Source organism: Eublepharis macularius, chromosome 11 (genome assembly GCF_028583425.1).
Source record: "Eublepharis macularius isolate TG4126 chromosome 11, MPM_Emac_v1.0, whole genome shotgun sequence".
Taxonomy (NCBI): Eukaryota; Metazoa; Chordata; class Lepidosauria; order Squamata; family Eublepharidae; genus Eublepharis; species Eublepharis macularius.
Window position 1 is genome coordinate 12,895,802 of NC_072800.1, and position 144,179 is coordinate 13,039,980.

The window sequence follows — 144,179 nt, forward strand, 5'->3', positions numbered from 1 at the left end:
AAAAAGCAAGTCTTTAGCTTCTTCCCTTGTGAAGATTTAAGGAAAAAAGCGAATCTCTGCAATGCAGAGAAGACTTGCCTTCTTTTACAAATGAAAGCTAGGAGTTCAGGGAAACTGCTACACCTATCGTTACAATGGTGTTACAATATAGAAATGTAAGCATTTAATTTTTTTAAAAAATCAAAAAAACAATGAGGAGAGTAGTAGTTCAATGATGACAGACTCTTAATTAAACAGTAGGTTGGGAGTGGGTGGGGCAAAGAAAACCAAAAGAAACATTTTACACTGGAAGAACAAAGTGAACTCAGAACGAAGGGAACTTCAAAAAGAGATTGGGGTAAAAGTGGTCTCAAAAGAGCCCGGAGGGAAAAAAAGGAAAAATTAAAGGGAAAAAATGTGTTCAGAAATCGGGGGATAAACCAAAGCAGTACGGAGGCAGAACCAATGGGAAAAGCCCATTCAAAAAATCCTATGGTGCAACTTAGGAATGCATGGTGCCTCTGAGATGAGATCTGTGCTGAAAGACTAGCTCTAGACATTCCTGAATCTTAGCTCTGCACAAGTGCAAAGTCCATCAATATGATACAGACAAATGGTGAAGAAGTAACATCAGTTAAGCAACTTGTTTGTTGTGCTCGCTGTCAAGACTGTCACGGGAGATCAGCAAGCTGATGTACTGGGCGTTTGAAACAGGTAATGGCAGTAGGACAAGTTGCAGGCTACTTGCTATTTGTTCTGGCCTAGCCAGGTATGGCATAATAAAAATTAGTCTTAAAAGTCTTACGAAGATGAGACTGCAAGGGCTGTTGTTTCTCTGCATAATTCTGGTAGGGTAACACTTGCTAAAAGCTATAGATACGGCAGCTCCCCAGTTCGCTGTTCACTGTGATAGGAAGCGGCTTGTGTGAAAATTTACAGCATAGTCCAACCACTATGACCCTGTTGATGAATCTGAAGCAGTAGAAGGATAAGCCTAAGGGGGTTTGTCACGCACTGTGATGTTGCGAGTGACCTCTAATTTGGGTCCTGAAACAGTAAGTCCTGGAGAAAGTTGAAAAAGATTGTGAACCAGTGTGTACCGAGGAGGTGATCTAAGTTGTGTGGTAGTATTCTGTTGATTACCTGTAAATGCTGGCTGAGGCAGGCCCCCACTCAGGGAAAAAAATAACTTCAAGAGAGTTAATGCAAGAAACCACCAATACACTTCCCTCGCCATCTAGCAACTGAAGGCAGGGCTTTTCCAGAGGTGGCTTGGGGAATGCCCTTCCCCTTCAGGCTTGCCTGGCACCTCTACATTCCTTTAGGTGCTAGGCCAACACATTTCTTCTTACTCAGGCTTTAGTTAAGGGGTTCTATTCACAGCACATTTATAGCCTGCTTTTTCCTAGCCTGGGAACTCCTTGAGACTCATTTTAAGCTGCAACTTGTTTGGGGCAGTTTTATGCTCTCACTAGGTTTAACAGAGGTCTTTCTACTAACACAATGAGTTATATTTATTATACTTTGTCATGTAAGCTGTCTCAAGCAACTTCTTGAGAGATTTGGCACAGAAAATGTCTAAATAAAGCTACTTGAGGAGTCTACGCTGTCAACCAAAGGAAGTTTAGAGCACTTGTCTTTCCTCTTTTTTCTGCCTGACTGATGGAGAGCATCCTGTGTGTTCACTGAATGTTAGAAGGCCGTTTTGCTTTATATTAACAGACCTACCAACCTCCTGCCAGCAAAATGGACTTTTTCTATGTTATCCAGACCCTAAGAGAGAAAAGGGTTTCCTCTTAAAGATTCAGCCCCTGAATTTCTAAAACCAATAGAACGGTAGCTCTCTGTTCTGCAGAGGAAGCCCGATTCTTGGGTTCAGCTATTATATCCTGAGTGTGCAGGCTAGAGCTGATAGTGTGTTCAGATAGGTTGTCCTCCACTTTTCTATCAATTAATACAACTGAACCCATCTCCAGCCTTAGGTTGGCTTGCTAGCGTGATCCACAGAGATTAAGTTGTAATAAACACAGACTGTATAGATAAACACAGAACAACAGTAACAGATAAGCATTCACATGGCAACCCACAGTCCCCACAATAGGTTCTTTACATTGCCATGGTGTACTTTTAGGCTTCAGAAGAAGCTGAGTGGGAAAGTAAGACTCCTCCTTAGGCATTTACCACTCTGACTGTGTGTGTCTCGGAGTTTTTTGTGCCTAACAGCCAGCTTGGCACACACACGGAGCTCGTCATCATGAACGCACAGGTAGTCACTCAAACAGCAGCCACAGGTAAGCAACCTATTTTCCCCACTGACACTGATGTGGGTGAAAGAAAGCTCTGCCCTTCCAGGCATGCAATTAGTACCCACTCCTTTTGAACCAACTTCCAAAATTAATTACAGCAGGGTTTAAAAGGTTGTGAACAAGCCTCTGCACTGGTGCAGAATCCCATTGGTATACTGGTACACAGACTATAAAAAAGAATATGAAACTCTCTGTCTTATATGGCTTGCCAGGGCTATAAAGCACAATAATTATGGTATATATTTAAAAACTGAAAATTAGAGAAGGCTCATCTTAAACCACTTCTGTGCAAATCAACATCCACACATTGCAGGAAGGGCTTTCAACAGTTTATCTATCTAGGTCAAGTTACTTAACCTCAAATGGCACCCCCCCCCCCAAGTACATACAGTAGTCTACTCCTACATTTATACCATTCCTTAGAATACAGCAAAGCCCTTCGGCTGAGCTCAATTCCCTTCTTTCTGCATGCATGTTGTATGTGCTGCATTTGTGCAGCTATGCTACATGAGGCAGTTCTGAAGAAATACCTGCTCTTGTATGAGGAGCTACACATATACAGCATCACTGAAATGAACAGAAATACAACCCACCTTGGCTAAATCCAACCCGTTACAGTTCCCAAGAGCTTTAGGCTACCTCCACCCAACTCCCCCATTCAAAGACATGCTTGTTATAAACACAGGACAGAGTTCTAGACTGATCTGGTTTAATAGTCTCTGTAAAAAAAGGCACATGCAATATTGTGCAAGTCTGAGCACTATTAGTTTGGCATTGAGAATTTATGCACGTTTTGAAAAACATTTAACATGATAGTGCTGAAATTTTACAGCAGCAGCTAGTATGGCCATAATTTTTAAAGAGGTAATTAGCAAACTTATATTTCTAACTGGTCTGTATACAATGTTTAAAATGAGAAGATAGCCTTTTTTGATAGCGTGTGAGGAAATTGGCATACTCAGTCCATATCCTATGGAGACAGTATTTGCAGTCATACAACACTGAAGACCATAGAAAGGTACTGTTCATAAGACACTTGAATCCATCCATCCTGATCAGTATCATAGCGTCTGAAGACATCTGTCCATTTCTGAAAACAAAGAACAAATTAATGTACAAATGTCCTTGCTCAGTTCTTCCAGCAAAACCTGAGAATCATTGTCTTCACTGGGGATTCGTGTGGGTAAAGAATGGTATTATTTTTTCTCTCTATGATAAAACTGCAAAATGGTGAAAGCCAGTTCAATTTTCTACTAGAAATAGCTATGAAGATTGTACCTCCTTGATGCCACTCAACCATTCAGCATTCCTAACACTGAACTATTGGTTCATCTTCCAAAGACATTCCAAGTAGGAATGTAACCAGGGTCATTTCGTAGAAAAAGAGCTGGAGGAACTCATTAGCATAACTCATTAGCATATTCCACACCCCGTGCCATCACTGGAAGTAGTTCATTAGCATAACTGATTTGCGTGTGCCACACTCCCTGACATCACCAATCCTGGCTATTTCAGACCCAATCCTGGCCATTCATGGCTGAAATTGGGCCCAAAATGGCAAAAAGGGGCTGAAAATGGCCAAAAAGGGGCCCAAAATGGTCAGGATCCGGCCGCCGCTGAGTGGGAGAGTGATCCACCACCCAACAGCTGACAGTCAGGTGGGTGGGGACACCTGACATGTGACCTCTTTGGGGAACTGCTGGAACTGCGTTCCTGCATGTTCCCCCCCGAAATGAGCCCTGAATGTAACCCCTTGTTAACATTTTGCACCTCCCTGGTGCTTCATTTTTAGTGCACAGCACTTCCACCTGTTGAATGAGGACATTGTGGGTTTCTAACCTGTGTCCTCCCATTCATACTATTTCACAGTGTTAATATGTCCAATGCCCTGGTCAGGATTCCCTACCAAGGGCTGGCTTTTAGCCCTCATGTCTCACAATACTATTAGTTGTATTAGTCATTCAGGCTCCAAGAGAGACCTAACAATATCCTTGCACAACCTTTCCTTTGTGGGCTGGTAGAAGCTATCACATGCTTTCTTGAGTGAATGACTGCTCAGTGCCCTTTACCATGCACAGCTCTCCCCACCAGAGCGCTGTTTTTTTCTGTGCTGCATTCCTGCTTGTACTTTGGCAGGGACACTTTTAGAGTTCCCTGCTTCTTTAGAAACACCTCTGGGTGAACATCAATGAGATGCTTAAGCATCTGTTGGGAAGGTGGTCCTCTATGGTCTCCTGCTTTGAGAGCTTCACACTCACCTCCTTCAGTGGGTGAGCTTGCTACTCTCCCAATGTGGGAATGCACAGAAGCCACAAGGATGAAAACAGGGTTGCACTTACCTGTAACTGTTGTTCCTTAAGTGGACATCTGTGCAGGCACACAACCCTCCCTCCTGCCCCACTGTGAACTCTTTGGAACAATTTCGGGGGGGGGGGGGTGTCTCTGGTAGCAGCATAGAGAGAACTGAGAGAACAGTGCCCCCCCTCCTGGTCATGTGAGTTTTTGGCAGGAAAGCACCAAAGAGGAGGAACGCTCCTATTCTAGAAAGTTCTGCAGATCTTCTCTGCGGCTGGCCTACTTGTGCACAGTCCCTATGCGGACTGCACAGAAGACCACTCAATGAACAGTTACAGGTAAGTGCAACCCTGTTTTCCCAGCATCCAGTCAGCACACTTTCTAGTAGTGCTTCAAGGTAATCTGGAAACTAGGTGACTATAACTGGCAGCAACTCTGAGCTCCCACCCTTTGTAGGGGCGGGGGGGGGAGCAGATTCTGTCTTGTTCCTGAGGCTAAGAGTCCATGTCCCACATTCAAGAAAACTGAGAGGATGGCATTTTTAAATTACTCAAATGGTCATTACAAAGGAGTCCTTGGGAGTACCTTTACAGACTTCCAGGGGTCCCTGGACTCACTCCAGTATTTGAAAATTAGAACATACTTCATAATGTCATGAATGCCTGCATCCATGCCATGAATGATTGATTGTAAAATGCACATTCCATGTTTGGGTACTCTGAAGTTTTGTATGTACTATTACTAAGTTGCTATTGTATTCTCAGTGATCCTTCATACCTACACTTTCAGCTATTACTCGCATGAGACCCTAAAAAGGTCTCCTCTGTTATCTTAGAGAAAGATGCATGGTCTCGGCTAGCCTCGACCTTGTTATGTTTAACTGCCAGCCTTCACTGTTCTTCCCAAACACTGGGAAACTTTTCTGTGTACCTAATGTGTAGTCTAAACTAGATTGGTTCTCACAGAACTCTAGTAGGCTTTCGTGCCCAATTTGTAACTGACATTTGGAAGGCGGGAAAACTGAACTATAACTGGGGATGTATGATTCGAACTATTACTTCTGCCAATCTCTGTGATGGAGTACAGACCTGAACTGACTGGCTAATAAAGCTACTTCTGCTGGAACACATGTGGATGGGCTTGAGGGATCCAACTGCCAGGGACTGACATTTAGGCAGAAGTCCCCTTTATCCCTCTGGACCCAACACTGCTGGGATCCATCTACCAGCATCATGCCATATGAAGTGGACCCAGAGACTACAGAACATGAGGAACCTCAAGCAAATCTTGAACCCCCCGTTTACTGCTTGTGTTGACTTCATTAACCCCCAAACTTCAAGCCTTCTTTAAGCAACAACCAGAAGTCGCTCACTAAAGCATCTCCTGGAAAGAGATGCATCTTTATCTAGGCTCACATGGGAGCAGCAGAAACTATTTGAGATCCAAACTAACTGGATCCAGATTTTTTTTTTTTGCTGCAGTGCAAGGAGGCTTTCCCTGGGACAAGAGCTGCTTTCCACTGGAGGTATATTTTTTAATTTTTATGTTATTTTACTTTATTTACACCCTGCCTCTCTTCTTAATGGGCACCCGAAGCAGCTCACATTGTTCTCTCCTCTGTTTTATCCTCACAACAATCCTGTGAGGTAGGTTTGGCTGAGAAGGTATGACTGGCCCAAGGTCACTCGATGAGCTTCCATGGCAGGGTGGGGAACTGAGCCTGGGCCTCCCAGATCCTAGTCCGACACTCCCGCCACTTTGTCCCATTGGCTCTATCATTAGTGGAATGGCACCTCTGGTTCATGGTCGTGTCTTCTGTGCAGGCCCACGTGGGACCTGTGAATGTGCTGGTGGGACTGCGCATGTGCAGTTCCTATGTTGATGAACAACAGTTGCAGTTAGGTGCAACCCTGTTATCCTGCTCCCTATCAGAAAAGGCTTCTTCACTCTATCACAAAGAACCTAGGTTGAGAGAAATAATCTGATCCCCAAAACTTGAATTCTCTGTCACTTTAATTAACACTGACATGAAATGCTGTTGTCATCCTTTAGAGCAAAAACTTTTCAGGAGCAGGAATTGAAATCTCTCATATGGCATGGGAATGCTAGTTTATCTACAGAAATGGGCAAATATATTTTGGTACAGTACTAAAAAAGGGAACTATTTCTAGGATTAAGGTGCTGGTAGTTGGTGATGATGAACAATTGTGATTTCATAACTTGGAACTTACTTGGGCAAAAATTATTCATTTTCTTTATGTGCAACTTGCTATGTTAAAACAAGTCAAGATGAGGTCTTCACTGGTGCTCTCTCTATATATATATATTAAAATGGATGCAGTATCTTGTGAAAGAGTGAGATTATTTTCTTAGTCTTCTCTCTGAGAGTATTAGATTTCTATTACTATTGTAAAAGGCACATTATTACATTTCAGTAAGTGTGAGGGTTTTTTTTTACAGGTATCTACATTTGTAAATATAGCACTGCTGACTTCATAAGTCAGATTTACTTGATTTGGCATCATGAACTGGCCACTCCTAAACCATTTAGTATGTTATTCTGTTGTTACCTGCAAGACAACACAGCACTGAATGAAGTCATCAAAAGCCACTTGCCCTCTTCTCTGTCTGTCAAACTTCTGAATAAGGAGATCATAGAATTGATCAGACAGTCGATAGCCTTGAAAGAAAAATGGAAGAAATCCATGAATCAAATGAGGAAATGCAAATTTAAGTCTGTAAGAGCCATAGCTGTGAATGTGAGTTAATAAGGAAACAGGATGGCCATATGTATAAAGTCACAATTAAGGAAATACTAAATCACATATGCAGAACAAACAAAAAAACAAGTTGAGGGGGTATTCTAATGAAAAAGTAATGAAAATGTGTTGGTAATGATAGCAAGCAGTACAGAGCTGTGCTATCCACACTATGTTATCCACGCGTTCCAGACCTCAAGCAAATAGTTTCCTACCATCAGAAAGCAATACAGTTTTAGAGAACTGGTCATGGTACTGCTAGCGCTTAGGGAAAGCACAACTTACTATCTAATACAGAGCGCTGCCATGTAACATGCAGGAAACTCTAAAAAATCTGGTCCTTTTACTACAAAGAAAATCAAACATGCCAAGTGTTCAAGTTAACACAAAGGGACATGCCTTCATTCAAGTGGTCAAGACCCAGGTATACCAGACATACTGAGTCAGAACATGCCATGTGGTGTCTGAACAGTTGTTCAGCATAAGAAGACTAAGCAATGACTAGCGTATTAGTAATATTGTTTCGCTACTGGAATCTAATCAAGAACTCTAAAAAGTACAACAATACTCTAAGATCACTGATTTTTTGAGATTCGACTAGAGTAAATATGCACAGGATTGCACTGCTTCTTCAAATCACTAATAGATGGCTAGTTCAAATGTTGAGTTGAGAAAGTGAAAACTTAATACACCAATAATCGCTTCGTCAAAACAAGAAGTGGAAAACCAGAAAGAGAGATGTGTTCGTTTCAGCTGCACGTACTTTCATTAGGAAAGGGGGAACAAGGAATTGTGCCAGTGGCTTCACAGAAAAGGTGGACTCTTTCCTCATGGATAGGTGTTAATTTTAGACTGATTATATCCCTCCTCCCGAGACCAGTAGCCAGGAGAAGCGACTCTGCCTCGGAGAAGGCGCCTCCCCTCACATTCCCAGTCAGCTCTCTGCCTTGGATAGAAAAGGGGGGCAGGGTCTGACTGAAATCAAAAAGGTGGTTTTTTCATAAGGGCTGCAGGGGGCAGTTCAAAACATGAACTGAAGCCATTTGAGGGAGCACTTCACTTCTGCACAGTGGAGGGACATATGAGACAAGCCAGAAAAATGAGAGGCAGGCCATATGGGGCTCCAACGTTAAGGGCGAAGAAGTGTATCTGAACTGATTCAAAAAGAATGAATTCCTGGATCTTTTTCTAAAAAAGCAAGTCAGCCAATTATACACGGACACATTTTTTTTAAATCACTGAACTTGAAATGAATGCAGTATCAGGATTTTAGTCTATTTCACTGTTTGTTGTATTTTAATCTTGGACTTCCTGCATTATTTTCTACTTGTAGAATTCATTTTTTTTGCAGCGTTTGTCTTTTTTTTTGCAGTGTTTCTAATTTTGGAATCTTAATCCTATTGCATTGCAAGTTGGATGTCTCATGCCTCTTAACTGCATTGCACTACACTGTGTGACTGGCCTTAAGTTTCAGTGAGAGAAGTTGGCTATAAATAAACTATCTGTAAACTCTAGAAAGGGCTGGATATACTTCTAATATTCTAAAGGGTTTTTTTAGCGAATAAGTTTTTATGAAAAGCAAGGTCCACGTGGTAGCATTCTGAGATTCTGTTTTGTTAGGTACCATAAAACAAACAATGGGGCCATTTCTTTTTTTTTGCCATGGAATATTTCAATGTGTGCTATGGCATGGCTCTATAGAGGATTGTGATACATAGGCAACTATAATTGCAAATGAATTACCAAAACCTGTTAGTGCTTGCTTTAATTCATGTTTGTCAATCATTCCAGAATTGTCTCTATCATACGTGCGAAAAACATTCTGCCAGTCTGAGATGTACTTCCAGACGCCAGTGAATTCATTGAAGTTCACACCACCTTTGTTTTCTCTGTCAAACATGGCTGAAACAAACATAACCCAAACGTTAATGCATACAAGTAAGAAAACAGGCCACCGCGAGTTTCTTTCCAGTTATAACTCGTAAGAAGGAACTAGTTGGCAAATAATGACCTATAAGAGAGTAAGAGCTCCAGAACAACCAGTAGGTCTTACTGCTCGTTTTTACAGAAATGTTCGTCCAAAGCGCAGTCCAACTCTCAGAACCTGGGCACCTCCAAGAGCAGTAAGACACACACCCCCTTCATTCCCCACACCTCAGATGACACTTTTTGGCACGGGAGCCCAATACCAAAGACAGCTGGATGCTGACCATTGTACATGAAGATCGAACTCCCTTCAGGAAGGGGAGTTTTCAAATCCACTCATCCAAGCCCCATCCTAGAAGAAAAAGTTGTCTTACAAAAGGAAACTGCTATAGATGCAGCTCCCCCACCCCACCCCCAAAGCAGGACAGTTTCTACACCTGCTACTTCACAGTCTACCAAAACTATGGGGGCCTGTGTCCTATGTAATATTTCAGTGGTTACATTCCTTACAAAGACAGCCTTTATATCCCACTTGACCTAAGAGACCATTTTAAAAAATGTTTTACTTATATCACACTTTTGTCCCTGATTGGGGACTCAAAGGGGCGTTGCAAATTGTGTCCCCTCCTCCGCTTTATCCTTACAACAACCACCTTCTGAAGTACCTCCTCAGCACTGCAGCAATTTTGTTATGCTACAAATGGGCACCCCAGCCACCTCAAGTTACTATTAGAATGCGCTTGACTAGTGCAACTGCTACCTCTACAGCCTTTTGCAGGGCTGTATCTGTTACTGAAGAGCAGACACCTGGTCTCAACCATCTACCTTCATGAAACACCATGCTTTGCATGTACGGCCTGGATGAATTCCACCTTGGACCAGAGATGCTCAACACCTTCTTAATAATGAAACTTGTTCCCACCTCCTAGTAGGGTGGCTTGCCATTGTTTCCCATAAATGTGGCTGTACAGAGACAACAAATAACACCCTGCTGACCTGTAACTAATGTTCTCTGAGTAGTCATCTATGCAGTCTAACAGCCCTTGTGTCAGGCTAAGGCAGATAGATCCCTGTACCATTGCAACAAGAAATCCAGGCTCTTGGTCAAATGGTTTTTATTCAGAAATCAAAACATTTCCACAGATATGTCCACAGGATTACTCAGAGGCAAGGTAAGCGTCTGAGCAGTAAGAGCAAGATTGACAGGAATAGTAATGGGGAAAAATCTCTCCTCTTAACACGTTTGCTCCTTCCCCCTCTCAACAATAAACAGGACTTTTGGTGAGCACTTGGGGTGAGAACGTCTCACATATTTGTATTATCAAGTAGAATCACTGAGAAAGTGAAAGATCAAAGTCGAGACATAGCAATGCATGGGAGTGAGCTGTCTACAAGGTCAGAAGCACCGAAAGTTCCTACAGTCCGTTAGATAAAGCACCTGCCAGAAGCCTGTGAAAGAAAGAGTTATGGCACTGGCAACATGACATAGAGTTACAGCATGAAACAGTGGTTCAGAACAGCAGGTCAGTATTAGCCTGAGCATCGGCATGGATGGGGCTCATACATGAGATTATGTACCTTCCTGCCTGCAACAAGGGCCCTGTCGTCTCAGGCTACAACTGAGTGGGAAGGCTCTGCTCAAGGCACACACAGCAGTGCTCCCCGACTCAGATTAGCTCTCTCATCACTAGATCCAACATACATGACTACACACATGCCACATAACGAATGTAAACTTTAGGTACGCAAACTCTTGTTTCCCTCAGAATGTAACATAAACAACCAATCACGTGGTGATTGTACAGAAAGACAGCAATGTTTCTGCTGGTCCAAGAAAGCTGTGATAACAGCTGGGCACATGGTGAAAAGCATGTTGCCATTGCCAGGGCCAGCAGAAGCACACAGCATCAAAACAGGTGGAGTAACAAAGCAGAGAAATGTCCTGCACTGAGGCCATACGGCATCCACATTAACGTCCTTCATCAGAAAAGGGAGGGGGCTCGTTAATATTGCCCTTTACCACTTTGTGCAAGAGAAGGACACTGACACACACCCTCTGAAGATGTAAGGAAGGAAGGAGGACAAGCACCTTGCTTTAGGACAACAAAATAGCTAGAATAACAACCTTTGAGAAATCCAGCTCCCTTCCACAGAAGGATGGATACTTTCTCTGCGAGCAGAAGGGGTCAGTTGGATAATATAGAAAATCTTCTGCAGTGGGAAGGTATCAAACTTGACCAGGGGCCATTTCGTAGAAAAAGAGCTGCACGAACTCATTAGCATAACTTACCAGCATAACTCATTAGCATATGCCACACCCCTTGCCATCACCGGAAGTGTGTCATTAGCATAACTGGTTTGCATATGCCACACCCCCTGACATCACCTATCCTGGCTGTTTCGGCCCCAATCCAGGCCGCAATGGGCCCAAAATGGCCGAAAATCAGGTGGGCGGGGCCACCTGACATGTGAGACGTGAAGAACTACCGGAACTGCATTCCTGTGCGTTCCCCCTCAAAATGAGCCCTGAACTTGACCAAGACACAACTGTCATGTTGCATTCTTGTATACTGACAGGAATGGCACTTTGGTGCCCACTGCCAGTGCGTAACAAGGCAGGGAATTAAGATATAACAGGAAGAGACTGGAGTCAGAGAGAGGTTCCCAGCTTGAGAGGAAGCTTCAGTTTAGATCACTGGTATGACTCCCTCAGCCAAGCAAGATCTCTGCCACATGAAGGAATCAACTGAGGAGAAGATGACGGATGCTGCCTTGTGTAGAGCTCCGCAGTCTGGGTTTGGTCTGGTGTGAAGTAGCCTAGGCGATGCTCAGATTCAGTTATTCAGCTGATAGTAGAACCAGGGCCTACAGAAGCAGATCTTCAGTGCAGGTCTTGGGTCTTCCAAACACAGAGCAGTGGATCAAAGCCTTACATGCTGATGCAGAAACTAGCTCCAAACATTTGCACTGATCTGCAGCCATGCCGAAGGAGGCGAGATTAATCAAATATTTAGAGAGTAGGAAGGCTGCTAATTGATGCATTTTGATAAGGGGCTGCTTGTCATGAGTTAAGTGCTCTATAAACAGTGTAAATTATACCTAATAATAGCACTTGGATATATACATCTGGTAATTGAAACAGAAATGTGTGGCCTCATATAAATCATATTTATGATCCTGGTTTTCTGTGGGAGCTGAATAGGGGGTCTTGAGACGAGTCATGAAAAGAACAACTCTGCTGTTGAATTCTACACATGATTTTCCAAGTACTGTGGCATCCAAGCCATTGAAGATAGCTTGTTGTAGGGACCCTCAGCTACAAGGAGCCTAGGTATAGCCACAAAAGATGAAGCATCAAACTGAATCAACCAATATAAAGTCAGTAAGAAGTATCTTCAGTTCTAACATATAGGGAAGCAGCTTAATCCATTTCCCCCCAAAATGCAAGTCCTCAGAGGGAGAAAATGTACTCTGATGGCCTAGAACAGCTTCAAGGTATTACCCAAGCCCCCGTAAAGAAGAATCTGAGTTTGGAACAGTCAGTTGAATAGAACGGATGGCATTTAAGGACTCAAAGCTGTTGCATAGCAAGCAATTTCTCCTGGGCTCCCTCTTACTGTTATCTTTGTAAAGTCCACAATAGCATCACCAGGAACACCAGAGAGCTGGATAGAAGTTATAGCATCACATATATGCAGCTTCTCAGTCATCAAAAGATGAGCAGGAAACACATTCCTTTCGAAGCCATGTTTCTTGTACTGCTTTAACCTACTGTAAGCCATTTTGGAAGTCAATGGATCAAAACACATCGTGTAAGCCTACTGTATAAAAACAAAAGTTCCACGTATAACAGAATGTAGAGATTGCACGTAGGGACTAGCAGGACTCCCATTTGTTGAGGCTAAAGAAACTCTGTGCAATGTATGAAGGAGGCAATGATGGGAAACATTAGATGTTGGAACTGCCACTGAACAGCCAGTTAGCAACAGAGCCCCTTGTGGAAATAAGCATTGTACTAGGAATTAGGTTCAGCAATGGTAAACTGTAAGGGTCTATGGAACCAGAGCGCAACCATATCAGGATACAGGATCTAGAGCCTTAGAGCTAAGCTACAAGTGACGTCTTACACAGGTTGGACACTTGTCAGCTTCCCTCAAGTTTTGATAGGAAATGTAGGCATCCTGGTTTTATGGCTTGGCTCTCCATTACAGCTGCAAGACCAGGATGCCTACATTTCCCATCAAAACTTGAGGGAAGCTGACAAGTGTCCAACCTGTGTCAGGCGTCACTTGTAGCTTGGCTCTCAGTTTAGACAGTAGGGAACCATTCTGGAGACAAAAGGTTTTTTGGGGGTGGGGGGAATTACAAATGTCAAGTCATTTTATATTATCCTTTTCAGCTTTATTTTCAGTGAAATCCTAAGCAGAATTACTCCAGTCTATGTGCATTGATTTCTGCTTAGAATTTCACTGTTTGTTTTATTATGACATTTAGTAAAACATTTCCATCCCATCTTTCCCCATTGTCTAAGGCAGCTTCCTCCTCTGTTCCCACACATTGCATAAATAAACCAAAGGATTATTATAATTTAAGTAGCTTCCTTCACTGAAGAGCATCCTGATCAAAGAGAACTATTCTCATCAATCTATTTTAAACTGACACCTGTCCATATATCTGTAACTAGTTGCCACTGTAACTAGTTGGTCACAGCCAATCCAAAATAGTACAGAGTCCAGTAGCACCTTTAAGACTAACCAACTTTATTGTAGCATAAGCTTCTGACAGCCACACCTCTCTTCGTCAAAGCTTCTGATGAAGAGAGCTGTGGCTCTCAAAAGCTTATGCTACAATAAAGTTGGTTAGTCTTAAAGGCGCTACTGGACTCTTTACTATTTTGCTACTACAGACTAACACGGCTAAATCATCTGAGCCAATCCAAAGAATCCAGAGAACCCAAAAGGTCTGTTCATCAAAGGACTGACTGACAAAAGAGAGCAGTTCGTTCCTAACCAGTCCAGCTTGATCCTTAGATGAGCTGCCTTTATCATCACAAACATCCATCTTCTGGACAGGGTCCTGTGTTTATTTTATCCACTTTCACACCCTTTAGGTCAGCCAGTACTCAGTAGGAAACTGTAGACAGTTTTATGTTTTAACATGTCAGTCTCGCGTGCATGAAATGGAGTTTCTGTCAATATTCCACTGTTCTTTTACATTTTCATTGCCATTTTCTTCTTAGTTTGTGTAGCTGTCACTAGTTCCCTCTTCATTTACCTAATTGCAATAAAAACCTCTATTTCATGTTTAACTTCTGTCAATTTCTTTCTGGAAACTAGCCGGTTTTAATCTTAAAGACACCATCTCAAATCTGGGACCTGGTATACATCAGGCAAAGAGATTCTAATAATAAAGTTATCTGATTTTGCATCTGTGTAAACTTTTGACACGCTCAGAGAAGCCCTCCTTATGTCAAAGGGTAGACACATGTAGATCATTTGGGTGACAATCCCAAAAAGTTTCCTAAAACAACACTCCCTTCACCTCCTCAGAAACTTATTCCATGAAACAGGAGCAAGCACAGAAAAATTACAAGGGTGACAATCTGAAGGTCACTGCTGGTGCACACAGGGACATATGGGGACAATGTTCTGAACTTCTTTGATCAGCCGATATAAATACAAAAAGTATCAAATTAAAAGGAAGTTTAAATAGTCTAACAACAACTTACATAAAATAGATCTGACTGTTGCTGGGTTAAATGGAGTCCATGTTCCTAAGAGAAAAAGGAAACAAAGAATGAAAAAAAAATCACAGGAAAACTTAAGAGACTTTTTAATAAATTCATGATCACTGGGGATTAGAACCTATAATAATCACGACTATCCTCAAGGGTGTCAAAGCTCTGGGCTATCAACTGTGTTATAGATATAAAAGATAAGAGCAACCAAATCAGGCTATAAGAAGCCTACTGTAAAAACTGAGATTATTTTTACAATACGCTGTGTTTTGCATAGCTAAATGAATGTATAGAAAGGCTGTAAGGAGAGAGAGCAGAGCTTTCTCTGAATGTCTGACAGCATCATGTCCCATTTTTTAAAGTGTAAAATACTGTTTTGGATCAGAATTATATCTAAATAATGCTTGTAACTACAACAGATGCTACTATTGAGAAAAGCTAAAATAGCTGGTGAGAAAGCAGGATATAGGAAACTGCAACATTTTCCCCACTGACCTCATTTAACAACCTCCTCACCGGGCACAGAAAAGAAATGAAGGTTTCCTTATCCCAAAAAGCAAGATCCAGGTCCGACAGCATCTTAAAGACCATCCAGATTTCCAAGGTGTGAGCTTTTGAGAGTCACCGCTCCTTTCATCAGATGAGCTTAGACTCTCAAAAGCTCCCACCTTGGAAATCTGACTGGTCTTTAAGTTGCTATCAGACCCAGACCTTGCTCTTCAACTGCAGACCAACACATTACCCACCTGAAGTTCTCCCCAAAAATAATACTCATGAGAAGTTCAGGTGGGAAAACATCTGAACCTCAACTACTTAATTGTTCACCGCTTAAGGAGATAAGTAGATGACTACAGAACACAAAAGATTTATAAACTGAAAATCCATTTGCCTAGTTCTGAAAACTTCAGCTACCACACTGAAGTATTTTACTCAGCTGACTACATACATAGTGCAGAAGGTAGGTAATCTAAAAATATTAAACCGTGCCAAACACACCATCATTTTAGTTTGGTTTACTTGGTTTCTTCATACTTGCAAACAATAAAAAAGGGGAAAACATATCTGATCCAGCCAATTTTTTCACTCTCTCTCACTCAGTTCCTCTCCCTACTACAGCGGCCATCCCATATGGCTGGTGTACATGAAGGTCCCAAGATTCTCAGCATTGCCTTCTTGGGTGCTTGAAATGGGTGTTTCCTTTTTCCAACAGAGGAGCTGGTTGGGTTCAACCGAATGGCTAGATTGTAATGTAACTTCCATTCAGAAATTTACCTCTATGTAATTTGTATGGGCTCAGTTATAACCGTAATCCAAAAATGCAGAGATGTTTAACAGTAATCCATTAATTCTGCTGCACAGTGTCAGGATTTGTGGACATAAAAGTATTTCTGCAGCCTTGATTAGATGTTTATATGCTTCCCCACACTGCACTGTGCATTTCACTCAGAGATGATTCCAGGGAAACAATCAGTTATTTCACATCCAGAAGATACAGAACACTCACATTGTGGGATCTGAAGGCATCATGCTCACATTAAGTAAACATGAGCTGAAGTCAATGATACTTTATGTGTTAAAGAAATACCAAAATGCACTTTAAAGGCATAGCAAATAATCTGTAAAACACAGAAAGCAAACTTCTTTTCCTCAGCACAGATGATGTCCTACTTTCACTACGCATGAAAGTTGTACAAGTATTTCCAACTTCAGATGTTTTGGAGAACTTTTTAATTTTAAAAATAAACAACAGAACAGTCCTGCCGGATTCAACCTGAATCCACTGAATCCTGCCTTCTGTTTCACACAGTGGTCAGCCAGAAACACTCAGGCAGCATACAGGCTGGAAAGGCGGCAGAAGTCTTCAACGGCCATAGCAACTGGTCTTGGTGGCATGCTCTCTCGAATGTGGAAGTTCCATTTAGCCATCATTTTGTTTTTTCTTTAAAGTCTTTATTATACTTCTCCTACTGTGCTTAGTGTATTGTATGCACGTTCAGTTTCATGCTCCCCACCTCAGATGGCCGACCCATTCAGCACAGAGGTGAGATTTTCTCTCCCCATGGCTTCCCGCAGCTCTGCCCTTCGCGCCAATCCATGGAGGCTAGAAAGCAACTGCTATGGTAGTTCCAGCTGATCTTCTTTAAGCCACAAGTCGGGATGCAAAGGTGGAAACAGTCCTTGGAGGGCAAAGAGAGGAGTCTACCGGGGCAGTCCCACAAATGAGGATGGCAGTGAAGGTGGAAAACGCTCCTCATCTTTATAGCAGTATGTGAACAAACTGAAATAATCCATAATGTTTGGCTCCAGGTATTAAACTCCAGTCCAAAGAAGCAAGCTATTTTTGAGATAAAGATCAGGCAGAGAAAAATAGATTGAGTTTTCTCCCTTAAAGAATACTATTTTAGCAAAGCTCATCTCCAAAAATATCACAGTCCACCAACATTCAGTTTGGCAGCCTGCATCTGGGAGGGCTCCATCAGAACAAGGCATGCTCTGTGGGTAAATGGGTGGAATTCACAGTAGGTGAGTGAGCACAACTTTCCATGCAAGAGCTCACTTTTCTAAACAGAAGCGCTACAGTGTAAAGCCGAAGACTCAAGACAGAGAGCTGTTGTAGTGCTCCCTACAATTTGCAATGGCTTCTGCGAAGTACAAAGGCAGCAGTGGCAGCAGCTCAAGAAATACCTACCGTCAGTGTTTGGGTTCATCCAGGGCCCAACCTCTTTGCCTAGCTTGTCTCTAGCTAATCAGTAAAAAAGATTTTGTGTCTCTGTCATTAAAGTTCTACTGCAGAAGCAGAAAAATGTAGGTTAAGTAAAAATAGAGACAGCTTAATATTACAGCTCACAGAAAAACAGAATAGAAATCTAAGGGGAACACAGCAACACGCAGAAAGGGAACCCAAAGCTGCTTCAAAAACACCTAGAAAACGGGGGGTGGGGTAGCATACAAGTGGGCTGCAGATCTCCAACTGCAGTAATCCCAAACCCAGGCTGAACCTCCCTGCCCCTGGTAGCTTCCAAGTGCATATATACATGGCAAAATATTGGTAGTAACACATGACTGTCTATATACATGGATTTATCTTTATGTAAGAAATCTGGCATATTTAATCCATATGTTGTCACATGTGAAACAGAAGTGTTCATTTTGACAGTGGTATAATGTACCTGGAAGCTGCTAAACGCTGTGGCTTCCAAACATATTCACAGAACAAAAAAAAAGAAAAACATCTACAACAACGTAAGAAGGTGTGCATTGCTTTTCCCACAACCACAAACACTGCCTAAGAAAAACTGTTTATCTGATGAAGCTCTTAAAATACCTTGAAAGAATCCAATTAACACTTTTCTGCATATATCCCTATTTGTCACTCTATGGTGACAGCAGTTTCATGACTTCTTCCTACTTATCCCAGTAGCAAGAAGAATGGCAGAATTTAACTCGGACGGCTTCCTATATGAGTTCCCATTGTGCTTAATGTTCTTCCTGCTGAGCTTGAAGAACAAGCACAACAGGGAATTCATACAAGAAGCCAATCAGTTGTGAATTCTGAGATGGAGCTCATCAGGATATAACCGTTGCAGTTGCCCAAACCAAATCTCACAGTGTCAGCAGCACTTCCTAGATTTAATAAATACTTCTCATAAGTTTGAAACACTTGAACTTTGTCTCAGGGTGGTGATGGTATAATCGTTAACTTATGTGATTTATGCAGTTCATACCATATCCCCAGCTAAAGTTACCTGAAAACTGAAAAGTTTAACTGCTTTTCACCCTGGATTCATTACCACAAGGCGTTCTTCAGAATCCCTTAACTGCCCCATCCTCCTATTTATGGGCTATTACTGGCAGCAAAACCTCATATTACTTTAATTTCCTTCAACATATTAAAATTAACAATAGCAAGTAGTGAAAAGAATTAACGTACTGCTAGATCAGTCACACCGCCAGCCATTAATCTGTCTCTTTCCTTGATGTGAAATATTACAGCACAGTATTATGGCAACACACAAAGTGTTTGCTAATACTTCAACAAACAAAAATGTGGAGTCACCATAATAATGTTAGGCAATAGCAGTGCCGGAAATTAGACAAAATTGGAAAACCCGTTTCTTTAAATAAATTGTGTTACTGCTCTTTGCAACAAACTGAAACAATGCAGTCCCCGGCTTCATTGAATTGATCCTTTTTAATTTCAATGGATTCCAGCTTCCCTTTTTAATCTATCATTCTAATTAAAGATCAGGACTCTGTATGCCTTTATCCTGACCAACCAAGCAATTACTTAAGGGTATGATATGGCTGAGTACACTATATCCCATACCACTTCTTCAATATTCGAATTCATAACACAGTTTAGATAGGAAAATGTTTTCTAATAAGCCTTTACAATAACAAAGTATATTTCTTAGCACTTAGTTACAGCTAACCTGGCACATGTGCCTGCTTTATAACTGAATGAAGATTTTGAAATGGGATCTGACTGAGATTCAATCCCATTTAGAGCCTGCATATCTGAAGGAGCACCTTCTTTCCATCAGCCAAGGAGACTTTTAGATTGAGGGGAATGCAAAGCAGGGCCTCCTCAGTGGCTGCCCCAGTCCTGGGAACTCGCTGTCCAAGAGGAGGTTTTTCTCACTGCCGGGGGGGGGGGGGGGATTGACTTTGCTGCTTAATTTTTAAAGACTTGGCTGGTTGAGAGGAGGGGAGCTCGTCCCCTTGACAGTTCATCTGGTTTTTCTATGATTGTGGCTGTTGTGATGCATTCTTGGGTTTAGACTGGGTGTGTGCAGAGAAGAGGGATTTTTCCATTTTGGATTATGAACTCCGCTGCCCCTTCTCTGGCCCCTGCAGTGCTAGGGTTGCCAGTTCCGGGTTGGGAAATTCCTGGAGATTTGGGGGTGGAGCGAGGAGAGGGCAGGGTTTGGGAAGCAAAGGGGCCTCAGAAGAGTTTAATGCCGTCAAGCCCACCCTCCAAAGCAGCCATTTCCTCCAAATCCTGAGGAGTCAGCCTTGTTAGTCTGTCGTTGCAAAATAGCAGAGTCCAGTAGTACCTTTAAGAGCAAGCAACTTTATTGTAGCATAAGCTTTCGAGAACCACAGCTCTCTTCGTCAGATGACGATGATGTCTCTTCTGACGATGCATCTGAAGAAGAGAGCTGTGGTTCTCGAAAGCTTATGCTACAATAAAGTTGCTTGCTCTTAAAGGTACTACCGGACTCTTTACTATTTCCTCCAGAGGAACTGATCTCCGTGGAGGCCAGGAGTAATTCCGGGAGATCTCCAGCCTCCCCACCCCCGCGGCTGGCCACCTCCCCCTCAGCACTCACCGTTGGAGAGCGCCTGCTGCAGCTCGCCGTCCGAGATCACCCCGCTGCGGTCCTTGTCCACCCTGAGGAGAGACAACCCACAGTTGCTATGGCGACCGCGCGCGGACAGGGGCGAGCGGCCGTTCAACCGCCGCTCCCAGAATCCCGCGGGCGGGCGCGGGGAGCGGAGGGGGGCGCGCCAAACGCTCTCACCTCTGGAAGACTCCCCACAGGAAATTCGCGTCCGGCATCCCCATCGACGCCATGGCCCAGGCCGGCCGTCGCTCGCTCCCGCCCAGGGCCTCGGCCGCTTCAGCAGTTCCGGGTCCCTGTCAGCGGCGGCGGCGTCACGACAGAGCAGGCCCCGCCTTTACCCGCCCCTCCTGACGCGGCGCGCCGCGGCCTGCTTTGGCGCAACCGCGCTAGCGCGAGGGCGGGGCCTGGGAGCGTGGCGCGAGGAGCCCCGGCGCCTATTGCGGCGGGGGGGGGGGGGCGGAGCCGCCCGGGGATTCCCTCCGGAAGCGGGAGCTGCGCAGGCCCAGCCGGCGCCCGCCTCCCTGCGGCCGTGGCGGTATCGGGCCCGTCGGCCGCGGGCTGCCTCGCCTTCCGCTTCCCGGCTCGAAGCGGAACTGGCGGGTGGAACTCCTCTCAGGCCAGGCTGGGACGGGTCACGCGTTGATTTCTGTGTCATTGTAAAATAGTGAAGAGTCCAACAGCACCATTAAGGCTAATCAACTTTATTGTAGCGTAAGCTTTCGGGAACCACAGCTCTCTTCTGACGAAGAGAGCTGCGGTTGTCGAAAACTTACGCTACAATAAAGTTGCTTGCTCTTAAAGGTACTACTGGACTCTTTGCTATTTTGCATCTACAGACTCACCCGGCTAACTCCTGGATCTGTAATGTCTGTTATTATAATGTATGTTATTGCTGTAGAAAAGAGCAAGAGTCCAGTAACGCCTATAAGACTTAACAAAATTTGTAGTAGAGTTGGAGCTTTCATGAGCCGCAGCCCCCTTCAGATACAGATACCCAATATCTGAAGCTGTGACTCAGGAAAGCTACTGGGCTCCAGGCTTGCTGGCCAGAGGATGTTGGAGATGCTGGGTTGTATCAAAGGGGCCATAGCATCGAAATCGCAGGAGGTCATAACCGCTCTCTATACTGCCTTGGTCAGGCCACACCTGGAGTATTGTGTGCAGTTCTGGAGACCTCACTTCAAAAAGGATGTGGACAAAATCAAGAGGGTGCAGAGGAGAACGACAAGAATGATCAGGGGTCTGGAGACTGAGCCCTACGAGGAAAGGTTGAGGGCCTTGGGAATGTTTAGTTTGGAGAAGAGGTTGAGGGGAGACATGATTGCTCTCTTTAAATATTTGAAAGGCTGTTCCAGTTGGCAGCAGAGAGTAGGATGCGAAGCAACGGGCTAAAACTACATGCACAAAGGTACCGGCTGGATATTAGGAAAAACTTTTTCACGGTCAGAGTAGTTCAAAAGTGGAATCAGCTGCCTAGGGAGGTGGTGAGCTCCCCTTCACTGACAGTTTTCAAGAAGAGGCTGGATGAATATTTGTCAGGGATGCTTTAGGCTGATCCTGCACTGGGCAGGGGAGGGGGTTGGACTAGAAGGTCTGTATGGCCCCTTCCAACTCTATGGTTCTATGATTCTGTTTTGGGCCTGAGTGTAGCACGTTCTAGTCGCGGTCTAGGCACAGAGGCCTGGGCTTCAGCCCACCCCTCCCTCTCCTTTAGGCCCCATATTTCATTCATGCAAACTCGTGTCCACTTTTCTTCTTGCAATATTGCTAAACTCACTCCTTCCCTCAGCTAAAACACTGCTCTCATGCCCTTTACACCCTGCAGCTGGCTTCCCCAAAAGCACCCCTTAGCTCTCCCCCACTCTATTCTCCCAAGATTGCCAGCTGCAGGTTGGAAAATTCCTGGAGATTTGGGGGGGGGGAGCCTAGGGAGGGCAGGATTTCTGGAGTGGTGGGGCCTCAGCAGGGTGGTATATTTATTGTATAGAGGGATGGATGGATGTAACGGTACAGTTTGCCCCCTCCCCTGTTATCTGTGTAATTTAGTTTGTTCTTACTGGGTGGAGCTCTTGCTCCAGTTTTCCATTTTTGAACGTTAGCTACAATTGTTAGTTGCAACCAAACTGCTGTCGTTTTGAGCCAGCTTGTCTCTGCTGAATGGGCCTGAGAACTGGTGCTTGAGTACTCTAACCTAGGGACCCCCACAGCCAAAGGGGGACATTACAAGCAGGGTATAATGCCGCCTTTCAAAGCAGCCATTTTCTCCATATTGCAACTCTGGGAGATCTCCAGCCACCACTTGGAGATTGGCAACTCTTCCTTCTTTATCTGGCCCTTGCAACAAGATCTCCGTGGCCTTACGCACTCTCCTGCCCGGAAGCGTCACCTGCCCATGATCTTCCTGCCCTCAGCGGCTTTAGTGTCACCAAATTCTCCCTTGTAGTTCCCTGTGCCTGGACCGCCTTCCCAAAAGCACTGACACCTTGCGCCCCCTCCCACGCCTTCCTTAAAGCCCACCTGCCCCATGAAGACTTTGCTTAACTCACTGGTCTGTGAAGCGGTGCGGCAGAATGCTTAAAGACGCAAAGGCTTGCACAGCTGTACACCTCATTGGATTACCTTAGGTAAGTCGCTCCTTCTTAACCTAACCTCTTGTCATATGATGGTGTTGAAGAGAAAAATGGAGAAAGGGAGGACCAATATATGCCACCCCGATCTTCTTGGAGAAAGGGTGGGATAAAAATGTGATAGAGTTGTAATCCTCAATCCCCTGTTTTAACTATGACTAACTGCATATGCCAGCGGCCCAACTAGCCGAGCTTAGCCCGGGCTCATCAGACCTTAGGAGCTAAGCAGGGTTGGCCACAGTCAGTACTTAGATAGGAGGACCACTGAGGAAGACTGAGGTTGCTGTGCAGAGGAAGGCAATGGCAAACCACCTCTGCTCACCCCTTGAACACTCCATGGATGGAGTCACAGTGAGTCACTTGCGACTTGAGAGCATGTTCTTCTTTAACTGAGAATGGCAGCCGACTTCCCCGGGTTGCCTCTCCCTGCGGTCAAAGCCAGCCCCCATTTTGAGAACAAGGACATGCCCATAAGGATAAAAGGAAATACTGGTGAAATCTATACCATCTGCTCTGTGGTTATATTAGGAACACACAGGAGGATCATACAGAACGTGCACATTTCTTGTCTTAAAAATATCCTGCGCATGTGTGAAAAATTTCCTGAAGAGAGCTGTGGTTCTCAAAAGCTTATGCTACAATAAAGTTGGTTAGTCTTAAAAGGTGCTACTGGACTCTACTATTTTGCAACTACAGACTAACATGGCTAACTCCTGAACGGTGAAGAAGCTCTGAACACTTTACACGAGACCCAACATCAATGCCATCATTTTTTTATTTGGCGATCTTACACGCATTTCTTCTCCAAATCAAGTGAAAGTCAATTAGATGGGGGAGACCCCAAACCATTGATGTACCTTAAAAGTGTGAAGTTGTCCCCCACCCCCATTTATTCACCTAGTAGCAAATTCATCCAAGCTGACTACATAAATATTTCCTAATTAAGATTTCTAAAACACAGTCAATGATGCATCCAGTTACATAAAGTTCAAGATAAATAATTGTGAAAAAGTGTGTTGCTGATGGTGAAGTTGCCCATTAATATAAGATGCCAGTAGACAGCACTCTGGCCTTCAGAATATTTCTTATTCTTCAAATGGCCAACACAGCAATCTCTGCATCTGGTTGTAATTGCTAAGATTGGACAGAAGAAACAAAAACCTAATCAGTTCTAAGTGCACAGGCCAAATTAGGCTATTAATGAGCTTAAAATATTAACACCACCTCCTAAATGTTGTTATATTGGAATTCTGTTGGAATTATTTAAGAAGCTTTGGCACAGTTAGTGTTGGAACTGCGATGTCTTTAAAAATTGGCACATAGTTTTGATTTGGTGGGCTTGGACCTTTGTCTAGAGTTTCGATGATGGTCTGTTTCATCTCCCTGCTGGCGTCTCCTCTCATTGTCAGCAAAGCTGCAATATGGTCGTCCCTGCCAATCAAAGAAATACAGCATCGGTTCAAGACTGGTCAAAGAATAAAACAATTGGTAGCTTGCAATTCACTTGCATGCATCTGTTCTGTAACATACACCCTCCATGTCAGTACCAAAAAGTGTGCAGCCTTCAGGATGTTCTAAAACGGCACTTGTGGGCCAATTCTCCACTCTCTCTTTTGAGAGCCCTACCCACAACCAACCAACCAACCAAGATACTACTGTGCAGTACATTTTTAAACAGATTAAATCAGTTCAATACATCAGGTTCTTTGGTCTCCCATCTCTATGCCGTTTCTGCAATTCTGTATTCAATTACAGTCATCCAGACTAGCTGCTTGACAGCATACAGCACTGTCAGCTTCCTCCAGTCTGCTCCTACCACACAACACACTCTCACCTTTCCATGATCTTTTCCCAAGAGTTGACAACTAAAAAGTTTAAATGTTACAGGTTTCCAGTTCTGGAATGTCCCTGGACTCTCACCAATTTTTAGAAGACAATTGGGTGACGTGGAGAAGGAGACTATTATTTTAACGTGCAAGTTCAGACGCACTGGGCTACGGACTGGGTTCCAGCCACACCCATGTATTATTTTAATGTGCAAGTTCAGACACACTGGAGTCCAGCCACACCCATACAAACCTATTTCCATCCAACTCACTTTTTATTTTTGCTGAATCATTATACACTTGCATTATTGAGGTGCTAGAAGACCACGAACATTCTCTGTGACAAACACCCAGAGAGAGAAACGGGTTCTGCTTCATGTTTAGAATCGAACTATCATACTTGCTTTTTGAAAGCAATTTTCTTTCAGACAAATTGTTTGAAGGGAACTCTAGTGATTCTGCTTTCTTCAATAAGTCATGGGATTGTTGTATAAACTATTTTTTTAAATCATGCAAACAGAAAGCCCGTAACTCCTCTCGCGTTTTTAGATGTTAACATGGAGGAAGAAGTGGTACAGAAGTAGATTTGTGTCTGTAGAAACTTGACTTATTGTAGAAATTTGTTTAAGATGTTCTTCAAATGTAGGACTGTGGAATGAAGTACAGCAAACCTTAAAGCTACAGGGCAAAAAATAGAAGGGCAGGACAGACGTGCTAAGAGCACTGCCAAGTAGGAAGAAATGGTCCCTAATACTTCCCATGCCTTTTAATGTGCCACTACTGGTGTCTCCACAGGGCAGTTTGCCCCAAGGCAGCTTTCTGGTTTTGAATCCTAGCTCAGGAACCAAATAGTTTAGAAGTGGAGAGGAACTGGTGTAGAAAATGCTCCCCACAAACATTTTCTCAAGCAGACTCCGAAACCCCTTCCCACCAGCTGATTCTTCCTTGTAAATCTCACCATAGCAGTACAAGGCAAAGAATAGACAGTCTTACCCCAAGGCATACTTCGTTTTGGGAAATCCTGCTCCAAGTACTAAACAATTGTACAATCCAATTCTTAAATAAACCATAAGGCTACTTTTCCTTGCAACTGTGTGACAGCTTTTGAGTAATATGCATAACCAGAAGATTTTTTTGCGGGGCTGAGTTGTGCTTTGAACTACGTAATATCTCACATGTAAAAGCTGAAGTAATAGAGAAACAACTCAACATTTTTATTAAGCACTGTCATAGTCTTCAGAAAACAGTCAATAATTTTTGCCATGAGGAAAAACAAAATAAAACCTTTTACCTAATATCTGGGTGTTTGCTAACTAAAGTTGAGACCTCTAAGTAAAGAAGTGAAGGATCAGTCAACTTGAAAACTTCCGCAATGCCTTCAATGACGCTGCAAAGTCCTTCCGTATCCTCCCCAGAGCCCTATTAATTAAACATTATCAAATTATCATCCTTTTCAGACATCTGATACCAACATTATGCTTAATATGCAAGTGATAGCAAAAGTTCATTTTAAAAATGCAAGGCCAACTGTAACATACAGGGAGAAAGTGCAAGACTGCTGTAAACCCTGGACTTCAGGGGCTACACTGAACTCTGTGCTAGAATATGACCACAGTGTAGATTCAGTTCACCAAAGTTTTTTGTCAAGACCACTGTGAAATTCCTTCAGTGATCCTATGCAAATAGAAGTAGTATCGGACTAATCAAATAACGACAATAACGTCTTAACAGATGTCTGGGTTAACATATTTCTTAGATTTTAATTCTGAAGACTGATGTCAGAGCCCTCACTCCTACCTTTTTAAAGACTCGATTGGTTTATCTTCTGCTTAAGTAGTGATTGCATCCTATTTGCTCTTTGCATTTGAGTCACCTCTGAATTCCTGAATGCATATCAACAGATAGCAGCAAAACTGCCCTATGTGCCAGTTTTCTGTAGGACGCTGCAGCATCCGTGGCTGCATTTTTTCCAAGGGAGAAGAAAAAAAAAACTCCAGGAAAAAACAGTTACAAAGCATTGTGAGTAGTCTGGGTTTTAAGATGCCAGTTCACAATTGCAATCACTTCTACAATGTCCTCTCTTTTCTCATTCCAGTTTTCTAATACTTACAGCAGCAAGTTTCTTAAACAGAAATCTGAGTTGTTCAGCTTCTCTGTTCATTCTTTCGGCGCCTTCCCTTCGTTCTTCAGCGTTCTTGAAAGTTATACGCTTTGACATAATCGCTTTGATATACTCCACCACAACCCTACGATGGCACTCGATAGTCATTTTCTGATAAAAAAGAAATATTCAAATTATCACGTGTAAATTTTAATCCAGTATTAGAATAATAGTTAGTGGAGGGGAAACTAACTCCAGTTAACCTGCACGCCTGTATTTGTATATTCACGGTACCCAAATGCAGGAGAGAAGAACGATGTCAGCTGCTTTGTGTCCCCATTGAGGAGAAAGGTAGGGTATAAATGAAATGAAATTAAGTCAGTGTTTAGCTGCAATCCCCAAGGAGAAAAGGTGCACAGCTACAAACTGAGTTCAAAGACATCTTTCATGATATTTAACTAAACAAGCTCCCCAATTACTTTGGCTTCCCGTTACAATATTCATTTCATGCTCAAAAAAGTATGCTTAGCTTGTATACTCTTGACAAGAGTCAGGAGTTATGGGAGAGACTCAAGGCACTATTGCCAAGTGTTTCTCAAGGGATGAGGGGAAGACAACTGAAACTGCTATCTTGAAATCGCCAGTCTCTAACACCAGCTGAAGAGAACAAAAAATTACTACTAGTGACATGAGACTCCTACAAAGTAATCTCTTGTAGAGTTACTACAGTCTTAAGACATGGATTTAAATGGGCTTATTTATTTACTTACTTCATTTATACCGACATTCTGCCCAATGGTGACCCAAAGCAGCTTATATCATTCTCCTCCATTTATCTTCACAACCGTCCTGTGAGGAAGTTCAGGCTAAGGCTGTGGGACTGGCCCAAGGTCACCCAACAAGCTTCTGTGAAAGAGCGGGGCTTTGAAGCTGGGACTCCCTGATCCTAATCCAACACTCTAACCATGAGACCACACTTGAGTAACTCAACATAGGATTGCATTGAAAGTATTTTAAATGTATTTTATTTATTTTATTACACTTATATTCTGTTCTCCCTGAAAACCAAGCTCAGAGCAGATCACATCAGAAACATAAAACAGGCAGCATAATAATTAAAACACTTCAAGTAAAAAAATCGCCGCATTCTTAATGCACAATCTCTCAATATGCAAAGGCCTGGGGGGCAGGTGGTAAGCTACCTGATGTTCAGCAGATCGGCAGGGGGGGGAGCGGGGGGGGAGTTATATGCCACTCTGATGGGAGGCCAATTGGGGAAGGAGGGTGCTTGCCTCAACCACCATATGCCTGGCGGAACGTCTCTGACTTGCAGACCTGGTGTAAAGATAGTAAATCCTGCTTTGTCCGAGTCTCTACAGACAGAGTTCTGCCAGGTCGGTGCCAGGGCCAAGAAGTCCCTGGCCCTGGTCGAGGCTGGGACCGGGGACCACCAGCAGATGTTGGCCTGCTGAACGAAGGGCTCTCCAGGGAACGTATGGTGAGAGGCGTATGTTCTGCAAATACCTTCTTACAGGACGTCTTTATTCTTGCAAAGTCATTGAAATAATCCTCTACCGTTACACAGATTGTATCCACTGCATTGGATCCTGCCAGCCACTTCCTTGTCATCAGCTCACTGAGATGTGGCTAAAAGGATAAACAGCAAGGAACAGCATTCAGAACTGCTTCTGAACAGCATCTCAATTTCTTTCATTGTATATCACAGAATTTTAAATGGACAATGACAATTATTCTTGAAAACTGCAGTGCCTGAGTCTTCCATATCGAGAAACTTTGATGGGAATCTTGGGATAAAATGGACTGAGTATGCATGAAGCAGCACCTTTCTCCATGCATATTGACACCCCCTGCCCCCCCTCCAACACTGAGATCTGCAGGAAAGGCTCTGCTTCATGTCCCGTTATAATAACAGTTCATTTGTATACCGCTCTTCTGCAGAGATTAGTGCCCACTCAGAGCAGCGAACAAAGTCAGTGTTATTGTCCCCACAATGCAGCTGGGGAGCTGGGCTGAGAGGAGTAGCTTACCCAAGACTACATGCTGAACTTATGGCAGTAGTGAGATTTGAACCAGTGAAGTGCAACCACTACGCTACACCAGGCAAGAGGGAGAAACAGGGCTGTCCCTGTGGAGAACATGCCTGCTTTGGGACTAACGTATGTTAAGAGTCATGCCTGCTTGACCAGAGTCTTGCAAAGCTTGTTGGGTAAAAACCATTGGGAAAAAGCTAGCAAAGAAAGAATGATCTCACTTCCAGATGCATCTTGAAGCATGTTAGTGCGTTATCTGCCACAGGTGTGAGACTTCCATGAAACTGTTAAGAGGAGGAGTTGGGGCACCCAAGGTCACCTTGGCTGTGAAACATTTCATCTCGTGAGCTTATCTGGGCCACCTTGGTTCTCAGCGGAGTACGGGTACTGTTGGAGGGGCCCGGTTCAGCTGCAGGCAATCACACCCTTGTGTCACTGCCCTGTTCTGATTGGTTAATCCATCTTGCCCCACTGCTGGGCTTTTGGGAATAAAGGGTGGCTCAGTCAGCTACATTTTTGCTCTTGAGCTTGGGGTTTGGATGTGACATCCAACTCTTGGCCACTTGGATTTACAATCACATTTTGATGCCTGGAAACTGTGTTACTGAACTTTGCATTACTAACCAGGTATGTTGATACTAGGGTATTTAGCTTTCTTATCTATCTTTTATGCACATTTCCTAGATCAGTATTTTATCACTTATCAATAAACACTTTATAGTTTGTAACTGTGTGATGTTTCTTTGGTTCAGCTACTTCAGTCTGAAGACAGTATCTTGGCCAATTTTGGGGCATGCTACCTTGTTTAACTCTCTGGTTGCGATTCAGCTTGCTCCCTCTCAAGTCTGGTTAGGCTTGGTTCCCGCCTCAGTTCCCAGGCTTAGCAGGGGACGTGGTGGCAGCTGCTGCTCTGTACGGTAGATGGACCCCAGACAGGCTCCCCCTGACCTGTGAACCTGGTTGAGGTTCAGCACTGTTTGTGTGGCAGCATCCTTGCTCTGAAAGCCCTGCAGTGGGAGGCCCAGCCCTGCACCAGGGAGGCTCACTGGTGACCTTCAAGTCAGGGCCATACACACTTGCAAACTCTTTTGGAATATTTTGGACGGATTTTGGTCCTGTTCAGACAACGACTGATTCTTGCAGAAAAATCCATTATTGGATTGCAGACAAATTATCTAGTGACTCTACTTTTTTTAATGCAGCCTTTCCTCATAACGTGCCGCTTGCCTGCCTTTCTTGTTTGCCTGAGTCATCAGGTGCCAGCACCTGCAGGCATTTTTTCGGCAGTGTGCTTACTATCTGCTTGTGGAGTATTGTTATCTGGGTTTATCTGTAGTGAATCACTGGAAGGAAGGATGGTCTTCCTCCTTGGATATGCCAGCTGATAGGACAGGTAAACCCAGATAACAGCACACCACAAGCAGAGAGCAAGTATGGCTCTGCACTCTGGAACTGACTGAGCGAGCTGTGGGTAAGGACACACCTTTTCATGCACCTGAGACACATGGGGAACGGATGATACTGCACTGTGCGACTGTGTCTGAATGCACATCCAAATCACCTGCATACACAGATCTCACTCAAAGGGATTTCTGAGGGCAAGAAAATTCCAACCTCTAAATCCATGAAAACTTCATCGAGTAGGCTCGAACAACCCTCTTTGGCAACATCATCTAGAACGGCATAGATGCATGCATGACTGCTTGCCATGATATCTTCCATCATAGGAGTCAAATATTTCTTTTTCAGACTAATGATCGAGTCCCTGGGACAAGACAGACAAAATCATTGCGCATGAATGCCAGTTCACTCAATCAGATAAGGGGACAGCTACCAACAGAAGTCCCTTCAGGAGTTAGCCTTCACTGAAGAGAGTATACCCCATTCTGAGTTTTGAAAACTTATTGATTTAAAACAGCCTTCAACAAAAGACTCTTCAGTTGGGTGGCTTCCATAAAAATAAAACTGCAATCATTAAAACATATCAATAAATAATTAAACAGCAGATAGCATCATACAGTCTATTAAAATAGCAGATCCATCAATTTAAAAAAGTGACAACAGAAGGGCCGCTGGTTGCCAAGGAACCCATGGAGCTGTACAAAAACATGGCAGTGGGCCACCACAGAGCAAGGGAGAAGAAGGGAAAAAAGAACAAGTAGCTAAGCTGGGGCAGGGGGAGAATACCAGGAGAATGGGGGAAAGGACATGAAGGGAGAAAAAGCAGCCGCTTGGGCAGGTGGACAGAGAATGACTGTATGGGCAGGGGAGAAATGCAGGTGGACAGGTGAGCGGCTGAGAAAGAAAGAACCAGATAGGCAAGTAAAGTAGGAAAGGGACAGGGCAGGTGGGCAAGAAGGGGATGGGAAAGCTAAAGCCAAAGCCAGATGAGAGGGAGCATGTCTTTCTAGGGCCCCCCCTCTTGTTACCCTTATAAATTTAAAAAAATAATAAGCATTTTTATCTAAAGGGCCCTCAGTATGCAAAACTTACTTAAAGGTTTGACAGTTGTTAATGATGGCAACCATATACTGAACGTAGCATGGATGATACTGGCGGTTTCTTAGATGTTCTTCTTTATATAAATGTGCTTCCTCTCTGTACCTATGTAAGAGGGGGGGAAATCCAAGATGTAAAGAGAGAACCCATTCAACTATTGACAGTGCCAATCCCCTGATGGCCAGCAGAAACAGAGGGGGAAATCTTGCCATCTGTCTTTGGGATCTGCCTAGCCTCTAACAGTTACAAGGGAAGAGTTCTGCAGATGTGGTTCAATTAACAAAAACACTTTTTGGTCTACAAACGAACACAGCTACACTCCTGGAATTTGCAGTTTCACTATGTGCAATTCACTAATTTAAAAACTGCTACCAAGTGCCCACAATCAGGAGGCAACCGATTCAGGGGTTACCGTCAAACATCACAACAGTGGTGGGAAACATCAGAGCTAACGTGTATTAGCAAAGTACATCACAAATATGACTAACAGAGAACCCAATCAAACTATTGCAATTATAAGCACATTGTATGCACCTGTTGCTGATACAAGGAATACACTTTGTGCCAAAAACAAGAAGCAATTAGAAAGCCATTATGTGCTACTCCACATAAAATGCCAAAGATTTAGTGGTTTATGAGCGGACAGTACTGTTGATTGGGAGAGTGATCTGCCACTGGGAGTATATACAATGATCAATTGCTTTGTAGTTAGAAATATTGATGTAATTAATTCCTTTCTACCCAAAGGGATTTTGTATTCATTACAAGCTCCTAGAGACAAAGAACTCCACTTAGGGAATGCCTGTGAGACTGAAAGACACTCCTTGCTGTGTTGATATTCTTTCTTCTCTATTTTCTTTTTTTATTAAGAGTTTTGTGTAATTAAAAACAAACCTAAAAATACCACAATTACGCACATACTAATAATGTCTAGTAGTATGTCGATGTCAGTCCCTGGCAGTGAGGTCCCTCAAGCCCTCCACGGTTAACATGCAGGTGTTCCAGTTGAAGTAGCTTTATTGAGATCCCTACAGTACAGGTGTTCACCCGAAGGTGCAGAAATTGGCAGCAGTGACAATTCAAACAACGGTCTGGCTATTATAGGAAAACTTCCTGTCCTCCCGCATCTGTTGTCATTCTGGCACGAAACCCCAAAGAGGTTGCATGGGAACCCAGTACTTTAGACTACATGAAGTACAAAGGAAATCTGCCTCTGGGAAAGTGACAATGTTCGCTGTTAGCAGCTCTCTCCAAGGACACTTACTAGAAAAGTGAAAGTACATATTTTCAACAGACAATGGAGGGGCCCACTAGCTCTCCTGCACTTAATGTCAGAAGTTAAGACACACTCAGATGATCACCCAGAGTTATAGCATATAATTCTGGCAAACAGTACAAAACAGCACTGACCGTTATAAAATGCAAAATACAACCATGGCGGATATGCTGGCATACATGACAGTCGAATGTATGTTGGAAATGTACTCATATGTGGTGGTCTTGTAAGTTAGCAAAAATCTTTTGGAAACCAATACAATTATAAATACAGAAGATTTTAAAGATTAAAGTCCAACTGAAACCTGAGACATCTTTATTGGGAATGATAGACTTTCAGTTGGAAAAAAGTGCTGGCACTCTCTTTTTATATATGATTATAGCAGCGAGACTATGATATGCTCAAAATTGGAAGGATTCAACTCTGCTTACTTCACTGTTTAAAAAAAGTCAGTACGTTTGTTTGTTTATGAGTGGAAACTCTTCACAGCCTATTTATATGAAATAGATAACAATGATTTGATGATTTGTGGATTTATGGATTAAGGGATTTTTACATTAGACAAAAGAGAGCTTTTAATCATTACCTAGAGAAAGTATAGATTTGCCATGATACGAATATGTGCTTTGGAGAAAACTGGAAACCTTTTAGTACGGACTATTTTTTCTTGTTTTTTTCCTGTATTATGCTGTGTTGATATTCTAACTACTGCAACTGCCATTTACAAAACAAACTTCAAAGATCATTACTATACGGTGCGTCCTTGTGCACTTAGCTATTCCTTTGCACTCTTGGAGCTGAAACACAGGCAAAGGACTCTTTAATCTGACCAGACATCCTGGGAACAGCAGCTTCGGTATTCTCTCCTTATGTGCTTCAGCCGCTCACTAATCCATGCAACTGAGGTGCATGAGGGGAAAAAAACAACTTCGTCAAAGCCTGCCGCCGCTCACAGCACGGATGGGAAAAGAGCCCTTTGTTTTGTCTTGTGAAGTATGAGATGCATAAACTTGGAAGGGCTAACAAAGCTCCCCTGCTGTTTAGGCTGGGAAATAGGAGGCGAAACATTTTCTCTCATTTTTGTGGAAGTCCACAGTTGAGAAGATTAACAACAGGGAGATAAGGAGACCTGAGCGACTTAGCGTATTTGGGGGGAAATATTCCCAAGTGACAGAACTGCAGAGAGTAAAAACTGTCATTTAATTTTACCTGCTGAGGAATGAACTCATTTGCTGAAGGCACAGATGTAGTACCTTTATTTTCAAATCCTCACTTATCTGGGTAGCCACCTGAAGATTCTGTTCAAACATCTGAAAGAGGAAGCCACTTGGTCAATGCCGTAGATACTAAGAAAGCAGCAGCCAGGTATTAAACGTGCTCCCTGCAAGCTGCAGCCAGAAGCCTCATGGGGAAAGAGGTCATCCCCGGTGCCTCTGCTCAGACATACCCTCCCCAACACACTGGGAGACCAGCACACGGTGCCCTGACTGAGCTCCTGCAACCCACAGGGCCTCCCATCCCCTCCTCAGGCCCACCACGATTACGGGCATTTTGTTTGTACTATGTTAGTACTAAGTTAGCTGTGGCCTCACACTTCTGTTGATATAATGGGAAAGCAGCGGACATTTGCTGGCAGAACAGATAACAAATAACACAAAGTACACCAACGTCCCGGTGCAGAATCCAATTATTATACCTGGAATACAATAGCAGGGAGCGTAGTTTGATAGTATCCATCTTGATCTGCTTCTGGTTCAGTTTCTTTCAGCCAATCTTTTTTATCCGTCTCCAGTGCTTTTCGCAGCCACCCAATGATGTTGGACTGCAGAGATCAAATCAAAGAGAAGACAGATAAAATTGCTTTTCAACTGACCGCTGAATCTAAACAAAAACAAGGCAGAATGGCATTGCCGCCAATCTCACTGGGTTCCAATCACATATCATGGACCAATCCTCATTAGGAAGGATTGTGACGCAAGTCAAATTGCAGTGTGTGCCACAACAAACAATTTAAACAATTCAAGGCAGTAAAATCACTGTTCTTACTTACTGTAAGGGTCGACATGTATGTGTTAAGAAGATCATCTACCACATTTTGAGAAAGCAGAGGCTGCAGGGAATTTACATCCACTTCTGGGGTTAGTTCTGGATTGCCCATCATCTCCTCACTGAATTGAAGAAGGAACAGACAGATGACATGAAGGGACACAAAGGTTGTAGTATTATAGCAGCAAATGTGAAAAGTTAGGCCAGGATCTTCTGCTTTTCCTAAGCCTTGGAGTACAGCGCAAGAGGGGCCAGGCCCATAACCAGAAATACTTCCATGGGGAGGGAAGCATAACCAATGCAAGACAGAAGAATCGAAATATGTCTCACATTAAAATCAATACAATTTCACTTCCATAACATTTAACAATAAGGGCTACATGCCCAAGTGATGCTCAGTAATCCCAGAACTTCCGTACTTCCTGGATAGAAGACTGGAATATAAAAGCAGAGCCAGTTTGGTGCAGTGGTTAAGAGCAGCAGGACTCTAATCTGGACAACCGGGTTCGATTCCCCACTCCTCCGCTTAAAGCCAGCTGGGTGACCTTGGGTCAGTCACAGATTTCCGGAGCTCTCTCAGCCCCACCCACCTCACAAGGTGTCTGTTTGCGGGGAAAATAATGACATTAACTTTGTAAACCACTCTGAGCGTGGCACTAATCTGTTCAGAAGAGTGGTATATAAGCACAAGGTTATGATTCTGACTATTAATTCCTGCTGATGAACTGGACAGAATACTGCCTGCACACTAGATAGCTACCTTTAAAAAGAATAATAAACCTGAACATTCAAGGAAGCATGGAGTGTGGTAAGGGAGTGAGGCCCTAGAGGCCTCACAAGTCCCAGAACCATCCAGAACAGGAGGGAACAGTCCTAATTTACTATTCATTTTTGCAATCCTAATTTCAAATGTATTAATGAGCAAAAGAGGGCTACAAACTTACTTTAAACCTAGAAATTTTTGGATCCTAAAAATAACTACCACAAACAGGAAGATCACATGATAATTGCCCTTAGCCTAAAAGGTGAAGCCTTCCACATAATAAGCTGCTCTGCCCACATCACAGCTTGCCCCTGTTCATCCACCACTTCAAGCTGACCCTTCTTCCTCCTTGCCCATCTTTATCAAATCTCCTAAACGTCTTGAAACCATTAATCTTGAAAGCAGAAGGAATTGTTAAGAGTCATGTGAAAATTTACATTTAACTACAAGTGCACTCTAAGGGCTGAGGGGCCACAGGCAGAAGCCCTATGCTATGTGCAGTGCAAGACTAACCAGGATTCTTCAAAATGCCCCACTGAAAGCAACGGAGCTTACTCTCATGTAAAGATCCATAAGGTGGCAAACTTAGAAAAAATGTTATTTTAGGACCAAGCATCAGGTTTCCTAATAAGGAAGCTTCATACTGAACCACAGAATTGGAGTCTTTGTATTTATATCCTATAGTAATTATACATAGCTGTCGATTCAGCTATACTTATAAAACTGTATTGCCGCCATCAGGAAAAAGAGTGCTGCTATTTTTTATATTTTTGTATGATGCTTTAAAATGTTTTATATGGAATGTTTTAAATGTTCTTAATGCTGTTATCCGCCCTGAGCCTGCTCACGGGGAGGGCGGAATACAAATATGATAAATAAATAAAAATAAATAAAAAATCCTGTTCATATCTTGTATGCTTACCCCTTCCAGCTACATCATCAAGCCCAAACCAATTTTTTTTAAAAAATAATTGCTACTGTCCTACTAACACAGCAAGCATCCTTACCTTTTGTAAGTATTCAAAACCCACGTTAAAAGGCTAACAATTTCATTTGCTTCCAGATCTTCCGAGGCCAGGTCCTGCATGCGCATAGATAATGCTTGATGATACATGCTTAGTAAGTTTTTGAAAATTTCATAATGTGGTGGAAAACATTGATCCATAAGATTTTTAGCCACCAGCAAGTCATCAAGGACATATTTGCGGATGATTTCCAGGTGACGGACAAGCCACATTTTGTCAGATTCCCGAGTGCCCGCTTGTGTGCCTTCGATCCTAGTAGTGACAGTTCGGTCCAACACACTAAACATTTTCTCCTTCCATTTTTTAGGTCTGCCTGGTGGGATGAACCCTGTTTGCTTTTTCCGATCTAGCATTCGCCTGTCTATTTTCTCTTCCCTGTCAATTATTCTGACAACTGAAACTAGCAAGGTTGGATCTCGGCGGACAGTGACTAGAGCCCTCTGAATGACCATCCAGAGTTGCTTGGCCAGTTCTTCAGAGAGCTTCTGCATATCTCCAAAATAATCGTCAATGAGATTCATGTCACGAGTATTCTTGCTGTCCATGCGGTACTGCTCATACATGAGGTCATCTCGAGAGTGTTCCAAGTCCATCAACTTTCTATGGGCTTGCAGCAATTGCCCTTGATCAATCAAGTCCTGGGTCTCCCGAACTATCTCTGGCACTGAGAAGCAAAAGAAAAAGGAATTTAACACCACAGCACCTAATCCAGTTTCTGAATCTTAGTTGCTTAAGAAATAACGAGACGTAGGGTTTAATATTCCTTTCCTACTCAAACAATTTCTTCCCAGCATTAATGGTGCCTCTGCTAACTCCTTCATAGCTTTAAAATCTAATTATTATTTCCTCAGAGTAAGGCCACACATCATAGACTCATACCTGAAAATATATTTTTTAGGTTTTCAACAGCAGCAGCAAGTTGGCTGTGCTGCACTACAGCGTCCTTAACATCCTTGAGGTTTTCTATGGTGTTGATACTCTGCCGCCAATCTTTATTGACATCGACCAAAGAACGCTGAATATCTTTGACATCATTTAGTGCATTGTGTAGTTGGCTTAAACCAGTTCGAACTCCATCGAGCTGTGACTGGATGGCGGCCTGAAAAGATAAGCTGAAGAGTTAGCTCGCTATGTTAGCAACAAACATCTAAGAACAAATTATGTTACAAAATATTTTGGCGAGACTCATTTTTGATGCCTCACAATGGAAAGCACCATTATGAAAAAACCAACACTCAAAGACAAAATTGTTGAATCAAACCGAGATAATAAATAATGAAATGAAGTATTATAATCACATATTGAAATCAAGGACATATGGAACCAATATGTAAAAAATAAGAATACGATTAATAATTAAGTGCTGTGAAGTCGCTTATGGCAATGTCTCATGGGGTTTTCAAGGCAAGAGATGAACAGAGGTGGTTTGCCTTCTTCTGCATAGAAATCCTTGGTGGTCTCCCATCCAAGTACTAAACCTTACTGAACCTGCTTAGCTTCCAAACTCTGATGAACTTGGGCTAGCCTACGGGAATCTTATTATAATAAACACGTTAACTTTAACAAGTAATGTAGCATGTATGTAGTATAGCATTTTTTGAAGATCCTGAAGAAAATTTCTCGTGTTAAAAAGCTCTATATAGGAATGTACTAAGTAGTTCCATTTACAATATTAAGTTCAATCAAACAATGATAAAAAAAATCTGCCTGCTAGGAATCTAGGATCCAAAAGAATGGTATAATTAATTTGGGATTTCTGCTTACTGAACAAGGATCTATCAAGCTGTATTGTCGAAGGCTTTCACGGCCGGAGAACGATGGTTGTTGTGGGTTTTCCGGGCTGTAGCCCCGTGGTCTTGGCATTGTAGTTCCTGACGTTTCGCCAGCAGCTGTGGCTGGCATCTTCAGAGGTGTAGCACCAAAAGACAGAGCTGCTGGCGAAACATCAGGAACTACAATGCCAAGACCACGGCAATACAGCCCGGAAAACCCACAACCATCGATCTATCAAGCTGTTTGACAACCCATGTTTGAAATGAGGGCTGTTCCACATGGGGATTTTTCCCTGTATGGAAGCCCCCACATTAAATAGGAATGGGGGAATGTTGCTCCTAGGGCTTTCCCCTTTAAGCTGGAGAAAGAATAAACCTGTTTTCTCCAGCTCAATGGGGAATCTGTAGATAGGCTACTGGGGAATTTCCATGTGGGCATCACAACATATGGAAGCAGCCTAAAGGGAGTTGCCAAAGCATGGCAGATCTGATGTTCATAGGAAAAAGTCTATCATCCCACAGGGCATGCACACCTAAAGTAGTTCTCTGAATTCAAAGTAGAATGTTTTCGTTGTCTGTGTATTTCAAAATAAGATATGACATTTACATAAAATTAAAATCCAAGAGTTTCATATTCCACTTCCCACCACCAAGAGGTTATTAAAATATACAGATTGGAATCCGCCAGCTTTTTCATACTGCTCCCAACTACAACCCCTATCCTGAGTGGTTTTTCTGCTTGCAGGTCCCATGAGTTTCAGCCTAGCCTTTTTGGGTGGCCAAAGGGGACCCTTCTTTCCTTTTTCACTAGCAGAAAAGCTGACTGAATCTAGCCCTGTGGGAGTACCCATGCAGGAACTTGTAGAATTCTGCAGACAGAACATGTCATGAATACAGCCAATGAAATGTGTAAGCAAGCTTTTTTCCCCAATTACTAAATTTATGTTACCAGTTCAATAAACATTTGTTTTTTCTAAAGTCAATCAGGAGACAGAATAGGAGAGAGTTGCATCCATGGGAACTGTGCAGGATGAGAAAAGCACTGAGAGGGAATACGGTACAAGGGAGAAGAAAGGGAAGATGGAATAATCTAAGGCTGCAATCCTAAACACACTTATAAGGGAGGAAGCACTATTGGTTAATTGGGACCTACTGCTGAGTAAACATACTTAGGATTGCACTGTACAAGAATTAGGCAAGTAGAAAAAGAACATTCCCCCCCACACACACACGCTAGATGATTTCCTTGTCTGCTTGCTGTTGAAAAAACCTCTAGTACCTTGAAGATGAATAAATACAGTTTTTAAGCCAAATATACTTGTAACTGATGTGTCAATCCTAATTTTCAATACTATATCGTGAACAAGATATATAAACTCTTTATTCCTATTAACATTCAAAGGATTTAATGTGAATCAGATTTTGAAAAGAGGGGGGAGATTCAATTTCCTGTAGGGATTGTTGGGGAGATACGATTTTAAACAACCAAAATATAAACAACCAAAATATACACAACAATATTGTGGCTGAAGGTTTCACAGACGGAAACCTACATCCAATATGTTAGTCTTTAACAGGGCTCATTTGGAGGCGGAACGTGCCAGAACAGCGTTCCAGTAGATCTGAAAAGAGGTCACGTGGGTTTTGGGCCCGCCCACATGATTCCTTTTCCTCCTGGCTGTCCTCGTCTTTAGCAGCAGGCTCTGCTGCTTTATTTTCATTTGTGACTCATGAGAGAGAGAGAGAAAATGAGTGAGTGCAAGCTGAGTGGGGCTGGGCTCCAAAGGAACGTAAGCTGCTTTGAATTCATTCTGCTCTGCTGCTTTATTTTCATTTGTGACTCATGAGAGAGAGAGAGAAAATGAGTGAATGAGTGCAAGCTGAGTGGGGCTGGGCTCCAAAGGAATGTAAGCTGCTTTGAATTCATTCTGCTCTGCTGCTTTATTTTCATTTGTGACTCATGAGAGAGAGAGAGAAAATGAATGAATGAGTGCAAGCTGAGTGGGGCTGGGCTCCAAAGGAATGTAAGCTGCTTTGAATTCATTCTGCTCTGCTGCTTTATTTTCATTTGTGACTTGTGAGAGAGAGTGAGTGCATGCGTGCGTGCAAGCAAGGATGGCTCTCTAGAGGGTAAGCTGCTTTGAGTTCATTCTGCTTTAAGGAAATTCCTGGAGATTTTTGGGGAAAGGGGCCTGAGGGGTGGATGGTGCCTTCTGACACACTTCCCGTGATGTCAGGGGGTGGTGGTGGCATATGCTAATGAGTTATGCTAATGAGTTCTGCGGTTCTTTTTCTAGGAAATGACCCCTGGTCTTTAAGGTGCTACAAAACACTGTCTAAATGATGAGCCTGATGCTTCCTCAAGGAAGACAATGAAGGACAGAAGATGTCACCCTCCCCAGTCCGTACCTTTTGATGAAACTCTGTCTCTACATAGTGATTAAGGCAAAACCCCACAGATAGATTATCCTCCAAACCTCTTCCCTATAGCAATAAAGGCTTTATATATATAATTACAGCTGTTTTCTGTCATAAATTGAAATCATATGGGCTTAATATTTGAAGTTCCATACCTTCATTCGAGCTTCCACTGAAGCTTTCTTACGTGCTTCCCTCCGACGATACTGTTCTACTTTATCCAGCTGGTCTGGCCGCTGAAGCATTCCTGCCACCCGCTGTACAGCAGTTGCAACCGCTTCCCTGTCCGTCTCCTCCATTTTAGAGCCACGTCTCAAAAGGTAGATGTCTGCATAACTCAAGGAACACTGGGGAACGAGGATGATAAAATATTTAGAAAGCCACTTTATCTCAGACATCACTTACAGATCCAATACACTTGCTAGTGACAAGCCCAATCTCACTAAGTCAAGTACAAGCACCTTGATAGCTGCCCAGCAGGAAGTGCTTGTAGCACTGCAGCAGTAGACAGATTATGAATAAAAGATTAATTGCTCAGCTCAACTGCTCTGTTTTATATCTATTCATTGATTGTTCAGCTTTACAGACCCACTCTCCTGATAGAAAGCATGTTCTGATACCCATGTGAACACTAGATTAGGTGTTCACATGGGTATCAGAACATTAGGGGTCCTGAAATGTCATTGGGGTCTCTCTAGACAATTATAACTGCATGGTAGCACAGATTTGCAACTTCTAGGAGGGAACAGGAGGATCCAAGTTGCCCATGCGGAGGAGGTAAGTAAAGCCGATGGGTTAGAAGCAGGAAGAGCTTCTCTTTCCTTAATCTCCAGCACTGGCAAGCAACTAAGGAGACCAAGAGTCCTGGGCCAATTGAAATACACAGTCACAGAAAATTAGCAAAAGAGCTCAGCCTGCTTTGATATCTCAACTGCGGCAATGGAGGCAGTCGGACCACAGGCCAGTGTCCGTTTGTTCCTAACACTGTCAGCTGGCCTAACATCTGATCCAGATAGACTGATGGACAGAATTATTAAAAACACAGGTAGGGAGGTAGGAGGAAATAAGCAACTGGGAAATTTCTAGCCCCCCCCCCCAGCCCAATCTCTTTCTCCACAATATTATAAACTCTAAAGAGTTCGAGTGGGCCTATTTTCCCATCTCCCTGTTCTCTTTTCATCCCTATTCTGAGGACAATAAAAAGGCTCATTATAATACTTTGTGGGAGGGACTCTTTTTTGGGGACATGCTCACACTCATGTTGGATCCTTCCCCCACTGTCTGGATGGAGAATCAGAACTCTTTGAGCTGCTACACTGATGCTTCTTTATTATGTTCCTCTTAGCTTCACAGCAGATTTCTCCTTTGGTTCCCTGAGAGGATAAGAAACACCTGCCAATGTATCCATGGCCAAAACTAGGTGCACAGCATCTCTGCCTCCTTGTTCTCCCCCTTTTCCATCCCACTCTAGCACACTTACAACTCCTCCTCAAACACCCCTCTCTTCTCAGCCTCCACTCTCCCTTTTTGAGTCTCCTGCCTCTCCTTGACCCCCTCCGCCAATGGTAGACTGCGCAAGATGTAGTCACTTGGGAGCATGCTGAGGGTCTCCTTGAGGAAAGCAAAGTAAATGTATTCAGAATAGACTAATGAAACAAAGAAAAGAGAACATGGTCCAATGAGGGACCACAGAAGCTTACTAAGTTCCGTGATGTTGAGAGTGCCCTAAGTAAAACCTGACCCAGGATTTCAAAGATTCTCTTATGGTGGAGGTGGAACTTTATGATCTAGCCCTGCTGACTGACAAAGAAGACAGGACTGGATAAAAAGTTCTGAATCTATCATTGGAATTCAAATCTTTTCCTGAAGAAGCTGCTTAGTTTACACCACTCTTGATGTTCTTCAAGAGTTAGAGATAAGGTATGAGCCCACAGACTGAAGGGCGCAACAAGCAAAGGCATTCCACTGGCCATTCCGGACTACGGCAATTACGTGCTGAAGACAATTATCTCCCTCTGTGGCACCATGAACCTTTTGTAGTGTACCTTTGGGAACTGCATGAAACATAAGGGGAAAATACATGAGTTTCTGCCACGTCGTGTGGTGTAAATGGCTGAAGCCAAGTGCAACAAAGTCCTGAAAAACAGACTGCAGGGGATGATAGACCAGAAGGTTGTCTTAAACTGGGAGTTGCAGCATTCAGCATTCTATATGGCCCGTGGTTTGGAATGAAACTCTGGTGAATATCAAGTACAGTGGCTTGTGATCGGTGATAATCAAAAATGATATCCATACAGGTAAAGATATGAAGACCTCGGGGAAAAAATGGGAGCACTGAAAAAAGCTCTTATGATTCTCCTCCCCCTTTTGAGATAAGTGGAAAACTTTTAAGACAAGGTTTTGTGCACGCAAAATGTCTGAGTATTTTTTTCTTTTAATTTTTCTGGTGGAAACACTGGGAAAGTTTGGGGAACACTGGAAAAAACTCTTACATTTTCCTTTGTGGGGCGAATAAAATGCTTTTAAGTCAAACATTTTACTCACTCAAAATATGCAGAACAAAAAGAAATGTTGTATAAGACTACCTGATGTTCGATTACTCATTCTGCCATGGGAGCTCACTGAGTAACTTGGGGCCAGTCACACACTCTCAGTCTAACCTACCTTACGGGGTTGTCACTATGAAGATAAAATAGAGGGAAGAATGATGGAAACTGCTGTGGATTTTCATTGGGCAGAAAAGCATGTAACAGTAATGCCTAATTTTTTAACAATATGTTTATTGTGCAAATGTGAACCATTCTGGCAACGATAAACATATATATATAATGGCCTTTATGAGGGCAGAAAGGCGGGTTATAAATTTTGTAAAATAAATGGTATGTTTGAAAACACCAAACTCTTTCATAATTTATTATCAAAGTTATAAAGTTTGACATGGGATCTTTTCATACAGCCCTTGTAAACCACTTTGGCTGTCAGTTGTTAGTGGATTTTTTTCTCCTTTCAAACAAAACTGCTCATTATATTGTCGAAGGCTTTCACGGCCGGAGAACGATGGCTGTTGTGGATTTTCCGGGCTGTATAGCCACGGTCTTGGCATTGTAGTTCCTGACGTTTCGCCAGCAGCTGTGGCGGGCATCTTCAGAGGTGTAGCACCTCTGTCTTTTGGTGCTACACCTCTGAAGATGCCAGCCACAGCTGCTGGCAAAACGTCAGGAACTACAATGCCAAGACCACGGCTATACAGCCCAGAAAATCCACAACAACCAAAACTGCGCATGTCCTGTTTGCAATGTGGGCTGAGCCAGTTTTTTTGAAAACCCTTTTCTTCCATTTTGAAGTGTTCTGTACACTTCTGATTTGCTGCAGTGTGCTGTTTGAAAAGCTGATGGCGCTTTCACAAATACCACCTTTTTATTTTCCTGCCCATTTTCTCTTTTTAATTGATAGTGATTAGCACTATAGCATTGTAATGTAGGGTTGCCAGTCCCCCGCTGGGAACGGGGGATCCCCCTTGCACGTGGCAGGAAAGGGGCGGCAAGGGGGAATCCTCCCCTGCCACCTGCCAGCTGATAATTTAAAGGGCTCTTTAAAGGGCCACGAACACTGAACATGTTCATGTTCATGTTCATGTTCTGTTCGTTGTTCGTGGATGGCAACGAACAACAGTGTTCAGAATTTTTTTCCCATTCGTGCCCATGTCTACTTATAGGTGCTATTGGACTCTTGCTCTTTTCTACTGCTACAGATAGACTAACACAGCTACCCATCTTGATCTAAATGACCACCAGAATCCCTTTGTATAATATTAAGCCTCATAGAGTTTGCGTCCACTTTAAGTTCCAGGCTCCCTTGGAGATAAAAATTGCATTATTGGAGATAAATGTTTTAAGGTGAGACATTGTTGACTGATGTTAAGCCATCCATTTTCACGCTTTATTCTTGCTAGTAAGCTCTCATAGGGGATGAGTAATAAGGTTGGTGATGAAACACCCACAGCATGTGGCAAGATCAAGTAAACTTCTAAGTTTAGATAAAATATTTGAGTTTGAGGCTTCCTGTACAGCTACCACTCCCAGCAGTAGAGGTGTATTCACATTTCTCAGGATTTAATGTGTGGCTGCAACTCTTGCGGGCAATTTACGTAGAGCAGCTTCAAATCCATCATTATATTCCTTTTAAATGATCCCAACCTCACGAACGTCTTCAATGAGGCTGAACATCCCAACTAGCCCAGATAAGTTTTCCCATACTATATATTGAAAACTGGTAACTCTGGAGATGTATCCAAATCCAGGGTGAAGTTCTAGTTGGAGATATCCAGCATTAAGATCAAATGAGAGTATCTTTGCTCCATTCAGGTCAGATCATGAACAATGTATATGGTGTTCTTGCTTTATGACTTGAGTATATCCACACAGAGTCTGATCTTTCTTGATTGTCTGGGAGCAACTGCAACTGGTGAGAACCGTGCCCGTCACACCTCCTCAATTATATCAAGTTCTTTTGAGCATTCTTCCTCTACTAGTTTTCATACATGGGGGTGGATCCAGCTAGCTTTATCACTGAATCTCACCAATTCCCCCACCTACTACAGCCCCCCACTCCCACAGTTTTTCTACTTGAGGTTCCCAATATTCTTAGAGTAGCCTTTTTTGGTGCTCAAAGGGGACTCCTACCTTCTTGTCTCCCAGCAGAAAAGTTGGTTGGCTACAATCCAAAGAATGGAATGTGTCTGTGATGAAACAGCAGACTTCACAATGTGGAGCTATATCTGAGAGTTCTTCACCTGAGAGTTCTTGCACTTCCTATGCCACAAAACATATGTGAGTACCTGAAGAATCTGGTCCAACTAGTTTAGATTAATGTTTTAGACCAACACAACAGCTGTTCCATAGTGGAGAAGGTTATCATCGCTATCTGCTTCTGTCCTGGAGTCTTGAAACTCTAGCTATACTTGAAATTGTTCACATATTCATAATGGTTCAATATTTATCTAAGGTAGGTTTGTTAATGAACATATACGCTGTTTGTTTAGCCATAACATTTACAGAGGCACTAGTCTATGAGAACCCCAATCCTGCAGTGTTATGTCCAAAGTGTAACAGAAGTAGTAGTACACAAAGATACCATTCCAGACTTTATACTAAAGATTATACTCGTCCTGTAATTGTGTAGCTTTTGAAGCCAAAAAAATTACCAAAAAAACCCCTCAGATAACATATGGTGTGACCTTCTTTGTGGTACGAGGATGCCACAGACTGCAAATTATCATTGGCTCATTCTCCATAGAGCCTGCCTACCACACCAAATTAAATAGCAGTTAGTAACTGACTATTATTTCAAGCTGCTATCTGATACTGAAAGTTGGTAAAGTCTGATCTATGGGTGAGAATTCTCAGAGTATCAGTTGTCATACTATTCCTTAAATCTCAGTGCAAACACTGAGGAATCATTCATCTTATCACTGAAAATTAGTACCTTAATCACAACAGCTCTTCTGATTATCAGGGGTCGACTCCCAAGGATTACTCAAACTCAGAAAAAATCTCCTCATACGACTACCTCAGTACGTTCATCTAGGGTTGCCAGGTCCCCACATCCTCTTGGTGGGAAGGGGGGAACTGGTACCCATCTGCATGTGCGCTCCTGACACCAACACAATGATGTCACTCCCAGGAGTGACATCACTGCACCGGACATGGGAGTGCTCCTGTGGCTGTCTGGGGCCATAATGAGCTCCACGTGAAGTGTGGGAGCACTCCCATGGCTAATGCGATGACGTCACTTCTGGAAGTGACATCGTCACGCTGTGCTTGTGCCCAGGGTGCCCACCAGTGGCGAGCGATCGCCAGGCAGCCTGCAACCTCCCACTGATCACTGGCAACCAGCAGGCACCTGGGATCCCTATACACTTACTCTTTTCTTTATTCTTCTTCCTGTTGATACCTTTTTTTCCTGTTTGACTGAGAAATAGTTCTGTCACTACTTCCATGAGCAATCATCCTTCCACACCTAGAAGCCACACGAACGTTAACACTCTTATTCTCCTTACACTAGGCCTCATCCATGAATAGGGCTGAAAGAGATTTAGAATAACAGAAAACTTTTATTTAACTTCCAGCCCACTTCTGCAGCTATCTACTCTATCTCACTGTCGCCTTGCTCCAGGTATAGAGCTTGAACAGCCCTACTACTAGCTGTCACCACCTTCAACCCACAGCTCTGACCACCTCCAAAACATTAACATTTTACAACATTAAAAGTTCTAACAATTATATAAATCCTCACAGCTAACAGTCTATTTAATGTCTTTGCCCTACATTTTAATGTGCAGTTCCGTGAACTGAATTGGGCTGAAGTGAACATGGTCACCATACATATGACAAGAGATTTCAGAAGAAATTCTGCGTATTCCACACCATTTCCCTCTTGTTTAAAATTATTTTTTGTTGGCTAATTTTCCAAATTATCTAACAAGACCAGGTGGTCTAATGGCAGGTACCCATGTAGCTTTTGTTTGGTACGGGATGTATCCATTAATAGATGCACGGAAAAGGTGACGGGCAGAAGATGTTCCATACAGGGCTGCTAGTCCCCTGGTAGGGATGGGGGATGCCTCTCTCCCAGTCTCCACCCCTCCCCTGTCACCACTCACCTCGCTGGAGGGGGGGGAAGGCATGGGGAATGAGTCTGGGCAGGCCTGCAGCAGGTGTGCTCCCAGTGGGGCCCAATGACATCACTTCCAGGAGTTAACATCATCATGCTGGCTGCAGGAATGCTCCCCTGCTTCATTTGGGGCCCATTTCGGGCCCAAACAGCCCCGCACAAAGAACAGGAGCATTCCCGCAGCCAGCCTGATGATGTCACTTCCAGAAATAACATCATCACATCGGCACCAGGAGTGTACAAAGATTTTTGGACAGGTGAATACTGGGTCCCCCCCCAACTCCCACCAGAAGGGTAAGGGAACCTGGTAACCCTAGATCCATAGGATCATACTTGCAAACCCCTCACAATTTGAAAATGGTGAAAACAAAGGATGAAGAAGACAAACACACAGTTGAGAGAACATCCGTTGGCTGCTGGATTGGCTAGGCCTCATCCACAACTGGAATGCCAGCAATTTAAGGGTCAGTTCTGCCATTAATGTTCCACCTCCACCTGTTTCATGCAGGCTGTCAGCCTTTTGGTTAAAAGTGCCACATGAACATATGTGATGTGGTCACCTTATTTATTGGTCACCTTATTCATTATTTTTAAAATGAACACTGATCTGGGGATTGGGAGTGTTTGGGAGCAATTTGGATGGGGGAAGGCAACCAGGCAGAACCATGAATGCCACCTTTTGCTTCAAATATATAGAAGTTTATTTTTTTCCAGAGGTCAGCCCTGGAGAGGAAAGATGTTGTATAATGTCACACACAGGGCTTTTTTTCAGCTGGAATGAGGTGGAACGGAGTTCCTGCACCTCTTGAAAATGGTCACATGGCCGGTGGCCCCGCCCCCTGATCTCTAGACAGAGGGGAGTTTAGATTGCCCTCCACACCGCTGCGTAGAGGGCGATCTACACTCCCCTCTGTCTGGAGATCAGGGGGCGGGGCCACTGGCCATGTGACCTTTCTCGCAGAGGGCGATTTAAACTTTAAAAAACTCCTCCCTTGTTCCAGCTGACCCAAAGTGATGTCATTGTGTGGTCCTGAGTTCCACCACAGAGTTCCACCTCCTCTTTGCCCAGAAAAAAAGCCCTGGTCACACATATATACAGTAACGGCACTTCCAGAGTGGGCCCACTTTTCTAAAAAGCTGCTGCATCTGTCTTCAACGTTATCAATGTTGACTTCTGGGGTCCTAGACCCTCCATTCAGGATAGAAGACACAGTATATTAGAGACAACAGCTAACCAATAAAAGATCTTCAGACTGGAATACAAGCAGTTGGCACTGGGAGTGGGTAAAAGTCAGACCCAGAAAATTTTAAATGGATCCTCATGAATTCATATGATTTTTACACTGAAACAAAATAATACTGCCATCATATTGTAGATCACGTCTTAGACTACAGGCAGCACCAGAACAATCACACATCCACTGCTTTGTGGAACCACCATGGCACAAAAACAAGGCACAGACCCACTCCAATCCTCAGGATTGTGACAAGGGTCACCCAAAACTCAACATACAATCACGTACCATGTCTACAGCCACAGACTGAATCACAAAAACCTGGATCCAAGGCACGGATCCTCATGGGGCCTCTAGATTTTTACATGGGATCACTCGAAACTCAACATACAATCACACATCATGTCCACAGGCATAGACTGAGCCACAAAAAACACGCATCTACGATTTTGCGGTACCACCAATGGCACAAAAACAGAATTCCAAAGCACAGATCCTCATAGATCCTATAGATTTTTATGTGGAATCGTCTAAGCCAATAACATCAGTCTATAACTACAAATTGAACCACAAGAATCACACACCCACCACTTTGTTGGGCTGTCATGGCGCAAAAATGTTATTCCAAGGCACAGATCCTCACGGATCCTCAGGATTTTTACTTGGGTTATCCCAGAACTCACTCTACAATCACATATCACGACCATAGCTACAGATTGCACCAGAAAAATCATGCATCTATTGGTTTGTGGTGCCACTATGGCACAAAAATATGGATCCAAGGCACAGATCATCAGGATTTTTACATGAAGTCACCTCAAAAATACCAGCTGCACTGCTGGCAGGCGCTGGAGTTCCTGAGGTGGACTTGCATTCCAGAAAGAATCCTGCAAGGTATCACCGAGTGATTCCGCACACGTTGGATAATGCATTTCCAATCATCTTTATAGATCATTTGGAACAGATTTTTTTGTGTGCGGAACAAAAAACAATTGATAAAGTGCATTGAAAGTGCATTATCCAATGTATGCGGAATCAGCCACCCTCAATGCACTGCTCTAGCTCTGCTGTGGGGTTGCGTGCAGCCAGTCTGGCCCTTCGTCTCCTCTGTGCCACCTCAGCTCAGGTCTTCTGCTGCCAGCATTCCTGCAGACTGAGAGAGGGTCCTGGGGGACTACAGGCCTGAGTTCAAGTCCTGCCTGGCAGAGGCTGGTGACTGTCTCAGGGGCTACCACAGTCTCGGGCAGAGTGCTCTCTGGCTCTGATGAGACGTCCACACGTGCCCCTGCAGCCCTGGGCCCTTCCTGGTCCATCACAGTCATTGACCTTGGCTCTTCCCGGTCCTCCTCCGGGGATTCTGTCAGAATCGCTGAGGGGGTCATGACAGCTAGAATGTCCAATTAGGATACGAAAGACCCTGATTCGAATCCCTCCTCTGGCTGCGAGATGTGATCTGACGTTGGATTTGAGGGGGGTTCTATTTCAAAAATGACAGGATCTATAAGGATCCATGCTTTACTTTTTTCACCTCCCCGCCCACCTGGCTTTCACGCCACTCCTTCCACCCAGGGGGTTCCAGACGACCCACAGAACCGCCCTCCCCGCCTCCCTTTTATCCCGTGTGCGGCTCTTTCTGCAGCCTCCCCTTCCCCAGGTGCTGTTCCGAAGGACCGCGATGCGCCCAGGAGGCAGGCCGGGCTGGATCGCGAGGGAGGCTCGGCCAGGGCAGGGTCACGGAGCGGCCCTCAGGACGTGGCGGGGATTCGAACCGAGCCCTCAACCGACGCCCCCTCTCCGCCGCGACCCGGGGGGCCCCGACAGCGCAGGTGCAGCCCCCAACGGCCAGGGCTCCGAGCGGCCCACCGCCCCGAGAGGCACCGGGAAGGCAGGACCGGAGAGCCGAGCCGAGCCAGGCGCGCCGCGCTCGTCCTCCCCCGGCGGCCGCTCAGCCGTCGCTTACCTGGGCCAGCCGTCGGTGACCGGAAACCTCTGACAGAACCCGGCCATCAGCCGCTCACTGCGCCTGCGCGCGCACCCTCGTGCCGTGCGCTTGCGCGAAACGCCCTCCCGCTCGTGGCTCTCTTCCCTCGCCTGCGGGGCTTGGGTGGGCTGTGGGGAAGTTGGGCTGTATGCGCCGGGTGGCCAGCTCCAGGGAAGGAAGTACCGGGAGATTTGGGGCTTGGGGAGACTGGAGCGTGAGGAGGGGCAGGAGATCAGTAGGCAATAAGCCCATAGAGTCCACTGTCCAAAGGAGCCGTTTTTCTCAGGTTGCAAAATAGTAGAGTCCAGTAGCACCCTTAAGACTCGCCAACTTTATTGTAGCATACGCTTTCGAGAACCACAGCTCTCTTCGTCAGATGCGTCGTCAGACGAAGAGAGCTGTGGTTCTCGAAAGCGTATGCTACAATAAAGTTGGCGAGTCTTAAAGGTGTTAGTGGACTCTTTACTATTTTGCAACTACAGATTAACAAGCGAACTCCTCTGGATCTGTTTTTCTCAGGGGAACTGATCTTCGTCACCTGGAGATCAATTGTGATTCCGGGAGATCTCCAGCCACCGCCTGGAGGTTGGCAAGTATGCTAAGCAAGGAGGCTTAGCAGCTCAACGAGGTGGGACGCTGATAGAGCAAGCTCTCAGGAGCTGAGTAGGGCTGAGCTGAAATAGGGTTGCTGCCAATGACAGGTTTGAAAACGCCTGGAGATTTGGGAATGGAGCCTTGATGGGGCAACGGTTGGGGAACAGTGGGCTATAATGCCATACAGTCCACCCACCAAAGAAGCCTTTTCCTGTAGAGGAACTGATCTCTGTAGTCTGGAGAGCAGTTATAGCCCTGGGAGATTTCCAGGCCCTACCTGGAGGTTGGCAACCTGCAGGCTTGGATATCTTGGAGAACCAGTTTGGTGTAGTGGTTAAGAGCGCGGGACTCGAGTCTGGAGAGCCAGATTTGATTCCCCATTCCTCCACTTGAAGCCAGCTGGGTGACCTTGGGCGAGTCACAGCTTCTCGGAGCTCTCTCAGCCCCACCCACCTCACAGGGTGATTGTTGTGGGGATAATATGTCATACTTTGTAAACCGCTCTGAGTGGGCATTAAGTTGTCCTGAAGGGTGGTATATAAATCGAATGTTGTTGTTGTTGTTAGCATGCCCTCCTGTCCCTGAAGAACCTGTGTGCTGTGGAAGTCTGGTGAAAAGCCTTTATTTTGCAGTTCTACTCATACAGAGAAAGAGCGAGCGAGCAGGTTCTTTTAGCAGCTGAATGTGATGCAGAAATTCAACAAGTGCATTTCATATTTTTGCAGGGGAGGGGGAATAGAGTGTTGGACAAGGCTTCATCTGTTGAATTTGTGCCAAAATATTGGACTTCCCAACAGCCATTTGAACAAATAGTGTTCCTTTCTCTCCATCCCTTCCCTTATAATGAGGCTGTTGTGATCACTGTAACCCAGGTTACTCTGCCTAGCACAAGCACAGTGTGGTTCACCTGCCAACGTTGTTTGCACTCTGTTGTAGACATAAATTGGCTTACCCATAATGAATTCAGTGTTTTAAGTATAGATCTATGTCAGATTCCTCATTAACATTTCAAAAGGTAATCTCTGAAGCTGTAGTGCCTAAAATAAAGAACCTGCATGTTGTACTTTGCAAACTGACATCTCTCTCTCTCTCTCTCTCTCTCTCTCTCTCTCTCTCTCTCTCTCTCTCTCTCTCTCTCTCTCTCTCTCTCTCTCTCTCTGTGGTCTGTTTTGGGCTGGATACCATCTGATGTGTATCCATTTGGCTAATGGAAGAACACTTTAGCAGAAGCGGGGTTTCTAATGCACACAAGTATGGTTCAGAATAGAAAGAGAGGCTAGAATAATTAATATCTCTTTCTCCGGAGGGCTTTGAAATTATACATAACTAACCATTTATGCAATGATTCTACGAACTTGCCTGGATCCCTTCATGATCCAATGTATCCTTATCCTTATCTAAGTTTCTGTAATTGAACTTACAGTGAAATCCTAAACAGAGTTATTTCAATGGGCTTAGACTGTTTTAAATCTGCTTACAATTTCACTAGAAAAGAGCAAAAATCTGGTAGCACCTATAAGACTAACAAAATTTGTGGTAGGGTAGGAGCTTTCGTGAATCACTGCTCACTTCTTCAGTGGGGGTGGATGTATCTGAAGAAGTAAGCTGTGACTTACGAAAGCTCCTACCCTACCACAATTTTTGTTATTCTTATAGGTGCTACTGGACTCTTGCTCTTTTCTACTGCTACAGAGAGACTAACACAGCTACCCATCTTGATCTAGGATTTCACAGGTAATGTGCGTAAGATTATAACCCTGTATATTTCATTTATGTTGTGGCCTTCTTCCACAGAGCTCAAGGCAGCTTATAGAAGTTTCTAAGGCAATCATCTATCCATGTGCTAACTGGACTGATGTTTTCTCAGCTTCATTAATGCTTATTGCATCAGATACCTTCATATCATACATACTTAATCACAGGGCTTTTTTTCAGCTGGAACGCTTTGGAAGGGAGTTCCGGCACCTCTTGAAAATGGTCACCTGGCTGGTGGCCCCACCCCCTGATCCTCCAGACAGAGGGGAGTTGAGATTGCCTTCCACACTGCGGCACAGAGGGCAATCTAAACTCCCCTCTGTCTGGAGATCAGGGGGCGGGGCCACCAGCCATGTGACTATTTTCGCCAAGTGCGATTTAAATGTTAAAAAACTCCCCCCTTGTTCCAGCTGACCCAAAGTGACGTCATTGTGTGGTCATGGTAGCATGCGCGCACTTTGCGCACACACATGTAGTACCAGGGGCACTACCTCCTGCCAAAAGTTGCCCCCTGTGCTGACAACCCACTGAGTTCCACCACCTCTTTTCCCAGAAAAAAAGCCCTGCTTAATCAGTAGGAAGTCCCACTGGGAGCCAGTGTGGTGAAGTTTGTTGAATTGGAGAGACCTCAGTTTGAATCCCCGCTCAATCAAGAAGACCTCCTGGGGCAGTTACTCTTTTTTGCTCCGTCTGACTTACCCCAGAAAATTGCAGAGATGAAATCGAAGGGAAAGCCGTGTCTGCAGCCCTAAGGTCCTTGGAGGGAAGGCAGGGCAAAAATGTGGTAGACTTATTTCAAAGTTACCCTGTTGGTCTGTAAAAGTTTCGTCTCACTACATCTCCGTACTGAGAAAAACTTCAGTTGCTGATTTCTGGCAGATGGTTAACTATGAAAGGCAAGGAATTTTCTAGCTATAATAAAGCATCTTTCATGCAGAATAAAGGCATGTAATTTCCTCATGCTAATCAGTTATGTACACCTGTGTCTACATTACTCCTGTTAAACAAAATATCCCAGTGCTGTTTATATAAAGAGCAACATATTTTTAGAGCACATAGGCAGCCAAAGCAGCTTTTAATTAAAAGGAGATTAAACCCCAGTGAATAATTGCACGGCACTGGAAACAAAGACAGTTCCAACTCTTAATTAATCCTTCAGGGCTGGGTACTGTTGCTGAAGTACCTGCCAGTGTTACCTTCAAAGTTAAAATGGGTCAGAAAGTCAATGTGCATCAGGAAAAAAGCACTGAAGAATAAGACCAGTCTTAGGCATGGGTACTTCCACACGGCTGCCGGGGAAGCCTGAGAAGAAGTCAAACGGCAGGTCAACTGCTAAGCACTGCTGGTTTGTCCCTGGCTGATGTGCTGGTTTCCGGAAAGGTATGAAGAGGTCTTTTTCATTACGGCACGAGGGGTTTCAAAAAAGAAATCGGAGAATGCTTATTCATTGGACCCGGGTTGAATGCTTCATCCAAATGTATTGGCATTTATTACTCCATCCAAAGTGGTAACGCAGTCAAAATGCTTAGCAAAATCATGTGCCTTGTTAAAATAAGGAATCCTGAGGTTAGCTTTTGTCTGTTCCCCTTGAGTTTTTCATCATCAGTAATTAATCTCTCATTCTCTGCCGTCTGTCTTGCTGGAGCTAGCTTTGTGTGTTGTGCGCTGTTAGCATACACTTTGATAATAACTCGACTATAACTATACTGGTAATGATGGGAGGGGCTGCTTGCATACAGCTAGAGGTGTAGCCCTTTAATATTTTAAGGAGAGAGGGAGATTACAGAACTGAGTACAGTACGAAGCAACTGCCTGCACAATACTACTTTCCAGAGTGGCAGGCTCTACGGAAGATCTGTCACATGGAGTATCTAAGGACTTGTACAGTGTGACAATCCCTATTTCGTGGTCCAGGCAAGCAGGAGAAGTACGTTTTTTGTCAAGTCCCTGGCCAGCTTCTGTGTATGGCAGAAGGGGAACTTTCAGGTTGGTGCATCAAGCTGTGCAGACAGCCAACATCTTTAGAGGAGGTCGCATTGTAAAATTTAACAAACTCAGTCACTAGAGGGTGCTGTAGTCTTTGGCGGGTCATCTTCAAGATGATGAAAGTAACAACCAGGGCTTTTTTCCAGCAGGAACGCGGGGGAACGGAGTTCCTGCACCTCTTGAAAATGGTCACATGGCCGGTGGCCCCGCCCCCTGATCTCCAGACAGAGGGGAGTTTAGATTGCCCTCTGTCTGGAGATCAGGGAGGCGGGGCCACTGACCATGTGACCATTTTCACCGAAGGTGATTTAAACTTTTAAAAACTCCCCCCTTGTTCCAGCTGACCCAAAGTGATGTCATTGTGCGGTCCTGAGTGCCACCACCTCTTTTCCCAGAAAAAAAGCCCTGGTAGCAACCATGTTGTTTTGCAAGAAAAGGGGCTTTTCCTCTTGCTCAACTTAGCCTTCTAGACCCATTAGCCTCAACTTAGCCTTCTAAACCCATTCACTTTCATTGGATTTAGAAGGCCATAACTCTGCTTAGGAGGTTCAGGTTTCCCAGCTTGACATTTGATATCCATCTTGATCAAATAATCAAGTATAGAAGAATCAGATGAATTCTTTATGTTATCAGTTTTGAGTGAAAGGGTGGTATGAAATACTGCTTTATACAGTAAAATGTATATGATATGACATACCCCCCCAAAGCCATGTATTAATTTCTTTCTTCCATCCATCTGAAAAAAAAGTCAAATATATGGGTCTACTTTCTGGTCTGGTGAAAAAAGGCTCCATTTTTGTGTAGAATCATACTGTTTTATACATGAGTGTATAAAACTTCTATCACATATTACCAGCAGCGGTGCCAGGGTTTTTGGCGCCCGCAGCGGGCCGACAAGCCGGGCGCCCCTGTGCACACGCACACCAGCCTGTGTGATCACGGGTGTGCGCACACACGCCGGCCCGATCATTGCAGCGGCCGGCTGGGGCGGCGCACTGGTGGCCACTGCGCCCAGCCGGGGGTGTGTGCCTGCAGTGGCGGCAATGTGGGGCAGGAGGGCTGGGAGGCTGCAGCTCCGTGGAGCATGCTCCCACCCCCCGCGCCTCCTCCGGCGCCCCCTCCAGCACTCCGCGCCCTGAGGCCACTGCCTACCTGGCCTCCATGGGTGCCCCGGCCCTGCATATCACACAAATGCGGTATAGTTGTCAGAGTGTTGGACAAGGATTTGGGTGTTCCAATTTCCTATTGTACTGTAAAGCTCACAGTGTGGACTTGAGCTAGTCACTTTCTCCCTCCTGAAGTTGCTGTAAAGGTAAAGGAGAACTTTGTGAACTGCCCTGAACTCTTATGAGGAAGGGCAAGGTAAAAATGGGATAGATGGATCCAGGGCTGTGTTAACCCATGGCCGGGCCGCTAGGCTTTCAGGTATTTCAGGCCCCCTCCAGCACTTCAGTCTTTCACCCCACTACAGCTGACAGCCTGACCCTGGTACTGTAGGTATTAGACTGCACTACGTAGCCCTATATCCATTTTGAGGTTCTCCTGAAGAATTCTATTCACAATTTAAAAAATATTTTTATTGTATGAGCAGAACTCTTCAAGAAAGCACATTTTGGGGGTATAATCATTCAGTACTGTAATATTTTGAAGTGAATACATTTTTTAAAATTAAAAACTATAGCAAGCAAAATATTTATTGTTTTAGCCGTGGGACATCATAGCCTAACCCCATAACACAGAGCCAAGCTACAAGTAACGCCTGATACAGGTTGGACGCTTGTCAGCTTCCCTCAAGTTTTGATGGGAAATGTAGGCGTCCTGGTCTTACAGCTTGGCTCTCCATTTAATTGAAGTTTACAGAACTCCTCCACACACACCCAGCGGAGGGGAAGGGGGGCGCCTGGTGAGAGCCCGACGCCTGTACTCCCCTCCCAACCGCATGTTCTCCCTCCCATAGACTGCTAATCTGTAAACTTCAATTAAATGGAGCCAAGCTGCAAGACCAGAACGCCTACATTTCTCATCAAACCTTGAGGGAAGCTGACAAGTGTCCAATCTGTGTCAGGAGTTATTTGTAGCTTGGCTCACAGTTTATTTCAGTACAAGTTAGACAGTCCATCATAATAAAATACAAATAGCATGTAAAAATACATATATATATATATAATTTATGGATAATTGTTTTAATATAAGAGGCAATTTGTTTCACTTCATTAAGGAAGCAGTTAATTATCTTATTAATAGAGGTTATATATAAGAGAATCAGTTAATTGCAATTTATGTGGGGGTGTGCCTCGGCAAAAAAAATTGATGGGCTTCTCGTCCCTGCAGGGCCCCTCAGCTTCGGCCTAGTCAGCCTTATGAATAATACGGCCCTGGATGGATCAGGATTAGAGGTGGGCGGGAAAATAGCAAACTGTGCGGTTCATGACTCATCATGTTTCACGAACCATGAACTTTCACAAACGTGCCCCGGTTCACTAACTGGTTCATTTGGTTCGTGAAAGGGTCACTTCCATGGCACCAGAAAGGTCACTTCCAGGGCAGCAGAAAATCACTTCCTGGGCTGCAGAAAGCCCATCCCCCCATCATCTAGGAAACTGATTGATCAGCACTAGGCTGTCTGCAGTGACGAACCGAAAATGAACCAAACGAACTGGCCTAAAGTTCATGGAGGTTCATCAGAAATGGACTCTGACGAACCACCAGTTCATGAACCACGAACTGGCCCAGTTTGTGATGAATTTTGGTTCATATTTCTGTTTGTGCCCACCTCTAATCAGGATCCTGCCCTACCTGCAAGGAGCTTGGTATACAGGGTTAAAAATGTAGCCTAAATGTTAAATAAGTGATATTATTTGAGAGCATGAGTAGTATAGACATGGAGGCCAGAGTAGGGGTCTGCAACCTGTGGCTCAATGCAGAACCAGAGTATGGCTCTTTTAAAAAGGAAAAGGAAATCTTTGCTAAATGCTATTGGATAGGTAGATGGGATGTTAGAAGCAGTATGTGAAGAGAATGGCAAGCAAATATTTTTATGGGACTCAAAGGCTTCTTGGAGATGCTTTACATAAATGGAAATGATAGAGATGAACAGTTGCCAGTTAGCCAAGTGCAAAGCATCGGCAGGGTTATGCCAGTGTACTGAAACAGTTGTGCAGGGCGCTTCTGAATTCATTTATTGTGAATACATTTCTTGTGAAACCTCGTGCATGCCAGTTCCCAGGGAAAAGAGGTGGTGGAACTCACTTATTGCAAAACCTCGTGCATGCCAGTTTCCCAGTTCCTCTGGGAAAAGAGGTGATGGAACTCAGTGGTGGAACTCAGGACTGCACAATGACATCACTTTGGGTCAGCTGGAACAAGGGGGGAGTTTTTTTAAACGTTTAAATCGCCCTCAGTGAAAATGGTCACATGGCCGGTGGCCCCACCCCCTGATCTCCAGACAGAGGGGAGTTTAGTCTGGAAATCAGGGGCCGGGGCCACTGGCCATGTGACCATTTTCAAGAGGTGCCAGAACTCCGTTCCACCGTGTTCCAGCTGAAAAAAAGCCCTGCCAGTTCCTAATAAAGGACTCACAACAACCAATGAGAGCCAGACTGGTGGGCCAGAGACGGCATTGTGTAGTGGTTAGAGTGACTAAGACAGACTAAGATCTGGGAGACCCAGGCTTGAATCTCTACTCTGCAATGGAAGCTCACTGGGTGACCTTGTTGAGTCAATAAAAAAGTCTCAGCCTAACGTAGCTCATAGGGTTGTTGAAAAGACATAATGGAGGGAAGCAGAATGATGTAAGCCACTTTGGATCCTCATTGAGGAGGAAGGTGGAGTTTAAATGAAGTAAAAATAAAAAGTTGGCACTGTGGGAACTCTACGGTTTATTAATATGTCAATAATGATCAGTAATGTTAAACTGGATAGTTTCAGTTATGCAGGTAGGCTTTCTTACACAGGATCTTTGTTGATCTCCTGCTCTGAATTCTGATGTCATTTGGCGGTTAAATTATAAAAGGCTGCTGGGCTCTGAGCTGGAGTTGGGGCTGTGAAAAGAGGAGAGCAAAGTTCACAGTTGTGCTCGGCTATGAACCAGAGTTCCTCTACTCTAAGCTAATTTAAATCAGTTGCTCAGTCCATTACTTTGCATAGGCATGTAGTTCACTTTAGGTCAATAGCTCTCTCCGTTGAACCTCTCTCTCAGAATGGTGGGGATAAAATGGAATTCTTCCCAAATGTATGCTACTCTGAGCTGCTTGGAGGAAGGCTGTAATGCTTTTCTGTTTTAACTCTGCCTTGGACCAGTATTAAAGCTCCTCCTGACACTACCTTAAACTTTTACCTCAGGAGGGCCTTGATCACGTCCAACACTCTTTTCACCCTCCCCACACAGAGCTTCAGGTGTTCTCTATCCAGGTGTTCTCTACCTGTTACCCAGACTTATACCTCAAGAACACCTTCCCATTGGGGTTTGAACCTTTCTGCTAACACCATCTGTGGCGTTTTGTCACCTTTGTATAAACTATATAGTGTTGCCTCTCAAAAAGGTTTTCACTGCCACCAAACGCTTTCAACCTAGATCTAAATTGTTTAACTGGTATTACAGGAAAGGCTTTGTAATAGATGGTAGTATGACAGAACAGACAGCACATGGGAGTGGCTGTGAGATGAAAAAGAATTTATTTATAAGTACACAAGTGTGATGGTTGCAGAGTACTGATAAGCATATTGGTTTCAGAATAGGTTCATAAGATTGATGATTTCAAAAATAATTATCTCTTCTTGAAGGTATATCCCCAGACCCAGTTACAGAGCCTTATTTTCCAACAGATCCTCACTAACAGAATAAACACTATTCTCTTCCACACCGATTCACTCAGGCTTTTCCACACAGCTTGCCTGACCTAGATAGAAAAACTTCTCTCTGAGGCGCACACAGACTAACCCAGGCTCACAAACAGTTTGACAGAGTTTCTCAACACCCCACATAGATTCACTGAACTTGACAGAATGGACACTTTTTCTTCAGCACTCTGACTAAAACCTGCAGTTCACTCTGTCTCCTAGGGTTGCCAACGTCCTATATCCTCCCAACGAGTGGGGGGAGACTTGGCAGCGTGTTCTTTCTTCGCACACATGCTTTATGCCCACATGCTCTGGTGCCTGTGTGATGACGTCACTCTTGGAAGTGATGACGCGCTGGTCATGGGAGTGCTCCCATGCTCTGTGCGGGTATGATTTGGCCTGTTTATGGCCAAAATTGGTCCCAAATGAAGCACAGGAGCACTCCCATGGCCAGTGAAAAGATGTCACTTCCAGGAGTGACATTGTTGCACCCTCTGGGAGAGAATGTACTGTGCGTGTTCCTGGGACGTCTGCCAGTAGAAAACGACTTCCCAAGGCTTGCCATCTTCCGCCAATTGCTGGCAGATCAGTGGGCAATGGAGCAAATCCCTGGGAGTTTGCTCACCACTGGCGGGCAGCTGAGAACCATATCCACGGGGGGGCAGAGGGGGTAGTCTTCCCCTGGCACCACCAAAGAGGGGGCGCTGGGCACAGCTGCCAGCCCTGGGAGCACTCGGGTGGCAGGACAGGGGGCGCGCTTGCTGCACACCCCCTGTCCTGTGGGGCAGGCAAAAGGCTGCACAGGTGGCTGGGTGGCTGCCCGCGCCATTCACCTGCCCCGCAGGACAGGAGGCGCGCAGCAAGCTGGCCACCCCGTCCTGCGGGGCAGGTGAATGGCGTGGGTGGCCTCCCAGCCATTCGCGCTGCCGGCGCCAGCTCCACAGCGCACTGGGACAGTGGGCTTGCCATGGGGCGGCACGTGCCACCCTTCACGATGACATCACAGAAGTGACATCATCACACAGCGCCGGGAGCGCGTGCGCACTGTGCACTTGCGCGAGTGGCTGGTCTTCGGTTGCCCTGGGCGCCGGCAACCGTAGATCCGGCCCTGTCTAGGATACAGTTACTAGCCAGTCATAGCAGAGTCCACCCATCAGCTCCCCCTTCTTCTTTCCTCAGAGGCCTGCATTTAAACCCACAGTAACAAATATTAATCCCCCCCAAATTGAGGAGAAATAAAGCGCACAAAAATATTTACATGCAAAACATTATATATACAAATGTGCTAGAGCACTCAGAGCAATGTCCTGAATGGCAGGTAACAGTGATACAACTGTGCAATGGGCCATTCATGCTTGTCCCTGTCAAGCAGCCCTTGAAGACAAAAGGCTTTTATGAAATACCGTTTAGCAGCTGCCTTCTCCGCAGTTTCCCTTCCTCTCCAAGTCTATGGTTCAGGCACTGAAGCAAAATGTAGTGGGGGGAAATGAAAGCCAAACCATTTGGCAGATATATATTTTAAACTACTAATAAGCATTGGATCAATTGCATTGGGATGAATAAACTGTATCCAGACTAGTAAAGATCAGAAGTTACATGCCCAGAAATTATTAAATTCTACTTCAGTTGACAGTATATTACAGCCACCCCAAATCCTGTTTGTTTTATCTCCCTCCAAACGTTTGCAATTGGGTTCTCCCTTTTTAGTGTCACAATTAACTCCCTGTCTGTGCAGGGCTGTTTTTGTACACCATTGTACATTATTTTTGGCAGCAACCATGATTACAAGGAAGTTAGTGTTTGGTGCTCAGTGGAAACCCCGTACGAGTGGCACAGCTAAAGAAGCCTGAGAGAAATAGGCATGTTCAACTCTGGCCTTTATACGCTTAGTGTGGTTAAATGACTTTACTACATAATGTTAAATATATGCTAGAAATATTCGATAGGTATATTTACGATGAGTACTCAGGTTCTGTCACTTGGAACTGTTTCCCAAGACAAGAACTTGTTACAGAACTGGTAAAATTCAAGGTTCTGCATGCATTGAGGAAAATTGGGCCCATTTTCACACTGCTTACCAGCCACAGAACATCACGCCAAGTTTCCGGAACGACAGCGTCTTCCTGGCACAATTTCGCGCGAGAACTCGCGCGAAATCACGCCAGGAAGACGCTGTCATTCTGGGAGCTTGACGCGATGTTCCGTGGCCGGTAAGCAGTGTGAAAACAGCCCAGTTGTAAAATCTTGAGGGATGAGAAACCTGAACGCTGGAGGTGAGTTTACTGGCTCAGTCTGAAGAGAAGGGAATGATGAAGTTTAGAGAGTTAGAAAAAGAGATGATTTTACTGTTAAAAAGTTGTGCGCAACAGAAAAGGTGACAGAACAGTTTAGAATTTGTTTGTTTGTTTATACTCTGCCATTCTCCCCAATGGGGACACACATTGTTTTCCTCTCTTCCATTTTATCCTCACAACAACCCTATGAGGTAGGTTAGGCTGAGGGTGTGTAACTGGCCAAAGGTCAGAGTACAGATTCGAATCTGGGTTCCCCGAATCCTAGTCCAACATGAGTACGCCACACTCCCAAATGTTTGAGATATGTTACACTCAGAGCTTTTTTTCTGGGAAAAAAGGTGGTGGAACTCAGTGGGTTACCCTCAGAGAAAATAGTCACATGGCTGGTGGCCCCGCCCCCTGATCTCCAGACAGAGGGGAGCTTAGATTGCCCTCCACACCGCCGGCGGCATGGAGGGCAATCTAAGCTTCCCTCTGCCTGGAGATCGGGGCGGGGCCACCAGCCATGTGACCATTTTCAAGAGGTTCTGGAACTCCGTTCCCCCGCGTTCCCCCTGAAAAAAAGCCCTGGTCACACTTAATCTAGATGGCTGAGTAGCTGAAGGAGAAAACGATGCATGTTAAATTTTGAACTATCCCACTCGGTCATGTTGCTAAAAGGATCTTAATAAAGATGTAAGTGTGGATATTCGATGTTTTATTCATAATAAATTGTTTCTTTTCAAAGAGAGCATTTTACAATGCAGTTCTGTCCCGAGTTACTCCAGTCTAAGCCTGTTGAAATTATTTGAGTTGATTTCTAGTTTCTGACCACATTTTGGATGTTTGCTTCGTTTCCCCTGGTAGTTTGTTAATCTTTACCTGATTTGCACGGATGATAGCATTTTTGAAACATATCTATCAGAAGGCAGCTCTGCACTGTAAGCCATTTGTATCAAGCTGTTTCTTAAATTGTCAACCCAGCCTTTCTTTTTTGTAGTTAAAGAAACAAACTAAATGAGGTGTTGGGGGAAATCTCCCGTGGGTTTTAATGATAACTAACAGCTGCAGAGTGGGTGGATGGATGGGATTTGGATCCAGATGGACAGTGTACAGGTGTGGCGGAGTAGTTTTTTCCCACTGTGTGTCAGTCTCCTAACTCCATTCTGAATCTGTCCCCTGGAGCTATGATTTGCCCCAAAGGAGGAAACATACAGAGCCAGTGCGGTATAATGGTTAGAAGGTCAGACGAGGATCTGGGAGACCCAAGTTCATATCTCTACTCTGCCATGGAAGCTTGCCAATCACACCCACTTAGCCTAACCTACCTCACATGGTTGTAGTGGGGATGGAATAGAGGTGAAGAGAGCAACGTAAGCCACTTTGTGTCCCACTGGGGAATAAGGCGGGTATTCTAAAGATATGAGCCAGAAAACATACATATACTTGTAACACATTCTCCTACACATTTAATTTTGTTTTGTTTGTGAATAGTCTTTACAATCATACCCTTCCACATTCAGCAACTGACTTGTAACATTTATGATAGGTTTATGAGAGCCAGTTTTGTGTAGTGGTTAAGAGCGGCAGGACTCTAATCTGCAGAGCTGGGTTTGATTCCCCACTCCTCTGCTTGAAGCCAGCTGGGTGACCCTGGGTCAGTCGCAGCTCTCTCAGAGCTCTCTCAGCCCCACACACCTCACAGGGTGATTATTGTTGTGGGGATAATACTTTGTAAACTGTTCTGACTGGGCATTAAGTTGTCCTGAAGGGCAGTATATAAATCAAATGTTGTTGTTGTTGTTGTAATTATTATATGAATTAAATGGAAGCCATCTATTGGTGAAATTGTACAATTTTTTTAATCAGTAAGGTGCTGACAGACAATTCTATTCCCAAAAATTAATCTGAAATTTAGGGCAAAAGTTTGAAAATGAGACAATAATGAACAGGATCCACTAAGTTATACTGATATAACCAGCTGTTTCCCCCTCCCCATAGGTCAGCACTGGATTGAGCATCTAAAAATGTTATAAGCAGGGCTTTTTTTCAGCTGGAACGCTGGGGAACAGAGTTCCGGAACCTCTTGAAAGTGGTCACATGGCTGGTGGCCCCGCCCCCTGATCTCCAGACAGAGGGGAGTTTAGATTGTCCTCCGCGCTGCAGAGCAGCATGGAGGGCAATCTCAACTCCCCTCTGTCTGGAGATCAGGGGGCGGGGTCACCAGCCATGTGACCATTTTCAAGAGGTTCTGGAACTCCGTTCCACCGCATTCCAGCCGAAAAAAAGCCCTGACCTCATGTGTGTTCCCATGTAACTTTCTCTACTTTTTGCTCTTGCTTTACTTGACATGGAGATAGCAGTTGTTTTGCTGATTCACTTTTACGAAACAGCGGGATGCAAATAATTGCAGGACCTGTGCCACAGTTTGGTAATGCCAAAGTGTCACGGTACAGGTTTCAGCTGACTGTAATTAGAGCAGGTCAGAGTTTTGGTAGCATGGTGAAATGAGAAACACTTCTCTGTCCTGTCCTTTAAGAGGTTAGGATCTTGAGGATCTGCCTCTTCGAGGAATGTGGGTGTGAAAAATACTGGAATACAATCTGGGGAAAGAGTACATCTTGGCAGAGGTCCCATAATATCTTAGTTTCAGTAAAGCTTGCCAAAAGCTGGTGGACTGTTTATAGGTTCAGATGTTTTTTTAAGTTTAATTCAGCAGTAATGCTGCAATTTCATACCTGTACTAATACTGGTATTTTTTTTTGTCTCCTTGGTGATTCTCCACCCTTTCCCATGTAATTGAAACATTAATAACATTGGGTTGGTGCCAAAGGTTCCATTCAACTAACAGTGGATCTTTCTTTTGGTGTAAGGAGCCTTCTATCAATAGAACATGCTTCTTTCACTAAAGGGACGCTTCTTACACCAAAGGAAGCTCCATTGTAAAGGAACGGAATAACTGGATTCAACCTGTTAAATGTTATGGATTGCTTCGCTTTTGTGATCTTACCAAACTCTCCTTCGTTTGCACCCTTTAAAAAGTCTGCAAGTATATATTCTATACAGGGCTTTTTTTCTGGGAAAAGAGGTGGTGGAACTCAGTGGGTTGCCCTCAGAGAAAATGGTCACATGGCTGGTGGCCCTGCCCCCTGATCTCCAGACAGAGGGGAGTTGAGATTGCCCTCCGTGCCGCCGAGCGGCGTGGAGGGCAATCCCAACTCCCCTCTGTCTGGAGATCAGGGGGCAGGGCCACCAGCCATGTGACCATTTTCAAGAGGTTCCGGAACTCCGTTCCCTCGCGTTCCCCCTGAAAAAAAGCCCTGATTCTATACAACAATGCATACTTAACTGCAATCTCATAATTAGGACAGCAAGCTAGAATAATTTGGTTGGTTCAAAATTTAATTTGTGACAAAAACTGTGCAACCTAATCTTATACAGTTTTTTGTGAAAGTGAGTCCCCCCCCCATAATAAAAGAGGCTATTTCTCTGCATGTACACAAAGTTGTGACCTTAGCTGGTTGACCTGTGGGCCTGCATGTCACTGTGTAGGCTGTCCAGATGGACTGCTTCATTCCTTCTATGCCAGATTTGATGGGAAACTAGTTTGTGTCCAGAATCGTAGATAGAAGGCCTAAAGGAGGCCTGAAGAAAAGAGAGGAGGGGTGATGATGAACCTGGATGCTGTTCCAGGATGCTCAGCCATCTAGTACCATTCCTGACAACTAATTCAAGTGTCTCTGAATTGGCAATAGGTAAAAGCTTTCTGCAGATATTTATCTTTGAATCTTATAGAAAAAACATGTTGCCTACAGGTTGTGTCTGCAGTGGAAAACTAATATACATTTTTATATTGCTCAAAACATTTGTAAGATTCTGTACCTGGGGCTGCTTCAAAAACATTTTGAGACCATGAACAACCGGAAACCATTTTTGAAGGCCAGGGCTCATTTTGAGGGGGAATGTGCCAGAACGCAGTTCTGGCAGTTCCCCAAAGAGGTCACGTCAAGTGGCCCTGCCCACCTGACTCTTGGCCATTTTGGGCCCGTTTCAGCCTGGATTGTGGCCGAAACAGCCTGGATCAGTCCTCTGACAGGTGGTGGATCATGCTCCTGTTCAGCAGCAGCCCGATCCTGACCATTTTGGGCCCCTTTTCAGCCATTTTCAGCCCCTTTTTGCCATTTTGGGCCCAATTTTGTCCCTGAATGGCCAGGATTGGGTCCAAAGCAGCCAGGATAGGTGATGTCAGGGGGTGTGGCATATGCAAACCAGTTATGCTAATGACACATTTCCGGTGATGGCAAGGGGCATGGCATATGCTAATGAGTTATGCTAATATGCTATGCTAATGAGTCCCTCCAGCTCTTTTTCTACAAAATGACCCCTGTTGAAGGCTACGTAAAGCCATGCAAAGTCTTCACTGAAGCAACATAATTCACACGACTCTGCACAAATTGACCTTTTTTGCTTTTGTTAAAATCTGAACTTGACCATTATGGGCTTGCTGCTGTATCGAATAAGATAAAGAACTTTTGTTCGGCAATCGTGAGTTTTGGCTTTGTGTAGAGGTTTACGGCTTGGTTTAGCACAGATTTTTTTTATACGTTACATTTATCAGTGAACTCCAGGCTTTCCACTTGTGCGGAAGAGAGTTTTCCTGATGGGTTTATCAACTTGTTGTGCAAGCACATCCTGTTCGCATACATTTTTTGCCCTGTGCAGGATCCTGTATCAAGTGCACCCTCGGGGGTGTGTGTGTGTCTTTTTGTAGATCAGACAATCCAGGGCTTTTTTTCTGGGAAAAGAGGTGGTGGAACTCAGAGGTGGAACTCAGGACCGCACATTGACGTCACTTTGGGTCTGCTGGAACAAGGGGGGAGTTTTAAAAAGTTTAAATCGCCCTCTGCAAAAATGGTCACATGGCCTGTGGCCCCGCCCCCTGATCTCCAGACAGAGGGGAGTTTAGATTGCCCTCTGTGCCAAAGCGGCGCGGAGGGCAATCTCAACTCCCCTCTGTCTGGAGATCAGGGGGCGGGGCCACCGGCCATGTGACCATTTTCAAGAGGTGCCGGAACTCCGTTCCACTGCGTTCCTGCTGAAAAAAAGCCCTGAGACAATCTGGCTTACAGAGGGCAGCGATGCTCATGTTGATCTCTTTAAGGGAAGCGCTGTCACTTTCATTTTGTATTTATATATTCACAGTAGAGTAGTACGGTACTGCAGGTGGGGGAGAGAACTTTCAAAAACACGGAAGAAATAAAAAGAGAATAACAGGAAAGTCTATGCAAAGATGGGGATACTGTTACAGAAGGAAAGTTCATCTGGGCAGTTGCGTCCTGCTGTGCTTGTGTGGTCAAGCAGACAAGCTATAGGAGCACTTCTGGGGTTTAAGCTCCAGCATATGAATGGGAAGCATTCAGCGTCTACAGTTCAGCAATAAATAGTACTGTGCAGGGGCGGGGGTGTTGTTACATGTCATGCCATAAGCATTGTCCCATAGGCTCCACTGGTGCTTCTGCAACCGCAAACTGTAAATTGCAAAATATGTACTATGTGCAGCAGGAAAGAGGGATATATAGTCCCTTGCATTCAGAATCACAATTGTTTGCCACCGGGAAATGTGATGTCTGTGCAATAGAACTATTTACTATGAGGACAGATGTTGACTTCCGCAGTGGTTGCTGTGGGCCGTAACTGTGCAATTGGAGTCACCAGCAGGATTGCTATCAGTATAAGGTGTAACAAACACCTGCCCCCTGCCCCCATGAAAGCAGCTATTTCCTCAGGCTATCATAGCCTCTTCTCCAGCAATCTCTTTTTTCAGGAGCAGAATCAGCATCAGATATGTGGATATTAGCATGGGATTCTCCCATGACCAAATGGTTTTTGCTTCTAAAGGTGACACCACTTCTTATGCTTTGCATTGAAGGGGGAGCAGAGAAAGAGGTGGGAAGCTGATGATTAATTAAATTAAATTGTGAGGGGGGTGCTTCCTGCATTTCCTACAGAGAAAACCCCCCAGTCTGAATTTTTAGGGACGTTGATATGGCACAACGCCTCTGTTGCAGCTGACTCAGCCTCTGCCCCCTGGTTCCTCTACTGAATGTCCTGAAGTAGCTGAACCAAAAGCTGATATCCCCTATTCGGGTATCCTAGTAGATTTCAATCCCTTGGGAATGCCTCTGTTGTGTTGCATCCCCTGGGGTCGGCCGCACAGACGATGTGATGGGTCAGGCAAACTGAAACAAGGTGTGCCAGGTTGACAGATGCTGTTACCCTGCATTCCATATGCAGTTAGGGAGGATTGAGTGACTTACCCGTGACTCCCTCTTACAACAGCAGAACAGCTGGCTCATTGGAGAAGGGCAGCTTGCATGGGTGGGAGGATGACCTGCATCCACCAGAATTGCCTCGGTAGATCAGATCAAAGTCCATCCAGCCTGTTTCCAACAGTGGCCTTGCCACCAGGTGGCTCTGAGTATCATAAACAAGGCAGCTAGATGATGACCTTTTGCTATTGTTTGTCATCTGGTATTCAGAATGTATCCCGAATCAGTACAAGAAGATTCTGCTTACTAGGTTGTTGATACATGGGGACCCAAGAAAGAATGAATGGAAGGATGGACAATTTGGAAATCCCACCCCATTTCCCAACATCTTTTAAAAAATAAATAAAATGATAGATCAGTCTTCCTTTTTTTAAACAAAAAATAATCTAAGCTTGAGCGTATCCCTATATCTTAGGGCAGTGAATTCCATAAACAAATCTACATAGTATTAAAAAATCCTTCCTTCTGTCAGTTAAAATCATATAATTAATTTAAACAATTCTCTTGTGCCAAAGATCATAGAGTCTCTCTACATGAGGCATCTGACATGTGAAGAACATTTGTCAGGAGAGGCAATGTTAGCCGGGAAGGCAGCAGGGCAAAGGCTTTGCTATACACTGGAGCTGTGTGGAGGGGCTGTTAAATGCCAGGAGGGAAATTTCAGCCCATTATAACCTCTCCAGGTCCAAGCCCAGCTCTGGAAGGCAGCTCCAGCCCTTTCCATTCCTCGCTGGTTGCAATCCCACAGTTTTAAACTGGAGAGGGGAAATTGACAGAGCTTTCAGGGAGTCGAAGATGAAATTAACAAACCCCCTGAGGAGCGATCTCAGCTAGCTCTGTCTTTTTAAACTCCTCTTCATGGCTAACATTGCATCGCCCTACACTTGATGAACATGTGCCGAGGCATCTCGTGTAGACAGTCTCATAGTCAGGCACCGGACACTAGTGTGTATCCCAAGGCAAACAGTTTGTGAAAAATCTGTTATATCTGTGCTCATTAAAGTAGGAAGGTAATAATGGGCAGGATTTCACTGTTGGTGAGCATTGAGGGATTGTGTATGGAGCAGTGGGTTCTGTGGGGAAGAGAGAAAGCAATCCTAGTCCGAGCAAAGAAGGCACTCATTCACAAAATGTTGCTGCTGACCCACATTTTGGTGTAGGAGGTTGCCTGAACTTTTAAAAACATGTGTTAGAAATCAGTTTTCCCCAGCCCAAACATGGTTTTGGATACTGGAAGCGTTTGGTTCCCATGCTCAGTAATCAGTGGGTGGAGGTGCTCTTCATAACTCTCTGAGCTGTGAAGGAATGTGTGAAAAATGGAGTACAGAAATCTAAGGTCAACAGGGCATATTCTCTACTCCAAGCGATTGTGCATTCAAACATGCCAGCCAGTCTTTGCTTAGGAGAGGTGGGGTACAAGAATTTCCCTCGGAGCAATATCTGTTTTCATATCTAAAAATGGCAAACTGAGTTCTAAGCAAAATGCAAGAAGGGTATTGAATGATTTGCATACATAGTATTTAGGAGCATGTGAAGCTCCATTATTTTGTATTCTGTACAACCAATTTCATACAATTGTTTTTGAAAGTATTCTGTACACTACTTTGGGGGATGCAAACTAGAAGATATCTTAAATCATTTTATCCTTCAAAACATTTCTATTAAAGAATGTGGTGATTGTCTAGTGTCATCGGAAAAAATTGCTCTAGGAACATTCGGAAGACGAAATTGTGCGCAAAACGTCTCACAGGGAGAGAAATGATACTTAATTAGAAATAAAAATAGAAAAAATAGTGTGCAAAATAAATAAAAACTATAATAAATTTACATTAAGATACATCACAATAACCATTAAAATGTTGGCAAGAATTATAAATAAAATTGGCCCTTATTATCCAAAAAAATCCCCAATTTTACATTGCCAAAGTGTTTTGTGCATGTCAGTGCAGTATAGTGGTTAGAATCATAGGCTGGAAGGTACCTCCAGGGTCATCTAGTCCAACCTCCTGCACAGTGCAGGAAATTCACAACTACCTCCCCCCCCACACACATCTTCTGCACCATACCCAGAAGATGGCAAAACACCACCAGGCCTGGAGAAAATTGCTACCTGACCCCAAAGTGGCAATCGACATTACCCTGGGCATATAAGAAGGGGCCATGAGAACTAAGGACTGATGTCACCCTTCCTGCCCCCCCCCCTCATGATCTGCCCAGGTTCACAGAATCTGCATTGCTGTCAGAGGGCCATCTAGCCTCTGCTTAAAAACCTCCAAAGAAGGAGAGCCCACCACCTCCCGAGGAAGCCTGTTCCACTGAGGGACCGCTCTAACTGTCAGTAAGTTCTTCCTACTGTTTAGCTGAAAACTCTTTTGATTTAATTTCAAGCCGTTGGTTCTGGTCTGACCTTCTGGGGCAACAGAAAACCCCATGCTATTTTCTATATAACAGCCCTTCAAATATCACCTCTCAGTCGTCTCCTCTCCAGGCTAAACGTACCTAGCTTCTTCAACCTTTCCTCATAGGATTTGGTCTCTCCTCACCATCACCAGACCCCTCACCATCTTCATCGCCCTCCTCTGGACATGTTCCTGCTTGTCTATATCCTTCTTAAATTGTGGTGCCCCAAATTGAACACAGTACTCTTGGTGACGTCTAACCAGATCACAGAGTAGAGCGACACCATCACTTTGGTTGATCTAGACACTATGTTTCTGTTGATATAGCCCAAAATTGCATTTGCCTTTTTAGCTACCACATCACATTGCTGACTCATGTTCAGTGTATGTTCTATTAAGACTCCTAGATCCTTTTCGCACATACTACTAAGACAAGTCTCCCCCATCCTCTAATTACTCATTTGATTTTTCCTACCTAAATGCAGAACTTTACATTTATCTCTGTTGAAATTCATTTGTTTTGGCCCAGTTTTCCAGCCTGTATCCTGACTCTGTCTTTGACCATATTTGCTACCCCTTCTAATTTTGTATCATCTGAAAATATAATAAACACTCTCTCTATTCCTTCATCCAAATCATTTATAAAAATGTTGAACATAAAAGGTCCCAGGACGTATCCCTGAGGCACTCCACTTGTCACTTCTCTCCAAGGGGGTGAGGAATCATTAACAAGCACTCTTTGGGTGCAATCTGTCAACCAGTTACAGATCCACCTAACAGTAATATGATAGTTGGATAGGTTAGATAGTTGGACTAAGGTTTAAACTCACAGTCTGCAGCTCAAGCTTGCTGCTGACCTTGGGCCAATCGCTCAGTCTAACCTACCTCACAGGATTGTTGCTGTGAAGATACATCAGAGGACAAGAGAATGCCACTTAGGGTCCCCAATGAAGCAAAATGTGGGATATAAATATCTAAATAAAGTTCCCCAGCATCTTGAATCTGTTCAAATGTCTTATATCTTAAAGACAAAGTGGTTCATTACAATCGATATAAACTGATTTGATGGCTGATGAGGATTAGGTTTATTTATAATCAGTCAAGAAATAGTTCTAGTCATTCACATAGATTAATAAATTACAGACTCTTTTTACATTTACATTCTGGCCAGGGAAGAACAACTTTTTACCAGTAATCTTTATTAGTTCCCAAATCTGGTGAAACACAAACATTCTATCAATAAAGCCATACTATATTTTTACTATAGCTGTACAAATTTTGAACTGAAAAGTTAAAATATATTAAAAGTTAAAATATGTACACATACACTCAAAATTGACACAGCTCTCCCACAACAGACTTTCCCTCGTACCTCTTGGTTCGCTTCATGCTAGTTTGCTTTAACCAAAATAGCAACAACAACAACATTCCATTTATATACCGTCCTTCAGGACAACTTATTGCCCACTCAGAATGGTTTACAAAGTGTGTTATTATTATCCCCACAACAATTACCCTGTGAGGTGGGTGCAGCTGAGAGAACTCTAAAAGAGCTGTGACTGACCCAAGGTCACCCAGTTGGCTTCAAGCGAAGGAGTGGGGAATCAAACCTGGCTCTCCATATTAGAGTCCCACCACTCTTAACCACTGCACCAAACAGACCCTTCTAAGCCTACTGACTGTACTGGATTTAGGATGATTAGGATGTCTTGTGGCACCTTAAAGAATTTGGTAGCCTTTACAGTGCCACAAGATTCTTTGTTATGAGAGTTCATTGCCGTCCTGTCTGGGCTAGCAACACCTGCTGACAAAGGAGTGGGTGGACGGGCTGATGCTCCATGGTAGTGCATCTGCTTTGTGTGCAGAAGGTTCTAGGTTCAATCCCCAGCATCTCCAGTTAAAAGGACTAGGTAGTAGGTGATGTGAAAGACCACAGCCTGAGACCCCGGAGAGCCACTGCCAGTATGAGTAGACAATGCTGACCTTGATGAGCTGAGGAAGAATAGGCAGAGTTGCCAACTTCCATTTCTGGAATTACAACTGATCTCCTCCAGGTCCTCTGGAGAAAATGGTTGCTACGAGCAGTAAACACTATGTTATACCCTACGGAGGTCCCTTCCTTCACCAAACCTTGCTCTACCCAGGCTCTACCCCCAAATCTCCAGGAATTTCCCACCTCTAAATACAAGGCAGGTTCATGTGTTCATGGGACAGTGCCCAACACCATTTCCACCTTTCATTATTGGCGTCAGGATGCTGCCATCAGTCCCAGTCTCCAATCTGGCGACTGGGGAGGGGCCAGGCTTTATCGTCAGCAAACTGTACAGAGACGTATCCACGCATACAGTACGAGTGGTGTCTTCTGTTGAATGGCGCCTTGACGTTGAAAGTCAAGGTCCAGTAGTTATGTGCTGACAGGTGAAAGGAAAGTGATAAATGTTTGCTCTTCCCCACAGGAACAGCTCCCCTGGCTGATAAACTGTCCTGGTTTGCAGAGCACAGTTTGCTATTATATGCTCTGAGACCATTCTTAATAACATGTTTATAGCTGTTAGCAGGGCTTTTTTTCTGGGAAAATAGGTGGTGGAACTCAGTGGTGGCACTCAGGACCACACAATGACGTCACTTTGGGTCAGCTGGAACAAGGGGGGGTGTTAAAGTTTAAATCACCCTCGGCGAAAATGGTCACATGGCCGCTGGCCCCTTCCCCTGATTTCCAGACAGAGGGGAGTTTAGATTGCCCTTCACACCGCTGGAGTTGCGCGGAGGGCAATCTAAACTCCCCTCTCTCTGGAGATCAGGGGAAGGGGCCACCGGCCATGTGACCATTTTCAAGAGGTGCCGGAACTCTGTTCCACCTCATTCCAGCTGAAAAAAAGCCCTGGCTGTTAGAAAAGAGCAAGAGTCCAGTAGCACCTCTAAGACTAACAAAATTTGTGGTAGGGTAGGAGCTTTCGTGAATCACAGCTCACTTCTGAGCTGTGGCAACAGTAAGAGCAGGAGTCCTGGGGCAGCGTCCTGGCAGGCGCCAGTGTCACTTTACACAAATAGCTCTTGTGTAGGCACCAAAGTAGCATGTTGTATGGTTGCCAACCTCTAAGTGGGGCCTGGAAATCTCCTAATAATAAATAATATTTGATTTATATACCACCCTTCAGGACAGTTAACACCTGCTCAGAGCGGCTTATAAAGTGTGTTATTATCATCCCCGCAAAAATCTCCTTGTGAGGTGGGTGTGGCTGAGAGAGAGCTAGAAGCTGTGACTGAGCCAGGTCACCCAGCTGGCTTCAAGGGGAGGAGTGGGGAATCAAACCTGACTCTCCAGATTAGAGTCCCGTCGCTCTTAACCACTATACCAAACTGGAATTTCAATGGAGATCAGTTCCTTTGGAGCAAATATGTGGAAGGGTACCTGAAGAAGTGATCTGTGACTCATGAAAGCTCCTATCCTACCACAAATTCTGTTAGTCTTATAGGAGCTATTGGACTCTTGCTCTTTTCTACGGCTACAGACAGACGAACACGGCTACCCATCTTGATCTATGTTTATGGCTGTTTGTAAAAGATACAGCCCGGGGTGTTCTGAAATAATTGTGCAATTTACTTATTTACCCACCCTTGACCTCCATCTCCCTGACTGGTAAACCTGTGTCACAGGAACCACAAGACTTCCAGGAATCCTGTTAACTGGGATTTGTTGCCCAGCACCCAGGGGCTGTGCAGATCAGAGAGGAAGCAGCAGGTACTTTCACCTGCACGATCAGCAGGTTAATATTTTCTTCAAAAAACTCTGATATTGAAGATTTGACAACCCCTACTTTTTATTGCATTCTTTTAAATTTTGTAATTTAGAAATGCTCGAACCATAGCGCGTATAACCACGAAGGCAATAATTCGTTTTTTTTTATTCTAAAGGCAGACAATACATCCCAGCTGCCATCGTTGCCTTTAACAGCAAAGTAGGCTCACAATTTTTATACGGAGCACCTGTGTGGGTTGAAGTCTGTGGAGAATCGATTGACTCCCTCCTCCATCATTTTCTTCAGAAAATTACTGGTGCCCCTAACTGTGTAGCTGGAGTATCGTTGAGGGCAGAATTGGGACTTAGGTCCTTTGAAGCACGGGTATGGGCGGCAACTTTTAGGTTTTGGATTAAAACCCTGTTCTCCACTGAATCAAATGGCTACTTGCACCTGCTACAGACCGATTGCTATCAAAGCCCTTGGAGTAAATTGATCGAAAACCGTGTCCAGGCCTTGGGCATTAACCCTCATAATCTGAAAGAACAAGGGCCTTCAGCAGCTCTTTCCTTGATCTTAGGTTGTCTGAGTGAACTGGATTATAGAAGTACTATGAGAAGAGCACGTAGAGTATGCTCACCGATATACTTGGGTTTAACATTGCCACAATCCCTTCCAGCTTACCTCGATTTCTTGACAGTTCCACGTTATCGACGATTATTTATGTTAGTCAGATTGAACACCCTTCCATCAGGAGAGTTGCTGGGACGCTTAAATAGGGTTCCCTGTTCTGAGCGATTCTGCCAATGTGGCTCTGGCCAAATAGACACTCTTCAACACTGTCAATTTGAATGTAATATTCTAAACGTGGTAAGCAGGGCTTTTTTCCAGCAGGAACACGGGGGAACGGAGTTCCAGAACCTCTTGAAAACGGTCACATGGCTGGTGGCCCCGCCCCCTGATCTCCAGACAGAGGGGAGTTTAGATTGCCCTACACGCCGCTCAGGGGGTGGGGCCACCAGCCATGTGACCATGTGACCATTTTCTCTGAGGGCAACCCACTGAGTTCCAGCACCTCTTTTCCCAGAAAAAAAGCCCTGGTGGTAAGAGACAGATGGATTAAGCCCTATATCCAGGATCTAGGAAGTATAGAGGACAATTTGAGGCTCCTTTTAGCAGGGGTGGATTTTAATACTACTTTAGCAGTAGCCAAGTTCCACTCCCAATCGGTTAAAGAAAAAACTTGCTAAATTTTAATACTATACAGATTATATATTAAAAGACTTTTCCTATTTTAACTCTAATTCTAGTGTGGCACTGCTCAGAGCCGAATAGGCTGTATGAGCAGTATCATTAAAGGAAGTAAATTTTGTCATCTTCCATGAGTCTCAGCGAGAAAGGTAGATTATAAATAAAATTAATAAGAGTGACTTAATGGCAGTTAATAATTAATTATACAAATAATTAATTGTTCATGAATAGCATAAAGGGCAGATGATTTAATCCATTCTTTAATTGGCTGACAACAATATTTGTGTGGAAATGAAAAGAACATTACTGGTCATTAATGGACTTTTCTAATCTTAATTACTTCTGCTGTCTTGCTTATTTGATGTTTAAAAGTCTTATTTTTTAACCAAAGATTTGACATTTTTCTTAGATATGAAAATTGCCTCATTGTGAGCTCTGATATTTGAAATTCAGCCACATGGCTGAAATGGTGCAACTATAAAAGCTTTTGTGAATAAAAGCTATGAAGGGTCTGGCTTGGGAATCTGAGAGGAAAATAACTGAATTGTAAGCATGCCCAGGCTCTGCTGCTACCCTAGCCAAGATGAGAAAGGGAATTGTAATAGTCTTCTGTGTGCTGCTGAACATTTGAGCTTACTACCAGACCCTGTTGTGGTTTGCTATTTTAACAACTACCAGATGATTCAATTCACCATACATGGAATCAGGGCTTTTTTTCTGAGAAAAGAGGTGGTGGAACTCAGTGGTGGAACTCAGGACTGCACAATGAGGTCACGTTGGGTCAGCTGGAACAAGGGGGGAGTTTTTAAAAGTTTAAATTGCCCTTGGTGAAAATGGTCACATGGCTGGTGGCTCCGCCCCCTGATCTCCAGACAGAGGGGAGTTTAGATTGCCCTCCATGCCATGGTGTGGAGGGCAATCTAAACTCCCCTCTGTCTGGAGATCAGGGGGCGGGGCCACCAGCCATGTGACCATTTTCACGAGGTGCTGGAACTCAGTTCCACTGCGTTCCCGCTGAAAAAAAGCCCTGAGACAATCTGACTTAGAGAGGACAGCAATACTCATGTTGGTCTCTTTAAAGGAAGCGTTGTCACTTTCATTTTGTATTTATATATTCACAGTAGAGTAGTACGGTACTGCAGGTGTGGGAGAGAACTTTCAAAAACATGGAAGAAATAAAAAGAGAATAACAGGAAAGTCTATGCAAAGATGGGGTTACTGTTACAGAAGGAAAGTTCATCTGGGCAGTTGCATCCTGCTGTGCTTGTGTGGTCAAGCAGACAAGCTATAGGAGCACTTCTGGGGTTTAAGCTCCAGCATATGAATGGGAAGCATTCAGCCTCTACAGTTCAGCAAGAAACAGTACATGGTAACAGGGCTTTTTTTCTGAGAAAAGAGGTGGTGGAACTCAGGACCACACAATGATGTCACTTTGGGTCAGCTGAAACAAGGGGGGAGTTTTTAAAAGTTTAAATTGCTCTTGGTGAAAATGGTCACATGGCCGGTAGCAGACAGAGGGGAGGTGTGGAGGGAAATCTAAACTCCCCTCTGTCTGGAGATCAGGGGGCGGGGCCACTGACCATGTGACCATTTTCTAGAGGTGCCGGAACTCCGTTCCAGCTGAAAAAAAGCCCTGCATGGAATTATTCTAAGCATATGTATCAAGGACAGTGTTGCTTTTCTTGAATTTACCAATCCTTGGATGTCATACTTGTTTGTTGGGGTTTTTTTTGGAAATCCTGATCACAGCATTTCCCCCACTACAAATCTGATTTCCTTCTCCATCCAGTTGTGCAGCAGCATACTGTTGTTATATTCAATAGCATTGCACTACATTTGGACATTTTATTTTTAACTAGGATAAAATCTGATTTTGCTTTAATTCCCGCTGCCCCCCATTACTTTTCTTGTACAGCATTATTTTTTAAGACAGTATATAATATAATAATAATAACATTTGATTTATATACCACCCTTCAGGACAACTTAACGCCCACTCAGAGTGGTTTACAAAGTCAGTTATTATTATCCCCACAACAATCACCCTGTGAGATTGGTGGGGATGAGAGAGGTCTGAGAGAGCTGTGACTGACCCAAGGTGACCCAGCTGGCTTCAGGCGGAGGAGTGGGGAATCAAACTCAGTTCTCCAGATTAGACTCTTGCTGCTTTTAACTACACCAAACTACATGTTCATTAGCTATAGAGTATACCCAGGAATTCAGGATACCAGAAAATTTTGCTTTGGACATCATTTGGCCAATGCTCAAAATCTTTAATGTGGAATCCCCCTTTGCAGGAGGTCTGAGTGCATGTCCAGCATACCTGAATATCAGCAGCTCTGTGGGCTCCTGCTAGTTTGGCTGTTGATCTGGGCATAATGCTGTGGACTTGGGCACTGATCCCTGTCTATAGATCAACAGGCGTGATATTTCCCTCATTTTGTTTGATTTAATCGGATCGCATTTCCAAACTGTAATTCTCCGCTTGTAAGCAGGCCCTGAAGCAGTGTACAATTTAAAAAAAGTTAGAAACATAAAAGAAGGAAAAAAATCATGTAAAACTATCATAACTAAAACAGCTAGGGCGACAATACAAACATGTAAATTCTTCAGTATTTTTGTGCAATAAGTGTGGCTTCCTATTCTAAGACCATGCGCTGGTGTGTAATGAAGTTGTGCAGACCTTACAACAGCATTCAGGATCTACTTAGAAACTCATGAATTATTTACTATGTTAATATAGCATCTGCGATTCGCTTAAACCTAGGACACATACCTACAATGGGAGTGGAAAAGGTGACTTGACTTATCCCCTGTACCACCAGGATTTGTGTGCGTGCAGTGGCACGCCTAGATTTGTTTTGCAGAATAAATACTTAAACTGGTATACCTTTAAATGTGTCCAAATGAATGTTATGCACAAAGTAATTCTAATATTTTTCTTGGCACAGGTTAACAAATTTTCTTTGATATGTTTGCTGGAGGTGAACTAAGGCTTTCTTCCTTTGCCCTTGGGCACCTGAACTAGTATAAAACAATGGTTACAAGCTAGACTTTCTGAGAGGATAGCATATCCAAAGCCAGCTTCCCACCCTCCATTGCAAACAGCATTTGTTGTATCCCCCACCCGCAAGCAGCAGTTTAGCTGGGCACATACAGGATGATTTAGTTTTTGTAAGGTAGCACTGGGAAGGACTGTGGAACTATTTCTCAACTTCTGACCTTCTTACAAGATACCTTACCCATACATCTCAGTGAAATTTAATCTTTTTAGATGGTATAGCTTAGCTCCTTTATAGCAGATTTGCTAACAGAAGAAAACTGGTAGACTGAAAGTTAACACTGGAGGTATTTTGGAATAATGAAATGAACAGTTTTTTTTAAGTGAGCAAAAACAGGGATGTTGCATTTTAAGACAGTAATAACAATAACATTCGATTTATATACCACCCTTCAGGACAACTTAATGCCCACTCAGAGCCAAGCTATAAGTGACGAATTACACTTGCCTGGCAAGTGAACAGGGAGGAATACACGCGAGTCTGTTCACTTGCCAGGCAAGTGTAATTCGTCACTTGTAGCTTGGCTCCCAGAGCGGTTTACAAAGTATGCCATTATTATCCCCTCAACAAAACATCCTGAGAGGTGGGTGAGGCTGAGAGAGCTCTGAGAGAGCTGTGGCTGACCCAAGGTCACCCAACTGTCTTCAAGTGGAGGAGTGGGGAATCAAACCTGGCTCTCCAGATTAGAGTCCCGCGCTCTTAACCACTACGCCAAACTGGCTGAATCCACATGGGCTGAATCCCACACATACTGGCATAGTGCTAAACTGTCGGAATGCCAGCATCTTCTTAGCATGATTTCTGACATCATTGCGCCACGATGCCGCTCTCGTGGCGCGATGACGTCAGAAATCACGTCAGGAAGACGCTGGCATTCTGACAGTTTAGTGCTATGTGGGTACATGTGGATTCAGCCATGGTTTATTGATTAATAACAACATCATAACTAATATCTGATATTGCATTTTCAGCGTGTCCCAAGTCTTGCAAGAAATCTGACAACTTAGGCTGGAGTCTAAATTTCTGAGAATTTTTCAGATAAAAAAATTACATTTTCATTTAATTTTAAAGGTTAACATTTCAGTCCTGACTACTAGTCACTCGCATAATATATATGGACTATATGTTAAGTCTGAAATCTGAAGAAGCCTTATTTAATACTGAGATTGTAGTTTTATATTCATTCATATAGAAATATATATGTTTATAGGATGTACTTTTCTTAAAATTAACTATGAATATGGGCAAAGAGCAATCTTAAAAATCTGATGAGAAATTTGTTCCCTGTGTTTCCCAAATCCTAACTACCCCTGTGAACTACCACCCTGTGGCAAATACGTTATGCAATCTGTCTCTCCTAAACCTGTCAACATAAGCAGACCTACTTGTATATCTGTACATACTTTGAATGGTATGGTCTGGGGCCCAGAGCAGAATATGGCTGTTGTGAGGTTCCCATGTATTTTCGAAGGAGTCTTCATTAACGTTGCTATGGCCTGACTGTCTCAAAGAAACAGCCTGGCACAGAATCTTTACATCATAATGGAATTACACATCATAATGAAATCTCCATGGCACCTTCCTACTGACTATAGAGAAGATTCCTTTGAAAGAAAGCTCATTTTTTCTTCTTCACTGAAGACAGAAAGAAGAATGTTTGTTGAATGGCGTAGGAATGTCTCTTTTTCTGGGTAACATCAAAGAACACTTGATTGGCATGATAAAGAGTCACATCCTAGACTGGACTGTTTGATAGACATCCACTAAGAAATGTAAATCGGAACAATGAGCCACCTCATTGCAACTGTGTTAGAGACAGAACTGGCATAAGGTGTGTACCAAGTATTCATTTCTTGGAGAGGACTTCAAAAGCTTAAGTTAATTCTACCTAGCTTTCATTGTTCTCATACTGGCATGGGCAGAGATAAAGACTCAGAACATGTTACAGAAACTGAGAGCCAAGCTACAAGTGCCGAATGACACTTGAACGGCAAGTGAACAGACTCATGTGTATTCCTCCCTGTTCACTTGCGCTCCACTTGCACTTTTAAGTTGAGCCTGCAACTTTAAAAAAAAAAAACTAGACAAAAATTATCTGGTCAGTTATAGGCCAGATCTAATTTGTCCTTTCTGGGAAATATGATGGAGAAGACATTAGCTGACCATCTCCAGGTCTTCTTAGCTGCACTCTTGACCCTTTCCAGTCTGGTTTTAGGCCAGACTGTGGGGCAGAGACAGCTCTAGTGGTTTTAGTTGATGACCTCCACTTGAATGTAGACGAAGGCCATGCATCTTTGTTGCTCCTCTTGGACCTATCTGCAGCCTTTGATGCAGTAGAACATGTCATCCTGTTGAAATGTTTGAAAGCAGAAGTAGGTATTAGGTCACATGCCTTAGACTCGGGGCTTTTTTGGCGGGAAAAGAGGTGGTGGAACTCAGTGGGTTGCCAGCAAAGGGGGCAACTCCTGGCAGGAGGTGGTGCCCCTAGTACCACATGCGCATGTGCAAAGTGCATGCATGCTTCCGGGACCGTGCAATGGCATCACTTTTGGTCAGCTGGAACAAGGGGGGAGTTTTTTAAAGTTTAAATCGCCCTCTGCGAAAATGGTCACATGGCCAGTGGCCCCGCCCCCTGATCTCCATTCAGAGGGGAGTTTAGAAAAAAAGCCCTGCTTAGACTGGTTTAAGTCTTTCCTTGTGGAATAGACTCATAGGGTTGCTGTTGGTAACCAGCTACCTCGATTGTAGGAATTGTCTTTTGGGGTTTCACAGAGGGCAGTCTTATCCCCTATATTATTCAACCTCTTTAAAACCTTTAGGAGAAATCATTCATAGCTGTGAAATTGGATGCTGTCAATATGCAGATGATACCCAGCTCTGTATCTCACTATCCAAATTCCCTGAGTCACTGCCTGACAGGTGTGGTCAAATGGCTGAAAGCAAACAAATTGAAACTGAACCCAGGCAAGACAGAAGTGATGCTGGTTGGGAAGGCTGAGGGACATTGTACTCCCCACTTCTGATGGAGTTCATCTGTCCCTTGCAGATTCAGTTAAGAGCCATGGGGTTATATTGGACCCAGCACTACTGCTACAGAAACAAGTAAATGCTGATGCTGCAAAAAAAAGCCTTTTCCCAACTCACACTAGCCTGGAAGATGGCACCCTACCCTGACATGACCGATCTGGCCACGGGATTTATGCCATGGTAACATCAAGCCTATTGTAATGCAAAATCTCTCATGATAGGAGATCATGCAGGCTTCTTTCAGATATTAAGCTGGCCTGTGATTTACTTTTCTAAATGTGCCCTGGGAAAGCAGAGATGGATATAAAGCTGGCAGGAAAAAACAAACAGCATTGGTTCTTTGGAATGTTCATTTAACTGATTAAAAACTGTCAACTTGAGAGAGATGGAGGAGGAGGTTGTCCTAGAGATGGAGCTGGGAAGGTGCTAGAGGCTGGCGTGTCTCTGTCTCCTATACTCCCAAGAATGAACCCATCTCAGCAGAGGATGTTCCGATCTTTTTGGTAGTGCTCAAAGTATAGTTACAAATTAGACTCTTGCCTTTTATTTTATTTTTGTCTTAGCTGCAACCCTGGCTTATGGTAACGTCCTATATACTTTGTGCTCTCTCTCTCTCTCTCTCTCTTTCTGTAAATCAGTAACGCTCTTTCTTTAGTTAAGCTTGTCAATGTGACCTCACTTACGGGCCTCCTACTCAAGCCATTTGCTAGAAATATGTACATGCTCAGTGGCCCACCAGCTTCCCAAACAGCTGGTGAAGGAGCAAGCTTGTTCACTCTGGGTGGTGACAACCTACTGGATAGGGCCACATTATTCATAAGGCTGACTAGGCCGAAGCCTAAGGGGCTCGTCAATTTTGTTTGTTGAGGCACCCCCCACATAAATTACAATTGATTCTCTTATATAACCTCTATTAATAAGATAATTAACTGCTTCCTTATATCCATAAATTATATATATATTAATAAATAATAAAAATTTTATTCACTTCAAATATTACAGTATTGAACAATTATACCCCCAAAATGTGCTTTCCTGAAGAGTTCTCCCTGTGCAATAAAAATATTTTAAAAATTGTGAATAGAATTCTTCAGGAGATGCCCAAATGGGTATAGGGCTATGTACTGTGGCCTAGTACCTACCGTGCCAGGATCAGGCTGTCAGCTGTGGCAGGATGAAAGATTGAAGTGCCAAAGGGGGCCCAAAATACCTGAAAGCCTAGGGGCCCGGCCATGGGTTAATATGGCCCCACTACTGGAGGAAAACTAGTGACCGGGAGAGAGGAGGAAGTCCCCTCTGGATTGTAATACACTTTGAAAAGGTCTCCCTGTAAAGTTGGTTTGGAGACTCCAGCTCACACAGAACACCACAGCTCCATTTTTATCAGACACTAGACAGAGCAGGCACATCTCTCCCATTCTATAGTCACTCCATTGACTTCCCATCAGTTACTGGGCTCAATTCAAGGTCAGGACTATCACATTTAAAGCCTTTCATGGCCTTGGCCCCTCATATCTGTGCAACCACCTCTTCCCCCGCGTTCCATGACAGCAGCTTTGCTCTTCTGAACAGAGCGTTCTGCAGATACCGCCCTGCAGTCGGTCAAAGCCACACACACATGTTCTCTCTCTGGTGCCCCCCATCTTATGGAACGGCCTGCCTGAGATGGTCAGGAAAGCTCCCACTCTCCCGGCTTTCCGCAAACTGCGCAAAACTGAATAATTTAGGAGGGCTTTTTACTCAGGCAATAGGCCTGTGCTGCAAGAAATGGCTCAGAGAGATGTCTTGGTAAATGGACAGAGACTGTACAGTAGACTGTACTACTGGGTACTGTCTGTTGGTGTAGATATGCTTTTGCTGGGAGTTTCTGCATCATTTAACATATTGTATCATACTGCTTGTGTTTTCTTTCTGCAATATTTCTTCTCTGTATTCGGATCCATGCTTGTTTCCAAATGTTTACAATCCATACCCTGTTGTACTGTTTATTGAAAGCCCTGGCTGTTGATTGTATGGACTTACACTGTGTAATCCGCCTTAAGTTTGAGTAAAGTAGCATAAAATATAACAATAAATTATTTATCTATTATATTTCAATCCTCATAAGAATCCTGTGAGGTAGGAGAAGCCTGCTAATCCAAAGGGGGTGGGTGGGTGTCACAGCCAACACTAGGGCCGCTGAAACAGTCCTCAGTTTTCTAGGGCTGCCAACTCTGGGTTGGGAAGTTCCTGGAGATTTTGGGAGATTGAGGAGTGGAGATTGGAGAAAGGAGGAACTTCAGTAGGGTATAATGCTACGGAGTCCACCCTCCAAAGCAGCCATTTCCTCCAGGGGAACTGATCTCTGTCTCTTGAGACCAGTTGTAATTCCAAATTTCCAGGCCCCATCTGGAGGTTGGCAAGCCCACTGTTTCAAGCAACTCGGACACGTTTTGACCTTTTAGGCGTGATGTATGCTGAATATTTTGATGTGTACTTTGGTCCCATCATAAGACAAGATTTTCTGGAAAACTCAATGATGCTTGGAAAAGTGAAAGGCAATAGGAAAAGAGGAAGACCTAAAAGGACATGGCTGGACTCAATCAAAGAAGCCACGTCCTCCAGATCGCAGGATCTGAGCAAGTTTGTTAATGACAGGACGTTTTGGACGTCTCTCCTACATAGGGCCGCCATACATTGGAGGCGACTTGATGGCACATCACACACACGCCGAGTAAGGCAAAGGCCTGTGTCTCTTTGTTGGCAGTGGGCACAGCCGCCGCTTTGGAGAACTCAGCAGCCGTGTTTGGGTTTGCAAAGAGTTTCCTCTCCAGGCAGGCGGCTGGACACTGGGCCGCTTGCGGGCGCGATCCAGGGACGTGTAGCTGCGGCGGGACCCGCGTGCGCCCGAGCCGCTCGCTCCGCCGCACTCCCGGGCGCCTTCTCCACCGCCGTGTTTGTATTTGCCCTGAGCAGTCACATGGAAACGCGGCCCGCCGCCGGCAGCTCCAGCGCGCCACCCCCGCCCGCCCCTTTGCTCAAACTTTCCCGATTGTCAAGGGCGAGATTTTGAGAGGCGCGAGCCGGCCTCTTTGGAGCAGCGGCGAGGCGCTTCTTGCTGCGCAGCCCGCTGGGTGGAAGGGGCACCGACAGCGCGGAGGTAAGCGGATCCGAGGAGCTTGGAGTATCTTGAGAGCAGTTTGCGTCTTGCTGTCCCGGCTAGGATTTCTGGCGGGCGCGGGCAGCGCTCCAGCAGCTCGGCGAGGCCGATTCTGGGTCGGAAAGCCCGCTGAGAGCCAAGCTACAAGAGACGAATGACGCTTGCCTGGCACGTGAACACACTCACGTGTATTGCCAGACAAGTGTCATTCCTCACTTGTAGCTTGGCTCTGAGTTGCACGGCGGCGGCTCCCGAGTCATTGCGGAGGGGCGCCGAAACCGCGCCAGGGGTCGAAGGACGCTTTCAAATACTCCAGGCGAGCACCGGGTGCGCGCGCGGCCCCAAGCGAAGGGCGCTTCCCGGGCACTCTGCGCACGCTCAGACGCTTTTGGCGCCGCACCTGTTGCGGAGAGGCGTCCGGGCTTTGCAACCGGATCCGGGCGCTCTCCCGGCTCAGCTCGGAGCCCGGCCGCTCGTCCTGCCCGACATTTCCCGTGTGCCTCGTATTCCTTTGGCAGGGCAGCGCCGTAGAGGCTCCTTGCTCGGTTTATACCTGAACCTGAGAGTCGCGCCGGGTTTCGGAAAACAAATACGCGTTGGAAGGATGAATATTTCATACCTTTCCCCCGACGTCGCTCCTCTCCCCGCCTGCCTTTGCAAACCAAGCCGCGGCCGGGCGCTCGTCTAAAATATCCCGCGGGTATTCCTGCCCACGGAGGGAGAGGGCGAGCTCGCCCGGGCCGCGCCTCCCTCCCAGCTTCCCCTCTCCTTTCGCTTGCCTCCCTCCAGCCGCTGCGCGCCGAGGATGGCTCGGGCTCGCCCGCCGGCAGGAGCCGGGCCGCGGCGCGAATGAAGGGCGACGGCGGCCAGGGAGAACGCGGCTCCGCGGAGGGGTAGGTGCCCTCGGGACTGGATCCGGCTTTGGTCAGACGGGACCTCGCCTGTCTCCGCCACCCATGGAGGCGACGACGCTGCTGCGCCCCGGGGACTGCAAGCCTCCCAGCGGGTAAGGAACGCAGGGCGGGCGGAAGCTTCTGGCGGGTGCTGGAGACCTCCCGGAATGACACAGGATCTCCAGGCGGCAGGGATCAGCCCCCCTGGAGGCAATAATAAAAGAGTCCAGACTAACCAACCTGACGAAGCTTGAAAGCTTCTGCTACAATAAAGTTGGCGAGTCTTCAAGGTGTCACTGGACTCTTCATTATTTTGCAACGACAGACTAAGGCGGCTGACTCCTCTGGGTCTATGACCCTGGAGGAAACGGCTGCTTTGGAAGATGGACATTATATTACATTATACCCCGCTGAGGGCCTTCTCCAAGACTCACCCCAAATCCCCAAGGAAGTTCCAACCCAGAGTTGGCAACCGTAGGTGGGGGGGCACAAACTCGGGGTTCGCAGGCCGCGCTCTGTGGTCCCCTTTTGCTGTCCCCTCTCCACAGAGCGGCTGGCCGGCTCTGCCGCTCCCTCTTTGTATGGGGCTTTAATCCCCAGTGAGGGTTTCCAGCCGAAGGGGGAAGAGGGAGGCAAAGGAGCCACCTGTTTGTCTCTGACAGGGAGGGCGCCTTTGGCAGCAGCGGGGGGGGGGGGGCTGGTTGAATGTCCGCTCGGCCTGTTCAAAGGGCGGGAGCCACGCCAGGAATTGTAGGGTTGCCAGCTCCGGGTTGGGACAGTTCTGGAGGTTTTGAGCCTTTGCAGAGGGGACACACCTCAGTGGGACGGAATGCCCGAGTCCACCCTCTAAAGCGGCCATTGGCTTCAGGGGAGCAGGTCTCTGTCGCCTGGAGAGCAATTCCAGGAAGCTCCAGGCCCCACCTGGTGGTTGGCAACCATATCAGGCACCATTTCTCTCATGCTCTAGGCCCTTTCTCCTCAGCTGGCCCGTGACCCATTGGAGCTTCCCGGGATTTTGCTCCTGGCTCCCCCCCCCCCCCTTGGCGGCCTCCTCAGTTGTTGACGGCCCAGGGAGGAGCTGGAGCCCGGTGGACAGCTGTGAGGGAGAGTCCGGCTCTTGGGAGCGCTTGTCAAGAGGAGGCTGAGGTGGGGCCTGGAGTGACAGCGGAGGAGGGAAAGGCCAGAAACAGCCTTGAGGGGGCGGGCAGGGAGCCCAGCTTAGGTGCACAATCCTGAGGGAAAGAAGGGGCTTGAAAATTTGGGAGGAACCCCTTCCTTTGGAAGCAACAGCCCTGGTATACCCTTTCTCAACTTTGCTACTTTAAAAAAAGTTGGATGTGGCACCTTTTGACAGTTGCACAGCAAGCAGATAGGCAACTGGTGAAGCACTTTCTGGTGTAGTTGGAGATTCTCAACTCATGCAGCTGTTTTAAAAAATGGCCATCCCACCAAGAGCTCTGAAGTCTGACGTACCAGCCATCCAGATGTTTGAGGAGGGTGGGTTCTGGTCTGCATTGGAGGCTTTGAGCAAAGGGCGGCGTCCCAGATTGGTCAATGTGGAATGAACCTGTGTGGATGGAGGGTGGGCAATACTTTTACAAGTTTGCATGATGTATTTCAGTTCCCCTTTTAAAACTTCATGTAACTGGAAATTAAAGTGTAAGCAAAACAAACCAAATCAAGATGGGTAGCTGTGTTAGTCTGTTTGTAGCAGTAGAAAAGAGCAAGAGTCCAGTAACACCTATAAGACTTAACAAAATTGGTGGTAGGGTAGGAGCTGTCATGAGTCACAGCTCACTTCTTCAGATAGAAGATACCAGAGTTGGTATCTGAAGAAGTGAGCTGTGACTCACAAAAGCTCCTACCCCACTACAAATTTTGTTAGTCTTACAGGTGCTACTGGACTCTCGTTCTTTTCTACAGCAAAAAAAATAGTTTTCAATTCTCTCAATATTTAATGAATTAAATCCAGAGCAACTGAGTACTTGTGTTTGTGAATCTGCTTTAGATCTTAGTGCAGTATAATAGATAAATGTGTTGTGCATATATATAAAGGAGCAAGGAAATTCACTCTGTCTCTCAAAGCAGGAATGGGCTTGTGATAATTTTGCCAGGTCTTACTGATAATAGACTTCAGTCTGGTTGGTGTGGATCACAACATCATAGGCCAAAGAGTCAGAGAGAACAATGGAGTAGGTGTGGTTCCTAAGCTGGATATTCGGTGAAGAAAACTATATGATCAGAAAACTATCTTGTATGTTTTGTAGGTTGTGGGAGGTGCTCAGGGAGTCTGGTAAGTTCAGAAAAAGGGTGTGATTCAATTTGAATGGGTTGCAATATTCACACTGGATAATTTGGTGTATTGCAAAGCGTAGAGTTTTTTCAGTGTTTCCCAATACGTATTTTTAGATATTCCCTTTGGAGATATCTGTCTCATGGGCACTCCCTTTTTCTAAGAAATGAAGTGGCAGTTAACAGGATGAGGGGGAAAAAGAACACTATTCTTAGCCAGACATGCCCATTACTATCCTATCCAGGGCTGTTGTGCGTTGTAATTCAATTTTGCAGTTGCAACGTCTGTAAAAGAAAAGGTAAAAGAGTTCTGGAATTCCTGTGTTTTGAGTTACGGTATGGAGAGGGTTAACGTGTTGAGATTCAGATACAGAAGAAGGCAGTGCTTTGGTTTTTGTGCTTCTGTTCCTAATTCTGGAATAGAGTAAGAAGGTATTTTTATTTGAGAGCCCGTGTATCGTGGTGGCTACAGTGTTGGTGTAGGACCTTGAATATTTAGGTTCAAATAGGAGGAGATCATTGGATGACCTTGAGCCAGTCAAGGCCAAACCTCTCTGTGCTTCGATAATTCTGATACAGTATATTGTCTTGATCTGCATATGTTGGTAGATTTTTTATATATTATAAAAATTATTATTTGTATTACATTAATAATATAATATTTAATAATATTAAATTTTCTTTGTGAGAACAATTTTGCAACTATCTGAATGTTCTTAAAGCATTTTAAGAGACTGTAAAGTTGAGGCAAATAGTCTGAGGTAAAGTATGTAGATGAAAAGATATTGTGAGTTGTGATGAGCTGAATAGCAAGCTGCCCTGTTGTGCACTATGGATGACATTAAAATAGCTGCTAGTAATAGTTGTAGCTAATATGCATCAGAGCAGGGCTTTTTTTCTGGAAAAAGAGGTGGTGGAACTCAGGACCGCACAATGACATCACTTTGGATCAGCTGAAACAAGGGGGGAGTTTTTTAATGTTTAAATTGCCCTCAGCGATAATGGTCACATGGCTGGTGGCCCCGCCTCTGATCTCCAGACAGAGGGGAGTTTAGATTGCCCTCTGTGCCGCTGGTGCAGGGGATAATCTAAACTCCCCTCTGTCTGGAGATCAGGGGGCAGGGCCACCAGCCATGTGACCATTTTCAAGAGGTGCCGGAACTCCGTTCCACTGCGTTCCCCCTGAAAAAAAGCCCTGCATCAGAGAGTGCTAATTTCTTTGTACAGGTCTGCACGTATAATCAGTGGCAAGATAACAGCAGTACACATTCACAAACAATTAGAAGTGATTATGTTCTAAAGACATAACTTTGTAATTTCCTGATTTGAGAATTACTTCTATTTGCATTTTTGGGAGGAGTTAAATATTTTTACAAAATTAGAATTGTAGCCTTCTAATTGGGATGAGAGGAGGGTTGGGAATAATGTTTTGGGCTGTGTATATTAAATCAAAAATCCTAAAGGCCATATTCTCTAGGCGCATGCATAATTATAGGTAATATTCCAGATAAGAGATAGTAGGTAGAATTTGGTCCCGAGCAAAAAGCAGTAGGGAATTTTGATAGTGTTGAATTATGCTTTTTATTTTAATTTCTGAAATGTTTATGGGCATTAAATAAAACATGGGCCGTTTCCACACGGCTCCCTGCTGCTTGCAACAACCCGGAAGATCATGCGAAAACCGTGGAAGATCGCGTTTTCTCGCGCAAGATTTGCGCAACTTCACATGACGTCGTGCAAATCTCGCGCGAGAAAACGCAATCTTCCACATTTTTTGCGCGATCTTCTGGGTTGTTACGAGCAGCGGGGAGCCGTGTGGAAACAGCCATGTTCTCAGCTTGCCAGAACCATGAGGTGGTGTTACACCCAAGGTACCGTGTGAACACTGGATTTTCAGAACTGTGTAGTTTTCATGTGGTTAATGTGTTGGACTTGGATTTTGGAGGTCCAAGTTCAAATCCCCATTCTGCCATGGATGCTGCTGGGCAATTCCAGTAAAAGTGTGACCTACCTCATAGGGTTGCTATGAGGATAAAATTGAGGAGAGTAGGCCACATCAGATCCCCACTGATGAGAAAGGTACGGTTTAATTGAAGCAAATAAATAACATTTTAAACACTTGCTAGCATTAACTGTGGGTCTGCTGGTTCATAGAATAAGCCATAGGATAATTTTTAATAGTAAGGATGACAGAGACTCTTGGAAGAAGTTTAACTTCTGGTGAATATTTCCAGATCTCTCATGAGAGTATAATGAGAATTGTGATAAGTAGCAACGGTTATGAAGGAGGTCACTGCGCACTCAGAAAGGTACCCTCCAGCTTCCCCAAACCACAAGGTCACTCTTTGCTATACTTTGCGTTGTAGATTGTGGGTATTTGTTCCTTGGCGATGATGGTGGCACAGAAAGTTTTGCATTCCTGCATCTATCTGTACAGTGAATTCTTCTGTATAGTTTGAATAGAGATTCAGAGGAATGCTGTGATTAATTTGCTAAATGTTTTGCAAATATATTGCTCACCTCTGTTCCAGTCAGAATGCCGTGTTGTTTTCAGGTAGTGGCCTGATTATAGCTGTCATTTCTGCTGGGAGTGTTTTGATGGATGGTTTTCAGTTTGTGCAACCTGTAGAGGTGAGAAGAATCTTTAGTGATATGACCACTAGAATCCTTGAACTGATGTCCATCTTTGGGTAATTTGATTCAGAGGAAGGCTGGACTAATGGACTATAGGGGTTTAAAACCTCTTTGAGGCTGCAAGCTCTTTACAGTGATAAAAGAGACTATGGTGAAAACTTTTTAAAAGAATACCTAAGATATAAACAACTTCGGTTAAGTATGCAATGTTGTGTATTTATGCAAGGTCCTAGAGACTGTAGCAGTGACTCATCTCTAAGGGTTCATAGATGGTATTGGTTATCTATGCCCTTTTCAGACTGTCTTCTGATCTGGCGGCTCCCTGTTTAGGAGTTACACCCTCCTATTAAAGCCAGTTGTCTTAGAAGTGTGTAACTCTGCTTTGCATTGCACGGTGAGGCTGCTTTCATTAATTTAGTAGGTGACCTATGCCAGGAAATGGAAAAGCAGTATGTGTTTGATACCATCCGCCATGGTTATCCTTCTACAGTGTCCTGCCTGGTTGAGTTTGTGGGTACGGTTTTGTAGTAGTTCTGTCTCTTATAAGAAGGCAAATTTCAGTCAGTTCTGAATGCTCTCAGTCTTGTCAGGTCTGCGATATTGTCCTTGTCTCTTGTACTATTTAACATTTACATGAGCATGCTGGGGAAGGTTATTTGGAGTTTCTGTGTACAGTATGCGGCTGACACACAGTGTGGTGAGGCTGTCTATATAGAGTATTTAAATCTAGTAGCACTTTAGAGGCCAACAAGATTTTCAGAGTATAAGCTTTTGAGAGTTAAAGCTTCCTTATTCAGATATCGAAAGTTTATACCCTGAAAATCTCTGGTCTCTGAGGTGCTACTGGACTCAAATCCTGCTATTCCGCTGCAGACTAACATGGCTACTAAGATGCCAAGTACATTTCCAGATTCAGTTTAAAGGACTTGTTTTATTCTGATTGGCCTGTGCCTGGAATAGCTAAAGAATTACCTCCATTGACACAAAACATCAAAATCTTCCTCAGAGTCCACTCTTCGTATGCCCCTACCATCAGAGGTAAATGGGTGAACACAGAGGAAAAGAGATGAGAACGAAATGGGGAACCCCCCTGAGTTTTGTAGTTTGTCACATTCCCTGAACCACGAACTTTCATGAAATTGTCCTGTTTCGCGAAATGATTCGTTAGGTTTGTGATTCATCAGATCCCAGGGCCCTACAATGGCCCCCTTCATACCAGAGATGCAAAACTCGCTGGGAGACTTCAGCAGGTTCTACTCCAGCCATGCTCCAAGTTTGGTGAAGATTGCAATACATTTACTGGGAGTCCACCTCCCTTCTGCCCCCTCAGGTGCCACGGGCTTAGGGGGTGAGGGGTGGCCTGCAGCACTCCCCTTATGCCCTAATGGGTACCCACCAATTTCGCCAGATGGGTTCCGTCGGTGGCCGCCCTCTCCTCGTGGGCCTGGGACTCTCTCTCTCACTCCAAATCCCAGCAACAGCTCCTCCCTCTCCCTCCGTCTACTGGAACTGAAAGCAGGAGGCACAGCGTGGTGCCTTTCATAAGAAACACTCACAGAGAAGAACAGGAGCTCCTTGCCTGACAGGATTTGGAGGGATGATTGGTGTTCCCATGGCCACAGAAGGCCCATCTCCCCCCTGCTTGTTGCTCTCATAGAACAGAATGGGAGCTCTCTAGTTGGCAGGGAGAGCTGCCTTTCAAGGTTACGTGGGCTAAGATTGGGGTTTCCACACCAACAAAAGGTCTGCAGACATTCCGGGCCTATGTTGCCGAGGGAATCAATGGATCGGCGCCAGCCTGTCTGGCATCACGAAGCATTCATGAATCAAACGAATTGGCCCCCAAAGTCATGGATTTTGTGAAAAACGTGGTTCCATGAAATGCATTTTCGTAATACACGAATCAGCCCGATTCATCACGAAGTTTGATTCGTGTTTCAATTTGTGCCCATGTCTACAGAGGACATTGCCTTCCCAGCAGTACTGTGAAATCCCTCTCAAGGGAAGTCCACTTGCCTCTTTTTTCTGGCATTTAGGTGCAGGTAAAGACGGTGCTTTTAAAGAAATGCTCAGTTGATACCTGGAGGAGCCTTTCAGGAAATGTTGGGTCAGGAAGCTCCAGCTCAGCATCCAGGGCATGTGGAACTGGGTGACTCTTCCCTGGGGAAGGATTGAATTAAAGTGAATTTCCCTGCTTTGTCTTGCACTGGATCACAAGGCATTTGGGGCTGCTCTGCCTATATTGCTAAGGTCACTTTGCCTGGTAGGTGTTGTTAAAATGGCAGGAGAAAATGATATTCTTTTGCCTACCTGTTACATATTTATCTCTCCGTTCTGCCAAGGAGTTCATGGTGACATTTATTAGTTGGCTTCTGTTTTATCTTTTCAATATGATGTAGCTTATGTAGGGAGAGTATGTGTCCTGAAGTCACACAGTAAATTTCATGACTGAGTTGGGATTTGTACTCTGTCTCTCCAGTTCTGGTCAAACAGCTTACTATATCACATTGGTTCCTACATTAGTTTCATGTCCTTCATTTCCTGTGGGCTTACTGCCTTTTTGTTTTATTTTTTAAATGATACCGATTTTTAATTGATTGATATAAGCTTCTTGGGGCTTTTAGATAATTGAAAGGCAAAACATAAATTCTTTATTCAATAAAATCCGGTTTCTTATATCTTTAATGTTAGTCAGTGCTACCACTTTCACTAAGAATTTATGACCTCTGGCATAAAGTGGTTACCTGCCCCCCTCCTAACTGGTTGGGTATTAAATGTCTAATCTCTTTATTTGATACAGCCCCGTGGCGCAGAGTGGTAAGCTGCAGTACTGCAGCCCAAGCTGTGCTCCGAACCTGAGTTCGATCCTGGTGGACTATCCCGTCTGCCAAGAAAACATGCGATGTCCCCCTATGGGTCAATAATGACTCGGTGTGTGGGGGGAGGAGATACAGTTTGGTTTCTTTTAATTGGGTTACATGCAATATAAAAGAGTCATACTTTTGGTAGCTATTTTTGACTATTACCATATCGTTGTAAATATTGACCTGTGTAGAAAAATACATTCTATAGAAGGAGGACTTTCACGTGCAGCAGCTTACAGTGGTAAGTTATGGTGACCTTGTTCACTTTTTTAGCATAACTTTTAAGCAAGCTACCATTGTTTCTGGCTTAATCATTAATAGCATCAAGCCTTTTTAATTTTTGTCCTGGTACTCCACTACTGAGTACCGGCAACTTTTCAGGGGCTCCTCCAACCCTGACACTCATTCTCTGGCCAGCCCACTCAGCCAGAGAGAGAGAGAATGGACCCTCCGGAGCAACCTAATGGAGATCTGCAGGGGGAGGTGGGAATTGGTACAACTTTATAGGTACGGGCACTTTTTTAAAAACAAAAAAAGCACCCAAATAAGCACCAAATAATATTATTATTACAAGGTATCTTCGTTGGAAGTGAACAAAATTATTGGCAAAACGTATGTAGGAAAGCTTTATTGTATGCATTGGTGTGGATGTACTGTAAAGTATTACATGGCACAGTGCCTGTGAAAATTGATACAGTTCTTTGTTTTAAAATAAGTCAAAAGGCACAGCCAGCTGGATCTTTGCCACTTTATTTCAGCACATGCCATCTTTGTCAAATCTCTAGATTGCACGAGTTATTACTGTCAGTTACCAAACGGAGTTAACCTTTAGTAATGCGTTTTAATACATGTTTTCAAGATAAGATGCTGCAAAAGAGGTGACAAAACAAAGCAGATGTTATTCAGTGTGTCCGGAAAGTCCTTGTGGGGGCTTCCACATAGAGGTTTTGTGCCAGTCTTTCATCCAAACCAGAATTTTAAAAAAAGTGTTGGAACATTCACTTTCCATGTTTTCCTCTGCTTTGCCAAACCTGTCTTGTATGATCTTTTTTTTTGGAAAGCTCATAATCATGGTTTATATGTTGTGTTGGGGGGGGAGGTGTGAATTTTTGTAGGTACTGCCCTTATCAGTACCATTTTCCTTGCCACCGGAGGCATTTGGTGATTTATAGTAATAACTCGTGCATTCAAAGATGACACATACTGGAATAAAGTGGCAGCGCTCCAGTTGGCTGTGCCGCTGTGTCAGTTTTCAGATGCCAACTTGGGCATTGCAGAAAATTGGGATATAAATATTTTAAATATTTAAAAATCAGCAATTAATATATCTCTACAGTGTAATAACAGTCTGTCTGCTAGTTCGTTTGAATCCCCAGATTTCATTAAAAAAAGCAGATCTCCTTGTTGCATTTCCACAATGAAACGGGCTAAAGACTTATTTCTTTCTAACGAAGGGCAGGAATCTAGAGGACTTGAAATTAGAATATAGCAATATGTCCATAACAGATTTAAAAAATAGAGAAATAATATGTACTGGAATCAACCCACCACCTATGCTTTTATTGAAGTGTATTAACAGTTAATATATTTGCTATACTAATATAATTAAAGCCAGTTCTTGAAACACTGCCTCTGTCATACATTCAAACACACACAGACTATTTGTGGAGTTAGAGTCTATGTTCATATCTGAGCTCTCAATCTATAGCTGCGTCAGTATCAACTTTCTTGTAACTTTGGCTAAAGTTTTGTGGTGGCACGGTTGGCGCTTAGGGCAAGTGCCCCACTCATATTGTGTGATAGAATCAGGTTGTAGTGTAGGTGGAGTTGCAGTTGGAATGTGAAATAGCTGTTGCCAAATACCCTCAACAACTCTGTTTTCCAAGAACTGGAGTTTTTCCATTCATAACTTTTGGTGTTAAAGCTTGTGTCTGTGGGCGCTCTTAGATTTTGAGAACACGTAGCGTTCACAAAATGTTGGGAATGTGGTTCCAGATCATGTACTTTTCTATGGTTGTGCTGACTGTTTCCAAATGGGCAGTCCCTAGCACAAAGTTGATGTCTCCTGGGCTCTTTTGAAGCAGTTCCTTCTCCTCTGAGGTCAAGGAAAGGCAGCATTGGCTCTTTGCTATGGGGAAGAGATGCTTTTGGGAAGAGGCAACTGGGCCCCCAGAAACACAGTGGTGGATGCCATGGTGCACACAGGCACCATGACTAACAGAGGTAAACGTCTAGTCTTCAGACCAAAGAGTTGTTGTTGGATATCTTTTCTGCCCTTGAAAAAGTTGTTAATACGAAATGTGGGCTGGCTGCTCGTTGGGTGGGGGTGGAGTCTTTGTGCCCCCAGTCTGCATTATCCAACCTGTAAAAAGTGGAGAGTCTTTCTTGCTCTTTATTACAAAGTGGAAAGTTTCTTGTTTTTACCTGTTCGTCTGCCAACAACGGTGTCTGTCACTTTAAGACTTCATTCTGGTGTCTCTGCAAGAGAAGAAAAGAGAAATGATATTTGTATTAGACTAATGACCATATATATGCACCCATGAATGTGTTTTCATATTTTTGATACTTACTGTATTAATTGTAGTCATTGTGTTTATTGGATGCATTGGCGGATGATGTACATGTATATTATAGTAGTTGCTGTTTATATATATAATTTCATTGGTATTTATATGTAAGAGCTATTTATTCACCATATGCAGTTGTCACTTTATAAATATATGTATACGTGATACATTATCATATTTTTGTACATGAGATATTTTTCTGGTGGGTGGAGTTTCCCCTGTTGGTTATTTCTTGTGTTGGGGCAAACCATACAGGGTACCCGTTGGGCAGTCTTCTAATATAACCTTACATAGTATTGGTATTTTGTGATGCTGTTCTCACATCATGCTTTGTTCATGTTCAGGCTATTATCCACTGTGATGGTGTGCTGTGACGTTTCTTGGCTGCTGCTGAGATCACAATATTGAGTGCCTGTACTAAACAAAGAGTGTCTGGTTCAGTGGGTTATTTATTTTATTGGTTGCATTGCCATTGAGTATTCCAATTGGAGGGGTATCATTTTAATATATTACTATACTTTTGAAAAGACTGTATGTCTAAAATGGACCTTAAAGTTGCTATAAGTTTGTAGGGGGGTAATTAATGGTGAGGCTGTCAGACTAGTATCTGGAATTGTAGGCTGAATCTCCACTCTACCAGGTCGCTGGGTGATCTTGGGTTAGTCACATGCTGTCAGCATAACTTACCTCACAGGGTTGTTGTGAGGATAAAATTGAGGAGGGGAGACCAATGTAAGCAGCTTTGGGTCCCCAGTAGAGATGGGCACGGACTGGGAAAAAAACGAACCATGTGGTTCGTGGTTCATCAAATTTTATGAACCATGAACTTTCACGAACCTGCCCCCGGTTCGCGAACCGGTTTGTTTGGTTCGTGAGAACGTCACATCCAGGTCAGAAAATCATCACTTCCAGGCCAGCAGAAGGTCACTTCTGGGCCAGCAGAAGGTCTGCAGGAAGTCCATCACCTGTTGCCTAGGAAACTGATTGGCACCAGGCTGTCTGCAGGGACAAACCAAAAAACGAACCAAATGAACCCGCCTAAAGTTCATGGCGGTTCATCAGAAATGGGATCTGACAAACCGTTGGTTTGCAAACCACGAACCGGCCTGGTTTGTCATGAATTTTGGTTCGTGCCCATCTCTAGTCCCCAATGGTGAGAAAGGCAGGGTATAAATGAAGTAAAATAAAAATTTAAAAATTGTGTCTGTACCTCCTTCACTTACTGGACTGAACAAACTCACAAGTTTATCTTGGCTTGAGGATAGGAATGGCTTGCAACAGTAACTTTGTAGTTGATATGGAAGTGTGTGTGACTGGGTCCTAACTATGTATGGTGGGTAGGGAAAATGAAGGAGGGCTCCATCTTGGGATCTGAAACGTACGTTTATTGAGATTTTTTGATTTTATTGTGCCAAATATGTTTTATCTTTTGTATTTTTATGTACTAATGTCACCCGCTCTGAGCCTGCTCGCAGGGAGGGCGAGTTAGAAAACGAATACATCATCATCTCATAGATGAGATGCTGGGAGGCCTGTGTGGCAAAATATTTAAACCCCTTCTCCTTCCTGTTGCCTGATCTGCATCAGGACCCTTTGCAACCCGTCTTTGAATTTTAAAAATGTTTGAAAGACACAGATTCCCTAGCATCTCCTTTACTGCGTCAGTCGTCATGCCTTAGTCCCAATGAATTGAGAGTTTGTGCATTTTTTCTTTAGGAGGAAATATGGTGTATGCATTTCCTCTTGGGGGAGCTGCCTGAGTTCTCCCTTCACAAAATAATCTGGAAGCATGGCTAAGATTTGTGGATCACTTGTGTGTTATCAGTACCTGCTTCTGTGTCATATATAAAATGTACAGTTTGTGGCAGTGGCCAGGTGTTCACGTTAATTATAGCAGTGATGTTATAAGAAAGTACTTTGTGGATAGAGCCAAACAATGGATTTGTGGGGGGGGAGGGGAAGAGAAGCATTTAAGTATTACAAAACTCTTCAAAGTAGTTGGCCATTTATATTATACAAGCAATTAGGAGATTCTGCTTCTGTAATGAATCCATAATGTAATTTGCTATAAAACTTAACAGTTTATGTACAATACATTTTCAGAGTTGTGTGTAGTAGAGTGCTTATCACTAAGCATTCATCTTGTGAATAGTGTATCGTTGTCATAGTTTCAGCATTACAGCATCAGAAATGAAAGGAGCCAGAGATTTAGCACATGCCAACACATGAGTCAGAGTGGTTGCATGGCATGGCGGGGGAGTGCTGTGAAATATAATATCTGATATCTACATTTAGAACTTCTCCACCAGAAGCAAGTTTGTCTTTAGAATGGTACTACTGTCGCACTATGTTCTAGCAGTTATACACATGTTGATTAACTATCCATAGTGGGAAACTGGTGTAGAAAAATGACACTAATTAGGATTCATCCCATGTTTTCAAAAATCCAGTTGAGCTTGCTTCGTTACTATTTATAGACAACATTAAGAGACATTAGCCACTTGTGCTGTTGATTATGTATTAGGCTTTACAGAGGCCCAGTTCTTTCTTTCTTTCTTTCTTTCTTTCTTTCTTTCTTTCTTTCTTTCTTTCTTTCTTTCTTTCTTTCTTTCTTTCTTTCTTTCTTTCTTTCTTTCTTTCTTTCTCTCTCTCTCTCTCTCTCTCTCTCTCTCTCTCTCTCTCTCTCTCTCTCTCTCTCTCTCTCTCTCTCTCTCTCTCTCTCTCTCTTTTTCTTTCTTTCTAACTCTGCCATCTGGTAGCTCCCATGGATTTATACTGAAAGCAAACAGATAAGACTTAAAGTCAGGCAGAGGTTGAATACGCTGAATTGGGAGGTATTTAAGTTGGATACTTAGTAAAGTGTCAGCAGTTAGTATGGTTGTATATAATTGGTTTGAGCATTTTAAAAATATAGTCAAGGAATATAAACAAATGCAAAATATTGATATTCCATATATGATTGATATTGATATTCCATATATGTTTCTTGGTAGGTTGAGTGTGTAGCAGAATGAGGTGATTGAATGGACTGTGCAGCTTCATATTGCAGGTGTGGAATTTAATTTTTGAATGCTCCATATGTAAAGCTATTCTTGAAGCAGAAAAAAGGCCATGTTGGTACCTTTCTCCCTGGTATGTTTGTTTTCCATTTGTTGGTGAAGAATGGTGAAAATTTTATCTACCTAAACACTGTGATAAACTGAAGCTTTCTTTACATCATTTGGGATGCGTCCATATCATTCCATTCCATTTGTCATCCGTTCCAAGCTATTCTTGTCACCGTGCATTTTCATTTACTGTTGCATCTTGTGCGAACATTCAGAATATTTGAATAATTGGAATCTATAAGAAGCCATTTGCAACACTTGTGTTTGAATTGGTTTTTACAGGCACACACAGTGAATTCTGATAACCAGAAATTTCAGATATTTATTTACTGAGAATTTGGCTACTTGACCATGATTTAAAGCCATTGTAGTTGAGTGTGTGTTAGTGAAACTGAGAGCAATACTGTCAGTTTAGCCTCTGTCAAGAGTCTGAACTCCTTGCATCCACTCCCTTGAGGAATCAACAATCACATCAGCAGAAGATAATTGACAGTTCCCATGAAGATGGGGCCAAGGAATCCTTGAGAGGTAGTTGCTGGGCGGCAGCAGCAGTAGTGGAAGGATCTTTCATAGACAACCCTTTCTTTCTCTTGGGTAGATCTAGGAATGACAGATACTTTGGGATATAAAAAAACAAAGTAAACGTTTATTTGTTTTAAGAAGTGTATCGGTTTCATGTTATTTCTAAAACTTGATGGTTTCAAAGAGTAGTTCTCAATTCTTAAAGTTACTTTCTTAAACCTGGTCACACAGCTCTTTTCTAAGGCTTCACACACAGTTTGCCTGCTTTCCCTGACTGAATGTCCTTTCACAAACACACAGTTCAGGCTTCCACACAGGTTATATTTATCTCAGAAACACAAGCTCAGGCAGCACACAGCTTGCCTCTCCTTTCCTCACTCAGTATTCCTCTCAGAATTGCTTAAAATTACTCAGGCTGCACACAGCTTGCCTGCTTTCTCCTGACTGAATATTTTTCACAGAAATGCTTAAACCTGCTCAGGCAGCACACAGCTAGCCTCTCTTTCCCTGACTGAATGTTCACTCCACCCACACTCTCAGTCATCAACCAGTCATATCACTCACTCATCCCTCTCTTTCAACCCCACTCTTCACCTATATCGCACCAAGCATTTAAAGACACGTGCACACATTTACTTGAAATCATTACATCATATCTCGAAAACCCTATGAAGAGACAACTGAAAATGAAAAAAATAGTGCTGGACAACAGGATCCCAGGTTGGAAGGCACTCAGTTAGGTACTAGGGAAGGGCAGTGACAAGTACGAGCAGTGCTGTTCTTAACAATGCAACTGTATTAAAGCTGAAAGGACACTCACTTGCTGATCTGAATAGATGCAAAAGAGAAGTCAAAAGCTGTATAACATATATAATGGGAACATGGATTTTGAGAAGTATGAATTAAGGTAAGTGCGAAACTGTAAAAAGAGTAATGGAACTTTTAAACCTAGTTATACTAGGTGTGAATGAACTAAAGTGGACTGGTTTAGAACATTTTTCAGATAGAAAATTACAGTTTTTTTCCCCTTCAGAAATGACAGACAAAACTGTGTTTCTCTTATAGTAAGTCAGGACAGCACAAGCAATCAGGGGCTATAATGCAAAGTCTGACTGAATAATATCAATCAGACTTCATGGAAAGCCTATCAACATAACCATCATTCAGGTTTATACCACAACTAACAGATACTGAAGAGGAAGAAATTGAAAGCTTTTATGCAAGTGTCCAAGAAGAAATTGATCATACACCTAAACAAGATTTGCTGACAATCATAGGTGACTGGAATGCATAAGTAGGAAACAGAATCAAATATTGTCAGAAAATCTGGACTAGAAGTAGGAAATGAAGCAGAAGAGCAATTTACAGAATTTTGTAAAACCAACAGTTTGATCATTGCAAACACATGCTTCAGGCAACTGAACAGTGGATTGTATATGTGAACGGCACTGGATGGCCAATACAGAAATCAAATAGATTACATAATTGGAAGCAGAAGATGGAGAAGCTGTGCTACAACAAAACTAGGAGTTGACTTTGGTACAGAACACGAATTATTAATATCAAAAATTTGATGGAAGCTGAAGAGGAACACTAAAACAATCAAAGTGCCAAAATATAATTTAAATAACATTCCAGAAGATTTTAAAGACCAGGGCCGTTTCCACACGGCTCCCCGCTGCTCGTAACAACCCAGAAGATCACGCAAAAAATGCGGAAGATCACGTTTTCTTGCACGAGAAAACGCGATCTTCCGCGTTCTTTGCGCGATCTTCCGGGTTGTTACGAGCAGCGGGGAGCCGTGTGGAAACGGCCCATGTAAAGAACAGATTTCCATTACTAAAGTTCAACTGAACATGAACCGGAAGAACTGTGATGAAACCAGAGATATTCTAAAGGAAGAATGTGCAAAGGCTGTTCTTCTAGCCAAAAATCTCAATAGATGACCAGTGAAACTCTTAAAATTGCTGTAGATGAAAAGCAAAAGTACAAGGTGATAGAAACAGAATCAGAATTCTAAATGAAGCTTGCATATAGAGATAAAAGATAACTTATTATAATAACGAGGGAATTTAAATTTAAAAAGGGGTAAAATTAAGACCAAAACACTTTTAAATGCCAAGATCTTGTGAGATTGCTTCATGAGAGCTCTCAGTTTGATGTCTGTGGATGTCCCTGAGTAATTCATCATGGCTGCTGCAGTTTCATTTTGAAACTTGAGTGGAGTTGGGTACAGGAAGGAGGAGTGGACAGGCAGGAAAGACAAGGAGGAAGATTGGGGTGGTAGGGAAAGGAACTTGGATCAGAGAGAGAACAGAAATATGGAGCAAAACAAGGGAGATGAGGACTGGAGAGAAGAAAGTACGAAAGAGGGAGAAAGCATGGGGGTGGACTGCAAGAGGGAGGGAAGGAGGGGGAAGTGAAGATGTATGGGGGAGGAGAGCTCCCTTCACTTGGAATTCTTTAACCAAAAAATCTTCATATTGCATGTTCTGAGTGAATAAAAACATCTCTTAAAAAGTATTCTGCTATTTCCAAAAGAGAAAATATTACACAGGAGTTTTTACGACTACCTCAAATTTCAAGTTTTTCTTTTGGGGAACTTTGAAAAAAAAATCCAGGAACTGTGAACAATAGGAGGGGATATTTTATCATATGTGGTGGACATGTAACAAAGCAAAAAAAATTGAATACAAATACATTCACTTATTCAGAAGATTTTAAAGACTAATATTCAAATGAAGCTGGAGGTCTTTTTGCTGGGACTAATGGATAAACAACTGGGAGCTACGCATGGCATACTATTTTTGTATATGATAACAGCAACAAGACTGTTATACTTCCCCAAATGGAAAGTTAAAACATTACCTACTGTAGAAGATTGAGGGGAAAAAAAAGATTAACTATGCCAAGATGGCCAAATCGACATCTTTAATCAGGGAAAAAAGACATTTGATAATTATTTGATCATTTAGAAACCCCCTATGGACTTTGCAAGAAACAGAAAGAAATGAACGAATGATCTGTGCTTTTGAAGATTAGGGAGAGGGAAGGAATGTATGGATGGAAAGGAAAAGTGGTTACTTATGGTAACTTTGGAGTTGGCATATAATATGGAATATTGTGAGACCTTTTCAAATAGAAAATTGGTTTCTATTCCTATCTAAATCTATAGAAGCTTTTTCTTTTTTTGTATGCTATTTTTATTTTTTTCTTTCCTTTTTAATTTTTTTTAAAAATTTAACTTTAAAACTTTAATAAAATTGAATTAAAAAAAATCCAGTTGGGGATTCGAAAACCCTGTTTACCCCACTTTTTTTTTCTCCTTCAGGGTTGTCAGATGTCTGGTAACATGTTGGTATACAGGTATAAGATTTGAAGGTGATCCTCTGTAGATGAAGTTATGTGGAAAGGGTTCCCTGAAGATAGAAAGTCTTGACACCACTGCAACAAAAAGAACTTTCTTTTCTTGAAATAGAACCCACCAATACACTACAATGTTGTCAGAGTTTGCTTTTATCATGCGTATCAAATAAAATTGTTTGGGAAAAATGTGTAGAAGCTCAGATTTCAAACAGACTTCTTGGGCTCAGTTTAGCACCTGGCTGGATGTGTGCTGCAGAACTTGAATGGCTATAAATATTTAATAAGTATTATTCATATTAAAACAAATGATCACAAGCAACTTCACTCAGCAGCTGGGGATTTCCTGGATTGAATTTCTTTCTCCACAAATGGTTTAAAGATGAAACCACATTAGCTGGGGAGTGGTTTTGTGTGTATGTGAAATCTCTTCTCTGTGTAGTATACTAAATTGCACTTTAATGACTTTATTTAAATTTTCTTTCTTCATTTTAAATAATCCAAAATAGTATTTTGTGTACCACAAAATTAAATACTTCATTTACAGACAGTGTTAAGAGGATGGAAAAGTTGGAAGTTGGAGGACTTTCTACAGAAATTTTATGGTTGTGGTAAAACAGGTATATCAGCATTTGCAATGTTGATTTAAAAAAAAATCATATACTTTGTCAACAGCAATTACATGAATTACAAGTGGGGGACCTGCAAGGTCTTGCAGGAGGCATCTTGCTTTCCCCTCCCCTACCATGTCCTCTTGCCCTTCCCTGTCCCCCAGCCTCTCCCCCTTTTCCTGCTTTCTTTTCTCCTTCCCACCCGCCTTTTGTCTGCCTCCTTGTTTTCACCTTTCCTTCTTCCACCCCTGTGGCCCAGTTGCATGGCGGTGAATCTGCAAGTACTTATGGAGGATACTTCATTTTTCTCTGTATCCCTTCCCGATGCTATTTCCTCTTTCCCTCCTCCTGGCAGCCCCCGTATGCTCACCTTTCCCTATGTCCTCTTCGAACCCATTAAACAACTTACATTTTATCTGTCCCCCATCTTCATCTATATTTATTTACTTCATTTAATAACAACATTCGATTTATATACTGCCCTTCAGGACAACTTATATACTGCCTTTCTCCACAGCAGGGACCCAAAACAGCTTATGTCATTCTCCCTGCCTCCATATAATCCTCACAACAACTCTGAGAGGTAGTTAAGCTAGGATCAAAGTCACCCAGTGAGCTTCCACAGCAGAGTGATGATTCGCACCTGGGTCTCCTACACCCTACCCTGAAACTCTGATTACTACACTATACTGGCTTATTGGGAGCGGGGAGAGCAAGCAGCCGGGGCTGGGTGGGTCATGCAAGTCATGTGGCATCAAGTTGTCTGGTCTGGCGGTTGCTTGTGGGCCTGGCCCCAATGAGTCTTCCTTCAAAGGCCCAAAGAGCACTGCCCCTTCCCCCTGCCTTTTACTGCCAGAAACTAAGCCTGACACGCTGTTATGTTTGCCTAGTAACAGCCACTGAGGGTATCTGATTCTTAAAGCTACAGGTGCTCCTTTTATCAGTTTGAATTTATTTGACACCCCTCCCCCCAATATATGTTTTAGATTTCAGATTTTTCTGCAAACCTGGGGCATTTTTCAGGTTTGTAGGAAGATCTGTCTTGTCCGTTCATGGCTCCAGTATCTGGATTTAAGCAACCAGAGATCAGGGCCACTTGGCCATTAGTTTTGCCTGGAGCAGCAGTGAAATAAATGAACTAGCAAGCTACATGGTATTTGAGATTTTTGCTGTGAAGCTTGTTGCCCTTATAGCTAGTATGGCATTTGGAGTGTTGGAATATTAGTTATCTCTGAATGTCTAACATCAGCGTAGTCAAACTTTACAAGGTAACATTGTTTGGATAAAATAGTTGTTGCTGTATGGATTAAGGTCTCAGTCCATAGATCCTTAGCTATGCGCAGGCTGGTGTGTGTGTCTGTTGCTGCAATGTGGATCTGAACATGTGCTCTGCTAAGCAGATATTCATTGCTGTCAGATCTGACAATACTGCTTGTTTGTAGCAGGGTGCTTCTCAACTTAGCCCCAGAGGTGGAATTGGAGCCAGTCCTCTGATTAGGTGTCCGTAGACCTAATCTGATATGGATCATTTGTGCTTGCGGACCTTGTTAACTAATGCAGCATCCTTTTGCACACAAGATGCCAGTTTGATGACTGCAGCTTTTGCTCCAGCTTGGCTTCTTAACTGCATTAGGGTACTGCATTGGGGTCCTTTACATGCGGTACTGTTTGCCAGTTGTTGCTCTCCCAATTTTGCTTTGAATTTTTCCTTTTTTTGCAGTGGTCTGAAAAAACACGGAGAAAACTTGAAAAAGGGGGCCGCAAATGATACTATGTGTAAGGGAGGGAAGAAAACTGATGCAATTAAGAAGCCAAACTAGAAAAAACACGATGTGGAAAACCTTCTTTTCTAGAAGATATGCTACACATAGAAGAGTGATTCCGCACATGTTGGATAATGCACTTCCAATCCTCTTTATAGATCATTTGGAATGGATTTTTTTGTGTGCGGAACAAATAATCCACCTCAAACGATTGATAAAGTGCATTGAAAGTGTATTATCCAACGTGTGCGGAATTAGCCAAAGTCTCCTTGAGTTTTCATATCCAATTGAGAATCATCTAAAAGAAGGAAAAATTATTTTCAAGTTTACTATTAAATATAATAATGTAACAAGTCCTGGGCTGCCTTTTAATAGAGGAAAGATGCTTTACTATTAGACTGAATTATGGTAAAATATAACAACAAATCCCTATGACTATCTTGGTAGATCTTGCATATTTTTTTGAACTGTCCGTTATTAAAGAAACTACCACTGCATTTGCTCATATCAGATGAGACACACTGTTTCTAACAGATAAATATATTGAGTCCAATCTTGAAATTATCAGTTGAAGAAAACTTATTTTCTACCAGTGTGCTTTATTTACTCAGAATCCATTGATGAATTAGTTATATCACTTTTGCTAGACTTTCGCTGCATCTAAATATATCGACACATTCTAAATAAACAGACTCTTGCATGATTACTGTCCATTCAGAGCTGTGTTTCTGGATGAGGGACATGCTGGTAACTTGAGAGGAAGAGCAGATGCAAAATTAGCCTACAGATTGTTAATAGCAGGCTCACAAATGTCTGCTGGGAAATAATCCTCTTTGGATGTCTGTTGCACGGCTGGAGGGTCTTCAGCATTCTTAGCATGTAGTTGCTCTTTGACTATGATCTAGATAAAATATTTGCTGAAAGAATAGTCCACCATGTGTAGTTCTGCCCTTTAGTAACAGCTGTGATTCAAAGCTCTCACGGTAGCCAAAAAACTTACAGCCCGTGTCAGCTCAGTTGTGCTTACTTCCAAGTTAACATGTATAGTGATATAGAACGTCCGGAAATGTTGAAGCTATTGTGGGGAGGAAACAGAAATTGTGGGTAAATCTGAAATAGGTGGAATATTTATGTTATCAAACCTTTGATGTCACTGCTTTAAAACCACGAAATGAATGATTGACTATATCACTATGAAAGAGAGAGAAAACAGTGCGAACTGCTGTACTACACTTGCCTAGTCTTTTTGTGAGACACTTGCCTAGTATTTTTGTGAGACACTCGCCTAGTCTTTTTGTGTGTTTTCACCCAGGCATGGCTATAAAAGGCAGGCTGAGCGACTCCCTCCCTCCATTCTTCTTTTGGGGCCACTGAAGAAGGACTTCTTCTCTCTTTCCATTCAAGTCAGGGGCAGGGCCTTTGGTTCCATGGTGTCAAACACCCTGTTCAAGAAATGCTCCTGTTGCGGGACAAAGATAACCCAGTCCAATGGGCATGAGAAATTTTCAGTCTTCTGTGGAATCCCACATGAGACTGCACATGCGCAGGCCTGCCAATCGGTAGGTTCTGTAGCTTAAAATTCCCACGTGTGCCTGCACAGAAGACCTCGGTGAACAACATTATGGGTAAGTATGACCCTGTTTTCTTCTTAGGCAAAGTCCACAATATCTTGTAGTGCGCATTTGGCAAACAGTTCATAGTGCTCAGTCGGCGAACAGTTCACATCGAAAGCACATCATGAAAGAGCGTCATACTGAAAGCAGCACTTTGGGAGTCAGCCATGAAGGGCTCTACTGACTCAGATCAGACAGCTCCAGATAAAGAACCGTGGACCCTGAATGGGTCTCCATGGTTCCACCTGCCTCTTTGGCACCTGACTTGGCTTCCAAAGACCAGTCGGTTCTGGCTGCGCCTTCATTGGTGCCAGTCAAAGCAGCCTACAAAAAAGGCAACACTCAAGTGCAAAGATATTTAAAAGCCATCTATGTCGGAGGGGCATAAGAGAAAGTAATCCTCTTCTTTGGGCCCAGCTACCTCTGTTCCTTCGAGCCTGGCTGAGAACTCCATCTTCAATACCAAGATGACTTTCCTCATCGGTTCCGTCTCTCTCCGAGGGTGAAATTCCTGAAGTCATTACTGCCATTCCCTCTACATACATCTGAAAACCACAGGAATTCCTCTATTCCGTCTGACAATATTAACAACCAACTGGAACTGGCTCATCAACTGGTTCTGTTACTCTCCGTATGGTTCTCCTTACCATCATTACTATGCCTATGGATATGAAGGCTCTCTGAGTATGTACCCGCTCCCTCACTGTTTCTTCCATGAGGAAGACGCTTAAATGCCGGGTCACTCAGAATTGATACGTAAAGCAAAATCCTCATAGGTTCCTACCATAGTTCCAGAAGATAATGCAGCTATGAAACCTAAAGATCAAAGGTGATAAAGTGACAGCTAGATTCCTTGATATCACAGCTCTCTATCCAAACCCGTCCAGGCACAGATATCCTCCTTGGCTGTATCCTCCATATATTAGATACCATTGGTTCAATTCCCAACCGATGCATTCAGCTTCCAGAGGCTCTGAACAGTCTTCGTCTTCTACCTTCGCTCAACCATGCAGGAGGTATTTCAGAACACAGTCAAAGGACAGTTCTTGTTCCCCTAAGGATTAATCAGGTCCGAACAAATGGTTTTTTATGTCAAACCCCCTCTTGTTTCCTTAAGCAGTCTATCACTTCCTCTTCGGGCCTGGAAGTCTACAAGTCAGGAGGCTTGGGTGTTGTCCATTGTCGGACAAGGCTCTTGTCTAGAATTCAAGACATTCCCTCCAGACATTCAATCTCTGTCTGACCCTTCATCTCCTCCCACCTTGTTCATAGAGGATTAGGTCTTGTCTCATTGAATAGATAGGTTCTAGCTTTCTAGTGGGAGTCTGGCTGGCTGATCAGGTAGTAAGTGATGTGTAAGACCCCTACCCGAGACTCTGGAGATTTGTGGTCAGTCTGATTAGACAATATGGTCCTTGATGGGACAGAGGCCTGATTCAGCATAAGGCAGCTTCATATGTTTATGAAAAATTGTTTTCTATTGAGTGGTTTATTTTATAGACAATGAGTTGCCAAAGAAAGTTCTTCACTGAATAGTGTTTAGATAAACCATTATTCCATAGAGAGCAGGTATCTTGGGATATGCTTTATGTTGCAAAAGTACTTGGAGTGCTACCTACAAACATTTAAACATTTGTATCCTTTCTAGATTATTTTTCCTGTGTGTGGGTATAGTAAGACTGCTGTGTTGCCCAGCCGTTCAACTGAAACCACCTCTGGCTTCCGTAGCTATATCTAAAATTATAGTTAACTATAATACTAATACTATACCTATTTCAGATCACTCCTGCAGGACATGGGTGTTGCCACAAGTATTAGATAACCCATGGAGGAACAAATGCTGGTATTTTCAATCGCAGCGTTCAGACTTGAATAAATAGAACCACAAGTACATGCCCTTAAAACATCAGAGGTTATTTCTATGAGCTTGCCAGCGTCTTTGAGAAAGACTCTGGCAGTCCGGATACTATCCTTGGGAGGACCATGGACTTTCTGAGCTTGGAATAAGAAATCTGCTATCTGTGGGTCTTCATTGAAAGGTAGTTTTGTTTTTCTGAGCCCAATTCCAAACTGACATTGGGGGTGGTTAGGGAGCTCAACTGTTATCGGAATTGGTCTCTTGCGAGTAGGGGGATTTAGCGGCAAGGAAGAGGGCTATGTGAGAGGGGTAACTGAGGGATAACTCCACCAATATTTACGAGGTCCTTTCCCTAAGGTAGCAGACGAGACTTGGTGCTTAAATAAAGGAGTATTTTTATTTAAAGAGGGAAAACCAACGTGCACACAAAAATGGTTGGTACACACACGCACATACGCACACATGTACGAGTCCTAGGAAGCTGCCAGAAATTGGGAGGGGGAAGTATATTTACCTATCCAGAAGAGTAGAGTTGTGCACGGAGGAAGAAAGCTTCAAATGTCTTGCATTCTGGCCAGGGAAGGGGGCTCAGAGAGAGAGAGAGAGAGAGACTTTGAGGGTACTATGCTGGGTGAGTGTGTACAATTTGAATGGGGCAAAGCCAGGATTTTTCTAGGGCAAAATATGTCCTGAGGCTGGGGAGCCCCCTCAGCCGTTGGAGCAAAGATTGTAAAGGTCGATGTATTGTCGAAGGCTTTCACGGCCGGAGAACGATGGTTGTTGTGGGTGACACTGAGAGATCTCTGTCTTTTGGTGCTACATCTCTGAAGATGCCAGCCACAGCTGCTGGCGAAACGTCAGGAACTACAATGCCAAGACCACGGCAATACAGCCCGGAAAACCCACAACAACCATTGTAAAGGTCATCTCCAGGGAATGATTACCTTTGATCGGTGCTGCCGGGGTGTGATAAAAGAAATACATATTTTCTCCTGGTGCTTCAGAACGGGGCAGTTTGCTAATGAATCTCCCCAGAGCTGGGTTGATGAATTTAGATACGAAAATGCATGTTCCCAGAGACAAATTATAAACATATCAGTGCTGATTGATTGCTCCTTGATCTCAGGGTGGGAATTTGATCACGGAAGGAGGGCATCAGAATGTGTTAAGTGGGGTGACTCGGCGAGACCCTTTCTTATCACAACTCAGATGCATGACGAAGAGAGCTGTGGCTCTCAAAAGCTTATGGTACAATAAAGTTGGTTAGTCTTAAAGGTGCTATTGGACTCTTTACTATTTGAATAGGGACAGGCGGTTTAGTGACCACTCTTGTTGCTTATCCCTTGAAAATGTTCCCTCAGAATCTGTATGAATGTTACAAGAAAGTGTTTCCCTCATAATGTCAGTTCTATCCTGAGAGTCTAAGGTGTTACATATAAAATTACATTTGTGTGGCTACATATTTCCTGTTTCCATTATTTTTTTGGCTCTTGGTTTTTTTAAAAAGTTGTATTAATTCAGTGTTGTCCAGTTGGTTTGGCAGGTCTTCTGATGATAGGTTTTTTTTAGTTCAGTTCTTTAAATTGAGGTCTTTCATGCATTCTCAAAGCTATTAGGCTCTTACGTACCAGACTTCATTCTATAGTTACACTGCTACTGTATGGTAGATTGTTTTTGGCCAAAGGTTTTCTCGACATAACTTTGAGAGGAAATCTGCACTTTCTATAAGTTTTTTCAGTCGCAGCTTGTAGTTCATTCTGCACAGTTACTATTACCATGCATTAGTAAGGAAAGTTGCTGTAGTAGAATCTGGGAGATCCAAGTCTGTGGGCCAAGCTACAAGTGATGAATGACACTTGAACGGCAAGTGGATTGAGTGGAGGGCAAGTGAACAGGGAGAAATACACTTGCCGTTCAAGTGTCATTCGTCATGTGTAGCTTGGCCCTGAGTCACCATTCTTCCATGGAAACTACAGGGTGGCCTTGGGCTAGTCATTCTTAATACTTGACCTAATTCTTGAGCCTTCCTTCGGGAGCCAGTTTGACTTACTGAAATGTAGGCGAGGGCCATCTTAGCCAGCCCACCCCGATTGTGAAACTCCCTTCCTCGGGAGCTGAGAGCAGCCCTGCCTTTGAAAGCCTCCTGGACAGTTTCAAAGACCTTCCTTTGCTAGAGGGACTGTTACTTTGGCTGGTGTTGCTTTAGGTGTTTTTTAGTGGCCTTGCTGCAATATATATTCTCTTTTTTTTTTGAAAAATTTTTTTATTGGGTTAGAACATTTTTATTTTTACATTACAATCAATTTTCCCCTAATTTTTCGTTTCTAACCCCCTCCCTTTCCCCCCCTTTTGTTGACTTCCAACAGCTTTCCCACCCTCTGTCCCTTTTCCCTTACTTCTATTAAATTCCTCTGTCTAAAACAGATATACATTCTCCATTATATTAAGCAGTGCATCATTAACTCCTTTAATTATTATACACCCAAACTATACGTCTTTAGATAAACAATTTATCCCATTTTCCAGTTTTGAATAATTCTATATAAACCTATATATCATAAACCATAAAAATTTCCCACATTTAAATCAAACAATTTGATTTATTCTCTATATATTACTCATTTCAACTTTTTATGGTAATTCTATATAACTCCTCAGATACTCAATCAATTTAACTCTTCTATACATTCAGTTTGGTGCATATAAATCTTGTCAAAGAAAGAAAATATTGTTAGTTAGTCAATCCTCATGTTTAAACCTTATCATTAATTATTCTCTATCAGTTGACCTATACATATCTATATATATCTCAATCAATTAATCTAACTGCTTATAAATTCACATTTCTCTTCCTCCCCCGGTAAAGTCACCCCTCTCTTTTATACTTTTATTATATTTCAGTAGTTCTCAAACTGCCACAGTTTTCCTCCCACCTCCCATTTCTTCTCCAGGTATTGTTTCAGCTTCTCCCAGTCTGTGTTGAACTGCCCTGAGTCCAGATCTCTCAGCTTTCTTGTCATCTTGTCCATTTCAGCCATATACAGCAATTTGTAGATCCAATCTTCAATAGTTGGTACTTCTTGTACTTTCCATTTCTGCGCATACAAAAGTCTAGCTGCTGCAGTCATATAAAAAATCAACGTCCTATGATGGGCTGGAATTCCCTCCATTCCCAAGTTTAGCAGCAGGAGTTCTGGGTTCTTATTTATTTGAAACTGTAAAATTTCACTCATTTCTCTTATTATTTCCCCCCAGAACTGCCTAGCTACCTCACACGACCACCACATATGATAGAGGGAGCCCTCATGTTTCTTACATTTCCAGCATTTATTAGAAGTATTCAAATTCCCTAGCGCAATCTTCTTTGGTGTCATGTACCAACGATAGATCATTTTGAAAATGTTCTCTTTAATATTGATACATGTCGTTGTCTTCATTGTAGTTTTCCACAAGTATTCCCATGCCTCCATTGTTATTTCTTTATTGAAATTTATAGCCCATTTCACCATCTGTGTTTTAACTATCTCATCCTCAGTATACCATTTCAGCAATACTTGGTATACCTTGGATATTCTTTTCTTGTCTTCTTTAAGAAGGGTCTGCTCTAGTTCCGAGTTCTCTGTTCGTATGCCCCCTTTTGCAAAGTCTGAGTTGTATAAGTCTCTAATCTGTCTATACTGAAACCAATCATAGTTAGGTGATAGTTCCTCTTGCGTCTTTATTCTAAGTTTAGATACTTCAATCTTAGTTATTTCTTTGTACGTTAAACATTGTTGTTCATTATCCACAGCTCTCGGATCTATCACCTCATATGGAACCACCCACAAGGGGGTTCCTTCTTGTAGGTAAGTTCTATACTTCTTCCAGATTGTAAATAGACTTCTCCTTACAAAATGATGCAGGAACATCGAGTTGACCTTTACTTTGTCATGCCATAGGTATGCGTGCCATCCAAAAATTTTTTTATATCCCTCTAGGGCTAATAGTTTCTTATTCTTTAATGTCATCCACTCTTTTAGCCAAACTAGGCAGATTGCATCATGGTAAAGTCTCAGATTGGGCAGTTGCATTCCGCCTCTCTCCTTTGCATCTTGTAAAACTTTTACTTTCACTCGAGGCTTCTTGCCTGCCCAAACAAAATCTGATATTTTCCTCTGCCATTTTTCAAATTGTTTAGAGTCTCTGATGATTGGTATTGTCTGTAACAAAAACATTACTCTTGGTAACACATTCATCTTAACTGCTGCAATCCTGCCCAACCATGACAGGTTCAATCTATTCCATTTGATCAAGTCTCTCTCTATCTGAGTCCATAATTTTTCATAATTATTCTTGAACAAATCTATATTTTTTGCAGTCAGCTCAACTCCCAAGTATTTCACCTTACTAGTTACTTCACAATCCGTTGTTTCCATTAACAATTGTTGTTTCTGCTTAGTCATGTTTTTGCATAATATCTTTGACTTCTTTTTGTTAATGAAGAAACCTGCCAAATCTCCAAACTCCTTGATCTTGTCTATCACTTTTGGCATGTTCTCCAGTGGGTCTTCTACAATTAACATTATGTCGTCTGCAAATGCTCTGACCTTATATGAATAGTCCTTTATTTTTATTCCTCGTATTTCCTCATCTTGTCGAATTTGTATCATCAGAATCTCCAATACTAAAATGAACAACAATGGAGATAACGGGCAACCTTGTCTTGTTCCTTTACTAATCGTCAATTTTTTGGTCAATTCATCATTCACTACAATTGCTGCAGTCTGGTCTCTATAGATTTCCTTGATTGCTCTGACAAATCTTTCTCCCAGTTGTAGCTTTTCCATAGTGGCAAACATAAAGTCCCAGTTTAAATTGTCAAACGCTTTTTCAGCGTCTACAAAGAAGAAACCAACCTCTTTGTCACAACGCTTGTCGTAGTATTCAATAGCATTGATCACTGTCCTTAAGTTGTCTCTTATTTGTCTGTCTGGCAAAAAGCCTGCTTGTTCCTCCTCTATGACTTCCGAGAGCCACCCCTTCAATCTCTCCGCCAATATCTTCGCAAAAATTTTATAGTCATTATTGAGTAGTGATATAGGCCTATAATTTTTCACGCTAGTCAGATCTTGGCCCTCTTTTGGGATCAATGATATATTCGCTTCGCTCCAAGTGTCTGGAATTCTTTGATCCCTAAAAACTCCGTTCATCACCTCTTTTAGGAATGGTGCCAGTTCATTGGCCATTGTCTTATAAAATTTAGCCGTAAGTCCATCTGGCCCTGGCGCCTTTCCTAGATTTGCGGATTGTATTGCCATATTTATTTCCTCATCAGTTACTTCACTGTTCAGCTTATTTCTCCAAGCTTCCGAGATCTCTGGAAGTTTGGTTTTCTCCAAATATGATGCTATTGATTCTTTGTTTACTTCTTTTTTATTATACAGCTTAGCGTAAAATTTATAAAAGGCTCTGCTAATGGTAGTCTGCTCCAAATACGTTTTGTTTTCTTCACAAATTTTATTTATTATTTTCTTTTCCCTTTTCTTCTTTAATTGCCATGCCAAATATTTCCCAGGTTTATTAGCACCCTCAAAAGCTTTTTGATTCAGTCTTTTAAGGTTCCACTCCAATTCTTTGTTACTCATTGCTGTTAACTGTTCTTGAAGAATTTTGATTTCCTGATGTATTTTCTTTTTCCCTGGTCTCTTTTTTAACTGTACTTCTTTGGCCTTTATTTTCTCCTCAATCTCTTGTCTTTTCTCCTCTTTCTTTTTCCTTGCTCTACCATTTAAGTCCATTAGTATGCCCCTTACAACCGCCTTGTACGCGTCCCAAACTTTACTGGTTGGTACTTCTTTATTCACGTTGTATTGTATAAAAAACTTAGTCTCTCTTCTCAGTGTTTCCATATTCTCACTTTCCTGTAACAGGTCCTCATTTATTCTCCAGGCTTTCCTTTTTCTCCTTTTTCCAAATTTCCACATAATTGGGTTGTGATCTGAGCCTACCATCGGCATTATTTCTACCTCCTTAGTCCATAGCGCTAAGTCCTTTGAGGCCCAGATCATATCAATTCTTGATAATGTAAGATGCCTTGCAGAATAAAAAGTAAACTGTTTGGTTTTAGGATATTCTCTCCTCCATACGTCTTCGAGAGTCTCTTGTTGAATCAACTCAAAAAAAAGCTTTGGCAATAGTCCTCTTTTCTTTTGTGCTTTTGTAGTCTTTTTGTCTAATTCCAAATCTGTCACTCCATTGAAATCTCCAGCAAGAATTATCTGGTCATATACAAGATCGTCTAGGTGCTTCCTTAAGTCCTCAAAGAAGCTTTCCTTTGCACCGTTAGGTGCATAAAGTCCGACTACCAACACTCTCTTTAAGTTCCAATTACATTCCACTGCTACAAATCTAGCTTCCACATCTCTCATAACAAATTTTGGCTGCAGCTCCTCTTTTATATACAACACCACTCCTCTTTTTTTCTTGTTGGAAGCCGCTACAAATTCTTTGCCCAATTTTCCAGATTTTAAATATTTTACATCCTGTTTTCTAATGTGGGTCTCCTGCAAACAAACAATATCACATTTTTGTTTTAGTAGCCAATGAAAAATATTTTTTCTCTTATTCGGTGAGTTTAGTCCATTTACATTCCAAGATAATACTTTACACTCCATATTCATGGTTTTGTTGGTAAGTCTTTTTCATTGTCCTTGATAAATCTCTCCATCTCCCGCTCAGATCTGATGCGTTTTTTTGCCCCTCCAAACTCAAAGGACACTCCTTCCGGTAACTCCCATCTGTATCTGATATTCATGTCCTTCAAAGTCTGAATTAGCACTCTATATTTTTTCCTATCCAATAACACTGATCTGGGCAGTTCCTTCATTATAATAATCGTCTTGCCATCAATCTCCAATGGATCTTGAAATTGTTTGGTCACAATCCTCTCTTTCATATTTCTAGTTGTAAACTGCACAATCACATCCCTTGGTAGTTTCCTCTGGGTTGCAATTCTCGAGTTCACACGATACGCCACATCTAGGATAACCACAATTTCCTCCTCCTCCTTCCCCAGGTAATCAGCCAACACCTCAGTCATCTGTTCTTGCGCTGACTTCCCTTCCACTTCTGGCAGACCACGAAAACGAAGCTGCTTCTCCATGTGTTTAGTTTCTGCAACTGACATCCTCCCCTTCACCAGCCTCATCTCTGTTTGTTGCGTGTCTATTAAATTCTCCATCGCGTCTTCTACTGTTTTAACTCTCTGCTGCGTTCCTTGTAATTCACTGCTAATCGTTTCCACACCTTTTTTCACTTCTGACAGCTCCGACTTTACTGTCTGTGTAACTTCCTTGACCTCTTTAATAAGCTCCAATTTCGTGTCCTTAAGTTCTTTCATCATGTCTATAAGTTTTTTGTCCAAGTTTTCTATTGCCGATTGCCACTCTTTTTTCGACATCGTGGGGCTTGCTTTAGCTCGCTCCCACGAATCTGCTCTCTTCCTCAGCTCCGTGGCGTATAATTAAACGTTTTCCTTTTTTTTTTTTTAAATGTCCCAATCTTTGCCAAAATTAATTTTTTATATCCAAAATGTCGGGCGTCTTTTCTCTATGGTTTCTCTATGTTATTATAATCCAAGATGGCCTACTTCCTCTTCCGCTGAAGCCACGACCGTTCCACTTTCAAAGATGGCGATTCCCCACTTCCTGTCCTTTGGCAAGGGCCGCTTCCCTCCAGCCACTCTATTGTTGTTACGCAATTCCTGTCTCCCGTCTTCCCACAGCAGGTCTCGCGATGGTGTCTTTTTCCCACAGCTCCAAAACCACAGGTATTCAAAACAATAGTCCGATTTTTGTAATAACTTCTTTAAACTTAGTCTCTTTTAAAATACAACTCCTGCCGAGTCTTCACCTCCTTTTCGCTAGTCTGTTGCAGTTTAAAAGTCTACTTTCTTTCCTCTCTGTTTTTGTCAATCTGTCCCGTTTCAAGAGATAGCGATCTTTACCTTCTCTCCAGCTTTCTCGGGTTGTAATCGCTGTTTCGATCTTAAATTCTCCTCTCGACTTCCCTCCCCGATCGAAGCTTGGGTATGTAGGTCTTATGCCAGCCGAATTGGCCCCAAAATTGCCGCAGAGATTATAGCCGACCCGTCGCAAGGTGGGACCTCAAGGATCGGGGGGGAGACTCCTTGTGTAGAGCCCCCCCTCGTCCGAGATCTAACTCACCCTAGGGTCTTGAGCGTTCTTTGCCTGCTCCCCGCCTGAGAGCAGTCGGCCGCGGGTTATTTTCACCCCTCCGGCCGGTTAAAACGGCAATCCGGTCAGCTCCACAAATGGAGCTGCGTTAGACCTCCATGAATCCCAAACCGGAAGTCGCTGCAATATATATTCTCATCGTGATTTTTGTATACTGTTTTAATATGCTGATTTTTATCTGTTACCTGTGTTTGCTTTTAATATATTGCTCTGCAAACTGCCTGGGGAACCTTCCGTGAAGATAGTTTCAGGTAGGTAGCCTGGTTGATCTACAGTAGAACAACAGGATTTGAGCCCAGTGGCACCTTAGGGTCACTCTGAAGATTACTTCCTTCACGACTTCCCCATGGAGTCAACCTGGGCTCGCGTAGATACGCAGCAGCTCTGGGGGATGGCTTGCGTAAAAAAAAAAAGGAGAGCCCAGATGGGCTTGGAAAGCTGCCGCCAGGGGAGGGAAAGCTGCCTTCCTCCCAAGTATTTTTGCACGGGGTGAAAAACTTTTAAAGACTGCTTGGAAGCTGAAGTTGGTACAAAATGCATTAGCAAGAGTGGTGACTTACATACATGCTATAGTGATCACATCTTGCAAGTTTTAAGAGAGCAACACTCATATCAGTATACTTTGTGGGGCTCAGTTCTACCTTTTCTACCCCTAAATGATCTAGGATCAGGACTGTCGACCCGTGTATATGACTCTGCCAGGCTCTCATTCGTCAGGCCATGCTCAAAGAATCCTCACTATCTGAACTGAAGCAGAGTGCTGTGAGAGACATGACCTTTTCAGTTGTGATGCCTTAACTTCGAAACACCTCCCCTGCAGATGCTTGCCTGATACTGGATACATTTTTACCTAGACTTTTGCTGCATTTTTATGATACTCTTCTCCATAGGTGTTATTTTAAAGATTTTTCCAGTTGATTTTATCTGATTAGTCCTACTAACCCTACAAAGGATTTTATGCTGTCGGTTTTAATTATACCTGATAGTTTCAGAAGAAGCGAGCTCTGACTCACGAAAGCTCATACTTTACCCCAAATTTTGTTAGTGCTATAGGTGGCACTGGACTCTTTGCTCTTTTCTACTGATATTTTTAGTCATAGAATGCTAATGTTGTCTCATTGATTTGTCTGTTCTCTCTCTTTATGTTCTTAAGTGATTGTATAAACTATAAAGGATCTGTGTAAGCCACAATGGTGTTTTGATGCTGTGGTGTTTATATTTATTTTAATATTCATTATTGTATTTTATTATTTATTAACTGTCTGGTGCAGCACAGGATATAAATATTTCAAATAATTAAACTGTGCTTGATTTTTGCTGCATCTCCTTGGTTCTGCTCTTTCCTGATGTCGTGCTAAAATCACGAAATTGTTGCTTAATATTTGGCGCATTATGTCGTTTTGATGTGATTTAGTGTATCGGTCCCAGCTGTGGGACTTCAGTGTGCAGCGAGAGGATGCTTCAACTCACACACACTTGTGTTCTCAACCTGCAGTGGCTCCAGAGAGTCACTGTTTGTCATCTTGAGAGCTCCATGCCTCCTGATGGAGGTACATGTAGCTTTCTTCAAGGGGAGAAATAGCACCCTTTAGGGCCCTGTGAACTGGGCATTGGGTTCCCATCAAGGAACTCATCATGCATATGATCTGATAGAGACACAAACATGCAATGTGTATTAAGATCCTGTAAAATGCCTTGTATACCAAGGGATGTTTGATTAAAGATGCAAAATGTCAATTTTTACGGCATTTTGATGGCGGCTGTGCTTGCTGTTACTGACATTAGCAGCACAAAAGTGTGTTGGATGCGGCTCTTACTTATTTCACTATTAGCTTTGTGTCCAGGTATGGCACCATTTGCTCTGGAGATTTACAGTTGCAGTGCTAGGCTGACTTCTGTCAGGGGTTGGGCCGTGGTACACTGTACAGTGAGACTGTCTTAGAATGCACTATAACCTATAAATGAAAGAGTGTGAAATCTTTAGTTCATTGACGTCTTCTGTGCAGGTGCACACACCCTCCCTCCTACCCCGCTGTGTTCTTCATCTCTTACCTGTTGGAACCGGCGGCTTAGGAGAACTGGAGGGTCAGGGGCACTGCCTCCCAGTGCCGTTTCGGCAGGAAGTCTCTCTCATGCGCACTGGAAGGCGAGCGCCCCCTATCGGACTTAGCTAGAAAAACTTCTGATTGGCAGGCCTGTGCATGCGCAGTCCCCATGTGTGCCTCCGCAGAAGATGTCAATGAACAGCAGTTATGGTAAGTGCAGCTCTGTTTTCTCCAAAACAAACAAACAGAACAGACTCCTTTTCATGTTGTCCTTAGTTCTCATGTTGTGTCCTCATATCACATTGATCCTGAAAATGGTTTGGGTTGATGTACCTAGGACAACCTGCTGTACAGGTATCTTGGTACTGTGTGTATTTTTTCCCCTTGTAATCTGCATGTGTCAAATTATGATGTTTTATAAATTTGGGGATGAGTCTTTGTGCAAAATACTATTTTAGTCCAGTAGCTTGAACTGCATACAGGTATCTACACAGACGTGTATACTTGTATTGAAGTGTATACACTTGTCTTCAAGTGTAGAATAAGGTAATGCATTTGGGTATACCTGAGCTGAAATTAGCTGTTTTAGGTCGGCTTGAGAATACCTGTAATGGCCCCAAACATTCCCGAAATTCCAAGATTAACAAAAATGTACCTTTTGGAATTTCAGGAGTGTTTCAGGGAGGTACAGGAGCAGGGAGGAAAGAGAAGAAACTAACTCAGAAAACAACTGTTAGTCGCCGTCTCTTTTTCCTTTAAAAAGGGAAGAGAGATGTGAACTGACAGCTGATGGGTGTGTAGACCTGGTCTCCTACCACTGGCCCTTCAAATTTTAAAAGGAAACATACCCAACTGGCCCCAGACTGAAAATGCCAGCATAGGCCCCGCTGGAGGCTTCTCCCCGCCCCCGGAACTGTCAGAGCCCACTCTCGTTGCTGGACAATGGCTGGTGGCTCCTGGACTCCTGTGGGGCATGGCTGACACGGTGGCCGCTTCCTCCTCCCACCACTGGGAAACTTTTTAATTTAATAGGCAGTTGAATACTATCGTATCGATGTGACAGTATAGCAGTATATGGATCGAGTTGTCTGAATTCCCATTTTTTATTTTTTTAAAAAACACAAATCTCTGTCCCCTTCCATTGCAGATATATAAAGGAAAAGAACCTTCCTGCTTCTGCTGCCTTTGGGAGTGGGGGGGGGGGGAAATAACAAAAATAATGGTTCTGAATTTTAAGAGGTCTAAAAAAATACCCGCCCCATCCCAAACTGGTAACCGCTCCTGAAAAATGGGGATAATGAAAACTGTGTCCTAATCCAGATCCAAAATTAATATGAAAAGTTTCGAATTGCACATCCCTGGGGTAGAACCAATCCATCACCAGTATGTGATGGGCCCCCATATAATAAAAGGAGGATAGAAATAATGGGAGCGGTAAAGGGTGGAGAAGAGATAATAGTATTGTTTTAGGGGATGGATGGGCTGTTTCTTTTCATAACGTTAAATACTACCTCCTAGATCCAATTTCCCAGTCCAACCTGTTTTTTTAGAGACAGGATGGGCAAGGCGTACAGTTCAGAAGACATTAATCTGACTCCCTTAAGTAGCTTCTCCATTTCCTCAGGCTGCAGTGTATGAAATTCATCCAAGCAAATGTGATAAAGTAAAGCACCAACAACATTCCATGAAGATGCTGTTAAAACAATAGACTTGAAATCTAGATAGAGGTGAGTGACTTCTGTCTGCAAAATGCTGTGCAAATATGTCACCCGATGGAAAGCCAGCTTGGTGTAGTGGTTAAGAGTGCTGGGACTCTAATCTGGAGAGCCAGGTTTGATTCCCTACTCCTCCATTTCAAGCCAGCTGGGTGACCCTTGGGTCAGTCACAGCTCTCTCAGAGCTCTCTCAGCCCCACCCACCTCACAGGGTGATTGTTGTGGGGATAATAATAACATACTTTGTAAACTGCTCTGACTGAGCATTAAGTTGCCCTGAAGGGTGGTATATAAATTGAATGTTGTTGTTGTTGTTGTTACTGGAAGGTGCCACTTGTTCTGAGGCTCAACAATCCAAGGCACGATTTAAGATCCTGCTCACCTCTCGGAATAACTGCACTGGATGACTTTGTGGAAGCACAGTGGTGGTGGTGGTGGTGGAGAAGCGCGCATGCTTCACTGCTGTCACAGCTGCAGAACAGGCAGAAAGATACACACTATAACTTGTGTCTGAGTGTGCTGTCATAACTGTCCCGTCACTTGTGATCAAGCTGACTCCCCATCAGTTTCATTGCCTGTTAACCAAGGAGTAATTGTGAGAACTGCCTAGGCTATCTTCAGATTCCAGTGGTTGACCAGAGCCTCACTGCCGCGCCAACCATGTCAACCAACAACTCCCCAAGGATAGTCAGGAGAACATCAGGACCCATCAGGCTATAGCAGTGGACCATTTTAATATCATCCTGTATACGTGGAGCTTTATATTTTTGATCAGTGCAAGTGGAGTTTACACAGTTCCATAAGAAAATAATGGGTCCCTTAACAATCTAAAGAGAGAGTGAAGGAAGATAACAAAGATAGTAAGAACAAATCCTCTCCCTTCTGATTTTAATCGCTTGTGGCTTGAGTGTTTGTGCACTTGGGTGGTATATCTGCTGCTCTTCCCGTAAAGTAGGAACAAAGAAAAATAATTTAAAGCTCAGAAAATGTTTGAGTAGGGGCTTGTTATTGTGATGTCACCAGCTAAGTCACTGGCACAGAGGGGCCTGTGATACCTCCATACCTTCCTCTCCACTTACAACGATAGACATACTTGCAGGATCATGTATGTGGTAACATGCGTTTGGTAATGTTGTGATTGGTATTTTTGGTTGCTTGTTCCTTACATTCATACCCTACTGGAAAATTGTGCTTTAGTAATATGTTTGGTATGAATTCTTTCGAGATGGATGAATGTTATTTTCTCTGAAAGATGTTTTGCTTGTGTTAAATAAAATAAGCTTACCCAAAGTGTAATTAGATCTGTTTTAGTAGTCAGTTTTCAAGTATATATAGTAACAAAAAGATTTTTAAAATTTTGTCTTACACATCTCACATTTTTAGAGTTTTAAAAGAGCTTCCACCTTAATGTGTAATCCCATTCCACTGGTAGTAAGTTAATGTTTCCGCTTCTTTCTCTTTCCAAAATTGGATACTGTGGAAGGGTTATTGTGTGAGCGCTAGTAATGGAGACAGTGGTTTTTCTTGAGCACAATGGTTTACTTGTGAGTCTAAAGACTAGATTTCAGCTGAAAAAGAGCAGATACTGTAGATCTTTTGCTATGCTGGGTTTCACTGCAAATACTTTTTGGCTTTAAAATACAGCATTTTTTACACACGCTAAGTTTGAACCGTGCAGCCTTTCCATTTATAATAAAACCAAGAATCCAAATTGAAAAAGCGACTCTCGTAAGCCATGAGGCATAATATATTGCTGGTTTTTTTAAATAGTGCCCATTCTGCATAATGGATGAGCATAATTCACACTGCTGATATTTATTAAGTATAGAAAGGAGAAATATTAAATATCTTATTGTATATCATAATAGTACCTTTTCCAGTTTGGATTCTTTGTTATAAATGGGATGACTGCATAATTCAAAACAAACATGGATTTTAAAACTGTGTGCCAAAAATAATTTGCTGTGAAATCCAGAATGGCAAGAGACCTACTCTAGGATCCATCTGAATGTATATTTTATTAGTGATCACATAATTTCATAACAGCATTGCAGTAAGATGTCCGTTTGTAAGATTCTTGATTGAAAATAGTTTTTCTTGGATCATAAGCTTGTTGTATGTTTCACTGGGTTAGAAACTCCACAGTGAGATTCAAACAGCTATTTTTGGTGAACCCAAGGGCTTAAGCAGGTCCAGAAAGTTACTGATTCCCCCCCCCCTTAGAATAGACACTGTTATAACAATAATACATATTACTTTGACTCTCCTTGTGGAATTGTTTTGAATAATACAACTTATCTTGCCTCAAAGTAAGGGAGTAGGTTAATAGCCACAGCCTTTAATTGAGAACGGTTTTGCCCTACATTTCACAGGCATCACTGAGACATTATGTTAAAATATAAAGGGTCCTTTAAATATTTTTAATTGTTCGGTTAAGCACATCGCTCTACTCTTATCTTAGAATTAATATGACCTCCAATGTTTGGTAGATATAAAGCTTAGATTGTAGAAATTGAATGATCAACTCAGTGCCCCCTCTGGAAAAGGAACTGGCTAAGTTTGTATATTGCGATTGGAAATTCATTTCATTGATTGAGTAGTTCTTTAATTACCCGGAATGTAATTTTAGGAATGAAGCAGTGCAGGAGTGGGAGGTTCCCCAGGCAAAAGTTAGGATGGAATGGAGGAGTTGTCAGAGATTTAAGATTGCGGAGCGTTGCAGTTGTGACTGTTTCATGGTGGTATCTGTGAAAGTTAATTTCACATTAGCCAGTTTTTGCCTGGGGTTCCAAACTGCTTTTCGTCATTCTGTCAGTTCATAATGCACATCTTTAAACAGTGGTTTTTAAACTGTGTTCTATCTTGGAAGTCCCTCAGTGAGATTAATATGGTGGATAACTTTAATGAAAGTCGGCAGAGAACACTTGCGTGTGTCCCCGTTTGCCTGCCAGTACTGATCTTTGCATGCAGTTTGGGTGTATAAATGTCTTGGTCATGTCTCTCACACAGTTCAGGCAGTAGAAAAGAGCAAGAGTCTGGTAGCACATACAAGACTAACAAAATTTGTGCTGGGTAAGAGCTTCCGTGAGCCACAGCTCACTTCTTCAGATGGTTCATGAAAACTTCTGCCCTACCACAGATTTTGTTAGTCTTATAGGTGCTACTGGACTCTTGCTCTTTTCTTTTGCTACAGGCAGACTCACATGGCCATCTATCTTGATCGAACTCAGGCAGTGGTACGGTGACCAGACAAATGACAGTGCCACAGCTATTTCAGAATCTTATGCAATATGTGATGCCTTAGAAGATGTGCTTGATGTGGAAACTGGAAAGTTTGAAAATGAGTGTCATAAAGTACGAAGGACTATGCCATTTAGATTTAGCAGGTATAAGCTAAACTAGAAAAGAATGAAGGGAAGGAGACACCAAGCCGTATTTTTTTTTCTGCAGCAGACCCTTCTGGGCCATTGGTTATGTTAATCCTCCTAGACCTAGTATGCTCCTTTGGCCTGTAGCAGTCAGGGCAGTACTTATGTGACTTATGGATGTCATATATGTCTGATGCTCAAAAAATCAACAAAAGAAAATCTGCCAGTCGTGCAGGGACATACCCGTAGAGAGCTTTCTGCAGTATTCATGGTATCTTGTCCTAACATCCTACTGTATAAAAGGCTTACCGTGTTCCAGACAACTCACTTCCTACTCTGGTGCGCCTCCAGAGGGCGCTGCCATGGAGAGAAACCCAGAAGAGGCAGCCCATCCCTCTGAGAGTGTGCTGCGGAGGGAAGCCCAGGCCGGGATCAGGCTCAGAGCAGGCGGCAATGCCTGCCCCCCACCTTCACCCAGCTGGGATCAGGAGCAGAGCAGGTGGCAACATCTGCCCCCCCCTTTCACCTAGCTGGGATCAGTCACGGAGGAGGAGGCAGTGCTCACCTGCCCGCCCTCCCCTTTCTAGAGCACACTGTATTTTTCCCACGTTAGGCTTTGTTACTAATTCAAGATAAATCTCTCTCTTTTATGCTCACAAACATTCACCCACATAAACTATATATATTTCTTCCCTGATGTCACAAGGTTTGAGGAGAACTTCATTTAAAAATATTAAGAAAATATTTGCTGTCCTAGTAGGCATTACATTTAGTGACACAAGAAGTGAATGAAAAGGATGTTTGGCATTTCTTTTTAAATCTCTTGCATGAAGTTTTTCCAAGTTTAAAAATAAGAGACGAGACCTGTTTATATAAGGCATATGCCTGATTTAGTTTACACGTGTCAGTCTGGTTGCTGTTTTAGATGTGATTGATTTATTTTCTTCATTTATAGTTCTTCTGTCTCGTTGAAACTCAGGATACATTACATCTAAAAACAGCGCTGGAAGACCAGCACAATTCAAACAACCAATAAAATCGGAGGACAACACAATAAAAAAAACTATAATAGAGATGATAAAGCAGGGTGACAAGGCTGGAGAATAATATAATAAAAACGTATTACATACAATAATATAATAAAGCTGGATTACAAAATTAGAGAACAATGCAACAAAGCAGCATAATATACACTGTGAAGAGTGTCTTAAATTCCCTGTACATTAACTATACCATTGTTCACTTCATAAAAATGCCTTTCTAAACAGTTCTGTTTTATGCAGTCTGCTGAACGGTAAGAATGCGGAAGCTTCCAGAGCTTGTCAGGCAGGCCCTTCCACCAGGTGAGTGCCACAACAGAGAACACCTGAATATTGGCAGGTGTTGGTCTTACGCATTTGCAGGGTGGAGCTTTAAGAAGGCTTTGCTCAGATGAGCAGAATAAACATTAAGTAAACGTCAGTGAAATAATTAATTGCTCATTCTTGGTTCAGAGGAGCAGTGGTGATACAACATAGTTCTGTATTGGCTGTCCCCACAAAATATGGTGAACTAATGGCAGGTGGTGGTGTTGCCTTAAGGTAGTTTAAATATGTCTGTCCAGAGCAACTGCTGGGGTGTGGCTGTTTCCATGACAATTATTAAATGTACGAGGGGGACATCAGATAGATGGCTTGAGACACGGGGTGTACGTAGTAGGGGTTGCAGCAACAGATGTGTGTGAGTAATTCACTTGCTCAAGATTCAACTAGTCATGTTGCCATGGCTTACAAAATCCTGATGCCATCTCTGCACCACTTGCACGAGAGAATGAAAAAACTGTATTCCTCACAAGAGGAATTCAGGCACACGTTTGTCATGAGAAGCAAACCTCTCGCCAATCTCCCGCTTTGTTCCTGCTTTATTCTTAAGATCAGAACTAGTGTTAGCAAATGACTTATTACAGAGCATCTGTCTAGTTCTTAAAATATTATTTTAAGCACATAAAGGTAATAGAAATAAAGGGGAAAAGGGGATAGGGAGAGGAAAAGTGGTTTAGAAGAAAATGAGTATCTAGCTAGGCATTATTTGGTAAGCATCCCAAAGATCCTATATGGAGAAGTCAGGCTAGAACTTGTTGGTGTCTTGATGGCTGTCAAAAAATTTTTTTGACACATGTCAGGTGTTCCAAAAAAGAGAGAGGGGCTTAGCTCCTCAAAAGGAGGGTTGGATACACTTTCCCTTCTTCTGGGGTATTTAAGCTCATCACAGTTTTTTCTATGGTCAAATGGAGTTGCTTCTCATGCGTCTAGGATTGTTCTCATGTGTCTAGAATTAGGTTGCCTTCCAAAATATTTTTGTGAGCCGAGCTTTGATCTTTGTGTGGAGAGTTGTGCAAGAGTGTTACCTGGGCCAGTTGGGGCAGTTAGTTAACAACAGCTGGACCTATTTTTACTAGAAGATATGCTCATCAAGAGTACCTGTATGCGGTGAGAGATGGGAAATCTCTTGAGCCGTCCATGACTGGGACAGTATGTAGGATGGAATCTGGGCCTCTAGGTACACCAGATGGTAAAAAAGCAAGAAACGGGTGAGTTCATCTCTGTAACAGATCATATTTTTATCCTCTCAGCAACTATTTTGAAGAAGATGAGGTTGATACCTATACTTGAGACCTAGATTAGTCCATGTTATGAGCATGGCTTGGATGAACAGTAAAATTTATGCATTAGGTTGCCTTCCAAAATATTTTTGATCAGTTAGACCTAGGGGTCCATGGTACCAGTATGACTTCGCTATAGCACACAGCTGTACTGTGGATGGGCCATTTAGATTCCTGCCTCCAAACTGTTGCTGAGAATTTCAGCGCGAATGAGATCACCACTCAAAATTTGTGCTTGAACTCTTTGCTTACATGTAAGATGAGCCTAGATTATATCAATGCTTTTGCTCAAAATCTGTCTACAACTCATGCTGAGTTGATTTGTGCTTCTGCAGTAGGTTGTGTTGCAGTATAACGGCTAGGTTGTGAACTGGTAAAAAGCTATACCTGTGTTGCAGCTTTTACTCTTGTATCATTGAACTGAATCTTCTTGATCACCTAAGAAGAAGGCATCTCTCTTCCCACCTAGGTTTGTGGTCAGGTCATTCAAATGACCAATGTACTTGTTGAGCATAGCATCACTTGCATTTAACCTCCCCCTGCACAAGTGGATATACCCAGGGGTCATTTCATAGAAAAAGAGCTGGAGGAACTCATTAGCATAACTCATTAGCATATGCCACACCCCTTGCCATCACCGGAAGTGTGTCATTGGCATAACTGATTTGCATATGCCACACCCCCTGATATCACCTATCCTGGCTGTTTTGGACCCAATCCTGGCCATTTAGGGCAGAAATTGGGCCCAAAATGGCAAAAAGGGGTTGAAAATGGCCGAAAAGGGACCCAGAATGGTCAGGATTGGGCTGCTGCTGAGTGGGAGAGTAATCCGCCACCCGTCAGAGGCCCGATCCGGGCCGTTTCAGCCCCAATCCAGGCTGAAATGGGCCCAAATGGCTGAGAGTCAGGTGGGTGGGGCCACCTGGCATGCAACCTCTTTGGGGAACTGCTGGACCTGCATTCCTGTGCGTTCCCCTTTGAAATGAGCCCTGGATGTATCATTTAATGACCCACAGTGTACATGCATCACTTTGGGCCTGAGCAATTTTGAGTATATATCATATTGCAGCGAACACAACTGAGAGCAAGATCAGGACTGCTTATCATCTTTTCCTGCTCACAAACACCAGGTCATGTGGTCATGATGTGCTAGGAATACTTTGAAAGAACAGCGTCAAGAGCCATCGTCATTAGTCAGACGGAAATAATGAGTTTTAGAGATGTAATATGTAGCTCTGTAAGTTCCCCCCAACACAAGGCAAGTAGTGGCCATTTCAGGATGCAAAAATAACTGAAGCCCCCTCTTCTCACGCAAGTGTGGTCCCTATCTGAATTGGGCCCACATGTGTCTGGGAAGTACAGAACGCCCAGCACATGCCAGTCAACCTTACGCTGGCACAGATTCAGGAAAATCTAACATTTAGTTACATATGTATAGAAAAAACGATTTAAGGAACATATGTAAACGGCACTTCATTCTTCATTAATGTACTTCAGCACAATCTGAGTTTTGTTATTGGCACATTTACATTTCACCCATAAACGGTAGCGTCCCTACCGTGTTTCCTTATTCTTAAAGTATCTCATCGTAGGATGAAATCCTCCATGCATTGCTGTGTAATCTTGAATTTATTTCATTGGGGGCTTGTCTGCTCCCTCTGTTGTATACATGCTTAAGTTCTCCACACTTTTGTTCATTCTTCCCTATAACTGCCAATGCAATAAATGATAAAGGGGTAGAAAGAGAAAGGAGTGCTCAGCATGAGAGGGAGAGAAAATAAAAAGGGAGGGATAGTGTCCTAGAAGGAGTTAAAGAAAGCTGCCTGCCTTCCCTCAATCCTCAGCGCCGAGCTGTATGATACAACCACAGCCTTACTTTGCATGGAGCTTGCCAACAGGATGCACAAACACTGATGCTACACAGCTCATGCAAAGCCTGAATAATAGGTGATTGTTAGTTTTATTTTCATGAGAAGACACATGACAGCCTCCTGTAGCTGTCTTGGTTGCTTCTGAGCTGGCAGTGCTTCTGAGTCATCCAAAGATCAGACCGCCGATCTCTCATCTTTTCCCTTTTTTGACTGTCTTGTATTAGATGGCAATCTCTCCCCTCTGCAGTTTTGGAGGGGAGATATAAAAAGACCCCCACGAAGGAGTCTGTCCCTGTGGCATTAAGAGGTGGAATCAGTGGCGCATGCCCTGTTCTATTGCCGTTTTTATCAGGGCATTCGTCCAAATACAGCTGCCTCATTTCTTAAAGGCTTTTCAGGCTGTTCTGATGTTGATATTTCAAAGAAGCATCTAATGGGTAGATTAATCAGCAGATTACTGTTAGCTGTTCAAAATTTTTTTTCCAGCGGCTTGCAAAATCCATTGGGATTTTGAATTTTAGTAAATTTTGACTACTGTGTTAGCAGGATTGACCTTCTGTATTTTTTATTTGCTCTAATGCAGATTTTTCTGATCTTTCGCTTTGTAATGGTCATAGACCAGTATCTGACTATCTTGTATTGCTTCTCGAAGTCTTTGTGTGTCAGCCGGAGCTCAGAGCCTTAAAATGTTGCTGCGCTTATTTGAAGCAGATTCAGGTCAGCATTCCTTATAAAACCTAGTGAAGTGAGAGGCTGTGTATAGAACACTTTCTTTTTTGTGGTGTTCTGAAACTTGGGTTTATTTTAACCCCTCTACCCCCCTTTCCTGTAAACTGAGGGTTAGCTTGATGGATTGCAGTGAGAATTGTTTTTCTTCCAGGAAATCTTGCAGGGGTTTGAGGAGGTAACGTACGCTTCATCTGAAAGCTGGCATAGTTCTTTTAATTCATGCAACACAAATTCAAATGAGGTTGTGGAATTTCCTAATAATAGCAGCCGAGGCATCTGATCATTATGAGCTCCTGACAACAACATTGCTATTGTGTTAAAGCCGAACACTTCATTACCTCATTGGTGATGCATGTTGGTTCATTAACAGCTTGAAATGAGCGGAGAACCCCAGCATATGTCTAATTCTGTTGTTTGGTTCAAGTTCAGAACCATCTTTGAATAGTGGTTTAAACAATTTCTGTAATTTATATCTTTTTATTACTGATTTTATTTGCCTCTGCTGCAGTTGCACATGTAACTTGTGTGCTCAGAATCACAGAGTTGGAAGGGGCCATACAGACCTTCTAGTCCAACCCCCAGCCCAATGCAGGATGAGCCTAAAGCATCCTTGACAAATATTCATCCAGCCTCTTCTTGAAAACTGCCAGTGAAGGGGAGCTCACCACCTCCCTAGGCAGCTGATTCCACCTTTGAACTACTCTGACCGTGAAAAAGTTTTTCCTAATATCCAGCCGGTACCTTTCTGCATGTAACTTAAGTCCGTTTCTTCGAGTCCTATCCTCTGCTGCCAACTGGAACAGCTCCTTGCCCTCCTCCAAATGACAGCCTTTCAAATATTTAAAGAGAGCAATCAGGTCCCCCCTCAATCTCCTCTTCTCCAAAATAAACATTCCCAAGGCCCTCAGCCTTTCCTCATAGGGCTCAGTCTGTAAACCCCTAATAATTCTCGTAGCTCTCGTCTGCACCCTCTCATTTTGTCCACATCCTTTTTGAAGTGAGGCCTCCAGAACTGCACATAGTACTCCAGGTCTGGCCTGACCAAGGCAGTATAGAGAGGGACTATGACCTCCTGTGATTTCGATGCAAGGCCTTTTTGATACAACCCAAGACTGAGTTTGCCTTTTTTTTGCCACCACATCACACTGACTGCTCATGTTTAGTTTACAGTCCACTCTTACCCCAAGATCTCTTTCGCTTACACTACTACCCAGAAGTGTATCCCCCATCCTGTATTTGTGCTTCACATTTTTGTGGCCCAGATGTAATACTGTGCACTTACCTATGTTGAATTACATCCTGTTCACAACCGTCCACTTCTCCAGAATATTCAGGTCTTGTTGAATTTTAACTCTATCTTCTTGGGTGTTTGCCACTCCTCCCAATTTGGTATCATCAGCAAATTTAATGAGTAGCCTGTTTACCCCTTCATCCAGATCATTGATAAAAATATTGAAAAGTGCTGGGCCCAAAACCGAGCCCTGCGGCACCCCACTGGACACCTCCCTTCAATCTGATGACATGCCGTTGACCACCACTCTTTGAGTGCGGTCCTCTAACCAGTTCCCTATCCACCAAACTGTCCTATAGTCCAGTCCGCAGTCTTCCAATTTGCCCATCAGAATGTCATGGGTAACCTTATCAAAAACTTTACTGAAATCCAGATAAATCACGTCAACAGAGTTCCACCGATCCAGTAAGCTGGTCACTCGATCAAAGAAGGAAACCAGGTTGGTCTGGCAAGATCTGTTGGAGACAAAACCATGTTGACTTCCCCGGATCACTGAGCGGTCCTTGAGATGCTTACAGATCGTTCCCTTTAAAATCTGCTCTAATATCTTCCCAGCAACAGAAGTCAGACTGACCGGCCTGTAGTTTCCTGGGTCATCCTTCTTCCCTTTTTTAAAGATTGGAATAACATTTGCTCTTTTCCAATCTTGTGGCACATCTCCAGTCCTCCAGGAGGCCTTGAAGATGATGGACAGAGGCTCTGCAAGTTCTCTAGAAAGTTCTTTGAGCACTCGTGGGTGCACACCATCCGGCCCAGGAGATTTGTATTCGTCCAGTGCAGCCAGGTGCCTCTCCACAACCTCTCTGTCAATGTCAACTAGCCCCCCAGGTGTCCTGTCATGTCTACTACCATCTCTAGATGGGCTCAAGTTCTTCAGGGAGAAAACAGAGGCAAAAAAGTCATTAAGCTGTCTGCTTTTTCTCTATCCTCCATCAGAGTTTCCCCTTCCACTTCCAACAGAGGTCCAATTGCCTCTTTTACCTTACGTTTGCTTCTCACATATCTGTAGAAGTTTTTCTTATTGTAGCGAGCCCCCCTGGCCAGACCCAGATCATACTGATCTGGCAGTTCTGATGGCTGATCTGCAGTACCTAGTAACCCTCATAGTAACCCTCTTTGGAGGTCTGTCCTTCTCTCCATTTCCTGAACATTTCCTTTTTCTCCCTTAGCTTATTAGGGATCTCTCTACATCCACATCAGTTTTTAGGAGCCCTTACCATGTTTCCGTCTTGCTGGAATAGTGAGGGCTTGAGCTTGCAAAAGCTCATGTTTGAGAAGAGCCCACCCTTCACTCGCTCTTTTCCCTTCCAGCACACTCCCCCACGGAATGACTCTCATCAAGCCTCTGAGTTCATTGAAGTTGGCCCTACGAAAATCTGCCCCCCTTGTCTCCCCCCCCCACAGCAACTGGAATTCAAGGAAGGCATGGTCACTTCCCCCTAAGGTCCCCACCACCTTCACCCCATCTACCAATTCTTCAGTGTTGGTTATTATTAAGTCTAGTATGGCCGAGCCCCTTGAATCTTCCTCCACCATTTGAAAAAGGAAGTTATCGGCCAGGCAGGTCAGGAAGTTGCGTGAGTCTTGTCGCTTTGCTGAGCTTGTCTCCCAGCACACATCGGGGAAGTTGAAGTCTCCCATAATTATAAGGTTCTGATGTCTGGATACTCTACCAGTCTGTTCAAAGAGGGCAGCATCCGTTTCTTCTCGCTGGTCAGGCGGTCTGTAGCAGACTCCAACAACAATACCCTTTGTCCCTCCCCTTTTTCCCACCCATATACTTTCACTGGGCAGTCAACCACATTTTCCAGAACTTCCTAACAATCAGTCCCTCTCCTCACGTACAATGCCACTCTGCTTCCTCTTCTACCCTTCCGGTTTTTCTTGAACAACTTGTACCCTTCCACTACCACATTCCAGTCATGGAAATCATCCCACCAAGTCTTAGTAATTCCTACTGTATCTTAGCCCTCTGTTTGCAAGAGAAGCTCAAGCTCTTCTTTCTTATTACCCATACTTTGGGCATTGGTATATAGACACTTGTAGCCTTGTACCTTGGTTTGATCTGCCCTACCCAGGTGCACTTGGTGTCTTGGAGGTTATGAAGAGTAATAACATGTTAGAGATTTAAACAGATTAGGGTCTGACGGAAGCTTTGCATCCTTACAACACCAGTAATGTGGCTAAAACACACACAGATGAACAGGCAAACAGCAGAGGGAAAGAGGCCTGATTTGGTTGTGTCTGGAGGGGCAGAAGACACCTATCTACACATTCACTGGTGCAGGCAGATAAGGGAAAGTTTGGGAGGGCACAAACATTTAAGGCCACTAAAACATAAGAGCCACATTGGCTTTTGATATTATTGAAATACTTCATTACTGGCAGAGCCTCTTTAGAGAGGTGCCATGGGAAATTTACAGTGTGATATGGCTTCATATCCATCTGTATACAAGTTCTCAAATCATTCTCTAGATTGGATACAGGCACTGTAAATAGGGTTGCCAACCTTTGGGGGGGTGGAGATCTCCCAGAATTACCACTGATCTCCAGACAATAGAGATCAGTTCCCTTGGAGAATATGGCTGCTTTGAAGGGCTTACCCTATGGCATTATATAACACATTGAGGTCCTATCCCTCCCATGATTCCACTCCCAAATCTCCAGGAATTTCCCAGTCTGGAGTTGGGAACCCTAATTGTAAAGTATATTTTGGATAACCTTTGCCGCTGTGATGTCCGTCATGCCCTTTACCTGTTAACTGGCGGGGTGGGGGGTGGGGTTACAGAATATTTGTGTGTGAGTTGAATACCCGATTTGTCACTGTAGTTATCTTGTCAACTCACTTCTGTATTTATACTCAAAGTTTTGGAATCTGTCCAACCATAGTTTATAAATCTGAACTTTATGCCCAGCTCTCTATTGCCGTAGTTTTTTGATAAGAACGTATGACGTGTTCAAAGCAAACTTATATCATTGTGATTGCAGCAGAAAGTCCAAAGAGAGTACTGCACATACAGCTAAGATGGCAAATAGGCGGCAGCTTTATTACAAACAATTCAAGTTGTTTGGCAAATAGAGGACACAAGGATCCAAGCGTCTTAGCTCACGACTCGTCTCTGGACAGAAAACTGCAAGGAGGCTGGCAAACCGTGAGCGAACAGGAGTATCTCTCCTTTTAATGTCCTAACAGGGAACAAAGAACAGCTGTTTTCACCCACGTGTGTCCCAACCTTGCTTCTTAAGGACTGCCATCATACGTTGGGGTCTAACAGCTGGAGGGATGTCCTTGGGGCAGTATGGACAGTGGGAAATGTTGAATATTATGATAACTTTCTGTGCTGGCTGCCTTCCATCTTTCTTCAGCACTCACTGAACAATGTCTGTGCCCAAAGATGGGAAAGACCCTTGCTGAAAACCTATCATGACTCTTACACCTTTTTAATGAGTGAAATATCTGATGAGATTCCCTCTCGGCAGATCTTGTTGCAAGGGCATCCAGATGAAGTCAGACAATGTCACTTCCTTCTAGGCCATAAAGATTTTGGCAAGTTGCTGTATCTTAAAGCCTGTTGTCAGGGGCTCTGACCAAGGGTGGGGAGGCTGAAGGCATGCTGCAGACTGATAGGTGAGAGACAGCTGATTGGGAGTGGGCAGGAAGCGGAGAAACAAGAAAGCTAGAAGCTTGGAGGAATTGAAGGAAGACTCAGTGGTTTCTCTTGCGTCGAGTGGATCAGACTGGGGAAATTAGTAGGTCTCGAGAGAACATTTATATACATTGGTAGCACCAGAACAGCTTTCTAGTGTGATGTTTCTTCTAGGAAAAAAGATCTATGGGCTGGTGTGTCAACTTGTGTGGTCTGGTCTGACCGGCATCCCTTATGGTGTTGGGAGTAAAGAGCCAGAAAGGCAATTTTTGGAGCACGGTTGTTCCTACAGTTGATGGCATGGATTCTTACTGGACCATGATTTCTTAAATTGCTGTCTCCAGTTTAGCAGTAGCTAGAAGATGTGTGATCAGGATTATAGTAATCTTTTCTCTCTGTCTGAAGGCAATATTTTTTGAGTTTGACTTCTGTTGCAGGGGCTTGCTTGGCTGTCCAGGTAGCATGTTGAGTATCACTTCAAAGGTGGAGAAATGACAAAACACCCTCCTCTCTTTCATGTCTAAAGTGTCTCTGCACCCCACCTTTAAGTTTGCCATACTGCTGTAAAAATGCTGAGCATAAAAGCAAATAGCTCCTTCATCTTTCAGGGGAAACATTTGCACAATCCCCATATAACAACTTTCTGATTGGTCAAAGGTGACCAATCCCTAGACCCTAAAACTGGAACAAAACTCCACCCACCACTTCCTTCAGATGGGTTTTGTCCCCCTGGGTGCTATGGCCTTGGTGGGTGGGGGGCGCGGGGCACAGCAACCCCTTGTGCCCCAAAGGGTGGCCACCATGTCAGACTAATGGGATTTATCAGTGGCCGCTCCCTCCTCTCAGGCCCAGGAGGTGGTCTACAGTCCGGACCACTTCCCCTCTGTCCCCCAGGGTGCCACGGCCTTGGCGGGTGGGGGTGGCCTGCAGCAACCTCTTGTGCCCCAAAGAGCGGTCACCGTGTTTGACGAATGGGTTTTATCGGTGACCACTCCCTCTGGCACCCTGCCCAGGAGGCAGTCTACAGTCCGGATCACCTCCCCTCTGTCCCTCAGGGTGCCATGGCCTTGATGGTTGGGGGTGGGGGTGGCCCGCAGCACCTCCTTGTGCCCCAATGGGTGGCCACCGCATCTGACTAATGGGTTTGTTGGTGATTACCCCCTCCTTGCAGGCCTGAGAGGCAGTGAACAGTACGGACCACCTCCCCTCTGTCCCCCAGGGTGCCACGGCCTCGGTGGGTGGGGGGTGGCCCTTGTGCCCCAACGGTCACGCACTATGTCCGACCAATGGGTTTTGACTGTGGCCCCCCTCCTCTCAGTGGTTGGAGACAGTAAGAGCAAGTTCCCTGAATGGGGATAGCAGACTCATGCAGCGGATTGATGCCCATCCCTTGTGTTGAGGAGCAGTGGCCGCTGAAATCACCCACCTGCGAGACATGGCGGCGCCAGCAGATGCCCTCCCCTGGGTTGAGGAGGGAGAGAATAAATCCCCCCAGTGGGACAGCAGAGCAACGCAGTGGATAGGTGCCAGCCCCTTGTGCTGAGGAGTGGTGGTGGCCAACAAAACCACCCATGGACATGATGGCCCCGGCAGATGCCCTCCCCTAGGTCAGGGAGGGAGAAAATAAGCCCCTCAGATGGAGACAGCAGGCAGTACAGCTGCCCTTTGTGCTGACGTGCAGAGGCCGCCAACAAAACCCACTTGCAGGCCATGGCAGTGCAGGTGGATGCCCTCCCCCGGGTCAGGGAGAGACAGACTACGTCCCTCCCAGTGGGGAAAGCAGAGTAATGAAGGGGATAGGTGCCTGCCCCTTGTGTGCTGAGGAGTGGTGGTTGCCAACAAAACCACCCACAGACCTGGCGGCACCAGCAAATACCCCAGGTGGGACAGGGTGAACAAATTGAGACCCTTGTTCGCTTTCCATCTGCAAAACCACTTGCCAGACATGGTGGCAGGGGCGGATGCCTCCCCCTCTCTGGGGGTTACTCAACCTCTCTGGGGGGAGGTTACTCAATGACGAATTTCTATGCCCTACTCTTGGGGGGGCGCTACCCTGTGAGGAGGAAACGAGGGCAGAAAGTGATGCCCATCTCTCATGATGAGGAGCTTCAGCCGCAGACAAAACCCACTTGCTGGACGTGGCGGCACCAACGGAGGCCCTCCACTCTCTTCCAGGAGGGCCAGATCGAGACATAGTGCGGCCCCCACAAACGAGAGGACGTGGCTGCTGACAAAGGAGAGAAGCGCAGTACCTACCATAGCACATGATTGAGACCTAGTGTCCCCCCCCGCCCCCAGTGAGAAGATCTTTGCTACTGATACAGAGAGACTAACATGGCGTTCGTCCTCTATGACTGAACTTTTTGTGCAGTAGGCCTGTAATCCACAGACCCCTTGCTCGTTTGGATAGGTGCTCCAACATTCCTGTGAGTCCTCAGGTGAGGAACCCACTAAGCTGGGCCCCAGGGCCAGGCGGTGGCCCTGTGACTGCGGTTGGGGGACAGCCCCCTAACAGCAAATGGACACCTTCCCATTTGAGACAGGTGCTCAAAGTAAGAGTCAAGAGGAGTCACAAAAACAGAAAGAGTGTGAGACTGAGCCCTCAGCACAGGTGCTGTCAGTTCCTGCCAGGTAGATCCCTCAGCCCCTCTCCCGTGAACACACATGGTTCCAGTAGAAAAGCTTTATTTAGGATTTTACAGTTCAGGTCTGCACTCCATCACGGAGCTTGGTAGAAGTGATAAGGCAATACAAGCAATTCTAGGTTATACTTGATTTTCCCATGCTCAAATAACTGTTAAGGTTTGGGCATGCAACTTTACACAGGTCCTGTGAGAATCCCTTTTAGTTATGGCTAGGTATCCAAAGGCTGACATGGAACAGAACAGGAGGTCTGTGGTTGTCAGAAAGATCTGCCTAACAGGGTTGGAGGGGTGAGATTGGTGTGCCCATCTGGGCCTTCTGGTGTTCTACAGAAGGCCCATCTCCTTGGTTGCTTAGGGGATTATCTCCTGCTCCTCGCTATATAGGGCAGAAAGGAAGCTCTCCAGTTGGCTAGGAGTGCTGCCTATCAAGGGTAAGTGGGCTACGATTGGGGTTTCCAATGGCAACCAAAGGTCTGGGCCCATTGTTGCCTAGGGAATCAATGGATCGGTGCCAGCCTGTCTGAAATTATGAATCGTTCACGAATCAATAGAAATGGGCCAAAAAGTTGTGAATTTTGTGAAAACTGTGGCACCACAAAACGTGTTTTCGCGACACACAATATGGCCCTATTTGTCACGAAAATTGATTTGTATTTCGATTCGTGCCCATGTCTATTTACCAGTCCTCCCAATCCTCTAGTGGCTGCAGCCACTACTGCAGCCTGGGAAACCCTTTGATTTGAATGGTGGTGGTGGAGAGTACCCTTATAATTGACTTACGGTGACTCCGGGCATGGTTTTCATGGTAAGAGACTAACAGAGGTGGTTAGGGCAGCCAATAACAAGCCCTGCCTTACACTGGCCCCACCCACTTTTTGAAAAGCTTGGCCAGGGGTAGTGGTAGGCACCACCACCATGCATTAGGGACCCAACTTCCTCAATTATCTCCTATTGAGGAAACATCCATAGGCATTAATGAAGGTTAAGATGCTTTTGTCATCCACCCTGGCGGTAGTTCCTTTAGGCTAAACCTATTTGCACTGCTTGGACACCAAAACTGCAGCGGTACTTATTGCAGTGGCTACTTTGAAAACACTTGATTATTAAAGCCATACTCATAGATCCAGAGGAGTTAGCTGTGTTAGTCTGTAGTAGCAAAATAGTAAAGAGTCCAGTGGCACCAAGACTTACCAACTTTATTGTCGCATAAGCTTTCGAGAACTACAGCTCTCTTCGTCAGAGAGTTGTGGTTCTCGAAAGCTTATGCGACAATAAAGTTGGTTAGTCTTAAAGGTGCTACTGGACCCTTTACTATAAAGCAGTACTAGCAGTATTATCTTCCTTTCCAAAACTCTCACGTGGCTCAGCATTTTTCTATGACTTTGGGATAGCTGTGAATGGATTTCTCTCTGTCTCTCATTTTTTAAAGTGTAAGTCTGAATTCACGAATCCTTTCAGGGCTGTCCCGCGAGCGTACCATCTTTATATTTGTGCTAGTGGAACCCTATATAAGCAGTACCCTCATTTTTCAAGATGTCAGATTGCGTGAGTATTTTGAATCCTTTTCATATCATTCGGATAAAGAAGTTTGTATACAAATGTAAGTTTTGTTTTCTCACTGATAGGAGGTGGAAACTATTCCCAACCGTTTTGTTCGTTCTCATATCCAGTCAGAGAAGCAAGCTCATGTATTGTCGAAGGCTTTCACGGCCGGAGAACGATGGTTGTTGTGGGTTTTCCGGGCTGTATTGCCGTGGTCTTGGCATTGTAGTTCCTGACGTTTCGCCTGCTGGCGAAACGTCAGGAACTACAATGCCAAGACCACGGCAATACAGCCCGGAAAACCCACAACAACCAAAGCTCATGTACCTCCCTTAGAAGCTTTCAGCTGACTTTATGCAGATGTGGAAGTTTAGGCTTGCTGCCATTTTTGTTGTCGTCTTGTTTAGCACTATTGTGTATCTAGCACTTCTGAGCTGCACCAAAGAGGACATTGTTGTGTGGCGTCCATGGCATTTGTGCAGGATGTCATTATTTAGTATTCTGCTTCTCCACGTAGTTTCTTCAAAGCAACTAACAATCAGAATAAACATTCTAATAATAGCCTAAAATTAACAAAATAGCAAAATAAAATGCATATAATAGTTGAGAGAACGAGGGTGTGTGTGTTCTTCAGCATGGGATTTGGAATGTCAAGGTTGGATTGTTAATTATCTTTATTAATAAATAACTTAGATAGGTGTGGGTCCAAAGGGCTGTGACCTGTTCTTATTACATTCCAGGGTGTTAATGTTTGTAAGCCTGGGGGAAGCACGCTTAAAGAAATCATGTCTGAGCTGTTTTTCATTTAAAGGGGCCTTGATTATTTTTCCTTTTGGGAGCATTGTGTCAAGAATTTTACTCTAAAAGGGAAGATGGTACAAGCAGGTAACTTTGTAAAAAAAATCAACATATTTTAATGGCCAAATTTACTAATTACTGTTGTGACACAATCTTATCCTAACCTCTTTTCATAATTTTATTTAAGTTATGACAAAAATATATAAAAACGGAGTTAACCCTGGTTATCACAGCAATAAGCTGCCCTCTACCCCTAGCTGAAATTCTAGTGAATTCCTCATAACCCAATTACTGTTTTTAAAAGTGCCTTTTGATTGAATATTCGAGCCATTATAGAATGCATTTATCCTCTGCTATTGAATGATGTAAAGTTAAGTTTACAAACAAACAATGACAAGAACTTCGTGCACGTTTATTTTTGTCAGACCACAAAATATTCTGATGTGAAATGATTAAGCTTTGGGTTGTGTTCAACTAGCTTTTTCACTCAGTCTTGGCCAATTCCCTTCCTTATTATAACCCTCAATTGCTTTTGTCCATGAAGGTCCCATGACCCAAACAGAGCTTTTTTGGTGGTCAAAGAGTGGGACCCCTGCCTCCTTTTTTCACCAGTGGAAGAACTGTTTGGATTCCAATCCTTTCTTTGTACTTCCACTGAGAATTGCTGAGACAACTTATAATGAAATCATTGTTGAAAATATTAGGTTCCACGATGAAACTTCTAGGCACCATGGCAACCTGATACCTGGGAATTGTAGAGCCCTTCTATAAGCTATAATTCCGTTGGTGTGGCAGCTTAAAATTATACAAGAGAACCTGTTCTCTAGGTGTTCTGATCTCTCACTCCTCTGGTTGTTTGTCAAAGTAGGACAAAATGCTTCTAATGAAATAGAAGAAGCTGCTTGTTTTTTATATGGCTCGGTGCTTGAACATATCATCTTGGTGGACTTTATGTTCACTAGGCAGTCACACAGGACTTGAGTTTTAGAGAATACCTGATGAAGGAGAGTGATCATGCAGTCTGCACTCGTTCCCTATTTGAATACATAGAACACAGTTTTGGGGGCTTCGGTATAGATTTAGAACCATGTAAAAGGGAACTTTAAAAATTACCAAGCCTTCCTATAGGCACAGAGACAGCTATGTTATTGTTTATGAAGTCTAACTTCAGTGCTAAATTTACCGAAGAAGGCACTCAAGCTTATCTAGCAGCCTCGGACGTGTTGGGCTGATTGCAACAACACAGTGGTACATTCTGAACTTGTTCAGTGAATAGACTCAATCAGATTTGGTGGTGTGAGGCCAGACGGCCCTGAAATGAATGTATTGAAAAAAATTTCTCATGGGTTTGACTAAAATAAATGTAAGGCTGAATAATGAAGTCCTGGTTCGGATGGAGGACCAGTATACAACAGCGTCATCCCTAAGATCACCCCAGGCATTTCCTGGTATTGGCAACCCTACTTACTGGGCTTAGGGTCGGGATGTCGGCTCCAGTATGGGAAATTCCTGGAGATTTGGGGGGGTGGAGCCTGGGGAGGGTGGGGTTTGAGGAAAGTGGGGGACTGAGTGGGGTATAAAGCCATGAAGTCCACCTTCCAAAGCAGCCATTTTCTCCAGGTGAACTGATTTCAGTAGCTTGGAGATCAGTTATAATTCTAGGAGATCCCCGACTACCACCTGGAGGCTGGCAATCCTAATTGTTCTCAAAGTGTCTGACCGTGGCTTAGTGCTAATTAACTGTCTTTATTTTATTGTTCATGGCTAGGGTTGCCAGGTTCCCCTACCCCCTGGGCAGGAGGTGGGAGGCCCGGCACTTCATTGGTCGCATGTGCATGTGCAATGATGTCACTTCTGGGAAGTGATGTCATTGTGCGGGCCACCCTGGGAGCACTCCCGTGCTCTGCAGGGGCCCAAATTGGGCCTAAATCAGGCCAATTTGGGCCTGGGAGCGCACCACAGGAGGTGTGTTCCTCTCCCGCCAGCCAGGTAAGTGGGAGCGGGGGATGGAGGGTGGGAGCAGGGGATCCCCCACCTCCAGCGGTGGACCGGCAACCCTATTCACAGTAACTTTTACTTTCAATTTCAGCAGAATTTTCATTAATCATTAATTATCAGTGATGCAAGTAAAAGATAACAAATTTCACAAGTTTTGTTGGTTTCTGTAGTCATGCATCAGTGAGAACACTTCTAGGTGTCGCTGCTAAGAGAGGGATGCATGTAGAGCATCTAAACACGACAACTGCTTTTCTGCATGGCCATTAAAGTCCTTCTTACAGTTTTGTGGTCCACTTCTCCTTTCTTGGTAGGGCGAGGCCTGGAGTTCTCCTGGAACTACAACTCATCTCCAGACTACAGAGATCAGTTCCTTTGGAGGGAATGGCTGACTTGGAGGGTGGACTGCATGGCTGGGTTCTCTCCCACACTCAATCCTCCACAAGTACTGCCCCCAAATCTCCAGGAATTTCCCAAACCAAAGTTGGCCACCATATTTCTTGACTACATCCCCTAGTACCTGTTTTTCTTTAGACATATCCTTAGAGGTATCCTTGAACGTGTACATCCTTTCACTGTTGTTCCCCCATGGCCAAACTAGATGTGGTTGAGGCAACCATGTTTGTCGATATGTCAGCCTAAAAGCCATATTAAAAGGGGGGCTATGAGAGGCTAATTTTTACATCAAAAAGGGATGTGATGTAATTACATCAAAAATACGATATCACATCCATGCCCAGGTCAAAGGTCAGCCTGTCTGATGCTTTTCCTTCCTTGGAGGTCACTTCACCCACTTTAGATTTTACACCTATGTTTCCAGCCTCATCAGTTCGCCCTGCCCTTTGCTCCCACTAGAAAATTAAGTTCAAGTTAAACTCAAAAGAGAGAGCACCTAGCATACATGATGTGAGGCCCTTAGGAAAGTTATACATCTGGCCAAAACAGAGCTCATATCCATAGTGGTTTACCACTTGGCTATGTATTTCTAAATTCACAGTAATACCAATAAATTTTGCAATAGTTAGTGTTCTGAATTCTAATTGTAGTCCTTTCTAACCACTGAACTGGTATAGTGTACCTGTCTGGACATGATTACTTTCATTTCCCTTAATAACAACTCTTCTGATGGTTGTTGTGGGTTTTCCGGGCTGTATTGCCGTGGTCTTGGCATTGTAGTTCCTGACGTTTCGCCAGCAGCTGTGGCTGGCATCGTCAGAGGTGTAGCACCAAAAGACAGAGATCTCTCAGTGTCACAGTGTGGAAAAGATGTAGGTCATTTGTATCTACTCAGGAGGGGTGGGGTTGAGCTGAGTCATCCTGTAAGAGTTTCCCAGGGTGTGGAATGCTAATGGCGGGAGGCTTCACTGTGTCCTGAGGAGGTTCTTTTGCATATGGATTGGTACTTGATGTGCTAATCTTCTCTGCCGGGCTATTGTCGGGGATAGAATGTTTTGTTAGCCTGGTGTTTTTCAGAACTGGAAACCATGCTCTGTTCATTCTTAAGGTTTCTTCTTTCCTGTTGAAGTTTTGCTTATGCTTGTGAATTTCAATGGCTTCCCTGTGCAGTCTGACAAAGTAGTTGGAAGTGTTGTCCAGTATTTTGGTGTCCTGGAATAAGATACTGTGCCCTGTTTGCGTTAGGCTATGTTCAGCCACTGCTGATTTTTCAGGTTGTCCAAGTCTGCAGTGTCTTTCATGTTCTTTTATTCTTGTCTGGATGCTACGCTTTGTGGTCCCGATGTAAACTTGTCCACAGCTGCAGGGTATACGGTATACTCCTGCAGAGGTGAGGGGGTCTCTACTGTCTTTTGCTGATCGTAGCATCTGTTATATTCTTCGGGTGGGTCTGAATACTGCTTGAAGGTTATGCTTTTTCATAAGCTTTCCCATCTGATCAGTAATTCCTTTGATATATGGCAGAGGTGCTACACCTCTGAAGATGCCAGCCACAGCTGCTGGCGAAACGTCAGGAACTACAATGCCAAGACCACGGCAATACAGCCCGGAAAACCCACAACAACCATCGTTCTCCGGCCGTGAAAGCCTTCGACAATACAACAACTCTTCTGTTTGTTTGCTTTTAAAAAACATTTTTGCACTCTGAAAATCTCATCTTTCCCCACTTTCTTCTGTATTCTTCATGCACTCTGTCACATCCTTCTTGAGGAGTTATTTCACATTTTTTTTCACTGAGACTCAAGGCTGATTACAAAAGATAAAAAAGGAATTCTATCATTCATAATAAAGACGAGGAAGGCAATAAAAAGCTTAATCTTTTTCCCCAGTCCATAAAGCTTTCATTGCTGTTTTCTTATTCTCAAATGAAATGTTTTCCTTTCTGAGTGAGAGGATTAACGATGCTTTGTTTTCCCTGTGGCAGAATTGAGTCTGTGTTTTAATTTTTGAGGAGGAAAACTTCTTTGAATCATTAAGTTTTTTTTGTGGTGGTGGTTAACAAAGTGCAAAAGAGCTCAAGACCTGATTCATGCATCATACAATCAGAAGAATCAAATGATTAAGATGGGAAACCTTTTT

The 144,179-nt window shown here is 43.7% G+C and overlaps 3 protein-coding genes across 6 annotated transcripts in view; 1 reads left to right on the plus strand and 2 right to left on the minus strand.

Moving 5' to 3' along the window:
- Window positions 1-2,954: 2,954 nt before the first annotated feature.
- PDCD6 (programmed cell death 6) lies at window positions 2,955-20,711 on the minus strand. 2 transcript variants are annotated; one of them, XM_054990786.1, is made up of 6 exons: window positions 20,528-20,711; window positions 20,336-20,397; window positions 14,994-15,038; window positions 9,089-9,241; window positions 7,151-7,260; window positions 2,955-3,375 (listed from the first exon to the last, which is right to left on the minus strand). In XM_054990786.1, exons 1-6 carry the CDS (start codon window positions 20,578-20,580, stop codon window positions 3,277-3,279), a joined length of 522 nt encoding a protein of 173 aa, XP_054846761.1. In that variant the 5' UTR covers window positions 20,581-20,711; the 3' UTR covers window positions 2,955-3,276. The 2 variants fall into 2 exon arrangements, with proteins under 2 accessions (XP_054846761.1, XP_054846759.1); XM_054990784.1 differs by having other exon boundaries at window positions 9,083-9,241.
- Window positions 20,712-23,734: 3,023 nt separating this feature from the next.
- Window positions 23,735-50,693, minus strand: EXOC3 (exocyst complex component 3). The gene is made up of 13 exons (XM_054992024.1): window positions 50,622-50,693; window positions 40,910-41,101; window positions 37,444-37,663; window positions 36,547-37,228; window positions 34,781-34,898; window positions 34,427-34,552; window positions 33,940-34,040; window positions 31,449-31,559; window positions 30,570-30,720; window positions 28,429-28,551; window positions 26,914-27,075; window positions 26,095-26,222; window positions 23,735-24,408 (listed from the first exon to the last, which is right to left on the minus strand). The coding sequence occupies exons 2-13, from the start codon at window positions 41,051-41,053 to the stop codon at window positions 24,237-24,239; spliced, it is 2,238 nt and encodes a 745-aa protein (XP_054847999.1). The 5' UTR covers window positions 41,054-41,101; window positions 50,622-50,693; the 3' UTR covers window positions 23,735-24,236.
- A 34,238-nt stretch (window positions 50,694-84,931) lies between these two features.
- The window catches only part of COBL (cordon-bleu WH2 repeat protein), a 238,094-nt gene continuing 178,846 nt past the window's right edge, over window positions 84,932-144,179 (plus strand). For 2 of the 3 annotated variants that reach the window (XM_054990870.1, XM_054990871.1), the window contains exons 1-2: window positions 84,932-85,036; window positions 85,826-86,042. In XM_054990870.1, coding sequence (XP_054846845.1) covers window positions 85,993-86,042 — 50 coding nt within the window. In that variant the 5' untranslated portion in view covers window positions 84,932-85,036; window positions 85,826-85,992. Of the gene's footprint in view, window positions 85,037-85,825; window positions 86,043-109,236; window positions 109,305-144,179 lie in introns of those variants that run through there. The other variant, XM_054990872.1, reaches the window with a different exon arrangement.

What these genes read in the sequence shown, in the direction of transcription:
- PDCD6 (XM_054990784.1), bottom strand. Translation starts at nt 20,580, where the DNA reads ATGGCGTCGATGGGGATGCCGGACGCGAATTTCCTGTGGGGAGTCTTC. An exon ending in GCAAGCACTAACAGGTTTTG is followed by an intron (nt 7,261 to 9,082) that starts GTAATTCATTTG and finishes TTTTCTTTCAAG; the next exon opens with GCTATCGACTGTCTGATCAA. An exon ending in AGTGCTGTGTTGTCTTGCAG is followed by an intron (nt 3,376 to 7,150) that starts GTAACAACAGAA and finishes CTTTGTTTTCAG; the next exon opens with AAATGGACAGATGTCTTCAG.
- EXOC3 (XM_054992024.1), bottom strand. Translation starts at nt 41,053, where the DNA reads ATGGAGGAGACGGACAGGGAAGCGGTTGCAACTGCTGTACAGCGGGTG. An exon ending in TCCCTGCTATTGTATTCCAG is followed by an intron (nt 34,041 to 34,426) that starts GTATAATAATTG and finishes TTCCTCTTTCAG; the next exon opens with ATGTTTGAACAGAATCTTCA. An exon ending in AGCAAACACCCAGATATTAG is followed by an intron (nt 24,409 to 26,094) that starts GTAAAAGGTTTT and finishes TTTGATTGGCAG; the next exon opens with GGACGACCATATTGCAGCTT.